This window comes from Perca fluviatilis, chromosome 7, assembly GCF_010015445.1.
Source record: "Perca fluviatilis chromosome 7, GENO_Pfluv_1.0, whole genome shotgun sequence".
NCBI lineage: Eukaryota > Metazoa > Chordata > Actinopteri > Perciformes > Percidae > Perca > Perca fluviatilis.
The window spans coordinates 34236111-34358892 of record NC_053118.1 but is presented as its reverse complement, the minus strand read 5'-3'; the positions used below and the strand labels follow the sequence as shown (position 1 = coordinate 34358892).

Genomic DNA, 122782 nt, shown 5'->3' with positions numbered 1-122782 from the left:
GCTGATGGTTAAGTGTTATCTTTCTATCTAAAAGCAGTTTCATATTTTAGTCTATTACATTGAATAAAGTGTATGCCAGATATTGTTGCTTTTCTCCTTTTTTTCTCGAAAATGTCAGCACGTGTTAATCAACTAAGAGAAGGAACAACCTTATTTAGGATGTTGTAACATGTTTAATCCAGATGAGACGGAAGCAGATCTGGCCTTCAGTTCAGTTCAATTCAATTCAATAAACTTTATTTATCCATCTGGAAGTTCATTTGTGCAGAGCATCAGTGCATGTCCAATCCATATACCAACAACACAACACAGTTCACATTCACACAGTCACAAGGGCATAACTTTGGGTTCAACATTGGGGGGGGGGGGTTGAGATCTCCATTTTCGAGCGAAATTGAAATTTTGAGCACAACAAACACTTCATTTTCTGCATTCTTGTGAATTTTTCATCAACTTATGGTGCAAATGTCTTTATGTAATGGAAATTATAATAGGTTTTGGGGTTTTTGGTTACACTGGCCAGTTTTGATTATTTTGGGTTTTAACCCCCATCCCCTCTGTAAATTATGCCTATGCACAGTCACACGGTTTGCATGTACAGTTCACATACTCAGCAACACAGCACAATATACCACACACATCACATACCTGCAGTCCAGCAGTCAGAATATAAAAAACTTGCAAAGCACAACACACAAATAACGAAGAATAGGCAATAAAAACATCAAAAGAATGTAAAAAAAACCATTTAGATATGTATAGGCTATATGAATTAATTAATAAATAGATAAGCTATTCATGAGTTTATAACAGATGGATGTAGGCACACAACTTAACATGGCTCTCTTACCCCAATTTTCCACTCGGCTTGTCTTTGCTGCGTTCTGCCTACGCTGTGGTTTTGTTCCGTCCTCCACAACGTGTCATACCTCACCGGGAGCGTCTCAGAAGAGGAGCGTCTTGCTGCCCGACTCACAGATTATATTTTATCTACTTTGTACTTTACAGAACAATCACATGTTTATTAAGGTAGAATCTACCTTCCACTCCAGGCACTCCTGTAGTTAATCTCCATGTCTTCTCTTTTCTGCACTGTAACGAATTTGACTGTAGATTTTACAGTAAATACCTGGCAAAATATGCCAGTAAATTCTTGTAAAATTGCTGTTAATAACTGTGAAAATAATTACAGTATAATACAGGATTTCGTTTACAGGTTATTGTTGTACATAAATTACAGCAATGTATTGCTATTTTTACAGGAAAACAACACTTTGTTGTAATTTAGTTTACAACATTATCTTGTATTCTTTTCAAATTACAGATATTACCTGGCAACCTCGAGTCGTGTAAATCTGTAATTTCTTCAGAATACAATATGTTGTTGTAAATTTTTTTACAACAACATATTGTATTGTGAAATACAAGCAAAAGCTGTAAATATTTCACAATACAATATGTTGTTGTTAATTTTTGGTTTTTACATTCACAGCTTTGCTGATTCCTATTGTAAAGTGTTTTTAAATAAGACCAGGCTTGCTTTTAATCCAAAAATCATTGCATTAGATTCTCTTCAACTGTTAATACATCCATGGCTTGGATGGACTCCACAGTCCCTGTCTCAGCGTTAAAATCTTAGGTTGTAGAATATCACAAGACAAAACATTGCTGGCTTAAATTAAGACAATCTACATGTATGTTTAATCTAAAACAAGGTCGAAAGTATGTTTGCTAAAGCAGATTTATTGTATAACACCGATGTACTAGCCCAGATGAACCAGCATTAGCCACCGTACTACACAGTAACTCACCAAGTCACTTGCCCTATTCGCCACTGGTTCGCAACTCTACTTCTTTCTTCTGCCCATTGTTCCTCCCCCTGATCTCCCCTAATCTCCCCCTGACCTCTATCTCGCCTAGGAGGCTCATAATTAGGCCTGTGGGCCATCATAGACATGCTCGCCAACGTTGGAGAACTCGGTTTCTTCATCCACGTCCATTGTAATTTGAGCATGAACTTGACCAGACACCCTCGCGTTACGTCACTTCCGGTCAGTGATAGATAGATGCGGAAGTTATTTTATCACAATTTTATCGCAAAATATCGTTTATGACGGTTATATATTCCTCCAGTTTTGAAAATCTAGTTGTTTATCATTAATATACACTATGCTGTAGGGGGGGTTCAACCTGCACATAATCAGCATTACCGAGTAGGCTTCGTGTATATATGCAGAGACCTTTGGAGGGGCAGGTGCTCAAAGTATAAAAGGGACACATGGAACAAGGCTTTAAATAGGGCTGTGCTCAAAATATCAATACATCAATATATTGTGACACATTCCTTTCTGATACGTGTATCGATACGGATGCTTCTCTATTTATATGGCAGCAAATGTTATGCAGTTTTGAAAAAGAATCAGAATAGAAAAGAACATTTTAAGGTCAAAAGTTTAAAAAACTATTTTCTTTGCACCTTTTAATAACTCTGGAATTACAAACTGAAGTGTCTTAAGTTGTCCCAATCTGAAGGCTTTTTCTTCTCTGTTATACAGAATAGTAAAGAATAGCTGTTATAGTAAACTCTGTCTAGGACATCGTCATTATTCAAAATCAATGTGGCCCGTTTCGTACAGTACAGTATAGTTTTATTTAATGCCTTATCAGCAGGGGTTAAATTGGGATTTGTTATGTGGGGGGCTCTTCTTAGGGGGTTCCGGTGGTATGCCCCCCCCCCGAAAAAAAAAAAAATTGAAAAATAAACCGCTAAATGGCACTTTCTGGAGAGTTTTGTGCAAAGAAATGGAGAAATTGAGTCTTACATGATATGTGCAAAACTGCAAGGTTAAGAGCCTATACTTTGCATTGTTGTAGTATCAACAGGTATTAGGGCATCACTTGATTACACATTGTATTACCTTGTTATGATATAAGAAGTGACCCATACAATGTGCCAAACATAATGTGCTACATGAAGAGTGCAGCATATGACAGTAGCAACAGCTGCGAAGATTTGGGTCTGTGGTGACCAGGTCTACCTCACACAAACTTCCTTCAAACATTCTCTCTCTTTACTACAACACACACACACAACAACATTCTATGGAGATTGATATTGTCTTAGAATAGGCCTACTATAGAGATAGGCTATATTATTGGCAATGAATAAGGAGTTGTGATTAGCTTGCTAAGTTAACCATTTCTTGTATTTCACTTGTTCACTCTAGCTAGACTTTAGTTTTCCATAGCAAACCAAAATATCCCCTTTCCTTTACCTGAAGAAAACTTAGCCAAAGGTAAGCAGGTCTTTAAAAACAACTTACAATTTCACTCTGTATCACACTAGGTGTAATCAATCTTCCTTTCACCATTAACGTGTGTATCGGTGTGTGTATGTGTGGGGGGGAGGGTGCATATCAAGTTCAGACCAAAGAGTAGCGAAGAGACGAGATGAATCCCCCAATTACTTGCAACGCGCCGGGCTGCAACGCTCTGAAAGCTGCCAGTTCACACCAATGCAACGAGACGGTGCATCATCTTGATAGCACGACTCTCTGTACTTCTGTCTAACTTCTGACTTTTCGGCTATTTTTTGTAGCTGGATATATATATATATATATATATATATATATATATATATATCTCATTTGTTGGGTCTATATATCAATGAGGATAAATCGAATTGTTATTGTTGTTATTATTATTTAGGGGGGCTTAGGAACATTTTGGGGTAGCTTTAGTCCCCCTAAAATAGGCCTAACGACGTCCCTGCTATAGGTGTTATAGCGCCCTAAGTCAAGTGATGATCTATGTTTGTTCTTCAACAAATCCCATGATCAGACCCAAAGCAACAATGAATGTCCACTAACTAATACAGTGTGTGTATCAAAGTCACATCTATCTTTTGTAATGGAGCTCTGTGACACAGTGAGCCACACTGTATCACTGGGTGACTGGTTCCTTCATAACAATAAAGATGGCCACTGTAGCTTTGGAGTCAATCCCACATCACCGTCCACACCACATACAGCGGTTGGTCTGAGTCTTTTCAAGGAATTTGTTGAAATATTCTAAAAGGTGAGACAGACAAAATAGCTTCCAACAGTGGCAAAATTACAAATTCAAAATTGCATTATCACTATGATTAAGAAGCTAATTTTCAATTCTGACAATCCAGTTGAGCAACCTGACAAAAAACTATAATATCTTAGAAAGCAAGCTCACAGACCTGACTGCAGAAATCCAGAAACTGGCAATCCTTATTTTAAGGACAGGTTCACATTTTTCAACACCATCCTCTCTCTCTCACTTTAGTTACTTCTGTCATTTCTGAAATCGACACCAAGCTGACGGCAGGAATCCAGCATCTGAATTTATCCAAAGGCAACGTGATTCCACTGGCTGTCATTCAGCACCTGACAAACCTCAACAACAAACTGAGCTCAGACAATGAGAAGTTGAGGAGGGACAACAATCTGACAGTCCAGTTGACCAACCTGACACAAAACTATACTGTCTTAGAAAGCAAGATCACAGACCTGACTGCAGACGTCCAGAACCTGAGAGCAGTAAACCAGCATCTGGAGACACAGAGGAACAACTTAACAGAACAAATACAACACATGAAGACAAACTGGAAAAGAGGTCATTTTCAGATCCCATTAATTAGGTTGAAAAATAATCAATAATAATATCATATTGTAGTAATTTGGTTTATTGGTTGGTCTCTGTTGTTTCAGTGAGACAGTGTAAAGCTTGTCAGAAGGGCTGGGAACTGACCGGGTCTAACTGCTATGCGTATAATAAAGCTGATCCTCATAATCGGAAAACCTGGGAAGAAGCTCGAGAAGACTGGAGAGGAAAGTGTTCAGATTTGGTTGTTGTACATAATGAAGAGGAACAGGTAATGAGAAAACTGTAGACATTTTTATGACACAATTATTACATTGAAATGTATTTTTTTGTTGGTTTGAACACACTAAGTCTCTAAATTAAATCACATTGTGTTTATTTAAGTACAGTGTTTAAATATCTGATAACTGTTTCTCTCTTCTAAGAATGCACTCAATGACTACAGCCGAGGTAGTTCAGGAACTAATGGATACTGGTTTGGCCTGAGAGCTGAAGGTGGGAGATGGAAGTGGATTTATGGAAGTGATCTGACTGAAAGGTAAGAGACACATTCCTAAACACTTTGAATCATAAAATCTATCAGCCTTGGTCTAAACATCATGTTCTTCCCTCAGTTACTGGACACCACAACCTCCTCCTCCTGCTACTGACGGTCAGTGTGTAATGTCTGTCAAGAACGTAGGATGGAGATCAGTGAGAGACCATTGAGAGAAAACAATGGATCTGCAAAATGATGGCTTGATCTGTTTAAACCCTCAGTCAGACTCTGCATGATAATATCAACTGGCTTATAAATATCAAGTAAGGTGTAAGGTGTGATATGCAGTGTGGGTTATTGCACATGATTGGAATATTGCCCAATAGTGGTGATCATATTCAATGAGTAATAGATATTGGACAATGAGAGTAATGATATTGCACAGTATACAGGTATTGCACAGTAATGGAATTGCACAGTAATTATCAATATTATCAATAGAATTAAATATTAAATATTGCACAGTAGTGAGCAGAAGACAGTCCGGGGGTTGGGGGGGTTAGACGGTGAAGTCTGTGAAATCAGTGCATGTGTGAGTTCAGAGTGGTTTTGGCTTTTGGGAAAAAACTGTTCTTGAATCTGTTAGTCCTTGTTCTGATGCACCTGTAGCGCCGCCCTGAGGGCAGCAGGTTAAACAGATCAAAGCCAGGGTGGCAGCTGTCCTTGGTGATGTGTTCTGCTCTGCTGAGGCAGCGGGAGGTGTAACCAGGGATTTCCACCAGATGCGTAACGGCTGCGGACCGGCTCCGCTGCGTGTCTGCTGCGTGCTCCGCCGTCCGTCAATACCCACCAGGTCCGGATTTGTTGTGGCACGGCTGCGGCCATGACTGACAGCTGTAGTCACGAGGACCCACGAGATCTCACAAATTCAGGTAGAATAGAACCACAAAACCAACAACAGTTAGTTTCCATCCAGAGGAGTAGAGGGGAAACGACCCTGAGCCGTGTTTTCAAGGTGTAGTTCAGGGAAATATGATCCGCCGTGAGCACGGTGTATTTTATTTAGAAAATTAACCGGATGTTCGTTTCTGTGCTCGACTTCCTGTCTCGCACTATCTGCAGTGTGCTGAATTGCTGCGGAGCTCTCCGGCGTCCGGCAAAAATAAAAGCTCTGCGTATCTGCTCCGGAGGGCTGCGGACCGCCGGAGTCGAAATTCAGCCGTTATGCAGCCAGTGGATGTACACACATTGACTTTAATGGAAACCTGATGACTCCGCCGCCCTTTCAGAGCCGTTACGCAGCCATTACGCATCTAGTGGAAATCCGGGGTAAGTGTCCATCAGGGAGGGGCGAGAGCAGCCAATGATCTTCTGTGCTGCCTTTACTACTCTCTGAAGCCTCTCCCTGTCTGCCACGGTGCAGCTGCCGTACCATACTGTGATACAGTACGTCAGCAGGCTCTCCATGGACCAGCGGTAGAAGGTCAGCAGCAGGTTGGAGTCCAGCTTGTGTTTCCTGAGGACCTTCAGGAAGTGTAGCCGCTGTAGAGCCTTCTTAATGACCGCTGTGATGTTGTCTGTCCAGGAGAATGTTCCAGAGTCCGTTTCAATATTTACTAGCTGATAGTTAAGTGGCATCTTTCTATCTAGAAGCAATTTCATATTTTAATCCATTACACTGAATAAATGTTATGCCAGACATTTGTTGTTATTGTCTTTTTCTTGAAAATGTCAGCCTGCTTTAATAAAGTGATGAGGAACAACCGTATTCAGGATGCTGTAACATGTTTAATCCAGATGAGACAGAAGCAGATCTGGCCTCAGTGTGTTCGCTGCATTTGGGCCTCATTATTCAGTCTCACTGTCAACATCAGGAAGTCTAATTTATCCGGAAATCATTATATTATGTATTCTACAAAGAGGATTCTCCCATTTTTCAGACCTGAAAATCTCACTTTTTACAATGTGGGGCCTTTAAAATTGAGATCAATAATGACACCAAGATTTCTTACTTGGTTCTTAGGCTTCAAAAAGAGGGAATTAAGATGTGCCTTTATTTTCTCTTTTGGCACCAAAGACAATTATCTCAATCTTACCTTTGTTTAGTTGTAAGAAATGTTGGCACATCCAGTCATTGATTGTCTACACGCCTGCCGTGACATGATCAAGCGTGAATTAACATATATGTTTTTTAGGCCACTAGAATTTAACTTTCAATCAGGAGAGACTTCGTTGCAAATATGAACATGTTTATTGTACAGGACAAAATATGAAAATGAAATGTGCAAAGTCTCTGGAGATTAGACTCCATCAAATCCATATGTAATAAACGGGGTAGCGAACCCAAACATATCCCCCAAAAATGACAATTAGTAAAAGACTAGTCGGCACATACATACCTCATACGCACCATGAATCTGTAAACGAACGAGAAAGAAATTTATTCACAAAAAGAAGTAGTTAACAAACAGAAACCTGATGGCTGCACAGCCATGAACAATAAAAATAAAATGAAATTAAAATTCGGCTACCAGCCGAAGCAAATGAAATCTCGGAAACCGCCGGTGCAAGCTAAACAAAACCTCGGCATACGACCGGCGCAAAAATAACAAAGGAAAAATAATAATTTGGTGCCCACCGAATGCAAAACAAAGCCTCGGTGTACGACAGGCGCAAAAATAATAAACACATGGAATCTTGGCCAATATCTATAGCCATCAGACCCGTGAATAAATAAATGCAAAATAAGAAAGGCAAAATACGACTGCCGGAGGAAACCTCGGCGACTGCCGGAGGAAAACATAACCTCAGCCGCCCGGCCGGAAAAATAAGAAAGGCAAATAAATATCTGCCACGGGATGGGGAAAAATAAGAAAGACAAAATAAGAAAGGCAAACAAAAGATGTAACATGGCACACAGCCGTTTGCAAAATAAATGCAATAACTCGGCTATCAAGCCGGTGCAAACTCGCATTTATTATGGCCCAAAGCCTGATGAAACATGCCAAAGGCCGTGCAAATACATCTCGTCCATGACCAGTGCGAGTAAACTCTGTAGGCCTGATCAAAATGACCATACAATACACCACCACCAGTTATATGCAAGCATACCCACCATTATGGTTTCAGGGATCTCTGGTTCGAGAATGTTAGCGACATCCGATGATGTAGGATGCATATGCAGAGGATAACCATCGACCAAGCTGTTGTAGAGAAGTATTGGATACGCCCTGACTAGCATCAGTCGTAGCAGCCCCCATCCTAAATGAATGCCCTGAATAATGCTGGGGTGACATATTAGCTATATGGGGACTATTTCAAATGCTGATTAAACCAACAACTATGCATAAGGAAAACCCAGGAATAAGAAATAGAGGTGAGAGGGTGTGGCCTACATGACAAATATTCAATCAATAGATTTAAATGGACAGTACTGTGAGTCTATCCTCGCCATGACGATAGACAGGCAATAATCATGAGAAAAGGTTAAAGGGGATACCATTAGAAACTCAATACGTTTTCAGAGTGGACACAGCTAAGCCCTTCCTCATAAAAGGCCTAGCCAAGTCTAATGAGAATAAAAAGGATTTTGATTTAATAAATAGCCAACTCTGTGAGAGAAGGAAGCACTACTACTACGGGCAGATGCTCCAAATGGTCTGTAATAAAAAAGTGACAAGCATTAGCCACAGAGTTATAATGCCTAGGGTGTAGCGAGCAGTAATAATAAAATTGTGAGTGACTGCTAACCAGGTGATGCTTCATCAAAGGCATTATATTGTAGGCTACGTGAAGAGCGCCCTCTATTATTAATGTCAACAACACTCTGATTATCACCCATGACAGAAATCCACTTCCGGTCCATAGACAGCCCCAGACGCGGCAAGCTATAGCAACGGGTAAATTTCATAAAGTGCAATGAAAACAGCAGATGAGAAAGTGGAAGGCCTGTGGCCAGTAAGCCACTGCCCTTGAAAATATCCCCCAAACCCTGCGGAAAGGGCTGAAGCTGTGATAAACTTAGCAGGCATCGGCAGATATCTAGGAACAATGAATTAGAAGATCAGACATAAGAAACTGCAATCACGATAAAAAGCGATGGAAGAAGGGGTCGAGACAACCATGATACAGTAAGGTCACGTGACCATGATGCTTCTATCAAGCTGGGTTTGATAAGTCATGAGTGAGTCTACGCACGGTGAATGAAGCCTGACCCACTGCCGAAGACAGCCACGACCGAAAAGTGAGAAAACACCGTGATTATGAAACCAGACCAATCACTGGTTCCATGAATCACCTACCCGATAGCCAGACATCCGTGAAATGCATGCAGCATCACACGTACAGTAGCCTACTACGAGGAAGGTTTGAGAGTTCCGTGCAACCGATAAAATACAGGCCTTCACGACATGTGCATGCCCAGCTAGGTGAGACGTAGGCCAATTCAGTTTAGTTCAAGTCATTTATATAACACAACCATTAAAAACAACCACAGGTGACCAAAGTGCTGAAAAAGCACCAAAAATCTGAGAGATCAAGACAAACAATACACAAAATACAATACAAAATAACCAACAGTAGAAAAAGGTCAAGGTATCAAGCTCAACTTGAATTGAAAGCCAGTGAATACATATAGGGTCTCAAGCAAGGACTCGACGTGTCAAAGGTCTGAGCTGTTCTTAAATTAATAGGAAAACTATTTCAAAGGTTCAGTACTGTCATTGCAAAGGCTCGGTCACCTTAGTGGTCTAACCTGGATCTTGGCACAACGAGGACATCTATTGAAAGACCTCAGTGCATTGACAGGCGTGTGTGAACATGTAACCCTGATAAAAAGAAAGTGACAACCCAGTTAAGATCCTGAAAACAATTATACAAACCTTTATTCAATCCTAAAACAGACTGGAAGCCAGCGGAGCATGCTCAAAGTGCGATTGCAGCCTGTTTGATAAGCCAAATACCACCAATAAAATTGTAGATAGCCAGCAACAATGATTGACGTTTTTTACACAAACACAATAATGCCAATAATATCCATAATATGCCACAGGGGCTGCAATAAGGACTTAACACAAACAGTCCACAGTGCTCCTCCTCCTTCAACCTCTCTTCAGCCCAGAGTCCTCACTGTCCAGCGGTCCTGAGCCTGAGATGACCAGTTCTCCAGAGTCTCAGCTGACGGCCAGCCATCCAGAGCCTCAGCTGACATCCAGCCATCCAGAGTCTTTGATGACCGCTCTTCCAGAGTCTTCGATGACCGCTCTTCCAGAGTCTTCGATGACTGACCTCCCAGAGTCTTCGATGACCGACCTCCCAGAGTCTTTGTCGACCGACCTCCCATAGTCTTCGTCGACCGACTTCCCAGACTCTTCGTCGACTGACCTCCCAGAGAGTTTGCTTTCGGGCAACCCAGTGACTTTGCGGGGTTTCGGGACCCCAGTGTTTTTGCTGGTCTCCGGCACACCAGAGACTTGGCCGGTCTCTGGCGCCCCAGAGACTTTGCTGTTCCCTGGCGCCCCAGAGACTTTGCCGGCCGACTCCTGCCCCCCGTGTTTTGTCGGCGGTCCGGCCACCTCCTGCTCCTCATGTTTTGTCGGTGGTCCAGCCGACTCCTGATCCTGTTGCCTTGTTGTCTGTTATGGTTCCTATTACCTTGTTGGCGATCTCCAGCCCAGCTGACCAGTCGCCCGCAGCCAGGGAGGCTGGACGCCAGCCGGGGTTCAGGGAGGCTGGATGCCAGCCGGGGTTCAGGGAGGCTGCCAGTCAGCCGGGGTTCAGGGAGGCTGCTAGTCAGCCGGGACTCTGGGAGGCTGCTAGTCAGCTGGGACTCTGGGGACACTGACAAGACTCCTACTCAACAACGCCAGATGGATCACACACAAAATGGATATATATATATATGCTACTAATACACACGGAACTGCTTTGTGATGATTATTACCGAAGCCTGGCTGAACACACTCACTCATCCCAGATGGCAGCTAGCAGCTAACAGGGTAGGTGAATTTAAACAATGGCTAAGTTGCTAAACGCATCTTGTTATGTAAGGGCCCTGTTCAAGTTGCACAGACATTTTAATTGCATTTTGCATTGTATTTCTTTTATATGGGGACACTTTTTCAAAATAAGTCATTATGTTTTAAGGTATTTTTGTGGCTGGATTGTAAACAACTTAAACATAAATGGTTTTAAAGAAGAATATTTTGGTCAACTTAGTCAGTTTTTTCATTGAATCAAGAGAAACACTGAAAAGTTTTTGTTTTTTGACCTTTTTTGGTCATTCCTCCTCCGGTCTCCCTCCGCCCTCCCTGGGTTGACTTTTAGTTTTTTGGACGTCTGAGGCCCGTTCCAGGTAGGAGGTTTAACAAACTCTGAGTCTAACCCTGAAATCTGAGTTGATTTACCCTGAGATGGGAAACTCTGAGTTTTCGGTTCCAGAACAGCTGATTTGAGTTGGTTCAATCAACTCGGAGTAGGTTCACTCAGGGTTACGCGCGTGCACATAAGGCAGTATGAATGGAGCCATGATTCTACGATTCACCATGGTAACAACCACAAACAAACGGGTGGCGGAAATACTCATGCGCACAAACAGCGAGTTTGAACATGCATTTCGTTTGCAAAAGAGAGAGAATTGGTGTGGGAGAAAATTGCTGCTGGAGTCAATGCGTACGCATTAACAGTGTAGGCTATTAATTTCATATTTAATCACAATTAACTTATATTAGGCTACTGGTGAAAACTGGAATTGTAGGCTACACCTATAATTTTATTCAGGTGCAATCCTGCGGGCGAAAAAGTAAACCATACTATTCCCATTCTGAGGCTGCAGCACCATGATCATTAACAGAACTATAAGTATAATCATTTATTTCTTTTTAATGTCTCTCACTGGTTTGTGTCCAGGGAACATAACACATTTAAAAAACGTTTCAGAGCGATCACACTTTTCTGATGGCTCTACATACAGTGGCTTTACTATTACAGTATGATCCGCTGCTGTTATAAAGAAAACTGCCGTTTGCAAAAAACGTAATGCGACACAAAGAATCTGCTGGGATGTTAAAGCCTGTCCACGATGTTGAACTAGTGGAAGGATAAGGTATCTACATATCTAATAGACTGATAAAAAATACCACTCAAATCGGTTATGTGGAAATGAAAAAACATCTAGTCGGGACTCAATATCATCTCCCGCCGTAAACTCTGAATTAATACAGCTTTTTCATCAACGGGATCGTCGACAAAAGGACATGACATGTTTGAGAAAAAAAAACATTTTCTGGTCTGCCTAACATAAACCAATACGTTTTTTTATTCATGCAGATAACAAACTGCATTAAAATGCGCCTGATACAGACTGAATGAATGAGGAAATGAGTTTCCCCTCCCTCTGAGAGGGAGGAGAATGAGAGAAACTCGAGGTTTCTTAAAGAAAACCTGCTCCCGACCAGGTTAGGTTCACAGACTCAGTTACCATAGTAACTGACTGAGGTTAAGGTACCTCTCTTTCTGGAACGGAAAACACAGTTTCCCTCAACTCAGGGTTAACCAACTCAGAGTTTTCACTAAACCTGCTTTCTGGAACAGGCCTCAGGTATCTGTCCTTGAGGAGAGGGTACTGTTGTGGTTGTGGATATTTCTGTTGGGGTTGTTTATATTTCTGTTGCCTGTTTGTATATATGTTTCCTGTATTTACCGTTGGTTGTTTATGCGTAGGTTTCTGTGAGGATTGTAGGTTTCCGTTTTCCTGTTCTGATTGTGTATTCTGTGGATTGTGTGTATTTCTGTTTCCTGTTTTATTTTGATAGTCTGTTTTGTTTAGTTTTACTTCCTGTGTTTTCCCACCTTTTTTGATTACTCTGCCACTCCTTTTGTGTTGCACCTGTTCCCCAGCCCTAGTGTCACCTGTTCCTTGTTTTCTCAATTACCCTTTGTATTTAGTTTCTGCGTTCCCTTTGTTGTCAGATCATCGTGTTTGTGTGTGGGTTTGTTTCTGTACTGTGTCAGCGTGACAGTTCCTAATCCTGTTCAGTTCTGTCTTTTCATCCGTGTAGTTTTTTGGTCAGTAGTTTCGGTTTCTGGTTTACTTTTGTTTTACGATAGCCTGTTCTTTTGTTTGTTATTTATTCTGGACCCAGTTTTTGCCTGCTGCTCTCAGGACTCCCTTTGTTTTTTCCCCTGCTGCATTTTGGACTCCGTGGTATGAGCTCTGCTTTTCTTTAAATAAATCAAGTTCCTTAAACCCTTGTCTACTCTGCGTTTTGCTCTCTGCTTTTGGGTCTTCCAATTCCCTGGAATATGACACCAGTTATTTTATGAAAAAAGGAAGGACAAATTGCAACAGAAGCAAACGCAACTGGTTTTGTATCCTCAATATGTCCTGAGTAAGGAAATAAAAAAGCCCCAAAGAATCCCATTAAGGGAAAGTTTCAAAAAAGACCCAAATATAGCCTATTCATACGCCTATTCATTCTTTTTCTCACTTGAATAGGGTAACAAATTTAACCTTTTAGATATCACCATGAAAATTACTGAGTTGATTACTTACATCAAGACAAACAAAATGTATTACAAGTATTTTGAAATTGTTAACATAGGCAAATGGTGCATAATCTAATTATGTATGTGCTAATTCCATAAATACCACAACAGATCTAAACATTGGGTATAGCCAGGTGAAAAGGTCTTGTTGAATCTTGACATAACCGTAAAAGACTTAATGTTAAGGTCTGAATGGAACCTATTTAGGCTACCCATGAGCATTAAAACATAGAGGCAGGAAGAAGTACTTTAAACCAGCCTTCATTAATTATTGCAGAGATGGGATTTGGGGCTGGGTCTGTGGGACTGTTTCTGGAGGATGAGTCTGAGGGAAGAACAGAAGACATGGGTAAGGAGAATGCAAAAGACAAAAAGGTAGGTAAAATAAAAAGTGGCTGGATCAAACAATCAAATTACGTACACAATGCACTAATAGAAAATCTCATCTTCATTCTCATCACAGGCCATCTGCATTGAGTTTGTGCAGCTCGCCCCCCTGCAGTGTCCACTGGCCGGGTGCATTCTATATTGTGTTTTTTTTTTTTGTTTTTTTTAACAACTGCATCTCAGGGTGCTGCAGTCAGACTGGCAGCTACACCTTATGACCTTCATTAGCTTCTCGGGAGCAGGAGGTAGGGTTGTCTTAATTGGCACAAATCCCTCGCCACACTTGTGCCATCCCCACTCCATAGGACAAAGTCCATCTGTAAGATAAAATACACTTATTAACCCCCAGGCAGATGGATGAAATATTGATATTGTCACAGCAGCAATGAAGTACACAAGATACAAAACAATAAACTATAGCAGAAATCAGAATTTCAGTAAAATTAAATGCATGCATTATTATGCACCGTTTGCTCATGTTAACAATTTCAAAAAACTTTTACTACATTTTTTGTTTGTCTTGATGCAAGTAATCAACTCAGTAATTTGCATGGTGATATCTAATGGTTACAAAATGTAGCCATGTAATGGCAAACTTTTATTTTAACATGATTGTTTAATATTCTACAAGATTATCTTCTATTCATACATTTTGTGAAGACTCTTTCCCTCCAAGTGAAAGAGCTCAAATCATAAACCTTGAGTCTAGCTGAAGTTATTTTTGTTGAGGACCTCAGTCCCTCATTCTGTTTACTTTTAGCAGATAAGGTGAAAAAGGCCATAACATGTGAACCGTGTCTCTTTCTGTCTTCTGAGATAAACAGGTGTTTAGGCTAATGTAAGGAACAGGAGCAGAAGGGAAGGTTGTAAAACATTTGACCGTTTATGGTGTTTTTTTCAAGTTTCAGCCTGCTAAAGATATCTTGCAGAGGGGTGGCCTGTAACTGAGTTTCTGGTATAAAGATGTGCTGAACTTAGGTCAGATAGAAGACTTTTACAGATGTGCCGTGGTACTTGTGTACTTCTTTTCTCTGCATTTGCAGAGTGTTGCAATGTAAATACTCAAAGACCAAACTTTGGTTTCATTCTCAAATAGTCTTTATTTTGTCTCATCTTGTGGTTTTGATACACACTCCTGCTGCTAACGAGAAAAAACTTCCACCGCAGCCTACTCACATGAGAAAAAGAATGAATAGGCGTACGAATGGGCTATTTGGGTCTTTTTCGAAACTTTCCCCTAATGGGATTCTTTGGGGCTTTTTTTCCCCCTACTTGACGATACAAAATCTGTTGAGTTTGCTTCTGTTGCAATGTGTCCTAGGTTGTCCCCCATTTTGGCTTAAAATGACTGGACTAGTGGCTGTATGCTGCTCTACATTGGAGGTGGAAAACCATAAGTAGGCCTATAGACAGAAACACACGGAGCACAAACCAGACACAACTGCCGCAGCATGCCCACAGCAGGGCGTGTCCATTATAAACTTGAAGCTGCCCAGACCACGGAAGGCGTGCTGCCCATCTCTATTTTTACACTATTTTGGACACTAAGCGATGCACAGGTCTGCTTCAGAACTCCGTGTGTTTGAGTCTGAACCATGGACTGGAAACGTCACGGAAACAAAATCATTAGTATTGCACTCCTAAACTTTGTGTTGATGGCATCAATGTATTCGACTCATTTCGCTATGATTCCTCCAAAAATACACCTTTCACAGCTTTCCTCACTTAGAGACGGTTGCTAGGTGATAGCAACAAATATGGCATGATGGTCGGACCCCGCACGTAGCTGCTCGTTCTATTCGCCTCAGAAAATAAACTGGACAAAGTCACAGTTCTACTATGAGTTCTACAAAATAAATATAAGAACTGCAAGTTCTAAAATACTTAGTTTAGTAATTTGCATGTGCCATTCTGTTTGTTTTTTTAATTCTATTACTTATTTTTGGAAAGAAAAGAAAAAAAGAGAGCGAGAGATCTGGGGCTATTTATAAAACATTTGGGGATGTCCAGGCCTAATGACGCCTCTGTGGTTTCACAAAGCTAGTTCAGTGTAACTCTGACTCAGAGTTACACTGAACTAGCTTTGTGAGACATTGTTTATTAATATAATGATTAAATAAGGTAGTGTCTCCAAACTTACCTTAATTATTACTTTTCTCCTGCTAGTTGTACTTGTCACGGAAGGAGTAGGAGTCAGACTGGAGGTGAGTGAAGTTGAGCTTTATTACACAAAATCCAACAGGAGGAACAGAGAGCAGGTCTACAGGCAGCACTCCGACAGGTACAAGTAGTTTACTGAGAGCGAGTCCAAGTGTCATGACATTAACATACAATCGAGACCAGAACAGGAGTGAATGTGCCTGTGCTACTTATAAAGATGGTGGACTGATGAGGTGCAGGTGGTGAACTGATGACATGGCATAATGAAGTGCAGGTGTGAGTGATGAGTGCTGATGACGGTGAATGGGAAAACAAACTGAAAGTCCATGACAACTAACTGAAAGTCCATGAAAACCAACTGAAAGTCCATGTAAACCTGACAGTACTGCAGCGCTTACCTTTGAAAAATAAGTTAAATTAATAAAAATATTTTTGTTGTATCTCTTTCCGGTGTTTGTAGACGATACCTAAGCACTTGTCTTACTGCCGGTAGCAGCAGAGAGTAGAAGCCATCAGGCAAGTGTTATTTAAATAAACTCCTGGTGTACTCAATAAATTTCCAGTGCCTCGTTTTATGAGTATAGAACCTACTTGTACTACTGTAGAAGTTTGGTACCATTCCGGGCATTATTAGTGGGGTAATTTACGAGATACACCTTTGGTTCAATTAGCGCCTGCACTAAGCCATTCGGCTGATAGCACTAACTCGACCAATGTTAGACCAAGGGACAAAAGCTTCTGGGGGGGTGTTTAACTCAAGGTCATGGTGCAAAGGACCCTATGGTGAAACTACTCCGAACCATACCTTTAAGCCAAGAAAGGGTGGCTGTCAGTTAGAGAGGACTGTGAGTTTTAGTGGTTGTTGTCATAATTTTAACCAGAGAAAGTGCGTCTATCAGTCAGGTTGAGAGTAGAGCGAGGTAGTGTTGTTTTTAGCGGTTGTTTTAAATTAATACTCACGCATTGACTCGGTCAGCAATTTTCTGCCATGCCTGCTCTTGTTCTTTTGCTGTTGCAACTGTATTGCTCTTTCTCGTAAAGAAGACATCTGGACGATGTCTAGGCCTACTGTAAATATCAGCATACGTTGTTAATTTAGGTCATGGAAAGAGCAGCTACACGTGGCTGAAACACTGCAGGGCGACGTCTCCGACGTTGGCCCAGTGAGCAAACAATCCATATGCAACATCCTCCCAACGCATTTTGATTACATCGCCAATAAGCCAACGTCGAGGCAATGTGTTTACTGGGAAGTGTGCCAAAAGAGCCAGAACATGCCCACATTATAGTTGGGCTACGTTGTTGCCACAAAATTCTATTTAGTGTAAAGAAATTAGCATTTCATGGCCACAAATTAGTAACAGTATGTTGCATTATTATTTTTCATAATGATGCTTTTGAAGCATGATGACACAATGACAACACATAGATAGCAAATACTTTTAAAATGACCAAATTCACAGCCATGATATTATCAAACATTTGGGTTAACACATTTTTATCTTAGGCCACTAGAGCCTGTACATTTTTGATTTAGTTTGCCCCTGTTCTTGTATCATAAGAGACACTGCAGACAGTATTGCCCAACACCACACTTCCTGTTCACAACAACATGTTCTTATTGGCTGCCGAAATGATGAAAAAAACCTTGAAGTAGAAGTCCAGTAAAGACCATCACAGCAGACCAGACGGCCTCCTAACAGCTCTCATACAAGACTGCAGCAGGACTTTAAACATTTGTTCAGGATGAACAGAAGACTACAGGAGGAAATTGGTACTTTAACATATTCTGTTTATGTGTCTGCATGTAAGACATTATCTACTATATATATCTATGTACCACAATGTTGTCTACATTTGTGTTTTATGTTTATGTTTCAGAGGAAATAAAAGAAGAAGATAACTACTTCCATGCACCAGCCTGGACTGTGGATAAAGTGGCAGCCCCTCCAGGTACATTTCACACATTTAAAATTGTTAAACATGAGGTTTATCAAAAATGTTTTTAAAAATGTGATAATGATGAAGATTAAAAACATGAGTGTTTAAAAGCTCAGCTCCTTTTTTTCTGTAGTACTTCAAATCAACATCATTAACTCAACTGAGTTCTTCTTTTTCTCTCAGACCAGAGGTCTCGCTTCTTCACTCGGTCTTTTCCACTGATAGCAGTGTGTTGGCTGATACTGTTAGTCATCATGGGCCTTCTTATCCACTGTGAGTACCACTGTCTTAGCTTGTTGATGGTAGTCCTTATTTAAAGGACAGGTTCACATTTTTCAACACCATCTTCTGTCTGTCACTTTAGTTACTTCTGTCATTTCTAAAAACGACGCCAAGCTGACGGCAGAAATCCAGCAGCTGGAGACACTGATGCAGCATCTGAATTTATCCAAAGACAACGAGACTCTTCTGGCTGCCATTCAGCACCTGACAAACCTCAACGACAAACTGAGCTCAGACAATGAGAAGTTGAGGAGGGACTACGACAATCTGACAGCAGTAACAAACTGGAATAAACTCAACGTCAACCCCAAAGGAAAAGAAAGTAGGTTCAGATCCTATTAATTAGATCCAATAATAACCAATAATAATAGTATCACAATGCAGTAATTTTGTTTATTGGTTGGTCTCTGTTGTTTCAGGGAGACGGTGTAAAGCTTGTCAGGAGGGCTGGGAACTCACCGGGCCCAGCTGCTATGAGGTTCATGACGTTAAGTATCGTGATCGGAAAACCTGGGAAGAAGCTGAAGAAGACTGCAGAGGAAAGGGTTCACATTTGGCTGTTTATACTCAAGAGGAACAGGTAATAAGAAAACTGTGGAATTTTGATGATAAACTTCTGAAATTGAAATATATTTTCTGTTGGTCTGAACAATGTGAGTCTCTTGATCACAGTGTGTGTTTTTAGGTATAGTGTTTAAAGATCTCATAACTTTTTCTGTCTCGTCAGGGCATAATCAGTAAATACAGCCGGGGTAGTTCAGGAACTGATGGATACTGGATTGGCCTGAGAGCTGAAGGTGGGAGATGGAAGTGGATTGATGGAAGTGATCCAACTATAAGGTAAGAGACACATTCCTAAACACTTTGAATCATAAAATCTATCAGCCTTGATCCAAACATCATGTTCTTCCCTCAGCTTCTGGACACAACCACCTACTGCTGGTCAGTGTGTAATTTCTGCCCTGGACGGCGGATGGAGATCAGTGAACTGTGCTGAGAAAAAACGATGGCTCTGCAAAATGAAGGCTTTATCTGTTTAAACACTGTATTCACATTAGACGGTAACTGGATACTCTGCATGATAATATCAACTGGCTTCTAAATATCAAATGTGTGTTTGTGCTCTGTGTGTTTCTCTCTGCATCTTTGTTAGAGATGCAGTGATTAAAGTTTTTTTTTTATCAGAGTGATGAAAGGGAACAACCTCCTTAAAGTTTCCTGTTTCCTCTTGTCGTTTAAAATGTTTAATTGTTGCAGCAGGGGGCGCTGCATCACTTGTTCTCAACAGAATGTTCCCAACAAACTTTTCTTAAAGCATTTGTTTCCTGAATATTGATATGTAGAGGTGACAAATTAGTGTAAGCTATTTGCCTATTAAGAAGCAAATTCATGATTTAGTCATTACTTTGAATAAAAATGTTGCTGCACATTGTTGGTATTGTCTTTGTCTTACATATTGCTTATTGAAAATATCAGTAGGCTTTGATCAAGTCATCCTTTGTTTCGATGGCTGTCAGACTCTTTAACATGACATGAAATAATGTAACATGACATAACATAATGTAACAGTATTGTTGTCTCTGTCACCAGGGGCGTAGCCAGAAGTTGTAAACATTCAACCTCAGACAAGAGCCAGGGGAGACCGGGAGCATGTTCCCCCAGGGAGATTTTTTTCTCCAGTTTTGGCAGCAGACATATGCACTATTTTCCAAGCCGTTGTATGATAAAATGCATAAAAATCTGTACATTATTCAGTCCCTCCAGGATTTCGCGGACTTTTTTTGAGATTGTTGCGGCCCAAAATGCCTAACTTTGCAGGAGCCTTTTTAAAAAATCCGATACAAGTTGCGATGTCTTTTGTATTTTTGTTGCAATGAAGTTGCGAGAGAAAATTGCAGAAAAACTCCTGCCACCTAAAAAAGGCAACAATTGTCTGATGGTTTACATAATACAGGTAGAGTCACTTTGGGGTAAACATTACTAATCTTAAAACCTATTTTTGTCATACTATGGAGTAGAGTTCACAGAATCCTGTCTGCAATTGAACATATCTAAAACAGTTGCCATGTACTTTTCAAAAAACAATATAATTATTAAACCCAAGATTTTAATATTTGGACAAAGATTACAGGTCGTTACAGAATATAAATATTTAGGATTACATGTAGACTCAAACCTCAACTTCAAAACTCACATTAAGAAAGTTAGTAATAGGATTAAGTTCAGTCTAGCAAACTTCAGATTCATTAGAGACTTTCTTTCAACAGAAGCTGCTAAATTATATTTCTTCTCTATGATTTTATCCCACATAACATATTGTTTAATAAGCTGGTCCAATACCCACTCTACAACAATAAACAATTAGAAATACTATACAAACAAGCATTAAAAATACTGGACAAAAAACCATACCATTACCACCACTGTAGTATTCTGAGGAAATATCAGTTACTTACCTGGGATAATCTCATTAAATTCAAAAATATCTGTTTAATTTATAAAATTAGACATGGCTTAGCACCTCCTCCACTATGTGATTTTATAAATTTTAGATCCACTGAGGTTAGGTTCACTAGAGGGGCAGTGAGGGAAGACTGCATCATCCCACGGAGAAAAACAGCTTTTGGTCAGGCTGTCTTCTCCGTAAGAGCAGTTCAGCAATGGAACACAGTGCACAGAGTCTTTGTCATTCTTTTCATTCAAAAAGAATGCAAAAAAATGGCTGGTAGAGAGCCAAACTTGTGGGCACTAATGTTATCTGTGTGCATTTAAACGTTATACAAGTATTTTACTGGAATTGTATTTATTAACCTTAATGTGTTGTATGTAATTTTATCTTGTGATTTTATACCTGTCATTATTTTAAAGGCTGCCTGTTTTACATCTGGCTGGGGGACTAATGATGAAAATTAGCACTTTTGAGCTAACTCGGGAACATTTACATTGTTTCAATGTTGATTAATGTTCACTGTCCCCTTTCAAAAATAAAGAAATTGAGAAAATTGAATAAATTTTTAGCTGACAAATGACTGATGATAAGACCCGGGTCTAATACTGACGATGTGTGTCCAGCTTTCACAAAGGTGTACTATGCGACTACTCTTATGTAACCCCCTGGGTTATTTTTTCCTAAAACCCTTGGTTATTTTTTTATGTTCATATATGTACAGTTCATTGCATGATCTAATGTTTGAATCATATCCATTTAAATTGGAGTAGTGGAATTTACTAAAGACAGTAAATGCAACAAGTTTGTTAAATATGTAGTGTAATTACACGTGGTGATGTGTTCAAACCTAACCTGCATCCTGTATATTGCTGTTTTTGTATTCAACTTCTAATTAGTCAGCCTTGAGGTATCGTAATGTTCCTTAGCTGCTGATTGGTTGGGGGGCGGGAGAACACCTAGAGAAAGTTAATTAGTGTGTGTCAGAGGCGTTATTATGGAACCCACGTAACTTTTAGGAAAGGCAAAACAGCTCGATTGGTTGGGGTTAGGCATTGACCTTGAGTGGTTAAGGTTAGGATAGCTGATTGGTCAGGGGATAGGAACTGAACAAATGGGGTTACGTTACCTTAAGTAAGCATGGACACCTGGCCAATAGAAGTGTGTGAATGCTATTGAAGGGCGGGCCTTTCCTAGAAGTTGCGTGTGTTCAATAATAATGCGTGTGAGAGCATTTGTTAATTTGAACATCGACAACTTCTCAGCCCAAAACTGAAAAAAGCTGTGCGCGATAGAGCGCGTGTGAAGAGGGGGTAAGGGGAGGAAACCTACGTGCGTGGGGGAAGGGGGAGGGGAGGACGCTAGGAAATGCATGTTCCTGAGCAGTGATTAGGCTCGTTCGAGATGAGCCAGATCTGCGCAGAATCGATCACCGGCGATCGGCGCCCAATGCATGCCGGTTAGATTTGTGTCCGACTTGATCCCGACTTGCTCTGACGTCATGCACCGCGTGGACAACGATAATCTCACGAGACCAAGGCGGCCGCAGTTCTGAGACTCAGGTAGCGCAGTTGCTTTTCACCAACTGCAAGAGCCAGGCGGACGCAGGTGGACCCAGGGCATGCTGGGAAACGCCGGCCTCTCAGCTGATCAAACAGCTGATTGGTTCAGAATCGACTCAACATGATGACGTTTTATATAAACTTTTTATTGATTTTCAATCAGAGGGATTTTAACTGTGATTTGTCTGATTTAAAAGCTTATTCTGTACAGAACACATGTTGTGTGGCTGATAGTTGTGTTTAAAGAATTTTTTTAAAATCAGTCAGAGATATCTTAATTTGAAAAAAATTTTGACAGCTACTTTGTCATAATAAAAACAACTGGAGACTGTGTAGGAGCTGATATAGGGGTCTGATAACATTTTATTAAATCGGAATCGGACCAACGTGTTTCTTCTCACTTCCTGTTCAGCCTGAAGGCTGCTGGAGTCAGCTGGAAAACTGTCCGACTTGAGAGCGGACTTTTGTCACCGCCCCCGGCTGCTGCCGCCTGCTCTCGTCTACTTTACAGGCGAGGCGCAGTTCATCTCGAACGAGCCTATTGACACGCAGTTAGACACACCCCCGGTCCTGATTGGTGCATCTGAACAGGGAGCTGTGGATTTTTGCAAATCACACTATTAGGTGGTGCCAGAGGAGCCAGATTTTTTAGGCTAATATCTGTACTATTCTGACTTCGTTCCCCATGTGGTCTCATCAGTATCAAAACATAGATTGTGTAGACAGTAATACACCACTAGACTTCCCCTTCTCCATCCATCCATTCATCCATCTTCGTCCGCTTATCCGGGGTCGGGTCGCGGGGGCAGCAGCTCCAGCAGGGGACCCAAACTTCCCTTTCCCGAGCCACATTAACCAGCTCTGACTGGGGGATCCCAAGGCGTTCCCAGGCCAGGTTGGAGATATAATCCCTCCACCTAGTCCTGGGTCTTCCCCAAGGTCTCCTCCCACCTGGACATTCCTGGAACCCCCCCTAGGGAGGCGCCCATCCTTACCAGATGCCCGAACCACTACAAGTGGCTCCTTTCGATGCAAAGGAGCAATGGCTCCACTCCGAGTTCCTCACTGATGACTGAGCTTCTCACCCTATCTCTAAGGGAGATGCCAGTAGGGTTGGGTACCGAAACTTGGTGCCAATAGGGAACCGGTGCCGACGTAAACGGTAGTAACGAGACCGAATAAGAACGAAAGTTTCGGTGTCTCATTTCGGTGCTTGACTTTACACTACACCTGACAGCACGTAACATTAGCCTACCTTTAGCTAGCAGCTGGATTAAACACCGGTAAAATGCTGACAGCTAACGTTAAACAGTGTAAAGTGTGACTGTATTTCACTGTGGAGGACTTCAACAGCGGGATGTAACAGTCTGCTCTGCAGCGCAGCAGCAGCTGCCGTTGTCGCAATTCATGGATATACAGTATGTTTATATGGTCGGAATTAAACAACACAGACGGTGCGTTCACTTGCAGCTGCTGTTGTCGGAATTAAACAACACAGACGGTGCATTCACTTAAAACAGGTTGCCTCGTGGTGCATTCACAGTAATTGTAAAATACCCTTTTCCCATCTGGGGTTCAACAGCAATTTACTGTTGAAATAAGTTATTGTTATTATTATAGTTATTACATTATTATTAAATCTTTAATTTTGACCATGGCCTTAGCAATAAACAAGTCACTGACTGTTGTTTACTACCCTTATTTTTTTTCTTCTTCTTTTTTTTTTAACTTTATTGAAAAGTACCGGTTTAGGCACCGGAATCGAAAAAAAACCAAACGATACCCAACCCTAGATGCCAGCCACCCTCCTGAGGAAATAGGACTATAGCAAACACATCGTTGGAAAGGTCTAAACCTGGAGAGGAACATATGTCAGTATGAAGAGGATACATTACTCCTGCTTTGAAATATTGACCACTGGTTTCCGCTTGACTTCCTGCTTCTTGTTGCAGACACAGAAACGGTAGACGCTTAACGTCTTGTGATTTTAAGTCCTCCACAACGAAATACAGTCACTAATTACACCGTTTTTAGCTGTATTTTAACCGGACCTGTCTGGTCGCAGTTTTTCCGTTGTTTGCAAAACTTTCCTCCGCTCCGTTAGCTAACGTCTAGGTATTTGTTGTGTTAATGGCTAGTTAGCCTGCCTGCTAGCGGGAGTTAAAGCGAGCCACTCAGGATTTTGCCTCCTTGGAAATCTATTCTATATTTTGGTAAGCAGTAACGGGCTATCCACAGCTTGCTAATACAAGCAGGAGCACCTGCATTGTAATTTGATTTGTGAAAAGGGATCGGTTTTAGGTGAAGGCCTCCATCAACGTTGCTACTAGCTAAACTAGCAAGCTACACGATGCCCCCCCTCAGCTGTTCACCTGGCTGTGACTCGTGCCTCCTGTTCAGCCAGAAGATAGTGGAACTTGAAGCCAGAATATCGACTCTCCACCAGATCAAGGCAAGTGAAGAGTTCCTCGACTATCATTTCTGGAAGTTTTCCTCACACATACACTGTCGGATGTCTTGATTCCACTGTGCCCTACAATACTCTCACCCCACAACGCACTAATACAACCTCTGACCCTGTTATCTCTCCTCGGCTTCTGCCGAGGACCCAGCCAGCTCTGCCGACCAGCTCCACTCCACACCAACCTGAGCCATGGCGTGTAAGCAAGCACCAGAGCAGGCGGTCAGGACAACGCTCAGCCCCAGCCCAACCCCTACAACTAGAAAACCGCTACAGCATTCTGACCGAACGACGAGGAGTTCCCTTCTCTGCCACGTCCCCCACGCAGCTCATCCTGGTCCATCCACACAGTCGACGCCCATTGAGGGCGGACTCCCCCCCTCGGGACTCATCAACCTCCACGCTGGTCATCGGAAGCTCCATGGTAAGGGACCTCCACATTCCCCTTTACCTAGTGGTCCCTCCAAGGTCTACTGCTTCCCGGTGCCAAGGTCCGTGACATCCAGCACAAACTTCCCGGCATCCTCCGCCACGCCAAGGTCGACGCACATCACGTGCAGGTGGGCACAAGCGACATCAGAGAGGGACGGTCGACAGCACGGAGAGACTTCACCACTCTCCTCTCCACCCTGATGGGCACAGGTAAGCGGATTGTCATCTCTGGGCCTCTACCTACCTACAGGAAGGGTGCGGAGAGATGGTCCAGACTGTTCTGGCTCCACACCTGGCTGGAACCACTCTGCACTTCCCTGAGCATTCCCTATGTCGACAACTTCAACCTGTTCTGGGAGATGCCCAACCTGCTGAAGCGTGATGGTCTCCACCCAAACCGACACGGAGCCAGGATGCTATCTGACAACATAACGACCACACTGAAAGGCAAGTATTGACATTATGTTGAAAATATCACAGACTCATGTCCCCCAGGCATTGATCCTGATAGCACTATACAAGTGGATGAATCTGAAAATGTTTTCTGCAGGATAACATGTAGTACTAGTGTTATTCCAGTAACGTGGTACACTAGTACTATTCCAGTAACATGTAGTACTAGTACTATTCCTATTATAATCAACAACAGACCACACAAAGTGGTGAATAGAGGGGCAATACTTAACAACCTAATTGGAATTAAAACTACCACTGCAATGATAAAAAAGGATAGGAAAATTAGATGTGGATTACTAAATATCAGATCTCTGTCTTCTAAAGCAGTACTAGTAAATGAATTGATATCTGATAATCAAATTGATCTATTCTGTATTACTGAAACATGGCTGGGCCATGAAGAATATGTTAGTCTAAATGAAGCGACTCCTCCCAGTCATATTAATACTCAAATTCCTAGAGGCTACGGCCGAGGAGGGGGAGTTGCAGCCATATTAGTCCTTAAATCAGACAAAGTACTTATTGTAGGTGATTTTAATATCCATGTGGACATTGACAGCAATAGCCTTACTACTGCTTTCAACACATTACTGGATTCAATCGGTTTCAGTCAGAGTGTGCACAAGGCGACGCACTGCTTTAACCACACCCTCGACCTTGTGCTGGCATATGGTATTGAAATTGAGGATTTAATAATATTTCCGCAGAATTTGGTATTATCAGATCATTTTTTAATTACTTTTGAATTTTTGCTACCTGACCATACTAAACTAGATAATAGCTTCTACACTAGATGCCTATCTGACAGTGCTATAGCGAAATTTAAGGAAGATATTACAACAGCATTTGACTCTATGTCATGCCTTAACATAACAGAGGACCTCTATGTTAACCTCAGTCCCTCTCAAATTGATACGTTTGTAGACGGTGTTACGACTTGCCTACGGACGACCTTAGACTCTGTCGCTCCTCTCAAAAAGAAGACGATGAAGTGAAGGAAAACAGCTCCTTGGTATAACTCTCAAACTCGCAAATTAAAACAAATCTCGCGAAACCTCGAAAGTAAGTGGCGCTCCACCAAAGTGGAAGAATCACGCTTGGATTGGCAAGAAAGTCTCAAAACCTATAGGAAGGCCCTAAGAAAGGCCAGATCAGACTATTACTCATCACTAATAGAAGAAAATAAGAACAACCCAAGGTTTCTTTTCAGCACTGTAGCCAGTCTGACAGACAGTCACAGCTCTACTGAGCCATCTATTCCTCTAGCACTGAGTAGTGATGACTTCATGAGCTTCTTTAATGATAAAATTATAACAATTAGAGACAAAATTAATCACCTTTTGCCCTTAACTTCTAACAGTTCATCTTTAAATACAGGACCGCGGAACAAATGACTAGTCCAGACATATACTTAGACTGCTTTTATCCTATAGACCTTCAACAATTAATGTTAAAGATATCCTCAGCTAAGCCATCTACCTGTCTTTTGGACCCCATCCCAACGAGGCTACTCAAAGAAGCGTTACCCGTGGTAAACACTTCACTACTAGATATGATCAATATGTCCTTAAACCTCTTCTGAAAAAACCGACCCTGGATCCTGAGGTCTTAGCAAACTATAGACTGTGGTGGCAAATTTTATTTTAACCATTATTGATTAATGATTATAACCATTTGCTTAAAGATTGTTTTAAACCTCCACAAAAATGCTGTTCCTTCCTCTTAGACTTTTTAAAGGCCAGAGAGGGACAACAGCAGCCATGAACTCTTAGCCTAGTGGTTTTGTTTAAGAAACTCTAGCTTCTCATTTTGTTTAACTTTTTAGCTGACAAAGTAGAGAAGGCCACAAAACCATGTTTCCTTCTGCCTCCTGAGATAAAGGGTTGTTTAGGCTAATGAAAAGAACAGGAGCAGAGGGGAAGGTAAGGATGGGTTGACTTCTAATGATGTCCTATTTTCAACTCTGACCAGGCTAAAAGATGAAGTTATAGGGGTGGCTTGAGAGAGAGGTTTATGACGATAGTGATATTTAGTTTTAGATTTTAGTTTAGTAATGCTCATTCAGTTGTACTGCATGTACCTTTGAATCTGTATTCTCCTATTTTGCAAAATATAATAAATGCTCAAAAGACCAGACTTTGGTTTAAAATCTCAAACAGTCTTTATTCGTTTTCATTTTTATCATTGATATTTGTTTACTCTGATGCTTCATAGAAAACTTCCACCACATTTTGCGCGTTGTCGCGCAGGATGGTTTTGAACAGCGGCACGGAGGACTCCGGGGGCTTCGGGTTTTGCAAACCAAGGAGATCAACGATCAGCCTGCTTCTATACCTCGAAATAAAAACATTTTCAGAGAGAAGGAGGCCAGGACCGCGGAGGACTCAAGCTGTTTTTCCACTCGGAAACGAACAGGAAGAGATTTCTGGCAGCACGGGTAAGATCCAAATTAAACAATTTAATTGGATTGTAAAATCAATATCTGGTCAATTATATCAAAATGAATAATTGCAAAAATCATTAGTGTGTTATACAAACAAATGAAACTTATTCTGACTTTTGAGACTGAGTATTTAGATGTGTGTTGTTGGTCATTTTGGGTAACAAAAACATAACTGAAGTTATGAATGACATCTTTTGGCATACACGGACATATTTATGATTGAATTCTCATATGGTGATAAGACAATTGATTGACGGACAAGACCAGTAAGAGAACTGGCAGAAGAGGCGGACTGCAGAGTAAATTAAATAGTTAACTATTTAAGAGATTTTGACTGCAGGGTCGCACCGGGTTTTTTCATACAAGTTTCCCGAACAAAAACAAATAGTCTATACTCTTTAGAAGAGCCTCTTGATTATTTAGAGACAGACTGCAACAAGGCGAAAACATACTAAATAGGTCAAGCTATTTGACTATTAAGTTGATTTCGTCCGCAGGGCTGTACACGGGTTTTTCCCGAACAAATAACCTCGCGGTGTGGTGACGATCACATCGAACAAAGACATAGTATACTATAAAGTCCAAGAATCAATTATGGGAAACGAAATTTCCCGTTCCAGTGATGCAACTGGACCCATAGTGGATGAAATGACTCATAAATATGGACCGGATTGTTTGCGGTGTCTATCTTATTGGTCTAAAAGCTTTGGCTTTCCGCCAAATGGTTCCCTGAGTGTAGCAAAGCTCAGGATGCTAAAATTAGATCTACAGACTGAGAAAAAATTGAAGGGGAAGAAAACAATTAAAACAGAGGTCTTAGAGCAAATTGAGGATAATAAGGCATGTTTTAATGTGTGGATGAAAGAAGCTGATAACAGAGAGAGAAAACAGTTGCAGAAACAGATGACACTTCTGAGCATGACTGATACTAACAAAAAAGAGAAGAGAAGAAAGAAAAAAGAAAAAGAGAAAAAAGAAAAAGATATGAACAATGTCACTGACACATTTTCTCCTCTCTATCCGAGTTTGAAAATCGTGGATCTGGTCACGGACATTCCACCCCCGTATCCTACCCCCGCCACACGGAAGAGGAAGAGAGCAGCTACGGTACCAACGACCCGACAGACGAGAGGCGATCGGGCACGGGAACAGCTCATCTCACACCTCCGCCGCACTGAAGCAGCTGCGACCGCTGGATTGCCAGTGTTCCAAGGCCTCACAGAGGAAACTGATGAGGACGGAGATGAAGCTGATGCATTTCCCATGATTCAAGTCCTTACACAAGGAGGGGGAATAGGCCTGGTGTATAGGGCCTGGACTGAATTAGACATTAGACAAGCGACAAGCCACCTTCCCCCGTGCAAAAACTCTGGTGCACAATTTACCATAGCCCTTCAGGCATTCATTGAGACTTTTCTGCCCACTGTTCCAGAAATACGACGTCTTCTGATGGTAAACCTGGGGCCTATGGAGTATGCAAAGATCCGACACCTTCTCCCCGAAGACCCAACCAATGATCCAGTCATTCTCCATCCAAATCTCGCACAAATAGAGCAAATGGCTGGCTACAATGACCTGCGCTGGATGATCTCTCCACCGGACTAGAGACCGTGTTTCCAGACAGAATCGACATGACACATGTGACAAACACCAAGCAGTATAAAGGCGAGACGGTGGAGGACTTCCAGCCCCCGTTTCTCGAGACGTTTGATAGACAAAGCGGCATCGCTCGCACCACTGCCGCCGGAGCAGTGGTTGAACTTTGGGAAGCTCATTTCAAAAACGTGTTTTTGAGTGGGCTGCTCCCTGACATACGAGCTGAAGTGGACAAAACCTGCATTGGACTGCCCGATTCAGCCCTGATGGAGATTGTTAGACATGCTAGACATGCTGAGAAAATCCTGACCAGCACAAGAGACAAGACGGAGAAGAAAAGACAACAAAACAGTGATGCTGCACAGTTAACCCTCATAAAAACTGTGGCAGCAATGTCTCAAGAAAGAAGGAATGCGGGCAGAGGAAAAGGCAGAGGCAGAGGAAAAGGCAGAGGAAACAGAGGCAGGGGCCGTGGCAACACACCGATAGTGGACAAAGACCCTTGCAACAACTGTGGCGAGAAAGGGCATTGGGCCTACGAATGTCCCCACCCCAAGAAGGACTCGTCCAAGGGACAGCGCAACGACCCCCAGCAGTTTGCAGATTGACAGGCGGTGGGGGATGGAAAGACGGGTGGAATGGACGGACTGGATGACACGAGTGCGCCTGTTAAGGAGGGTAACATGCACACACACACAGGTACACATGCTTGCAATGAAGACATGCTTTCCTGCATACCACAAACATCTACACCACCCCCAAACAATAAGCAAAACATACTAGATGCAATACAGCATATAGAACAGAAGGAATTGGCAGAGAAAATGCCTACTTATGCTATGTATTCATCAGATGTGTATAAAAAATTGCCTACAACAGTGTTGACAATACAGGGGAGGGAAATAGAATTCTTGGTTGATTCAGGGGCTACAAATTCGGTTTTGAAAAAATCATTGTTTCCAAAACAAAAACTTTCTGGTAGGGTAATTCTTTCTAGAAGTGCAAGTGGTATGATAATGCCAGAGAAATTTACCGTTCCAATGACTTGTGTGCACACAGATTCTACAGATCCAGACCCAGAGAGAAGAGCAAAATGCTCATTTTTGCTCTCACCTGTGTGCCCGGTAAATTTATTAGGAAGAGATCTAATGTGTGTTTTTGGTATAGGGGTAATTCCTACCCCCACTGGCCTCAGGGTTGTGCGTTTTGACAAAAATCATCTTTTTCCTGACATGTTTTTGTTAAAATCAAAAAGCACACACTCCTTCACATTTCTATGGGACATTAACCTTTGTCGGGCTATCGACCTCCTGACAGAAGCACAACAACTAGTGTCACCTTTAGCAGTGATGAGAACACCACAACAAATGCATTGTATCTCTCTTGTCTCCCCAACTCCAGACGAAGAATATGTTGACAAATTCCTTGACCAGTCCAAGGACGAGCTAGAGTTGTCTTACGTCTACTGGCACACGCACACATGCGCAGTGACGGTAGCCTTGACTGATAAACAGAAAAAGTTTTTCAGAATTTCTAACTCTGTAGCTCATATTCTTCTCTCTTTGTCTCCAACAGACCAGGAGACAGACCCGGGACACTTTGTCATGACCTGTGAGAAACTGACTGACTGGACTGACACGGCTGATGACTGTATTTCATATTCTCCCTCAACAGGAAATTATAGAAAACTTTTATCATGGCGCGTGCCTTGTATCCGCAGTATCTATATATTGAGTGAAACTGCGCCTACAACAGACACATTTTTGCACGGTAAAAACGACATTTTACCTACTGACGTCTCACCACTTTTAGCCAAAGTGCCAACACACCTTTGGGCGACACATAAATATGACGTGGGGTTGATTAAAAATTGTCAACCTGTCGTCATAATACCACGTTCGGACTACAGACCACAGAAACATCAATATCCGTTAAAACAGGAAGCTATTGATGGAATCCGACCCGTTTTTAACTCCTTATTGGATACAGGAGTTATAATTCCGTGTCCAGATTCTCCTGTTAGAACACCAATTTTTCCGGTAAAGAAAATACGGCCAAAAGGCATTCCGACAGAATGGCGTTTTGTTCAGGACTTGAAAGCTGTCAATGCAGCTGTTAATGCGCGCGCACCAAATTTGCCAAATCCATACACAATCCTACAGGGAATTGATGCTAAATGGTTCTCTGTCGTTGATTTGTCTAATGCTTTTTTCAGTGTCCCGGTGGACAAAGACAGTCAGTTTTGGTTCGCTTTCCTGTTTGATGGAAAACCATACACTTTCACACGCCTTTGTCAGGGATACACTGAATCTCCGACGATCTACAATGACGCACTGCGCGACAGCCTAGAGAGCTTCACACCAAACCCAGGTTCAAGTCTGCTGCAGTACGTAGACGACATTTTGATTGGAAGCTCAACACAAGAGCTGTGTGAGCAAGACACGATTGCGCTATTGTGTCATCTTGCAACTGAGGGACACAAAGCCAGTCTTAAGAAATTGCAATTTGTAAAACAAGAGGTCCACTTCCTGGGACATGACATTTCGGGGTCAGGGAAAACCTTGTCTCCTTCGCGAATTGAGGCAATTGTTTCCCTACCAAAACCGTAACGAAAAACAAATGATGTCATTTTTAGGGATGTGTTCCTACTGTCGTGTTTTCATCCCAAATTACGCGGAACTTGTTCAACCTTTAGGGACGGATACACGGTAAGGGACTGACTGCACACAATTTGGTAACCTGGACTGTTGAGGCTGAGCAGGCCTTTGTAGATCTTAAAAAGGCCTTTCAAAGTCCCCCAACCTTAGGTTTGCCAAACCCAAATCTTCATTTCACTCAGACAGTGGATGAACGCGTATGATGCATGACATCTGTTCTCCTGCAGCCGCATGGAGACAGGTTAAGACCAGTGGCCTATTTCTCTGCAAAACTCAATCCAGTTGCAGCAGGCCTTCCGATTTGTCTCAGGGCTGTAGCAGCTGCTGAAAGGGCCTTGGCAGCATCACGTGACATAGTAGGATATGCTCCACTCACACTGCTAGTCCCACATGCTGTCTCTTTGATCCTACTTTAACAAAAGGCTTCACATTTGTCTGCAGCACGATACCTACGTTATCATACAGTACTTCTTGACATGCCTAACGTAACAGTTAAACGTTGTACTGTACTTAACCCTGCTTCTCTTATGCCTACACCAGAGGACGGAGAACCACATGACTGTCTGGCAGAGCTGGCACAAACATGCACACCTCGCCCAGATCTTTCGGATACTCCCTTAGAGAATCCAGACCTCATTTTGTATGTAGATGGGTCAGCCTCGCGCTGCCCACAGCAGGACAGGGACAGGTAGGATTTGCTGTAGTTTCTGACACTGAAACTATGATTGCTAAATCTCTCCCAAACCATTTGTCTGCACAGGCTGCTGAGCTCATTGCCCTCACGGAAGTTGGCTGATGGCTCATCTGTTACCATCTTCACGGACTCAAGGTATGCTTTTGGAGTGGTGCACGACTTTGGTGCACTGTGGAAGCACCGACGTTCTGTGCTATCTCTGAAATCAATCGGGGAGAAACTGGAGTTTTTCTCACTGATTTGCAAACACACTGAAGGAGGAGAGAAAGTGTGACCAACATACTGGTATTGTACCTTTTTGAACACAGCACATTCCTGAAAAACACTCATTCTGATGCTCTGACACTCACAGCACAGTCCTTGTTTTCTTTACACTGAGGAACTGTTGACATTCCTCTGTGACTCAGAGCAGTGTGCTCAGGCACACACATACAGGAGCAGAGTGCTGTGATATGCACACATGATGGAGCAGCACGAGAAACTACTGAAATGGTACCCTCCGAGGAGATTCGGGGGGTCCAAATTTGTACTGAGTTTATTCTTCATTACTGCATTTGTGATTTTTGCATTCGTAATGTTAGAAAGATATGATAAACCGCTGACTGAAGTAACCATTTTTTCCAACACCACTTCTCCCAATGACACAAACACCACACCCCCACACACTAGGAACACTAGTGAGGAGCATGGGAGGGGAAAGCGAGTGACGCGTTCCACAGTTTCTGCGTCTAGGAGTAGATGGCGTTCAGAGTACAACAGGTATCACAGAGCTACTGTTACTATCATGGTCAACACTACATCCACTCTTATGCTTCAGCCCTGTGACTTTGTGTGGTGCCGGGGGCATGGAGCATCAGTAGGAGAGAGAGAGGTATATGTATGTTACATTGCAGAGGTGATGGATTTAGGTTATTACAGAGAAGGAGGACCCTTATGTTCCTCATGGAAACAAGCTGTTTGGTATACAGGTAATGCAGATTGGGGCTATGAAGTTCCTAACGACCACACAAACCTAACCAATAGATTATCAATAAAGAAGGTAAACTATTCCTCAACAGGCATCTTGTTAACATTGACCAATGCTCAGTATTCGGACCAAGGTTACCGTTGTGTGTATTATGACCTTAGGGAGGCTTCCCTGTGGATTTTTTATCTTGAAGTAATCTCACCTTCCACATCTCACACAGAATCACCACATTTGACGCAGACTTTTGAAAGTTTATCTAACAGATGGGGATCTTCTGAGGATAATGATGCATTCTCCACTAATGCATGGCGTGGCCTAGTTAAGAAGTTCACGCGTGATGTAGGGTATAATGACTCTTGTTATGTATGTTCACTATTTCCCCCACTCTCAGAGACGCAGGCTACCCCAGTAAAACCACACACATTGAATCTCACAGAAGTTGTCTGTGCTCTGACAGCACTCAAGGATGTTAGAGAGGAGGGGGGTCAGTTCTATTCGGCTTTTATTCAACCTTCACCTTGTGGAGGTTTTGCGCGATCGCTGCGCGTGCTCGAATGGTACTATTTTAAAACTAAAAATGGAAAAGCATCTGATAGTATAGGACAGTTTCACCATAGCCTTATGAAGAATTTGACACATGCCTTATGCATTGAACGACCTCGTCGCATGGGTTCTCAGTATTTGGGGGTTAACCATGGGTTGTCAGCGGACTTTGAATTGTGCGATGCGCAACAGGGGATTTAAATATTAGTGCATGCTTACACTCCACACCAGGGTATCTTAGTGCTTCAGTACTGATACCATCTTTGACTCACACCATGCGTTGGCCTGATGATTCTGGCGCAGGGTCTCTTGTGGATTATGTTTGGCTCTGTGGAGACCATTGGTATCGAATTTTGACTTCACGATGGGCAGGAAGATGTAGTATGATATATTTGACACCTTCCATTACAGTTATGACTTCCCTTGTGCATACAACACACCACTATCCCATGTACGTGCGCCACATCTGATGTTTCGCTAGAGATAAGCGAGAGGTTACCAGCCCAGGAACTAAATTCGCAGCAGGGTTTTTTCCTTGGTATGGAACAATAAATAATGCACATAATATTGATCAGGTTCAGGAAAGTCTTGAGAATTTGACTGCTATGATGATTTCAGGGTTTGGAGAATTTCCTCCTGTTATGCGAAGCTATGAGAAACATGCTAATGCAACATCAGATGGGATTGGACCTATTGCTAGCAGCACAGGGGGACTTTGCCACATAATAGGCACACACTGCTGCACATTCATTCCAGACATTTCAGGAAACATCACTGACACCATTCACCACTTGAACCTACTTTTGACTAATCTCAAAGCAGGGACGTCCCAGAACACTATGCAGGATGGGACTGGTGGGCCTGGGTTTTTCAAAGGGGTGAAAGGCTTGGTTAGCTAGATTTATTGCACCACTAATAACTTTGATGTTTGGTTTCCTGATCTGTGTATGCTGCATAATCCCACTAGTCAAGGAAAATGATTTCCTCCATCTTCATGGTAAATATGATACAGTATCAGGCACTTCAGAATTACTGAGTCCTCTGACTTGTTTCGTATGTCCAGATATGATGATGAGGTTCTGGATACTGTTTCTGATACTGTGTGAGACTGATTAAAATTTTTGTTTTATTATTTTTACTTAGACGTGAACGCTTGCTACAATTAAAAAGGTTTTTTTTTGTACCTCTTTAAAAACGGCATTTCAGCAATAGACAATTATATCCATAAGTTTGAATCTTTAAGAAGTAAAGGTTGAATTTTGTGATTAATTCTAAGATATGTTTGATGTTTGAATCTTTAAGAAATAAGGTTTGAATTTTTAAAGTAAAATTTATTTTGTGTGATTATGTTGTAATCAAAAGGGTGGACTGTGGTGGCAAATTTTATTTTAACCATTATTGATTAATGATTATAACCATTTGCTTAAAGATTGTTTTAAACCTCCACAAAAATGCTGTTCCTTCCTCTTAGACTCTTAAAGGCCAGAGAGGGACAGCAGCAGCCATGAACTCTTAGCCTAGTGGTTTTTGTTTAAGAAACTCTAGCTTCTCATTTTGTTTAACTTTTTAGCTGACAAAGTAGAGAAGGCCACAAAACCATGTTTCCTTCTGCCTCCTGAGATAAAGGGTTGTTTAGGCTAATGAAAAGAACAGGAGCAGAGGGGAAGGTAAGGATGGGTTGACTTCTAATGATGTCCTATTTTCAACTCTGACCAGGCTAAAAGATAAAGTTAGAGGGGTGGCTTGAGAGAGGTTTTGACTATATGATGATGTGATGTTTAGATTTTAGTTTAGTAATGCTCATTCAGTTGTACTGCATGTACCTTTGAATCTGTATTCTCATATTTTGCAAAATATAATAAATGCTCAAAGACCAGACTTTGGTTTAAAATCTCAAACAGTCTTTATTCGTTTTCATTTTTATCATTGATATTTGTTTACTCTGATGCTTCATAGAAAACTTCCACCACAAGACCTATATCTAACCTTCCTTTTCTATCCAAGATCCTTGAGAAGGTGGTTGCTAATCAGTTATGTGATTTTCTACATAGCAACAGTTTATTTGATGATTTTCAATCTGGATTTAGAAAGAATCATAGCACAGAGACGGCACTGGTGAAAATTACTAACGACCTTCTAACAGCTGCAGACAAAGGACTTGTCTCCATTCTTGTTTTACTAGATCTTAGTGCTGCATTTGACACTATTGATCATACAATCCTGTTACAGAGATTAGAACACTTAGTCGGAATTAAAGGAATTGCACTTAGCTGGTTTAAGTCTTATTTCTCTGAGCGATCCCAATTTGTTAACATTAACGATAAACCCTCCAAGCACGCCAAAGTTAGCCATGGCGTTCCTCAAGGCTCAGTGCTTGGACCAATTCTATTTTCCTTATATATGCTTCCTCTAGGCCATATTATTAGGAAACACTCAATTAACTATCACTGTTACGCAGACGATACCCAATTATATCTGTCAATTAAGCCAGATGAAAGTGGTCAGTTAGCAAGACTTCAAACGTGTATTGAGGATATAAAATGCTGGATGACCCACAACTTCCTGATGTTAAACTCAGACTAAACGGAAGTTATTGTGAGAGGACCAATGCACCGCCGAACTTCGTTTTCGAAAGATATAGCAACTCTGGATGGTATTGCCCTGGCCTCCAGCACTGCTGTCAGAAATTTGGGAGTTTTTTTTATCAGGATTTATCCTTCAACGCCCACTTAAAACAAACCTCAAGAATAGCCTTTTTCCATCTTCGTAACATTGCCAAAATTAGGAATATCCTGTCTCAAAACGATGCTGAAAAACTAGTCCATGCATTCGTTACTTCTAGACTAGATTAGGGGTAACAGTCGTGCTGATATAGCTGCCAAAGCAGCTGCACGCCTGCCCCTCACACTTGACACCTTAGCTCACACTGCAGAGGATCACTTCTCACTCCCAGAGTCTGTCATTGCTATGCAGACACATGCTACACCACAAGAAAGACAACAGTGGAAAACAGTAGGGTGCACCTTTAACACTGGCATCTGGCTAGGGCCAGATTCTAAACCATGTCTCCCAAAACACTTTTTCCCACATTTTGCTAAGTTGACACATGGGTTAGACCATATCTCAAAAGGGGGAATGATGGTAGCTATCACACAGACATGGTTTACAAAGGGGTTCACTACATTTGCAGAAAGATTTTGTAAAGCTTGCATAATATGCGCACAACACAACATTGGCAGAGGAGTGAATGTAACACAACAGGCAGCACACCAACCACCAACACGACCATTTGAACAATTGATGATGGATTTTGTTGAGCTAACACCGTCAGAGGGGAAAAAACATTGCCTCGTTATGGTTGATATGTTCTCTAAATGGGTGGAGGTGTTTCCGGCCAAAAGACAGACAGCTTCAGTGGTGGCAAAAGCTCTGATGACTGAAATCATTCCCAGATGGGGAATACCGAGCCTTGTGTCTAGCGACAATGGAGCTCATTTTGTAAACTCAGCGATAACACAAATAAGCTTGTTTATCGGGATAAACATCAAGACGCATTGCGCTTATTATCCCCAGTCCGCGGGATTAGTGGAACGCATTAACGGGACGTTAGAAGCAAAACTAGCTAAATGCTGTGCAGACACAGGCCTCCCTTGGACAAAGGCGCTTCCTTTGGTCCTAATGTACATGCGAATGCGTACACAATCTCGTTCCAATCTCAGTCCATATGAGATTCTGTTTGCCAGGCCTCCTTATGTAAGGACAGAAATGCCAAAGGCGGCAATTCCCTCAACAGCTCTATGTGAACATGACATGTTGAAATACTGCACCCAACTTTCTTCTGCTCTTTCTGACATAAGAAAACAGGTTTCAGCGGGTTTGCCTAAACCAGCTGAGGGACCACTGCATAAGCTCCGGCCTGGGGACTTTGTGGTGATCAAACGCTTCAGGAGGAAGAACTGGCAGTCCAGACGGTGGGAAGGACCCTTCCAGATCCTCCTGGTCACTCACACAGCAGTCAAGGTCGCGGAACGATCCACGTGGGTGCACGCAACACACTGCAAACAGGTTCCGGACCCAGGAGAGGTGCCAGGTTCGCTAACACCTGCAACAAGTGACGAGCAGGTTCCCTGCTGAGTCACCGACGGAAATCGATTCAGAGACCAGCTTGACAGACGGCGTTCTGTGCTATCTCTGAAATCAATCGGGGAGAAACTGGAGTTTTTCTCACTGATTTGCAAACACACTGAAGGAGGAGAGAAAGTGTGACCAACATACTGGTATTGTACCTTTTTGAACACAGCACATTCCTGAAAAACACTCATTCTGATGCTCTGACACTCACAGCACAGTCCTTGTTTTCTTTACACTGAGGAACTGTTGACATTCCTCTGTGACTCAGAGCAGTGTGCTCAGGCACACACATACAGGAGCAGAGTGCTGTGATATGCACACATGATGGAGCAGCACGAGAAACTACTGAAATGGTACCCTCCGAGGAGATTCGGGGGGTCCAAATTTGTACTGAGTTTATTCTTCATTACTGCATTTGTGATTTTTGCATTCGTAATGTTAGAAAGATATGATAAACCGCTGACTGAAGTAACCATTTTTTCCAACACCACTTCTCCCAATGACACAGACACACCCAGACACACTAGGAACACTAGTGAGGAGCATGGGAGGGGAAAGCGAGTGACGCGTTCCACAGTTTCTGCGTCTAGGAGTAGATGGCGTTCAGAGTACAACAGGTATCACAGAGCTACTGTTACTATCATGGTCAACACTACATCCACTCTTATGCTTCAGCCCTGTGACTTTGTGTGGTGCGGGGAGCATGGAGCATCAGTAGGAGAGAGAGAGGTATATGTATGTTACATTGCAGAGGTGATGGATTTAGGTTATTACAGAGAAGGAGGACCCTTATGTTCCTCATGGAAACAAGCTGTTTGGTATACAGGTAATGCAGATTGGGGCTATGAAGTTCCTAACGACCACACAAACCTAACCAATAGATTATCAATAAAGAAGGTAAACTATTCCTCAACAGGCATCTTGTTAACATTGACCAATGCTCAGTATTCGGACCAAGGTTACTTCGTTGTGTGTATTATGACCTTAGGGAGGCTTCCCTGTGGATCTTTTTATCTTGAAGTAATCTCACCTTCCACATCTCACACAGAATCACCACATTTGACGCAGACTTTTGAAAGTTTATCTAACAGATGGGGATCTTCTGAGGATAATGATGCATTCTCCACTAATGCATGGCTTGGCCTAGTTAAGAAGTTCACGCGTGATGTAGGGTATAATGACTCTTGTTATGTATGTTCACTATTTCCCCACTCTCAGAAGCAGGCTACCCCAGTAAAACCACACACATTGAATCTCACAGAAGTTGTCTGTGCTCTGACAGCACTCAAGGATGTTAGAGAGGAGGGGGGTCAGTTCTATTCGGCTTTTATTCAACCTTCACCTTGTGGAGGTTTTGCGAATCGCACTGTGCGTGCTCCGAATGGTACTATTTTTAAAACTAAAAATGGAAAAGCATCTGATAGTATAGGACAGTTTCACCATAGCCTTATGAAGAATTTGACACATGCCTTATGCATTGAACGACCTCGTCGCATGGGTTCTCAGTATTTGGGGGTAACCATGGGTTGTCAGCGGACTTTGAATTGTACGTGCGCAACAGGGGATTTAAATATTAGTGCATGCTTACACTCCACACCAGGGTATCTTAGTGCTTCAGTACTGATACCATCTTTGACTCACACCATGCGTTGGCCTGATGATTCTGGCGCAGGGTCTCTTGTGGATTATGTTTGGCTCTGTGGAGACCATTGGTATCAGATTTTGACTTCACGATGGGCAGGAAGATGTAGTATGATATATTTGACACCTTCCATTACAGTTATGACTTCCCTTGTGCATACAACACACCACTATCCCATGTACGTGCCCACATCTGATGTTTCGGCTAGAGATAAGCGAGAGGTTACCAGCCCAGGAACTAAATTCGCAGCAGGGTTTTTTCCTTGGTATGGAACAATAAATAATGCACATAATATTGATCAGGTTCAGGAAAGTCTTGAGAATTTGACTGCTATGATGATTTCAGGGTTTGGAGAATTTCCTCCTGTTATGCGAGCTATGAGAAACATGCTAATGCAACATCAGATGGGATTGGACCTATTGCTAGCAGCACAGGGGGGACTTTGCCACATAATAGGCACACACTGCTGCACATTCATTCCAGACATTTCAGGAAACATCACTGACACCATTCACCACTTGAACCTACTTTTGACTAATCTCAAAGCACAGGACGTCCCAGAACACTATGCAGGATGGGACTGGTGGGCCTGGGTTTTTCAAGGGGGGTGGAAGGCTTGGTTAGCTAGATTTATTGCACCACTAATAACTTTGATGTTTGGTTTCCTGATCTGTGTATGCTGCATAATCCCACTAGTCAAGAAAATGATTTCCTCCATCTTCATGGTAAATATGATACAGTATCAGGCACTTCAGAATACTGAGTCCTCTGACTTGTTTCGTATGTCCAGATATGATGATGAGGTTCTGGATACTGTTTCTGATACTGTGTGAGACTGATTAAAATTTTTTGTTTTATTATTTTTACTTAGACGTGAACGCTTGCTACAATTAAAAAGGTTTTTTTTTGTACCTCTTTAAAAAACGGCATTTCAGCAATAGACAATTATATCCATAAGTTTGAATCTTTAAGAAGTAAAGGTTGAATTTTGTGATTAATTCTAAGATATGTTTGATGTTTGAATCTTTAAGAAATAAGGTTTGAATTTTTAAAGTAAAATTTATTTTGTGTGATTATGTTGTAATCAAAAGGGTGGACTGTGGTGGCAAATTTTATTTTAACCATTATTGATTAATGATTATAACCATTTGCTTAAAGATTGTTTTAAACCTCCACAAAAATGCTGTTCCTTCCTCTTAGACTCTTAAAGGCCAGAGAGGGACAGCAGCAGCCATGAACTCTTAGCCTAGTGGTTTTTGTTTAAGAAACTCTAGCTTCTCATTTTGTTTAACTTTTTAGCTGACAAAGTAGAGAAGGCCACAAAACCATGTTTCCTTCTGCCTCCTGAGATAAAGGGTTGTTTAGGCTAATGAAAAGAACAGGAGCAGAGGGGAAGGTAAGGATGGGTTGACTTCTAATGATGTCCTATTTTCAACTCTGACCAGGCTAAAAGATAAAGTTAGAGGGGTGGCTTGAGAGAGGTTTTGACTATATGATGATGTGATGTTTAGATTTTAGTTTAGTAATGCTCATTCAGTTGTACTGCATGTACCTTTGAATCTGTATTCTCATATTTTGCAAAATATAATAAATGCTCAAAGACCAGACTTTGGTTTAAAATCTCAAACAGTCTTTATTCGTTTTCATTTTATCATTGATATTTGTTTACTCTGATGCTTCATAGAAAACTTCCACCACAAGACCTATATCTAACCTTCCTTTTCTATCCAAGATCCTTGAGAAGGTGGTTGCTAATCAGTTATGTGATTTTCTACATAGCAACAGTTTATTTGATGATTTTCAATCTGGATTTAGAAAGAATCATAGCACGCAGACGGCACTGGTGAAAATTACTAACGGCCTTCTAACAGCTGCAGACAAAGGACTTGTCTCCATTCTTGTTTTACTAGATCTTAGTGCTGCATTTGACACTATTGATCATACAATCCTGTTACAGAGATTAGAACACTTAGTCGGAATTAAAGGAATTGCACTTAGCTGGTTTAAGTCTTATTTCTCTGAGCGATCCCAATTTGTTAACATTAACGATAAACCCTCCAAGCACGCCAAAGTTAGCCATGCGTTCCTCAAGGCTCAGTGCTTGGACCAATTCTATTTTCCTTATATATGCTTCCTCTAGGCCATATTATTAGGAAACACTCAATTAACTATCACTGTTACGCAGACGATACCCAATTATATCTGTCAATTAAGCCAGATGAAAGTGGTCAGTTAGCAAGACTTCAAACGTGTATTGAGGATATAAAATGCTGGATGACCCACAACTTCCTGATGTTAAACTCAGACTAAACGGAAGTTATTGTGAGAGGACCAATGCACCGCCGAACTTCGTTTTCGAAAGATATAGCAACTCTGGATGGTATTGCCCTGGCCTCCAGCACTGCTGTCAGAAATTTGGGAGTTTTTTTTATCAGGATTTATCCTTCAACGCCCACTTAAAACAAACCTCAAGAATAGCCTTTTTCCATCTTCGTAACATTGCCAAAATTAGGAATATCCTGTCTCAAAACGATGCTGAAAAACTAGTCCATGCATTCGTTACTTCTAGACTAGATTACTGCAATTCCTTATTATCAGGTTGCCCAAATAAGTCCCTTAAGACGCTCCAGCTGATCCAGAATGCTGCAGCACGTGTTCTGACGAGAACTAAGAGAAGAGATCATATTTCTCCTGTATTAGCTTCTCTGCATTGGCTTCCTGTGAAATCTAGGATCGAATTTAAAACCCTCCTCCTGACTTACAAAGCTCTAAATGGTCAAGCACCATCATACCTAGAAGAGCTCTTAGTACCTTATTGTCCCACTAGAGCACTGCGCTCCCGGAATGCGGGGCTACTTGTGGTTCCTAGAGTCTCTGGAAGTAGACTGGGGGCCAGGGCCTTCAGCTATCAGGCTCCGCTTCTGTGGAACCAGCTTCCAGTCTGGGTTCGAGGGGCAGACACCGGCGCCTCATTTAAGAGTAAACTGAAAACCCTCCTCTTTGACAAAGCTTATAGTTAAGGAGTGAGGAGTCGGATCGTACCACGTACCCCGCCTACCCCGTAGCTCATCAGTTTTTATATACTGAATAATTAATAATATAGCAAGAGTAGAGGGAGGCAAGCCAGTACAGCCCGATCCGGTTGGGGAGAGTTCTAGCCCGACCAGGCACCTCTCTTTAACCTGCCTCTCTTAGTTATGCTATTACAATTCTAGACTGCAGGGGAGGCTGTTTCCTTCCTATGACACACTGAGCTGCTGTCTCATCTGTACTTGTTACTTTTGTATGCATCCTGTCCCAGAATTGCTTGTTACTAATATAGCTCTGGGGAGTTTACTCCCCGGAGTCCTTATGTTTCTTCTTCGCAGAGCTATGCTCTGCGATTCTCTGCAATTCCCGGCCGCGTCCTGCTGCGTCCTGCTGCGTCCTGCTGCATCCTGCTGCGTCCTGCTGCATCCTGCTGCGTCCTGCTGCATCCGCCGCATCCACCCATGCTCTGCAGCGCCACGCTACATCCCGCAACGTCCTGCTGTGATGTTCCTATGCACAGAGTAGTCTGGATCCGGTATAGGGGACTGCACTACTCAGTATGACACGATGTGCCCTATTATGACATGAACTTCCACGATAACCTTCGAAGTCACTGTGACCTTTAATGTGACTATTATTGGCACTGTTCATCACACCCCCAACCGGCCCGTCACCAAGAGTCTGGGTCTGCCGAGGTTTCTTCCTAAAAGGGAGTTTTTCCTTGCCACTGTCGCGACAGCCACTGCTAATGCTTGCTCTTGATGGAATTACTGTAATTGTTGGGGTTTTGGAAATTATAGAGTGTGGTCTAGACCTACTCTATCTGTAAAGTGTCTCGAGATAACTTTTGCTATGATTTGATACTATAAATAAAATTGAATTGAATTGAATTGAAATCCATTTCGGCCACTTGTAAGAATATAATATTTTAAGTTGGTAAAATGATACAGTCACAAGCTCAAAGCAGAAGTCTATTTAAGTCCGGTAAAGAGCATCACAGCAGACCAGACGGCCTCCTAACAGCTCTCATACAGGACTGCAGCAGGACTTTAAACATTTGTTCAGGATGAACAGAAAACTACAGGATAAAGCTGATAAGACATTATCTACTGTATCTTTTTATGAACCAGGATGTTGTCTACTTTATTTTTACAAAGCATGATGCTTCTGATGCTTGATACACACTAAAAAATACTGGGCTGAAAATGACCCAAATTGGGTTATTCCCAACCCAGTACCTGGTTCAATATAGGACAGAACACATGCTGGGTTGTTTTGACTTTTTGAACTGGGTTGAAATTTTAACCCAGTATAAGGGGTTGCTTCGCCTAACCAAAGCCTGGGTCATTCTGACACCAATGTTGGGTTAATGCAACTCATTACTGGGTCAGGCCCACCAGCCCAAATATTGGGTTAAATTGACCCCTTTGTTGGGTTGCTATTTGACCCATTCATTTAGTCATTCTTTAATCTATGAAATCCCTATATTTTTAATAATAATAAACAATGCATACACATCATTAATGTCACTGATTTTATTGAACAATATTTAATTTACTCATTTAAAAGAGAAAAACTGGAATAACAATAACAAGCCCAATTCCCTTATCACATGAGCATTTCCAAAGAAGCAACGCATGGGGCCTACATTACCCCTACCTCATTTCAAAATGTGTATCAAATAACTGGACTAATACCAAGCAACAATTATTAACAATAATTAATTTCCTCCTTATATTCCTCAGAGAGAGAGAGAGAGAGAGAGAGAGAGAGAGAGAGAGAGAGAGAATTATTCCCTTATGGCATGAGCATTTCCAAAAAAACAAACGCATTGGGCCACATTACTACTACCCCCCCCCTCCCCCCATTCCATAGACAGCCCTTTCTGGAGGAACTGCCAAGCAGAAAAACACTGCTTTGGGAAATTGATATCAAACACATGTAAACATTTGAAACAAACATGTACAGCTTGGACAACGCTGTGGTGCTCCAGGGCCGGCCCACTGAGAACGGTGAATGGCTGTGAGCAGCAGTCCTCGCCTCCCAACACCAGGATGCAGGGGTATGGTCTGGTCTGCTGCCTGAAGGTACTCCACCATCCGACCTGCAAATAATAATAATATTCCATAAAAAACTACTGGAATCACAAAGACTCTGACCAGCTGACCGCTAATGTTTTCTAACAGAATTTACATTAAAAGACCTGCATCACTAGATCTAAGGGGCTGTGTGAGTCTAGGACTACTCACAGGCTTAAGATCGATGAAGGCCTTCATAGCGTCAGACACTGTAGTCCTCACGGTCTTTCGGCCCATCCTGAAGACTGCAGGTGGAATCAGGCTTGGCAGAACCATCAGGGCAATGTAGTCTTTGGAGCCTGTAAAGAAAGAAAATAGTTTGACATAAGTATTATCATAGTTTATTTATCTATTATCATAGAGTAGGTTATGGCTCGAAAAATGCACAAATCCAAATATACAAATCTAAGGGTTATGTTGATGTTATAGTTTGTACCTTGAGACAAAGACTGTGTCTGCACGTGGTGCCGCATGAAGATGCTTCTCGCTGAACCTCCTCCAGGTCAAACATTTAGTCTGATGCCTCTTTATGAAGAACCTCGAAGTCCTGCACAATCTGAGAGGGGGAGATGTAGAATAATTAATTAAATCATATATCAAAAAAAATAATAAGATAAGTGAGAGAGAGAGAGAGAAAGATTGAGAAAGAGAGAGAATGTGTGTGTGTGTGAGAGAGACAAAATGAGAGAGATTGAAAGAGAGTGAGAATTTGTTGTGTGTGTGTGTGTGTGTGTGTGTGTGTGTGTGTGTGTGTGTGTGTGTGTGTGTGTGTGTGTGTGTGTGTGTGTGTGAGAGTGAGAGCACATTTTGTAATAAGAAAATTACATTTAAAGTATTGCTGTGCACAATGGTAGACAGGGCTGTAGTGGTAAAATAAGAGGTAGCTAAACTATAAATTCTGTGGCCACGGTAAGGTTAATAACACCTCATGCCAATTGTTTGCCTTCTATAGATATTTCTGTCACTATCAAAATGGTATTTCAGGACCTACAATGGTGACCACAGGTGATGGGTAATAAAAAAGGGGATTCTGTTTAGGGAGGCATGGTTTTCAGTGGCACATATAGAGTGTTAGATTCTTTTACATAATGCTCTTACATGTCAAGATGTTGTACATCTAAACAAAATGGAGTATTGTGTAGCCTACAACTTCATTGGGGATGCATGAGGATAGGGTAACTCATTTTTTTAATGTTGACATATTCAATAATATTAATAATAGGCATATAGTACAACAATATAACATATTTACCTGCAAAAGTGTCATCAGCTCCAGAAGTTGCCGTTCTGTTAACTTTAGTTTAACAAAGTCCTCCATATTCAACCGCTATAGGGGAGAAGAACAAGATCTGTTAATGTTCAATCAATGTATGGAAGTGTATTTTGCAGTCTGTCTGTCTAGTGAAAATATGAACGGTTGTTGTAATCGGGGGGGAGGACAACGGTTTTTTTATTTCCTTAAAAAAAATTTTTTTTTTTTTTTTTACTTTTTTTTTTTAACTGCACTAAACACAAATTACTTTGTCAATAGAATGCGTGCAATGCACCTTCAATGTTGCTATTATGCTGTACTAGGTACTAGCTAGCTTACAGGATGAGTCAGCAATTAGCGCTAGCTAGCGCTAGCTAGCGGTTAGCATTAGCGATCTTTTTAAAACGTTATAATACTTAATATCATAGTGAATTTGTCTCGTGATTTGCCCTAGACACACACACAAATGGGTATAAAAGCACTGTTTATGTGTCACTCCCTCAGAGAATTAGAAATAGTCTCCATTTAAATCTTAGGTATCATGCTACAATATTAGCCAACTAGCTAGCATTAGCGCTATCATACTTGAACTTGCGCTAGCCTTATAGCATGCATGAATCATAGTTAGCTATAAATCACTGTTGCTAACTGGATTATCAGAGCTAAAACGCTCCTCCTATCCGGCAATGAATCAAGATCAAGTAAGTAACCAGTAACCGGAGCTAAAGTCTGCTGTTTGACTGCAATGAAGCAATGTTGTAGTAAGCAGCTCCTTGCTAGCTGCTTGCTTAATTAGCATCAGTGGTAGCCGTTAGAGGGGCAGAAACTGTTGCTTTCGGCAAAGTAAAGTAAAGTTCTACAGGCTGTCCCGTTATGGAAATAATGATTATGATTATTATTATATATATTATAACTAACAACTAGCAAGCTCATGTTTCTGTCAAAGACAGAGGTAGTTTTCTAAAAAATTAGAAATGACAAACCTTCAGCGTTTCCATGAGTGTTCTCCCGCCTCATCGGAGAAAAGAAAAAGACCGTTGGAGGAGGATCCCAAACTTGAATGCGACCCAACCACTGGGTTAAAATGATCATTGGTTGGGTTATTTAGATCAAGGCACAGTCCAAAACCATTAACCCAACTACTGGGTTACTGAAAGTAACCCAATATGGGTTGAATATACATAATACAGGGTTAAACAGCCTCAACCCAGTGGTTGGGTTAATAAAATAACCCAGTATTTTTAAGAGTGTAACACCCAACATCGGCGGGTTTTAAAATGCCCAAATGCCTCCCTACCTGTACACAGAAGGGAATTAAAGATAAACTGAAATGATGTACCAGCTTTTGATCTTTTCTTCTGCTTTATTTAAATGTCCTACCTTTTGTAGTTATAAGTCTTGATGTCTCTCATTTTCATTGTATTTATTTATTTTCATTCAATTTAAGTATTAACTTTTAGCCTGTAATTATTTTATTTTTTTCTATTGATTATCAACGGCCCACCCCCTGGTTTTTGTCCAGCACACTCTTTCTCTCTGTTTCCATGTGAAAGATATAAGTTGTGTTATATGGTGTATTGTTTTATTTTATTGAATGTGTGCAAATCAATAAATCAAATCAAGTCAAATTATGATGTTTCAACTCTGCCCAACACATTGGGAATTTAAGGATTTATTTCTGTTTGATTTGTATTTTCTTTTTGTCTCAGAGAAAACTGAGGAACACTGTAAAAACGAAAATGTTGTGAAAACTCAAAATTTCAAGGCAACTTACTGCACTAGATTTTTGAGGCCAACTCAAACTCCTACGTTTTGAAAATAGTTCTGCCAACTAATGTTTTGTTCAAATAATTAACTTTTATAGGTTGTGCCAACTAATAAGAGTTTGTTCAAATAATTAACTTTCATATGTTGTGCCACCTAATAATGTTTTGTTTAAATAATTTACCTTTCATACATACACAAACTTAACATCTTAAGTTTTACATACTAAATAATTCAAAATAAAGTCATGTCAACTAATTATCTTTTGTTCAGATATTTAACTTTCATATTAATACAAACTTAAAATGTTGAGCTCCATACATTAAGAATTCAAAATTATTTTGTAAAGATAAACAAAGACACTTCAATTAACATGTTTATTTTATACAAGTTATAAAAACGTTACTTGTAAGATTCTCAACCTGAATGAAGATGAAGTACTTCAGCTTCATCTTAAGTGCTAAAACTGGCTTACTTACTCTGCCTCAACTGCAACATGTTATTCCACTTTTAAAACAAGTTAAATATTCACAAGAAACATTGGCAAGACAATGGTCTCTTCGAACACAACTGTACGTCTCTTTGAGGGATCACAAAACAGGCCCATATCTTAAAACTGCAGACAATCACGGTGCAAATGTAACGTGGGCAATTTAAGATAGGCTTACTTACTCTGCCTCATCAGCAACATGTTATTCCACTTTTAAAACAAGTTATACAGTATATACACAAGAAACATTGGCAAGACAACAGTCTCTTCCAACACCTGTACTTCTCACTGAGGGATCGCAACTGCCAACAATTGCGGTGCAAATGTAATTTGGGCAATTTAAAATAGGCTTGCTTACTCTGCCTCAACAACATGTTACTCAACTTCATATCTGTACTTCTCTTTGAGTGATCACAAAACAGGCAGGCCAACATCTCAAAAAACACTCACAATAACAGTGCAAACATGTGGGCAACTCTAAAACAAAGTTTTTGAAAGGTCTCTAAGGCTTATTAGGCCAGCCATAATGTAAAATCAAAAAGACCAGCTAAAAACTTACAGTAAGAGCTTGGTTTTCAAGCTCCTGACACGCTGTGAGCAACTGGCAGAAAGTTCCATGAAGATGTGCTGAATAGCTTCAAAAGTGTACTTGAGTTCTTTTGGAAACTCCATGTTCAAGGCATAGAGCAGGCCAAAAAGGTAGGCAAATGAAGTGGGGAGGTCTGGAAGATCTGTGAGGACAATGGCCTCCTCCAACACAATGTCAATACTGTTGACTGTGGGCTGCAAGGTAGGTGCATCATCTACGAAAACAGTCAGGATACCCATCTTGACACCTCTGGTCTGCCCATCTACTGCATCCGTGTCCTGTTAAAAGAAGACACAATCAAACAGTATGTGAATTATGTTGTCATCTTGCTTATTACTAATGCAATACAAGTTGGATTAAGGGCCATAAAAGGTGTCGCCACAGGTTGCAGATGTATGCTACGTTATAATTTGCCATACCAGTGGTAATGACAAATGTTCACCTAACCCAAACAAATCCACAGTTTTATGCAGTGCAACTATGCATTTGGTCACATGTCAACAGTTTTATATTTCCATTTAAGTAATCTTCAGTGTTGTGGTTGTATAACAGAAGTTGTTAAACTGAATTATCCAGTTTTAAGTAGCGTTGGGTAGCGTTTGGGTTTTTCTGATTCCGGTGCCTAAACAATGCCTGAAGCGAAATATGTATAATATATTTACAATGTATGTAATATAAAATATAAAAAATTAGCACAAAATGACAGTTGGCGACATTAAAGAATGGCTTGTTTATTGCTAAGGCCATATGGGCAAAATTAAATGATTGATTAATAATGTAATAACAATAACTTGTTACAATGACTTATTCCACCAGTAAATTGCTGGTAAATGACAAAAACAAGCACCAGATGGGAAAAGGGTATTTTTTCGTTTCCCGACAACGTCCTGGTGTTGGAATCCTCTACAGGGAAATACAGTCACAGTTTACACGCTTAACCTTAGGCCTTTTTATAGTTGTGCATTGAATCAGGGTCCGGCATAGACGCAGAGGGGTCTGCGTCTACGCCGGACCCTGCGCCGTAACCTGCATCTTTGGACATCGGCTTTGAATGCGCCCAGCTTGGCTCATTTCGTAGCCTACTGTTCTGTCTTATTTACTGTAATATTTCACCGGTAATAAGACCGAAATAATATTATTAAAATAAAGAAATGCATACCATGATAACAGCTAAATACATGTTGAAAGATGTAGCATAATAGTTTTAAAAATATCAATAAACAACAAAGCAATCCAGCTTCCCTGGCCGAAATAGACCGAAATAATAACATTAAAAGAAATACATATAAACCATGATAAGATCTTGTGAATAAATGTTGATTAAAACAGTGATTATTGCACACTTAAAAATGATGGGTTAAAAATAACCCAACTTGGGTTGTTTTATAACCCAACCGCTGGATCACTATTGCACCGGACCAACAGTAGTTAATTTGACCCAGCAAGATGGGTTGGTCATTTTTAACCCAACAGATGAGTTAAATATTCTACCCAAATGCTGGGTCAAATTTATTACAATTCTGGGTTGATTCAACTACATATTTGTTATATAGTGTACCCAAATGCTGGGTCAAATTAATTATAATTCTGGGTTGATTCAACTACATATTTGCTATATAGTGTACCCAAATGCTGGGTCAAATTAATTACAATTCTGGGTTGATTCAACTACATATTTGTTATAAGTAGAATGCCGAATGCTGGGCAAAATTAACCCATATGACAGATTAATTCTAACACATTACAGTACAATTAGAGGAAAATAAATTGCAATAAAACTTTTAAACTACAAACCTAGAACAGAATACATGCTAGATGTATGCATATATTATTTAATAAACACTTAAACAATACAAAAACAAAACAACATAATGGAATCTTTGAAAAAAATGTATTATATCAACAATATAGTGGAACTGGTGCAGTTCATAACACTCAGGTAGGAAAACATTCAGAGCAAAACAACAATTACGAATGAACTGGCTGAACATTCAACAGGTCTATAGTGAACAAATTCAAATTCCTATTAAAAAGCTGCTATTAAGAGCCATTAGCTCTACTTGCAAGCAAGTATTCTACTTTGAATAAACTTTACCATTTTAGACTTCCCCTCCTGGCATTTCACGTGACCAAGTTTCGAAACAACTTTGATGCAGCATCCCCATGCAGGACAAGCCTGTGCAATCTATAAAATGGAAAACACATTTTTAAAACCAATTCAATGTGGCACACTAATAAAACATTATAAACAATGCATCCTTATATGTAAGATCATATTTCCCTATACCTACCATGCCTTTGGTCATTAGGTGAGGGAACTCTTCAAGGATCTGATCGATGGTCCAATGTTGTCCCTAATCCACTTGGCCCTGTAGACTGCCGTGTTCCGCATGTAGGTCTCTATCTGGCTGAGGGGCTGAGAACTGTTTCTCAACCATTCTTTAAGCTGTGACTCACGTTCGTCTGATATGGTACATTCTGTAAAAAAGAACAAGAAAGTTGTCATTCACTGAAATATGGATGTTTTGCTTCATCAAATAATTTTTCAGTTTAATAATTACCTGGTATGAGAGCCCTTGCTAGAGCGCCATCATCTAGTGTTTGTGGTGGTGTCTGTGCCGTGCTCTGCGACCTGCTGGTTGATCTCAGCCGCTTCCTGACGTTCCGCAGCCTTTCCTCCAGGAATCCAGTGGCCGGCTCTATTCATCTATTGGAGTCACTTTGACATATTACATGGAAGCTATTGAAAAAAAGAGGAAATTATATTTTATAAGAATTCATGTCTGAAAAGGGCTTTAGTAGCAATGCAGACTTGATATGCTGTGGATGGGAAAACATATTTCTTACCATTTAAATCTTTCAACAAGATCTGGCACTCTGTCAAAGTGTTAATGACAAAGCTATCCATTGATCTGAAACAAACACAAAAAGAGCTTAAGCAAAGATACAATTGCTATTGTATTAACTATTCAGATATCACCATGTAAAAGCAATGCAGACTAACAGCAGAATGTAATCCAATGTGAAGATAACAGCCATTTTATTTAGCATCACAATCCTCCCTCTCTACCTATACAATTCATATGACAAATTGCATGCATGTGAATTGTTTTTACCTTTTAACCAAGAATATTTGTGGCTGCTCAAAGCATAGCCGGGGGGCAAGAGTTTCAGGGAATACAACAGTACAGCAGTGGTTCCCAAACTTTATTATATATTTCTTAACCCTTAACTCAAGTGGCCCTTGTCGTTTGCCAGGCCGCTATTTTAAATAAGCATTTGTTCTTGTCTATTGTGGGTCACCACATTACTTAAATAAATGCACATAAATGCATTTAGTCAGACATATCAGGTTATCTCACTGTTTTTACATACTTTAATCAGTCATACACTGTTATGCCTTCACATTTCACATTAAAAGCTTCAGGAAAAACAAGCGCGTTCATTTCAGTATTTTCAGTATTTCAATAATGTAACATTTACACGTAAAAAATAATGTAACATTTACACGTAAAAAACGAGAAAAACGTCTCCGTGAACACGTATCAATAGATTAAGAATAACGTAGACATTTACACGAACTGCCGTGAGACCGGGTTGTTCATTTATAGCCAGTTAAAATAATATAGCTAGCAAAGCAACTAACTGACAGCCTGTTGGCTAGTAAACTATCTAGCTAGCTAGCTGGCAAGCTAGATAGTTTGTTAACTGGCGAATCACCTGGCTAGCTTGAAACTAGCTGGCAAATTAGCCTGGTGAACTCAATAAACATGCCCATGGGCATTATGAACTTGTTTCATTAATTCATTAATATAATTCAGACCAAAACGGATAAGCTGTAGGCTATCCATGCTTCCATGATAACGGCTAAATGGCTAACGTTAGCTAGCTACGTTGTTAGCCAAACTAACCAACTAGCCTCACAATATAAAGATAGTACTTTAATAGGTAACGCAACACAGACAATGTGAATTAGACATGTAGCTAGTGTACACAAACTTTTTATCATTTATTTGCCTCGTTGGATGACTAGACTGGTTCTCTGCTGTGACAAGAGCTCGGTGTGTGGACTCTGGTGATGATCTGATGACGTTCGAAGCACAAACAACCCAAGTGCTGGGTCAACCGATGTATGTTGGGTTGATGGATTTTGACTCAACGCATGAGTTGCACAAAATAACCCAACTTCCATATAAATAACCCATAATGGGTAAAACATTTCATAACCCAGCGGTTGGGTAGATGAAATAACCCAGCATTTTTTAGGGTGTGGGCTAAAAATACCAATAATATCAAAGCTGTATCCAGCTTCTCTGCTGCAGCCCTGTGATTATGTAAGATGCTTCTCATTGAAATACATTAGTATAAAAAACGTGACCCCAACACGTAACTCTTCAAAATAACGTGAGGGTATCACGTTCTAATAGATTTAATTTCGTAATGCCATCACGTGAGACTGGGTTGCATTTTAACCATTGGGTTTAATCCAGCTACTAGCTAACGGTAACGTAGCGTCCCGTGCAGCAATGCTTCTGTAAAAAAAAGTCAGGCACCGAAATGAGAAACTGAAATTTTCGTTCTTATCGGTCTCGTTACTACCGTTTACGTCTGAACCGGTGCCCTATTGGCGCTGCATTTCGGTACTCAACCCTAGTTTTAACCCTTGTGTTGACTTAGGGTCAAATTGACCCGTTTTCAATTTTTGTTTTATATCAGAAAATATTGGACGTAGAAATAAGCACAGAAAATGTAAAGAAGAAATATTTTACAATTTAAAACGTTGGAAAAAGCAAAAACAAACTGAAAAAGGCATAAAAAAAAGGTTGTCAGGAAGACCGCACAACATTTTAATGACCCTTTTAGATCCTGATCGTTTTCTAACTATATTATTTAACAAGATGAAGGATTTTAGTCACAAGTCTGGCTCTGGAGTGTAACTGCAAACATTGTAACTAGGGATGTTGTGATCCAATCTGAACTTATTTCTTCAGTGTTTCCCATACATTAATCTATATTTAACAGCCCAGAACAATAAAACTACAATTTTATTATTTTTGGAGCTCGCAGTCTCTCTTAGACACATAAAGGGTGACTTCATTCAGTTTTTTGGCTGGCCATGCTGTACTCACCAGGCATTTCAGGAAGAGCTTCTCTGCTGTGTCACGGCCAAATATGGGTAGACCTTCAAGGCAAGTTTTCTTTTGATACAGTGCAATATCAGATGTTTGAAAATCAGGGGAAAAAAGACCAACAGACTTTATTTAGAGCAGTGAATATAGGGCCTATTTACAGAGTTAGACTGCAGTGGTGATTTCACCATGGTATCTGTTGACAAATACAAGAACTTTAGGTTATGTTACAATTTAAGAAACCTAGACAATGTATAACAGATAGGGCTGCACGATATTGGAAAAAACTGACATTGCAATATTTTTTCCCGTGCGATATACTGTATATTGCAATTTGAAAAAATACTGTAATTTTTACAAGATGACATGAATAGCTCGAATATTCTCAAATTATAGGGTAACTTTGTAGGGGAGTGCATCTGAATAGAAAATAAAAATAACTATTTTCTTATTTGACCCACTCATAAACATTAATGCTTTACAAAACACAAAAGCAAGAGAGTGCTGTGACTTCTCGTCTGAAGTGATTTTGGATAGGGAAATGAGGTAGTTAAATACACTGGTTGACTCACATGTAACCATTGTATTCATCCTACTCAATCCAGGCTAAACTCAACGATGGCATGCATGTTGCTTTTTCTAAAATAAGGGGTCTCCCTGATGTGGCTCCCATCCTGTTCCTCGCTCATTTTCAGGTTGTGGTCGACAACTAGCTGGCCTGCTTTGTTCGTTTGATTAATTGATCAACATTGATTGGAGGTCTGCATAAATCACACTTAAATCAGTGTAAATTATATTATTTCAGACTTTTCTTGTAAATTAGTATTACGTTTCCAGCTTTGCGGCTCGGAAACGTAACATTAGTTGGGACAGACCCCTTGTTTCTTAAAGGAACACGCCGACTTATTGGGAATTTAGCTTATTCACCGTAACCCCCAGAGTAAGACAAGTCGATACATACCCTTCTCATCTCTGTGCGTGCTGTAACGCTGTCTGACGGCTCCAGCATTAGCTTAGCCCAGCAGAGATCCTGCAGGTGACTGGTTCCAACTTGCCTACTGCTCCGAATTGTGACAAAAGTGACAAAATAACGGCAACATGTTCCTATTTACATGTTGTGATTTGTAGAGTCACAGTGTGTACAAAAAACTACGTAACATGAGACACAGCCATCTTCTAACAGTAAACAAACCGGGAACTATATTCTCCGACAGGTTTGCTGCAAGCATATCACTCCGCCCAAGTACTATATTCTTCCGCCTGAGAATATACTGTAGTTCCCGGTTTGTTTACAATATGAAGATGGCTGTGTCTCATGTTACGTTGTTTTTTGTACACACTGTGACTCTACATATCACCACATGTAAATAGGAACATGTTGGCGTTATTTTGTCACTTATTCGGAGCAGTAGGATTGCTGGAACCAGTCACCTGCATGTTCTGTGCTGGCCTGATGTCACTGGAGCCGTCAGACAGCATTACAGCAGCAATGAGAAGAGAAGGGTATATATCGACTTGTCTAACTCTACGGGGGTTACCGGTAATAAAATTCCCAAAGTCGGCCGTGTTCCCAAAGGCTAACTATAATAGCTATTGCTTGGCTGGTAGCATATTTCTGGCAACTTTGCGGTGCAAAATGGCTAGGAGACGTCGTGATAACGTTGCTTAGGTGCTTATTTTGTCTTTTCTACAGAGACACACGGGAGAGCCTCAGTTCCTGTAGCAAACCCCGTTGAACTAACGTTACGTCACATACACACGTCGCCCACATGGCCACCTGCCTTAAAAGGGGAAGGGTTGGCTAGTAACAATCATGTACAATGAGAACCGTGCAAGTTTTCTTTTTCTATCAAGCAGCAATAAAAGTTGTAGCGTTAATATCACACGTCCTGCGATGTGACTATTGCACACATGCACATTGCGATGTTGACGATGAAACGAAATATTGTGCAGCCCTAGCAGATAATCAGACAAAATACACATTGTAGATTTCAAGGAAAAACACCATGTAGATCAACAGTGTGATTTAAGTGCACGTTCCTAGTAACTAATAATCAGCTGAATTACTGCTCTTGCCAACAGACCACACAACGTTAAAATAAAAATGTCCCCCCTTTGATGTTTAACTAGCAGCAAACACAAAATAAATACCCTAGACCTTGCAGAATTTCTTCCAAAACTAAATTTCACAGTTAAGTCTACCTGTTCATCAAGCCTATCCAAGAGATTTTCCATGTGTTGACCACAGGCTTATGGGATTAGTTTTGTGACTTTAATTCCAAGCAAAACGTCTCAAGTATCAAACAAAAAACACTAACTCAAGCAAAAAAACTGTCACCTCAAAGGTAAAACTTAAAACTTGCAAACAAAACATTTGTGTAGTTGTAAACTATTGGTCTTTTATTTGTTTGATATTATGTCCTTTTGTTTACAGTTCCCTCTGCTTCTTTCTCAATGATCAGTCTTTTGCTCTCTCCATCACGTTTGCAGTCATGCTCCCAGCTTTCTCGTTTGCGCTCTCTGAGTTTTTGCTTGCGATTCTGACACAAATATCTCGCGTGGGCGGGTCTTACAGGGGTGCGTCCCCATTGGCTAATGAGAGTTAAGGGGAAAGTTTGAGTGACAGCTCAGCCTCAGTGCAGGTAAACTAACGTTAGAGACTCAGAGTCTGGTCTGGAGGACACACAAGCCACTCCACAGGGGATTCCTACAAGATTAATAAAGTGTAAGTATTATTAATATATATATTATCTGTGATCTACGTTGCAAGCATGGTTACTAGACATTTGTTGTTTCGTTGTGTTAAGTGACTAGCTAGCTAGCTAGTAAAGCTTTTTTAAGTTAGCATTTAACATTAGCTATAGGCTACTGCTAACGTTATCTAAAACTTGTAGCCACCGGCTATCTTACTGAGCTAATAATTTACCATGGGAATCATGTATTCTTCGTGAGGCCTTACTCAATGGAGCTGTATTAATTATCGTCTTCTCTCCATAGAGACCTGCAGGACCCGATCAGAGCTACGATGCTCTCCCAGGTAACCTAAAGGTTAGTAACGTAGCTATATTATGGTCTATTAGGAAAAATGATTATCCAGCTAACTACTAATTGTTGTGGTTGCTATTGGCCTGATAATACACAATGCTAGGGTATTGGTTAAGTTGTACAATGTAGAAGCTGTGAATGTAATGTATTATATCTAGAGGTTGACACATACTGTACAGTACAAATGCAGTGTTAGCACTGCTTAACTGGTTCATCTTTATAGTTTTGTGCTCATCTGTACTTTCCTAGTTATGACAAAGACTGGCTGTTCTAACTCTAATTACATGTCTTCTGTTGCATTTGCAAGCAGGTCAGCATAAGGAAAATGTTCATAGTGTTTTTAAAGCCTACACATTTGCTAATGGCTACTTAAAAGCAAGTTATTTTAATTGTAAATCACACAACCTTGGAAGCCTCAGTTATCAGTAAGAACTTTGTTACCATTTGATTTGTGTAAGAAACTTTGTTATAATTTTCTATCACAGCTCACATCAGGCAGCAGGCAGACCAACCTGGAGGACGTGGGAGCAGCAGAGGGAGAGGAGCCTTCGATCTCTCTGTGGAGGAAACACTGTGTGCGAAGGCTTCAAACAGCCAGGGTATAGACCAATAGTGTATGTATTGATCATATTTTGCTCAGATACTCAATTAACACTTACAATAACCTTTTTCTTAAGTTTTCATTGGTGTACTTGTAGTTTCTTAGTCCATTGTATGTCAATATATATCCTACTACAGTATACTGTCCTGTAATTTAATTTGTGTTTATATTGTCTTACTGTAATTATATTTTAAAATGCACATAATATATAAAAACATTTTTTACATTCACCCTTGTCTGTTTGGTTCATTATATAAAACAGGAAATAAGGTTGAGACTATTATAATGCTTTATTTTTAGTCCAATTTAAAACTTCACATACATAATGGATATTTGAACATATTTAGCTGGGGCTCCGGTGGTAGAAGAAGCTGGAACTCAGTGTCAGTCATTATTTGCAGTACATCACAGGTCAGGGTCAGTTTTTCATTACCAACAATACACAAACATACTGAGTAATTGGGTTATGTATATATTTCACATATTCAGTTTCACCTAAGGCAAGCTGTATTTCTCTGCTGACTTGTGTCTGCAACAACACTTCTGAGGGTGGTGCAAGAATATCACACACAACTCCTGGACGCCTGGGATCATCTGGTCTCCTGAGCTCACTGATGGCCCAACGCTCCAGTCTGGACGACAGCCTTTTCTGCAGGACAGTTCTCTGAAGGGCTGGGATGTGGCTGTAGTCCTTCACTTCCTTGACTTCTTATTGTAAAGCTTGAAGTACCTTATTGGATGATAAAAAAGTGTTTGAAATTAGCTCAATAATAAATAATTGTAATAAAGCCTGCACTCTAGAAAAAATTTTCTAGCTTTCTGAACACTACTGGAACACTTATTTCTGGAATATTATTGATCACACTTTCTAGATTCCTACCTCCACGTTGACTACACGTGTAAAGTAAGATATGGCCAGCCACCAGGACACATGCACATCACATCAAACCATAAGGATCACTAAGCAAAGTATTTGTCAAGGGCCTGGTGTGTTAGTTAAAGTACATAGTTTGGACAGTAGTAACACTATGCATTAATTCTAAATATTGTTGACATTTACAGCGCTAAAAAATACAAAAAATACGTCCGTTATCTGCCATCTTAAGGTAGTGCAAAGAAAGAACAGTGTGTACAGATGGAACATTATCTAATGTACGTGTCGAACCCTATATATATTACATTCACAGCTTCTACATTGTACAACTTAACCAATACCCTAGCATTGTGTATTATCAGGCCAATAGCAACCACAACAATTAGTAGTTAGCTGGATAATAATTTTTCCTAATAGACCATATAGCTACGTTACTAACCTTTAGGTTACCTGGGAGAGCATCGTAGCTCTGCTCGGGTCCTGCAGGTCTCTACAGAGAGAAGATGATAATTAATACAGCTCCATTGAGTAAGGCCTCACGAAGAATACATGATTCCCATGGTAAATTATTAGCTCAGTAAGGTAGCCGGTGGCTTTTAGATAACGTTTGCAGTATAGCTAACATTAAATGCTAACTTAAAAAAGCTTTGCTAGCTAGCTAGCTAGTAACTTAATACAACAAAACAACAAATGTCTAGTAACCATGCTTGCAACGTAGATCACAGGTAATATATATATTAATAATACTTACACTTTATTAATCTTGTAGGAATCCCCTGTGGAGTGGCTTGTGTGTCCTCCAGACCAGACTCTGAGTCTCTAACGTTAGTTTACCTGCACTGAGGCTGAGCTGTCACTCAAACTTTCCCCTTAACACTCATTAGCCAATGGGGACGCACCCCTGTAAGACCCGCCCACGCGAGATGTTTGTGTCAGAATCGCAAGCAAAAACTCAGGGAGCGCAAAGGAGAAAGCTGGGAGCATGACTGCAAACGTGATGGAGAGAGCAAAAGACTGATCATTGAGAAAGAAGCAGAGGGAACTGTAAACAAAAGGACATAATATCAAACAAATAAAAGACCAATAGTTTACAACTACACAAATGTTTTATTTGCAAGTTTTAAGTTTTACCTTTGAGGTGACAATTTTTTGCTTGAGTTCGTGTTTTTTGTTTGATACATGAGAAGTTTTGCTTGGAATTAAAGTCACAAAACTAATCCCATACAGGCTCCCCTCCTGGCACGGTACAGCTTAAGCAGTCTAGGACAGTACTCATCTAAGGCTGCTCTAAAGGTCCCCAACAGGTCTTTAGTAGTGACACGGTAGAACTCCTCACAAATCTGTAGAAGTCAAAAGAAAAACAAAAAAGTCACAAAACATATAATGATTGAGTTTGTAGTGATAGTGGATACATTTATACCATAAAATAATTGAACTCAAATAGTTCACAATCTAATTAGGTTAAACAATCTAATCTATACTCTGAATAAGCCAATGGATGGCCCTGTGGCCATCTTGACAGCTTTGAAAAGCAATCAAACTAAATATTTTATTATTTTATTTTAAAATCTGTCTTGCTTTTCTCTCAGAAAAAGAGAAGGCCATCCCTCCTGGATTTCCAAGACCATGGGCTCCACCTCCACGATCTCCTTTCTCCTAAGGGAGAATGTGAGGTCCATCTTCTGAGTTCCATGTCTTTCCCCTTCTTTTTCATTTCACCCACCAGGACACATCTCTGGTCTTCTAGTGTCTCATCATTGTAGTTTTCTGGATGATCAGGAACATGATTGACTTCACCTCGCTTTGGTTTTTTCAAGGAAAACCTCCCCTCATCAACTTCGTCATCCCTCCCTCTTTTTCGGTTTACACTGACCTCATTACATCCAGCCTGGCGCAGTTTAGATCGATAGCTTCCAAGCTTGTACTTAATGCTTGTTGTCCAACCATCGTATCCTGTGCTGCTACCAGGCTCCTTAAGACACGGATGTTTGTTGACAAGTTCAGAGGCAACCGATACTATTTGATATTTCTCAGGGTAGGCTTTCAGAGCAAATATTTCTTGTGCCAGCTTGTCTAGAATTTCCATTTTCATGTCTCTCGTTACACTTAGACCTTGCCCAGTTTTTTCATAAATGTCATTGCCCTTACAGAGCTTTGACTCCACATCATATGAGAAAGAGGGGACCAGAAGGCCACTCTGAAATGTTTTGCATGAAGGTGCGAATAATTGAAGAGGAGCTGTGGGAGGAGGCTGGTGAACTGATGCTGGCTGTATCAAGGGAAGAGATGGAGGATGAATGGGATGGTGTTTGCGATTCATCAATATTCCAAATAATGTGCAAGACAGCCTTTTCTGGTGGCAACTCTGCAATGTCTATCAGGTTACACACTGCGTTCCCAAAATCTGGGTCTTCATACTGTACAGCGAATTCACCGTCAAGTTCAAGTTTTTCTCGGAGTACTACATTTTTAGTTCCTCCAAAGATTCAGGGGTCTTCGTCAGCTGGACTTTCCGGATAAGTTTAGGATCTATGTGTACTCGCAGTAACAAAGCCTGTGAGGACAAACAGAAAAAGAAAATGTGCAGGACCATTAACTCAACTGTAAGAACACTTATCTGGATTTTAAGTTATAAAAGAAACAAGTTGAACTTAAGCAATAAGCAACAGCTGCCAAGATTCCACTCTACAAACCCATAAACCTCTGTCTTTTGTTACCGTTTTGCTTTAGATACCCCTAACAGCAGAAACTAGTACAGCACAGCACATACCATTTTGTCAATGCAGCAGGCACATCCTGGGGGTCACCCAACCCTTCCCCCCAAAGGGGGGGGCCCCCAAAGGGTGGTAATCATTCAAAGCCTCGGGATCCAGGATTTCAATGTCTGTGCCGCTGTCAGTTACTTGGTAAGACCTGTAATGTTCGATGAACCAAGAGGAGAGCTTTGTACTGACAAAGGACACTTTCTCAAAGTTGACCACAATGTTCAGTATCTTGTAGGAATCTGGCAGTCCACTGCATTGCCCAGCAGAAATGATCATGCCCTTTACATACTGAGTCCCATAGAAATGAACATCTTTGGCAATGGACACAGAATCTTGATGTGGATACTTCTTTTCAATTACAGTCCTCAGATTTTCTTCCAACGATGATGTTTTAACCATGTCAACATTGCCAATGTACAATTTTGGTTTGAACAGATTTTGGCAATCAAGGTAGTAAGCCATCATTTGTTGATGTTTACAAGAGAGTGTGAGAAGCACATTCTTGAAACTGAGAACATCAAATCGCATAGTCCACAAGTCCACTAAAGGTCCAAAGCAGCGTATGAGGTACATAATGTTCAATAAAGTGATGTTTTGGCCGCAACTTAAAGTCAGGGAAGGTATCAATAAGCAGATTCCGATGGTCAAATATTTTACTCTCCAAGTAACACAGTATTTCCTCAGATAGCGTTGTAGAGACAAAAATCTCAACAATCTCTTTAAAGTCCATCAATATTTCCCATGAGGGCTCCTGTTCCGGAATACTGCTCCCAATCATAAGAGGCAGCAAACGTAAAAATGTCCAATTTTCATGCCCGTTGCCACTGATTCTTCCGTTTCCAAAGCTGGCCTTTGTAATTTGTTGTGGCTTGTTGACCTTATCAGAATATGTGTATGGGAAATGTTTTATGCGGCTATTCAGTCCATCAAATGTAATAAATCCTTTTCTAATCAGTTCTTTCAGACACAAACATAACTCTACTGGAATAACCCCTTCAAAGAAGACATGTAAAATATCTGGAGGAAATCCAGTAAATGGATGGAAGTAAGACAAATGCTTACTCAGTACACATGCCCTTTTAACACCGTTTACACTTTGTTTATCACTTGACTCAAGCTCCTCCACAAATATGTTGTGCTGTTGTACAGTTCTTAGTTGAAAATCCCTTGCCTCGACAGTTGCAATTTGGTCTCGATAAAAGACAAAAAAATCTGCAAAATTTTTCAACATTGAAAGATTCATGAAAGCCTGCAAGGCTGTGGGCCCCAAGGTTGTCTGCACAGACACAAAAAACTGTTCCCTTTACAAATGTATCTAGAACCTCAACAAACACACCATCCCTTTCCAGAGACTGTATATCCTTGATCAGTGGATAAAGAAATGCATCATACCAAAACCGTTTAACATTAACACTCTATCCAAGAGCAGCCAGCTGAATTAATGGCAGGGAAGAGTGAAACTTTGCTGGTAAATTGAGCACAACCCAATAGACTGCAGTAATCTTATGAATTTTTATGGATGTCCCCAATGGGTTACATACTTCGAAATCATCAATGTACAGTCCTACAGAAATACTTGTCTCTTGCACACCAAAAAGTTTGTTTTCTTTGAAGTACACGCCGTCTTGAAAGGACCTGTATTGACCAGGTTTATCTACTTTAATTAACACTAACATGTCTAAAAAATCTGACAGTCCAAGTAAATTCTCTAGAACCTGAATGATTGAAACATACACAAATGTATTTTTATGTGTTGTGCTATACATATATTCAGTTGGTTCAATTACAGTGTGCTGTTTAAAATAGAGATTTCTCCTGTGATTAGTGGACAGCGCACCTTTTGCCTCAGTAGTCAAAATAAGTGGATTGGTTTGGAATATAGAATCATTAATTTCTTTAACAACACAATCATCTATTTGATGTGATGCCTCTACCTCAACAAAGTTATCTAATGGCTGGTCAACGATATGAGTGTCAATGGCACAGGTTTCATTTTCAGAATGCACTCTTAGACAAGTTCTAATGTCCTTTGCTTCTGTGTGAACTGAAGCAGAAAGAACTGTTTTAAGATTGTTAGTTTTAAACTCACACCGCAGGAAGGGGCAATGCACATTGTGTTGATTTTTTAAATGATGTCCCAGATGAGTGAAAAATGTGCGCTCAGTACAAGTTTCTTTAAATTCACATAACTCACAGAAAAAAGACGATGTCACCTGCCTTCTTACAGTCCTGCAATGTGATCTGGTAAGGTGGGATTTTAACTCGCCAGGTGTTTTGAAGGTACACACACAGTCACTGTAGATACAGGGCCAGTGAGATCCTCTTCTGTGTCGTAGTCTATGGTGCCTCAATAGATCTTCTTGACTTGAGCTCAGAAAACCGCAGAACCCACACTTCATAGGATAACTGCAATGAGAATTAAAAGGCAAATGAATGTATTTACTTTTAATGGATCTGTAAAACAAGTAATCCAGAACAACAAAGTGTTATAAATAGCACAATTATATTGTTGGTTTATTAAATTTAAGCAGTAAAAATGTACAATGCTTAATGTGTTTGTACTGCTGCTTAGTTCAAATACCAACCGTCTTTACCCAGCCTTTAATAAAGGTTGTAATGCTTTATTTTAGTTTATCTAGTTGAAAGAGCTATTTTTTTTATTTGAATGGTCATTTTGGAGTCTGTAATTAGTGGTGCTGAGAACTAGAAGGTGTTCCTAATATTTTCTTCATCCCATTTAATTTTGGGCTGCTTGTACAGCTCTGACAAACACTTCAGTTACAATCTATTAAATTCTTTGTATTGGGGTTAAAATATTTGATACGCCTCTGTACAACACATCACATAATATAGAGTCAAAAATGATCATTACAATAAATTAACACCTCTCTAAATCATATTCAACAAAAACTGAACCCTGATATCTGTGTGTACCTTATAAACAAGTGAGTAGATTATAGATATAAATGCACAACTCTGCATGTGAACATACCTACCTCAAGCAAACAATAGAGGGTTGTGGTTGGTAGAACCTTAGTAAACCTTTCCCGGTGGGACTGACCACAGAGCAGCATGCAGGACAACTGCAGCAGTTAGAAAAAAAGCATTTAGATAAACAAATTAGTTGTTTACATTTTGTGAGGAATATGCAGGGTCAACGTTGTAGATGTAAAAATGCACAAATGTATTGCACTGTGTGGGGACATGTGCAGGTATACAGTAGACTCAGTTGTCAGTTTATTATTAGGTACACCAAGGTTAAACTAATTCAGTGTCATACAACAGCTCTGAAATAAATCCATCCTTCATGAGTTTCTGAACTGAATCTCTGTTGTTCTTAGTTACTATACACTGAGAAGGGTTACACATATTTAATTTATCCTATACACATATATAAATATACGGTTAACAAAATATTAAGAACACCTTTCAGTATGAGCCAGGCCTAGTACAGTTAACTAGCACCATAAACGGGCTTCAAATACACCAATAAAATAAAAAAACGATTAAATAAACTGACCACCATACCTATCAAGGAAAGGTTTTAATGCAGAGCCATTGTATTACCTCGCATTACTTTTGTTTGTGTACCTAAAATACCTAAATTCTAAAGTGATTGTAACATAACCAGCAAATGCCTTGTGGCACACTTACATACACACTTAGGGCCCTATCTTGCACTCAGCGCAATTGCCTTTTTACACCGACGCATGTATCATTCCTATTTTGCACCCGACGCACAGCGGACTTTTCCCTCCACAGACGCACGTCGGTAAATTAGGGAATGTATTTGCGCTCCCGGGGGCGATTCAGCGAAGAGGAGGCGTGTTCCGGTTACTTTGTAAACGCGTTACTTTGTGCTATTCTGCAGTTTCAGAAAACAATTCCGCCACTGACCAGGAAAAACCTGGTCTAAAGTCAGTGGCGCTAGTCTAAAGTCAGTAGGCGTTATTCAGATGGTATTTTAGGGCGCGTGGCGCGCCATAATGTAAGCGTGGGCAACGCCGCGCATACACTTCTCTCATCTACAGCAGTTCCCATTTTTGAAAACCATACATAATTACAAGGAAAAATATTACTGAAAATGCGCTTCATGTGTTTGGATAGATCAGGAGGCACTTTACAGTACAGTCCTCAAAAAGTCGCAGCATTCTTTGTGGCTTGTTGTGTTTTACACATTTCCATGAATCATGGATGTGTTGATGACATAAATGAGGAAATATTAGAGGACTTAAGGAGACGTGATGTTGAACTACGACGGGATTGGACACTCCGGCGGAATCTGGTCCGGGAGTAATGCGCGATGCGCTCCTGGTGGAGCAGGTGGACGGAGATGGAGTGAGGGGAAGAGGAAGGGGCACAACAGGTGCAGGTGGTGCGTTTGGAGGCCCACGCTCCATTGCTGCAGCAATCCTCTCCAGACTTGAGGAGATGCGCCCGAGTGGCCGCAGCAACATCGCCACCTGGACAAGACGGGCATTTATTACTTTGCCGCATCTCGCATCGGCAGCTCCCGCTGGCGTGCGCCAGGCAAATCCGCCGTCATAATAGCAATCCGCCATGGAACAAGCGCCCTGCTCTTAAAGGGAATGTGAGATGACTTTAAGAGTGGTTTTGCGTTTCATACTTGCGTTTCAGATCGTTAAAATAGGGCCCTTAGACTGTATATACTATGCCAATGTATATGCTTTATCAATTGCTTTAGTGATTATTCATCCCGTTCTGCTTTTTGCTTGAGAAAGCAGCGGGGATACGGAGCCCGTGATTGGCACATCTGGGTAACGTTAAAGTAGTTGAATGTGCATGTTGGATGTTTCCATTCACATACCCTGCAACAGTGAAGCAACACCTACACCATACACAACTCTCTGTGTCTTTCCGTTGCTTTTTATAACGTTAAATGAACCTGCAGGCGGGTCTTACAGCTTCGCCAGTGTGACTGACTTGCACACGGATCCGCTTGCTGTGTTAACTGTTAACGTTACCTCACTTAACGTTACCTCCGACCAATTGCCCGCAGCCTCGTCCGCCAAGTTGACCGCATCTCTAGCCAGACCTTCAGACAGTAGGCTTGTTCGAGATGAACTGCGCCTCGCCTGTAAAGTAGACGAGAGCAGGCGGCAGCAGCGGGGGGTGGTGACAAAAATCCGCTCTCATGTCGGACAGTTTTCCAGTTGATTTCAGCAGCTTTCAGGCTCAAAAGGAAGTGACACAAACACTGTGGTCCGATTCCGATTTAAAGTGATGGTTCGGAGTAATTCACCCTAGGGTCCTTTGCACCATGACCTCGAGCCAAACACCCCCCCAGAAGCTTTTTTCACCTGGGTCTAACATTGGGAGAGTTAGCGTAGAGTAGCGTTATCAGCTGAATAGCTTAGCGCAGGGTCTAACGGACCCACGTATGTATCTCGTAAATTACCCCATTAATAATGCCCGAAATGATACCAAACGTCTACAAGTAGTACAAATAGGTTATGCTCTCATAAAACGATGGATTGGAAAGTTTGTAAGTACACCAGAAGTTTATAGTGTTTATAGTTGGTAATTGAATTTTAATAACGTTTAGCATGACTGGTCGCCAGGGCCCGGGAATTATCCAAGAGCATTAGCTAATAAAGCTCATGAAATAATTAGGAAAATCTTCCAAGCAGGGATATAACATTAGATTATCTAATATTATCGGACCGTTGGGAAACAGCAATACTGTTATAACGTTAAGGTCCAGACCCTGTGAGCGAGCAAGCGGTGTCTCACCTCCCCCACCCCCATGTGCCATGTAATGTTAGCTAAGGTTAGCAACAGCCTCATCTAACCAGCGGATATAACCAGCATGTTCAATACAGACACGGAATTTATCAAACCCACTAACATTAGCTAATTTTATGTTTTACGTTACCATGCTAACATTAACATTAGCTGACTAGCTAGCTAACTATAACGTTACTTAACGCTAGTTAGCAGGCAAGGTGCAGTGTAGCATCAATCACACAAAAACAAAATAATGTTACTCACCTTTATGACTTAATGGTTCTCGTAATACATCCATACAGTACATCCATGAACGGTAGAGGTTCTCATCTCGATGAAATCCAATATGTCTGAAATGTGGATGAAAACCCCTGCAGAACTGCCAAGGAAACCCTGTTTTAGCGTGGAGCATGTGCAGAGTACTTGACCTTGCCTCAACTTGAGTCCAACTACAATTTCAAAGTGGCGCCACCATACATTTTGCAATGAGACCAACTTATCACAATAAACGTAGTGAGTTGAAGTAACTACTTTAACTAAGTTTACAATGCCATTACGTATTTTTTGTTCTATTTAATTGAAAATCAAAGTAAGATGAGCAATTTCAAGTTCTCGTTTTTACAGTGAAGGAGCTGTCTCTGCTAACCAAGGGGGTAAGCTTCGCTTTAGAACTCGAGCCATCTATGGCGCCATTTTGTTGCTACAAAGCCATCACCTTCTGTTAGCATTCCGCTGACCGCCATTTTTTTTTAACATCACTTAACTGCGAATAACTTTACATCTGAAGCGTTTAAAGACCACCATCTATTTGTCCGTTGTTTAGTTCCAAAGAAACACGACAATGTATAAAAGGCTTCATTACCTTGTACCTCACGTTATGGCTCCGTAGCAGACGTTTTTGTAAAAATAGGCTAACGATTGTGTCACATAGTAGAGGAATTATCGTATAGTACAGAATAAGCTTGCAGACAGTTTCGACTTACATGAGCTGTTTAGGTTTAATTACTAATTTTAACTAGCATGTTAGTTAGCAATAATTAGCCTGTGCCCATGTTATCTCCTTACATATACCTACACTCTCCGTATCTGTAAGATTGGGAATGATTGAGATTTCTCTTAGCGCAGCCACCAGAAGACTTACAACTTTCAGACACGTTGCTCACGTCACATTCTCTCAGTTGGAGGCTGCGCAGTAAAGCTGGCCATCACCGGAAAAGTGCTTCTAATAGCCTTCACTGGTCTCCGTCCAGAGCAACGGGGTCTATTGATCCATTATATAATGTCTATGCTGCTAACAGCACTGGGGATAAAATGGCAGCCAGCGCAGGTATATTATAAACTTATAGTATCAAAAAAAATGCAAATTTTGTATTTTGTGAGAAGATGTTGCAGACAAACAGTGTGCAGAGTGTAAAAAAATGTAACAGTACATTGTTTTGTCGTTTGCTTGTTATGCTTTGACTGCAAGCAACTGCTTTTAAAATGTTGACATTGAGCATAATATCCATCTTTTGAATCATGGTTCCTTCAATGTGCTCAACATATTGGCAGTAAAACTGCACATAAACATTTAAACATTTGTGTTTGATGTTGATCTTTCAGAGGAAATCAAAGCAGAAGCTGACTATGTTAATGTACCAGCATGCACTGTGGATAAAGTGACAGCTCCTCCTGCAGGTTCATTATGAACACAATACATTTCACACATTTAAGAGATGTGATTTATGTATTTACAACTCTTTATTTAGTTGTTTGAAAATGATAGGTTGAAGATTGAAAGTGTGAATGTTTAAAAGCTCGAGAAGACTGCAGAGGAAAGGGTGTAGATTTGGATGATGATCTAGAGAAAAAGGTAATTAGAAAATAGTTGCATTTTTATGACAGCTTATGTGAAATTGAAAAGTATTTTCTGTTGATCTGAACACACTGAGTCAGTAGATCACAGCATCTCGTTTTTTTTTAAATGTCTGATAACTGTTTCTCTGTTGTCAGAACGTAATCATTAGTTACAGCTGGGACAGTTCAGGAACTGATGGATACTGGATTGGGCTGAGAGCTGTTGGTGGGAGATGGCGGTGGATTGATGGAAGTGATCTGACAAAAAGGTAAAAAAAAAAAATCCTACTTTCAATCATAAACTCTATCAGCCTTGATCTAAACAAAATGTTCGTCCCTCAGCTCCTTGACACCCCCTCCTACGACCGTCACTGTGTAGCGTCTGTCCCAGATGAAGGATGGAAAACAGTGAGCTGTACTGAGAGAGAAAAAATGGATCTGCAAAATGAAGGCTGTATCTGTTCAAACACTGCAGTCAGACTCCAGAGAAGAGTACTGGATACTCTGCATGTTAATTTCAACCGGCCTTCTAAATATAAAATGTGTGTTTATGCTCTGTGTGTGTTTTTCTGTACATCTTTGTTAGAGATACAGAGATTATGTGTTTTATATCAAAGTGATAAAAGGGAACAACCTCCTCAAAGTTTCCTGTTTCTTCCTGTCGTGTTACGTTTTGGCCAGCAGGGGGCGCTGCATCACTTGTTCCCAACAGAATGTTCCCAGAGTAGTTTTTTATTGGGCATTTGTATCCTGATGCAAAGAATATTAATATGTAGTCGTGACAGGTGAGCATAAGCTATCCATCTATCAGGAAGCAAATGCATGATTCAGTCCATTACATTGAATAAAAAATGCTGTCGCACTTGTCATTGTTTTTTCTTACATATTCATTATAAATATCAGTCAGGTCAGAAAGAACAATCAGAATCCAAATTGACTTCATTGTAATTGCGCAACATTAAAAGTGCTACTCTATGCTGCAAACATAAAACACACACTGAGAACACAGAGCAGAGAATGTGAAGATGGTAAAATGATTCAAACTACAGCTAGAACATAATTCAGGAAGTTGTAACATGATTGGACAGCATGAGACAGAAGCAGATCTGGCCTCAGTTTATGTTTGTGTGTTATTCACTTCATCTGAAGCTCAAAAATCCGCTACACATGATCGACATCAGTCAGAGTTATTGTTAATGGTCCAATGTGGGGGAATTTCTCCCATCTAGCGTTGAGATCATATATCGCAATCAACTCTCTCGTGCCACGCAATTAAAAATACATATCATTTCTGATGACGCCGGTCTCTTACTCTTTTCAATATCATTTTTCTTTTTCTGGGTGAAGAAGAAGACTCCTGTTCCTGAAATTTGGGTTTGGAATAAGTGTGGTCCTCCATGTTTCCTTCTTCAAACTTGACGGAGCCGGGAAGCTACGATACCCATTAGCAGCATTAGCAGCACCTGTGAGTTTATCATGTGACAGCGAAAACGCGAAAGGCGGAGCAGTATGTCCTGTATGTCCCTTACCAGCTAACGTATTTCAAGATGGCGCATGAATATGGAGCGTCTACCCCAGGTCATGCAAATGCAAATGTAATTTCAAGCCAATAGGAATACTTGGAATTGATGGTGGTGGTAAATATTCATGAAAAAGGACAAGTTTGGGAACGGGCAACCCAGATTTTGATAATGAACAACTAAACACGTTACACACTGGAGCTTTAACAGTGTTATTAGGGAAGTGTCATTCCGTGTGCTTTTCTAAGAGGAATTGAAGGTTTTCCTTGTTTTGTCTCGAAATGACAATGTGTTATAAGAGACTGTTCATTGCTGCATGTTTTGCGTTTCCATGATTAGATCTCTCTGATATGTGAAGTATGTGTTGGAGAGCGACAGACAGGAAGCCAACAACATGAGCAATGACAAATGTTTCCTTTCATAATTAATGAATTATTAAATCAATAAATACAAGCACTCCAACACTACATCACATAACAGAAAGATATTATTTATCCTGTATTTCCTCGCTATTTGTTCATTAGATTAGTAGTTCCTAAAGTTTCAAGAACCCCTAAACTGACATAAACAAGACCACAGACCCCATTTTTAAGAAATTGTCCCAGGGCCCATGTGATAGGATTTCTGCTTTTATATGTTTTATTACAGAAAGTGTATGAAACCCATTGTCACAGTTAGCAAAAGATGGACCCACATACAGTAGACCAGTGGGCAGGTGGATTGGACAAAAAGCGAGCTTTACTGTAATAACAAAGCTGGATCCAAAAACAGACAGGCAACAAAAGCAAATCCAGAAAGATAAAAAACTGGAGGAAACTACAAACTACTGTAGGAGTACACAGCCAAGAACGAACGGAGACAATCCGACACTGAACAAGAGAACACCAAGACGAATACACATGATGCCCAACGAGGTGTCCATTGTCAGGAATTAATGGACGACAGGAGTCAGACGGTTGCCTCCGCAGAAGCCCATTCATTTCTGACAATGGACACCTCAAAGGGCATTAACCCGCTTGGAAGTGGATTGATGGAAGTGATCTGACTGTAAGGTAAGAGACACATTCCTAAACACTCTGAATCATAAAATCTATCAGCCTTGATCTAAACATCATGTTCTTCCCTCAGCTACTGGAAACCACAACCTCCTCCTCCTGCTACTGACGGTCAGTGTGTAATGTCTGTCCAGAAAGCAGAATGGAGATCAGTGAGCTGTGCTGGGAAACAAAGATGGATCTGCTCAACATGGCTCTCTTACCCCAATGTTCCGGCTACGTGCGATTTAGTTCCGTCCTCCACAACGTGTCATACCACACCGGGAGTTTCTCAGAAGAGGAGCGTCTTGCTGCCCGACTCAGATTATATTGTGTCCACTTTGTACTTTACAGAACAATCAAGTGTTTCTTAAGGTAGAATCTACCTTCCACTCCAGTCTTCCTTTTTCTGGCATTGTCTTTATAAAAAAGATTTGTGATGGTTATTATGTTTTCTACCACCCCCAAGTGGAATCTCTCGTCGGGGGGGATTACCTAGCATTGACTTGAATGGCTGTGATTGCTCGTGGGGCACGCGGTGCATCCAGAATGCAGCACAGAGATGCCCAGTGGAAATAGGGGTTAGACCTGAATGAGAGTGACCTGTGTCTCTGACCTGAGGGTAGAAGACTGTGCAGTGTGGGGTGTCTGAGGCTATTTGTATTCCTTTTAGTTTAGTCCTTCTGTTGTGTGTGTGTGTTTTTTGTACTGCTCATTGATATGATTTTGTTTAGTGGGTTACAATGGATGTTTGATAGTGACCCAGAACAGGCTGATATATTCAGTGTGTTCGCTGCTTTTAGAGTTTACATGTTCCCTCATGTTCACATGGGTTTCCTCCCACAGTCCAAACACGGGCAGGTCAGGTTAATGTGTTTGTGTGTTGAATCTGTTTCTTTCTGCCTTTCACGCATTGCATGCTGGGATATGCTCCTGTAAACAGACATAAGCAGGTACAGAGGAGGAGAGATGGATGTTTGTTCTCAGTGTGATGAACAATGAACTTGAAAAGTAGAATTTTAAGTTTGTGAAATGGGTCTTCAATCTCAGCAGATAGAATTTATTGAATATATTTGATTATGATAAAAGTGACTGTCTGTTGATCAAAGGTTGGCGGCAGCAGCGTAGGAAGATGCTGCAGACACACAGTGTGGGTTTAAACCATAAAAGGAGAAGACTTGAGGCATTAGCTGCTAACCAAACAACAACTCTTTCATAGCTTCAAAGCAGAACTAAAAACCACACACTTTCCTGAGAAATTGAAATTAGTACACTGTAAACTTTACCATTTCCCTATCAGCCTTCACACAGGCTCTGTAGTTTTAAAAAGATAAATGTTTCTTATATGCTGGTGAGATACTGTAAGCATCTCATCTTTTGTGTAGTTTTAATATTATTTATCATAATACATGATGCTTTAAAGGGGTGATAGAATGATTATATAGGGTATTTCACACTGTTCCTTATGGTCTCCTAATGGGGTATGTAACATTGGTTGGGCTGAAAATGGCCTGGTTGATATTTTACTGGCCCTTATGTATCCCTGTGTTTTGGCCCTATTTTTAACAAGAGCTTTTCTTCCAAATATGGTATGGTCATGAATATTTAGATGAGCTGCGCGCTGATTGGTTGAGCGACTTGCCATACGCAGACATTAGAGACGCGCGCTGATTGGTTGAGCGAATCCCCAATACACATACATTAGAGAAGCGACAGAATCTCATATTCCAGACACTGCAATGTTTCATTACCAAATTCACTTCTGAGACTTTTTAAGCGAGAAATCAACTATATAAAGCTGAAATATGGGCCGTTTACAAAAATTGATGGCTAATTGCAAATTTGGTAAGACGTGTCGGACTTTAGGAGCTCCACACAGTCTGACGAGAAAGCGGCAGCCTGCTGGGCTCCATACCCAGCGCAAAGTCACCCTTTGTGGATACTGCACTACGGGGCTCCGCGGCCAGCTGCCGGCATAACTTATATATTTACGGTTTGAATTTCGTCACGCCACTTATATAACATCATTCCCCAATGTCTTATAAAGCTAACCGTTGTGTCCGATTTGATTTTAAGGCATTTTTACGGACGCGGTAGGCCTTTTCGAAGCGAGCAGCTGCTGCTATATGTCCCATTCATTACAATGGGGAAATACCGCAGCTAGCTAGCTACACTGTCGCCATAACTAAATTATATTTACAGTTTGAATTTCGTCACGCCACTTATACAACATCATTCCCCAATGTCTTATAAAGCTAACCGTTGTGTCCGATTTGATTTTAAGGCATTTTTATGAACGCAAGGCGTCTTTGTAGGTGGAGCAGCTGCTTGCTATATGTCCCATTCATTACAATGGGGAAATACCGCAGTTAGCTAGCTACACTTTCGTCATAACTAAATTATATTTACAGTTTTAATTATGTCACGCCACTTATATAACATCATTCCCCAATGTCTTATAAAGCTAACCGTTGTGTCCGATTTGATTTTAAGGCATTTTTATGAACGCAAGGCGTCTTTGTAGGACGAGCAGCTGCTTGCTATATGTCCCATTCATTACAATGGGGAAATACCGCAGCTAGCTAGCTACACTTTCGTCATAACTAAATTATATTTACAGTTTGAATTTCGTCACGCCACTTATACAACATCATTCCCCAATGTCTTATAAAGCTAACAGTTGTGTCCGATTTGATTTTAAGGCATTTTTATGAACGCAAAAGGGCGTCTTTGTAGGTGGAGCAGCTGCTTGCTATATGTCCCATTCATTACAATGGGGAAATATCGCAGCTTGTTCACTTCTCGCATAACTAAAGTATATTTACAGTTTGAATTTCGCCACGGCATGAATATTATAGGTTCCTCAAGGTCTTACAAAGCTTAGCTAACACTTGTCCGGATTTGGGATTTCAATTGAATGTATTTTTGTGAATGTCAGAGTTAGGAGGAGGCTAGCTAGCTCTCATCGATGGACTCCATCTCACCGGCGCTGCTCTATCAATGAGACTCACGGACAAGAGGCGTTTATTTCCCGATTGTTTGTTTAAATAACTCAACACACATACCCATTATAAGATTAACTGGAACCTGCGGGCTGCGGTAAAAGATTGCGGCCGTAACAAGCTCGCTGACACTGCGGGTCAGGGCGCGACGTAGCCAACCCAGGCAGCACCAACACCGGCACTAAACTCCGACACACAGTCGGAGAAAATTTGCAAATAGCCATCCATTTTCGTAAAGCAGCCCATATTTGAGCTTTATATGGTTGATTTCTCGCATAAAAAAGTTTCAGAAGTGAATTTTGTAATGGAATAACAGAGATCTGCGTGACCTAGCTAGATTCAGAAAACCACCTGATCTCAGGTCAGTTGTGTAGCCTATGTAAATATTGGGGCGTGACTGTTCTCTTAAGGTTCCGGATTTTGAGACGCTTGCGTAAGCAACTCAGCTTTGTTGGGATTCGCCCGTTTTCAGCGGCAGTTTCAAAATATGAGATTTTCATAGTAAAGGGGTGTCAGTTGGACTTTGAGCTTCTATGTATGTCCTATTTACCCACCGAACTGTCGTTATTCAACTATGACAGGGTAAAATCGGTTTTGCATTCTATCACCCCTTTAAAAGCATGACAATACACTGGCAGCAGTGAGCTGTGATGAAAAAAACAATGGATCTGCAAAAAGAAGGCTTTATGTGTTTAAACACTGCAGTCAGACTTTGTATGATAATATCAAGTGGCTCTCAAACTATGAAGACTTTCAAAGCTGTTGGTGTGTGTCTGAAAAATACTTGGATTAAAAGTATAAGTGCAATTAGATATTGGATTGATTTTTCTCTTTCTATTGTAAATGTCAGTTTATGTAACATGTTTAATCAAAGATGAGACAGAAGCAGATCTGGCCTCAGTGTGTTTGCTGCTTTTAGAGTTTACATGTTCCCTCTGCCTTTCATGCAGTGCATTCTGGGATACGCTCCTGTAAACTGACATGAGTACAGTACAGATGTAAGTTATAAATAACAGATAGAAGGCTGGTTTTGTTAACAGAGCATGTTAAGTACTAAAGAAAACACTGTATATGGTTTGGAAGATCATATTCAGCCAGTCATGATTGCAAATACCTTTCTCAACCAAAAACAGAAGTTGTTCTTATCAGACTTACAGATGCCTTATGTATTAATTTCAGCAGTACTTCTCTGTCTGCAAGTCAGACAGAACCCAACAGAGCGACTGTAACCATGGCGGAGGAGGAGGTTAACTACGCTTCGGTTGTATTCAAAAGTAAAAATCGTCCTCAAACCCAAGGTAGACCTGTACTGTGACATTAAACCTACTGTCAGGAGTCTGGGAGTGGTTTTGGATTCCACTTTAAAGCTAGATAAACACATAAACACAGTGGTGAAATCAAGCTTTTATCATTTGAAGCTGTTATCCAGAGTTAAGCATTTTCTATCACCAATAGAGCTTGAAAAAGTTATCCACGCTTTCGTTCTATCCCGTTTGGATTATTGTAATTCTTTATATGCAGGACTGCCCCAGTTCTCTATTACAAGGCTTCAAATGGTCCAAAATGCAGCCGCCAGATTCCTGACTGGGGTTCGCAAACATGAACATATCACTCCCATTTTATTGTCTCTTAACTGGCTGCCGGTGCGCTACAGAGTTGATATGAAAATAATGCTGTTTGTCTTTAAATCTTTAAATGGTCTTGCACCAGCTTATTTATCTGAACTGTTAGATCTGAATGTACCTGGTAGGTGTCTACGGTCCTCGAGCAACTATAATCTGTCCCAGCCACGCTCGCGACTAAAGTCAAGAGGGGACCGTGCTTTCGCTGTTGTTGGTCCTAAGCTGTGGAATAGCCTCCCCGTCTCCTTGAGATCACTGTCCTCCTTATATGAGTTTAAACTCAAACTAAAGTTTTATCTCTTGGAGCGTGCATTTCTTTAAATTCTTATTTTTTATTTATGTCTTTCTGTTGTCTGACGGATGTTTTATTCCATTTTCTTATCTGACTCTTGTTATGTGAAGCACAGTGGTCAACTTCTGTTGTGTTTACTTGTGCTATATAAATAAAATGAAATGAAATGAAATGAAGTTTAGTATTTTTAGTATATTTTTTTTAGTATATCAATAATAGATATCTTGAAACTTATGCTGTTGCTATGGATCAGATACTGTATCTTTGTTCATGTGATCATATGCAATGTTGATTTCTTGTACTGGTATTTTCTTCACTAATACTGGATAGAAAATACAGTTCTCATCAGAATAGTACATCCAAATAGCTGCATAATTTTGGTGGCATGTGTCGAATAGAGTCTAACTATTTAGGATCTGATATGGAATTATATTTGAAAAATAGTGTCTAACAATGTATTAACATCAATTTATTTCTGCTTAGAGCATATTTCGGTATAATAGTGTCTTAAGCATATTTTTGGTCCAATAGTCCTACGGCATTATATGTGGTTTCTAATAAGGCAATAATTTAAGTATATGGTGTAGGATTCTCGTAGGGTACAGATTTGATCATTGGCAAATTATCAAATATGTTTTATCAATATTAATAAAGTTATGAATATGGTTATTAATAACTTTATCAAATCGACAAACAATCAAAACGGGGCACCACCCTGCTAGTCAGGGACCAATAATCAAACTGTGGAACAGTCTCATTTCTGTGTAAATCCTTTCAAAAGGAAATAAAGGAAGGGGTGAATCCAAGCACGGACCTGATCGACCAGCAATTATTACAACAAGTACACAAATAATCACAAGCAACTGCTAATTAAGTATAATAAGATTTATTAACTTCACAATTATCAGTAGCTAAACAATAATCCTTCAATAATAAACTCATATACCTTTTTATAATATCACAACCAAAAAACAAAGCAAAAACAAAGCAGCATGTGTCATGGACAAGTCTGTGTCTGTGTGTGTGTGTGTGTGTGAGAGAGAGTGAGTGACAAAGGAGGGGGCGGTGTCGGAGTGTAGTTCTAAACACCAAAAACAACTCCAAAGATGGCTACTCCTGTGAGCTGCACAAAACTATTTAGCCCCAAGAGGGCGGTAGTGGTGCTGCGTGCGCGGAGAGGGCTGAAGAAGCCGGGGGGGTTGCTAGGCAACGGGCACGCTTAGCCGATCTGGTAGCTAGTCCCTGTTTTAGCTCTGTACGAACGTAGGGAGATCCCACGTGTGAAGCTACAGCGTTAGCTTGGTAATTGCGCGGCTAGCCTGTGTCGTGTGTGTGTGCGTGTGTGTGTGTGTGTTAGTAAAGGACAAAAGAGAAGGAGAGTAAAGAAAAGAGGCACTTCTGATCCTAAGATATTGATAATGACCTAGTTCCCCTCAGCCACTGTCCTACAGACTGAGACTTTTGGTTTTGCTGAGGGAAACGTCACTATAACCACTCCAGTAGCTAGCAGCTGATTTTCGCGATTCTATCGCAGACAGTAACTAAATTCCATGAAAGGAATGAATTAGCAGGTAGCGATTACAGTTATACCCAGCTACTTCACACAACCAGAATCAAACGATATAATGATCAGTTATATATTCACAGACAGATTAATAATCACATATGGACCAGTACATGATTAAATCAGATCACATTAATGGCAACAAGTGGTAGCGAACCCTTTTGCTCATTAGTAACAAAACAAAACGCACTAGTTCTAATATTCTGCCCAGAACTGTGTAAAAGCCTCCTTACTGTGCGTTGTCTGTCAGTTAAGTCTCTTGGCCAGAGCTTAACAATCCGTTTCGTCCGGAGCAAAAGAGCGAAAAACGGATTCCAGGTCGACCAAACAAGAAAAAGAACAGTCCTTTTCTTAAATCCAGGCTGATTAAGCCCGCTGCAGATGAAGGAATACTTCGACAAAGTATTTCCTCGGATCCCCTTTGTATATCAGGCCAATATACTTTGTACCAGCTCGAAACTCGGCCAGCGAGGTGATGCTAGTTTGCTAGTTCGGACTAGTGCCTCCTTTCAGCAACCGGGGTTACCGTGGAAAAGCGAAGAAAAACACACTGCCGAACCTTTTATCCTTCCTCCGCCTCCTAGTGACGGGTGGTGCATTCAAGGGCCGACAGCCAATGGGAGAACTGCAACCTGGTCAAAGGTGTGAAGCAGTTCTTTGTCTCACCGCCAGTCTGCCTTGTCCCACACGTGTTAAATGCACATTCTCCATCTTGAGATTCTGCTTCCAAGTAGCAGCCTCTAGGAGTTTGGTGCAACTGGCTTTGGAATTTACATGTAAGCCAAGATCCTTTGTCTCGCAGTCAATTCAAGTTGAGCCAAATCGCTGTTTAACCAACCCTTGGTCCCCAACAATGGTCTGTAATTAGGGTATAACTGTGTTTGTTTACTATCTAATGAAGAACATATTGGGTGGTGATGGCGCATGGGTGGTGATGGCACATTGGATATGACAGATTCCTTTGGTGTGGGAGATCTGGGTTCAATTAATATTGCGTTACATCAACCATTGTGTCCTTGAGCAAGACACATATACATATATGACATATAGCACATATAGCAATTGTAAGTCGCTTTGGATAAAAGCATCAGCTAAATGACATGTAATGTAATATTTTTAGTTTTTGTCTAATTTGCTATAATGTATGTCTTATGAAATAAACCAAGTAAACACATTCAATTCAAATCATGCACAATGTTCAACTGTTAAGATTTACTCTGTCCTCAAACTTGAATCCTGCCAACAACACTTCCACTGCAGTGGCTCATTTCCATTTAATTTCAATGTAGTTTAACTGCAGTTATTGTGTTTGCTTCGCGACTTTTGGACCCATCGTTTTTTTTTGTTTAAGCTTGATCTCGTTAGCAACAGCTAGAGCTTTCTAAAGATTCCTTCGGTGTCTTTGTAGCCCTTCCAGAAGTTTAGAAATCCGGCTGGGAAGACAGTGACTTTTTCGGAGATTTTGCACAATAATTCCAGAGTGATAAATCCATAATTGAACAGTTATTTACTTTATTTCGTCATCTTAGCTGGGTGCTATCTTGGATAATGATGTCTTGACTGATAGCTGGCTCGACCAACAACATTAAGTCATTTGGGGGATCGAGTTTGCTCAGCCAATAGAGAGGCCTTACAGGAGGGCCTTATTTAAAGAGGATCATCGGTCAATGGTGTTTTAAGCCGCCAACGTTTCCTTCCAGGCAGCGTTGCGACCGTTGACTTCAAGGCACCTAACCCTAACCTTAACCTTAACCATAACCATAACCATAACCATAACCATTGCCTAATCATAGTTCCTTCAAGGCAGTGCTGCCTGGAAGGAGACATTGGGGGCTTAAAACACTGATAAACAGGATCAGCAGAGGCAGATAGATAAAGAGAGGATTTTAAAGTGTTTTAAGTATTTCCCCTTAAAAGGCAGAGTTTCCCTTTTTGTCTGGGATCCGCTAAGTGTGAGACAATTTCAACATCTGTGGTTTTAGTTGACAGTTCCCTGTGTAAAAAAAATGTATTACTTATGAAACACTACATTATAAGACAAAGCAAGGAGCCCCTAAAGTCTCAAATAATCTTAATCAGCTGAGTTCTGAAAATGATATGGTGGCTGTGTGCAACATTATTATCACATAAGAAGAAGAGATGCATTTTACCCGATTAAACTACTTTATAATTTCAATCTGTAGTCCCTGGGCAGGTCGACACAAACACTAATGCAGCTAATACAATTAATAATACAAGTTTGAAATACAATAAATACTAAAATCCAATACATAGATACACATATACATACAAATATTAACAATTACACCGAACAGTATGCATTATTTCTAAGATAACTAACTTGTTCCCATAAATTATTATCTTGTGCTTACAAGATGAAAAATATTACTTACGGCGCTTTAGGGGCCTCCATATAAAAGTGATCCTCAACAGGAGGGATTTTTTTGTTACTTTGACATGAACAAATAAACCTTTAAAGTCTTAATTTCACCACTATGCAGTAATTAACTATGAGATTGTGTTCTTCAACCTTTTAGCTAGAAAGAAGGAGGAAACTGTGGACAATGAAGTGAAGGTGGAAAGCGAAACAAACGAACCAACCACTGACACAAACGGTAAGTTGTTAATGTGAAATATTTTATAATAATTTTACTACTATTACTTACTTGGCAATGAATCCTTTTCTGATTCACAGCAGGAGTTTTGCTCGACGTGAAAGCAAACAACAGACGTCTCCAGTATCAGCAGCTGGCCTGTTGTTTGGGGATTCTTTGTGTCATTCTGCTGTTGGGCATCATAGCAGTCGTCGTCCTCTACTACCGTAAGTATACTGAACAGGCAGTCCATGCATGAACTCACACTTAGACATGAGACAAACCTTAAAGAATAACAGTATTAGTTATCATCTGTAACCAATGTTTGATATCAGTCATGTATTTGCCACATTCAGAATGAGACAGAAGCCCCAATGAGAAAACACATGCATTGTATGCATAAAGGGAATAAAAAATTAAGGTAGCTTTCACACCTACCTCGTTTGATCGTGTGTGTGCCATGAGCCACACTGTAGCACTGGGTGACTTGTTCCTTCATAACAATAAAGATGGCCACTGGAGCTTTTGAATCAATCCTGCATCACCGTCCACACCACATACAGCGGTTGGTTTGAGTCTTTTCAAGGGATTTGCTGGAATATCAGCAAATCTGTCTGACACCAGACCCTTCTCAGTTGTAACTGAGAGTGGGTCTGGGAAAGGTTCATTGACAGTTCATTTCCAAAGGGGCGTCACCAAGGGACAACAACAATCTGACACAAAACTATACTGTCTTAGATAGGAAGATCACAGACCTGGAGACACAGAGGAACAACTTAACAGAACAAATACAAAACATGGAGACAAACTGGAACAAACTCAACGTCAGTCGAGCTCATTGGAGCATTGATGCCTACTGCCCCAAAGGAAATAACGGTATGTTCAGATCCCATCAATTAGGTTGAAAAATAATCATAATAATCAATAATAATATTAATATAATTTTGCAGTAATGTTGTTTATTGGTTGGTCTCTGTTGTTTCAGTGAGAGTGTGTAAAGCTTGTCAGAATGGCTGGTTACCCAAAGAGTCCAAGGCGACCAACTGCTATGTGTATCATGATGCTGTTCCTGCTGATCAGAAAACCTGGGAAGAAGCTCGAGAAAACTGCAGAGGAAAGAGTTCAGATTTGGTTGTTGTACATAGTCCAGAGGAACAGGTAATGAGATATCTGTGGACATTTTTATGAAGCAATTATATATATTAAATATTTCTGTTTCTGTTTACTGTATTTTCCATGGATGGTTTATGTTTAGTTTTCCTGTTTGTATTGTGTATTCCTGTTCTTTGATGATTATTTCTGTTTCCTGTTTTATTTTGACAGCCTGGTTTTCTGTCTTGTCTTGTCTAGTTTTACTTCCTGTGTTTTCCCACCTGTCTGATTGTCCTGCCCCACCCTGATGTGTTTCACCTGTTGTATCACCTGTTCCTTGTTTGATCATCACCTCTTGTATTTAGCCTCTGTGTTCCCTTTGTCTCTTGTCAGATAGTTTTGTGTTTTTTGTCCTGTCTGTGCCCTGTCAGTGTGTCTCAGCCATGTGCCTTTGTTTGGAATCTTCCCTGTATTCTCTTGTTCCTGTGAGTTTTTCCTTGTGTTTTTTCCAGTCTCTGTGCTGCTGTTTTGGTTCTCAATAAATCCTCAACGCCAACTTTCTCCTGCCTGCCTGTCTCTCTCTGCATTAATGTCCTGTTATTCCCTGCCACGTAACAATCACAGCGTGTTTATTTAAGTACAGTATCTGATAACTGTTTCTCTCTTCTCAGAAAGCACTCAATGAATACAGCGTGGATAGTTCAGAAACTGTTGGATACTGGTTTGGCCTGAGAGCTGAAGGTGGGAGATGGAAGTGGATTGATGGAAGTGATCTGACTGTAAGGTAAGAGACACATTCCTAAACACTTTGAATCATAAAATCTATCAGCCTTTGTAAGATTTCACTAAATGACGTGTTCTTTCTGAGGACGAAGGAGAGGCTGACGTCGAATTGAAAGATTAAGCAAGATGGTTTAATAAAACAACACAGAAACGACAGTCAAACACAATAAAACCTAAAACATGAAAACACTGCCAGCAGCAGACTGCAAACATGCTTCCCCTTGTCGGGACACAGATTGCAGCCATGCGACATGACAAAACAATACACTGCAGCTGACAGCGGACCACAGAACCTGTTCCCTTGTCGGGACCCAGGATTGTGGCCTCGAATCCTTCTCTTGCTCCCAAATTTATTCCTATTTTCATAACCTGACTGCAGCATACAATTATTTAAAACATAATACATAAGCATAGTTTTATCTTTTTACAACCTAACACCTTGATCTAAACATCATGTTCTTCCCTCAGCTGCTGTACACCACAACCTCCTCCTGCCACTGATGGTCAGTGTGTAATGTCTGTCCAGACCAATAAATGGATATCAGTGAGCTGTACTGAGAAACAAAGATGGATCTGCATAATGAAAGCTTTATCTGTTTAAACACTGCAGTCAGACTCTGCATGATAATATCAACTGGCTTATAAATATCAAACTGTAAACACATCTACTACACAATTTAAATGTTTTGGGTCTTTCTTTTTTTTAAATAAAAAGGAAGAGTGGTTTTCTTTTTATAGAAAGAGAAATATTTATAGTGAATTATTTTGAAAAGCTGTTGGTGTATCTCATTTAATAAAAAAAAAACAGACACTTAGATTTGAATACGTTTAGATATTTGATTATATAGGTATGCTAATGTAAGTCTGTGGAACATACAGTGACTAGACTGAAGGGGCACTGTTATCATTGATACCTGTTGAATGGGCTTTTGTTCTGCTTTGTTAGAGATGTGATGCTCATAATTAGTATATCAGCAGATTGATGACAGGGACAGACAGACTGCTCAGTTTCCTGTTTCCTATGTATCATGGAACATATATTGTTGCTACTCATTGGTAAAAATGGGGGCACTGCATCACTTGTTCTCAACAGAATGTCCTCAGAGCTTTTTGCTTCAGCATGTTAGGAATATTAACATGTAAAATGTTTTCTATTTATCTATCTAGTAGCAAATTTATGTTACATTGAATTAAAAATGCTGCAACACATTGTCTTTTTCTTACATAATGCTGATTGAAAATATTTTCACCAATGTAGAACGAACATGATTCAGGAAGTTGCAGCCTATTGAACAGGATGTGTGAGACAAGCAGATTGAAAGAAAAAATGACAATCACAACCATAAGCTGAATAAAATAGGGCACAACCTCAAATCAGACCATCACAGTGGAGCAGAGGTTTTTTAACCCTTGTGTTGTCTTCCTGTCGACCATGAACTTTTTTTGGCACTTTTTTAAACGTTTTTTTCATTAAGGGTCAATAAACCTAACTTACATGACATTATACCAAATGTTTGAGTTAAAAAAGCAGACATTATAAATAATTTTTACTATTACTTAAGCTCAGAGGATATTGTGGTGGATCACAGTCTGTCAAAGTTTAGTGAGGATACGGTTTTGAAACCATTTAAACATATTTTTAAATGTTATGAAATTGAATAAAACACCAAAAAATAATCATTTTTGTTTAAATGTTGTATGGGTTCCATACGACATACATCCATGTTATTTTTGGGCAATTTGTTTCAAGAAACCCATATTTCTGATATTAAAAAATTAGCAAACGGAAAAGCAAATTTTTTATTTTTAAACAGATGATTTTATTTTGTCTCATGGGTCTTCAGTCTCAGCAGAAAGATATTTGATTGTGATAAGAAGTCCCAGTTGAAAAGCTGGAGTTGAAAGGTGAACTGCAGCAGCGTGAGGAGATGTTGCAGACAAACAGTGAGGGTTAAATCCTTCACAATGACTCAGCATTAGCTGCTAACCAAACAACAACTCTGTCACAACTTTAAAGAGGAACTGAAAACATATGTTTATCTTTCACAGGAAATCATAGAAGAAGCTAGCTATTTTAATGTACCAGCATGCACTGTGGATAAAGTGTCAGCCCCTCCAGGTACATTTTTACACATTCAGAATTGTTAAACATGAGATTTATTTATTATTTATTAATATTGTTAAAAAATGTGATAGTGACGGAGATTTAAAATTTGAATGTTTAAAAGCTCAGCTTCTTTTTTCTGTAAGACTTCAAATGTATGCAAAGCACCTTTTGACTGTTAAATCAACATCATTAACTCAACTGAGTTCTTCTTTTTCTCTCAGACCAGAGGTCTCTCTTCTTCTCTCAGTCTTTTCCACTGATAGCAGTGTGTTGGCTGATACTGTTAGTCATCATGGGCCTTCGTATCCACTGTGAGTATCACTGTCTTAGCTTGTTGTTGGTAGTCCTTATTTAAAGGACAGGTTCACATTCTGTCAAGTCTGTCTCATGCCCATATGTACATAGAAACAGTTTTCTTGCTGTAGTACTTCTTCTCTTCATACTTGCTCTGTGCAAAGATGTATTCAAAGGTTTATCAGAAGCTAACATGAGGCTTCAGCAGCCTGAGTTAGAGAAATCAAGTGTGTTTCATTTAAAGTTACAAACTTTTTTGTACAAAGTTCACTCTGTTTTCCCAGACAAGATTTCTGCAGCAGATTGATAGAAACACAAAGAGGACATTTAATGATAACAACTTATTTTGACAGACTTATACTAAAGTAGCACTGTGGACTTTGTCCTCTATCTCTTACATTGGAAGTGCATTAGAAAGGGATTTCTTATTCACCAGAATGAACAGGAGAAATGATCAGAGCAAGAAAACCCAGTTTCAGTGTTCATGTAACACCGAACTGTTTATAAGATTTGAAACATCCTGTAATGGATGGCTGTCTATTATTATAATATAAACAAGTTGCATGACTAATACAGCGAAAATTGCATTATCACTACAATTAAGAAGCTAATTTTCATTTTGCAGTTGATACACTAAGTCATCAGAGTGATGAAAGTGAGCTGATGGCTGCCAATCGTAACCTGACAAACCTCAACAACAAACTCAGCTCACTGCATGAAAAGTGGGATTTCCGTCCCCGTAAATGCCTGTAAACGCCCGGAAATCCCCCTAATTTTAGGCAGTTATCGACAATTTACAGGCTGCGAACGTCACGTTCGTCTGTGCCACATATTGTTGGAAACGAACCATGACGTATGTGGAGAGCCCCGCGGAGGTGTTAATGGATCTAATTAGAATATGAATAGGCGCCTGGCCAGAGAACGTCTGGCCTGGCTGGAATTTCCTCACTCAGTATTGGATGAAACCACTATTTTTAAACAAGAAAAATCTCTCGTGATTGGTTGACAGGTCTGTCATGGGTTAGGCTATTGGTCAACCTGGGCCATTATTATAATAATAATAAAATTATTTATATATATATATATATATATATACATACATATTTATTTATTTATTTCATATGCTATGTTGTATATTCATGTCATTGTTATCCTAAGGAAAATGATTTGCCAGGAACGTGCTGTTTATTCAAAGATAGAGCTTTATTGACACAAAACACAAACGCAATCAGAAAAAAAACTATGTACAAAGCATAGGAGACACACAGCACACACAACAAATATCCCACGCTCACAAGAAGCAGCACCGTCCACATCTAACCCACGGCCGCCTCGGAGCTGTTGGTAACCGGCAGCATTCTGTCTGAATTCGGTCCATTTTGCAGACGTCTGTGGTGCGTTGTCCTGTATGTGGCGCACTTCCAAATGCTCACCTCACCCGCAGCCAGCACACTGTCTCGCTTCCAGCAGCTGTAAAATCAATCAATAAAGACAATCAGTATTACGCAATGCACTGCTTATGGACACAACACATCTATGAATGCACCTGAAAAATATTCACATTAACCAAACGCATCTAATCTTACCCTCTTTTCTTCTCGATCGACTCCGAGCTGAGCTCTTCACAGCTTCTGCCCGCGATGCCACATCTGGTTGTTTCTAGCTGAAGCTCGTATGTGCTGTCTCGTAATATGTCTTACAGGCAGCTGGAAAACAATTAAATGAGAGTGGCATGAATAAAAAAACATAAGTCACAGTAAAATTATACAAGGAAAGATGAAAAAGTAAAAATTACTTACACACAATGGCCTAATTATCAGCGTCATGTAAATCTGGACTTGCAGACAAAGCTCCGAGCAAATATAGGTCACAGCCTCGTTATGAGGCGAAGTTAGTCTGTAAAAAGAAAAAAAAGTACGGTTAAGATCAGTATCTATTAACGTAAGCAGGTACAGGGGAGGAGAGATGGATGTTTGTTTTCAGTGTGATGAACATTGAACTTCTGTGTGAACAGTTACCCATTTTTTTATTCTTCATTGTTGCTTGGGGGAAGATGCTGCAGACACACAGTGTGGGTTAACACCATAAAAGGAGAAGACTTGAGACATTAGCTGCTAACCAAAGAACTCTTTCACAACTTCAAAGCAGAACTGAAAACCACACACTTTTCTGAGAAATATAAATTAGTACACTGTAAACTTTCTCATTTCCCTTACAGCCTTCAGAAGCAGAAGTCCAGTAAAGAGCTTCACAGCAGACCAGACGGCCTCCTAACAGCTCTCATACAGGACTGCAGCAGGACTTTAAAGGGGTGATAGAATGATTATATAGGGTATTTCACACTGTTCCTTATGGTCTCCTAATGGGGTATGTAACATTAGTTGGGCTGAAAATGGCCCGGTTGATATTTTATTGGCCCTTATGCATCCCTGTGTTTTGGCCCTATTTGTAACAAGAGCTTTTCTTCCAAATATGGTATGGTCATGAATATTTAGATGAGCTGCGCGCTGCTTGGTTGAGCCTTAGCCCCGTACACACACATATAGACGCGTGCTGATTGGTTGAGCGACTCGCCATACACCGCATTAGATTCGGTGTGCTGATTGGTTGAGCGAATCCCCAATACACAGACATTAGAAACGCTACAGAATCTCATATTCCAGACACTGCAATGTTTCCTTACCAAATTCACTTCTGAGACTTTTTTATGCGAGAAATCAACTATATAAAGCTCAAATATGGGCCGTTTTACGAAAATGGATGGCTAATTGCAAATTTGGTAAAACTGTGTGTCGGAGTTCAGCTGCCTGTGTTGCTGCCTCGCCGCCTGGCCTGCCTTCCTCCACAGACCCCGGCTTGCTGTGAGCTCGATTGAGCTCCGGCACGGCTGCTGCAGCCCACAGCACCTCATACCCGCGCAAAGTCACCGTTTGGGCTAATGGACTACTACCAAACGCCGCTGCCCTGACAAAGCTCCAGGGCCTGCATCTCCTCTCTTCCTGCTAGCTAAATGGCCCGTGTGTGAGAGCGCGGTCAGCGAGCTTGTTACACCAGCAATCTCTTACCACATGTTACACACATGTCACGCCACTTAGCTATACAACATCTAACTATATGTTTTATAAAGCTAACAACGGTGTCCGATTTCAAGTTAATGAATATTTGTGAGCTGTACGGGTTTCGTTAGCTGCGACTGTCCCTGCAATCCTATGTGTACAGATTGCGGCTAGTTAGCTTCATTTTTGGTCGTAATTTGAGTATATTTACAGTTTGAATTTCGTCACACCACTTATACAACATCTAACTTTATCATTTCCCTTACAGCCTTCTGAAGCAGAAGTCAAGTAAAGAGCATCACAGCAGACCAGACGGCCTCCTAACAGCTCTCATACAGGACTGCAGCAGGACTTTAAACATTTGTTCAGGATGAACAGAAATCCACACGAGGAGATTGGTACTTTAACATATTCTGTTTATTTGTCTGCATCTAAGACATTATTTAATATATGTATCTATGTACCACAATGTTGTCTACATTTGTGTTTGATGTTTATTTTTTAGAGAAAATCAATAAAGAAGAAGATAACTATGTTAACGCTGCGTCAGATCATAGTCCAGACTGCCACAGTTAGTCTCGCTCCAGACAAGCCTTTTCCTATCTGGTGAGTCTATGTGAGTGTTTCCCTGTCCTGATCCCTTCTCTTGTGCCTCCAGCTGCCATTGGAACTTGACTCCTGCTACTGCTTCCCTCCTGCCATACACCGAACCAGAACCAGAACCACCACTGGACCCCTCTGCTAGCCGGCCTACTCTCTCTCTCACTCTCTCTCTCTCTCTCTCTCTCTCTGACAGACCTGCTCCTTCCTGGAATTCACCTGACCTGTTCTCCACCCTGGAAACCTGGACTTGAAACTTGAGTACTATGAATATACAGCTTCTAACACATTTAAAACAAAACCAAAATGCACAATAAATTTCACTAATATATTTCTTACAGTTTAAGCACATAAACGTTCATTTTCGTACCTTGAATTGCGAGATAGAAATGATCACTCAGACAGCGATGTCCTTGTAGACATAACTAATCAATCACGTATCAGTTTTCTCAAAAAGGTTAAACTAACAGATCACAGATCCGAAATCTTTAACAGGTATCTATAGCCTACACAAATGTTCTTAAACTGTATTTACTATGTTAAACATTTTAGAAAAGTTTTTTACCTTCTTGAAAGGACCAACAGTTTAACAAGCTTTTAATAGATGTGTTTACATTTACTTTTATGAATTTACTTTGTTCATGAATTAAATTATGATGTCTTTGATCTTTGAATCAACAATTTCAAAATTATATATCAGATCACCCTATTACATGCGCAGAATCGATCACCGGCGATCACCGCCCAATGCATGCCGGTTCGATTAATGTCTGACTTGATCCCGACTTGCTCTGATGTCACGCACACGTGGGCAACGATAACCTCACGAGATCAAGGCGCCGCAGTTCTGAGACGCAGGCAGCACAGTTGCTTTTCACCGACTGCAAGACCCAGGCGGACCCAGGGCATGCTGGGAAACGCCGGCCTCTCAGCTGATCTAACAGCTGATTGGTTCAGAATCGACTCAGCATGATGACATTTTATATAAACTTTCTTTTATTTTGAATTGGAGGGATTTTAACTGCTATTTGTCTGATTTAAAGGCTTATTCTGTACAGAACACATGTTGTGTGGCTGATAGTTATGTTTAGAAGTCAGAGAGACTAAATCTGTTCAGATTACTGATCATTTACAGTGTGTTGTTAATTAATATCAGCAACAGATCACATGTAGAGCATTTTGAGAGCTACTCTGTCATAATAAAAACAACTGGAGACTGTGTAGGAGCTGATATATGGGTCTGATAACATTTTATTAAGTCGGAATCGGACCACAGTGTCTCTGTCACTTCCTGTTCAGCCTGAAGGCTGCTGTAAGCGGCTGGAAAACTGTCCGACTTGAGAGTAGATTTTTGTCACCGTCCCCCCGGCTGCTCCCACCTGCTCTCGTCCACTTTACAGGCGAAGTGCAGTTCATCTTGAACAAGCCTAATCTGTTTCTGCCTTTCACGCAGTGCATGCTGGGATATGCTCCTGTAAATAGACATAAGCAGGTACAGGGGAGGAGAGATGGATGTTTGTTCTAACTGTGATGAACAATGAACTTCTATGTGAACAGTTATACATTTCTTTTTTTTTATTCATCATTGTTGCTTAACACCATTAAAGGAGAAGACTTGAGACATTAGCTGCTAACCAAACAACTCTTTCACAACTTCAAAGCAGAACTAAAAACCACACACTTTTGTGAGAAATATAAATTAGTACACTGTAAACTTTATCATTTCCCTTACAGCCTTCTGAAGCAGAAGTCCAGTAAAGAGCATCACAGCAGACCAGACGGCCTCCTAACAGCTCTCATACAGGACTGCAGCAGGACTTTAAACATTTGTTCAGGATGAACAGAAGACCACAGGAGGACATTGGTACTTATCATATTTATGTGTCCGTATATAAAACTACTATATGTATTTATGTACCACAAAGTTGTCTACATTTGTGTTTGATGTTAATCAAACACAAATTGTTATTTCAGAGGAAATTGAAGAAGAGGAAGATAACTATGTTAATGCTCCAGCCTGGACTGTGGATAAAGTGGCAGCACCTCCAGGTACATTTCACACATTTAATATTGTTAAACATGATATTTATTCATCAGTCATTATGTTAAACATTTTGTATAATGATGAAAATATGAGTATTTAAAAGCTCAGCTCCTTTTTTCCCTGTAGGACTTCAAATATATTCACATCACCTTTGACTGTTAAATCAACATCATTAAGTCAACTGAGTTCTTCTTTTTCTCTCAGACCAGAGGTCTCTCTTCTTCACTCAGTCTTTTCCACTGATAGCAGTGTGTTGGCTGATACTGTTAGTCATCATGGGCCTTCGTATCTACTGTGAGTACCACTGTCTTAACTTGTTGTTGGTAGTCCTTATTTAAAGGACAGGTTCACATTTTTCAACACCATCCTCTGTCTGTCACTGTAGTTACTTCTGTCTTTTCTGAAAATGATGCCAAGCTGACGGCAGAAATCCAGCAGCTGACAACAGTAAACCTGCAGCTGGAGACACAGAGGAACAACTTAACAGAACGAATACAAGACATGGAGACAAACTTGAATGAGCTCAACGTCAGTCGAGCTCAGTGGAGCATTGATGCCTACTGCCCCAAAAAAACAAACGGTATGTTCAGATCCCATTAATTAGATCCAATAATAATATTAATATCACAATGAGGTAATGTTGTATTGGTTGGTCTCTGTTGTTTCAGGGAGACAGTGTAACCCTTGTCAGAAGTACTGGGAACACACCGGGTCTAACTGCTATCAGTATAATGACGCTGATCCTCCTCATCAGAAAACCTGGGAAGAAGCTCGAGAAGACTGCAGAGGAAAGGGTTCAGATCTGGTTGTTGTACATAGTCAAGAGGAAAAGGTAATGAGAAAACTGTGGACATTTTTATGACACACATAGGCGGAAATTGGGGAGGAATCGGGGGGGGGGCCCCTTAAAATGTCATTAAACCCATGCTGTATATGGTACATAATTAAATACTTCAAGTAATTGTGTAAGTAGTAAAATAATACAAATGCAAACAGGGCAACAAATGGGTTTTAAGTTTAGAAACATGTTGAGTCCCCCCTCCCTTTCCTCACGGTGGTTTGGTCCACTGCTTGGTTTTATGCTTTCACGTTAAAGCAACACTATGGGCCCTATTTTAACGATCTGAAACGCAAGTATGAAACGCAAAACGCAAGTAGCTTTGTGGGCGGATCTCGGCCGCTGTTGCTATTTTACCGGCGGGAAATTTGAGTCTTGCGCCCGACGCAAATCTAAAATGGGTTGGTCTGAAGTAGCTAGGTGTGGTTTGGGCGTAACGTGAAAATAACCAATCAGAGCGTCATCTCACATTCCCTTTAAGAGCAGGCGCTTGTTCCATGGCGGATTGCTATTATAACGGTAGATTTGCCTGGCGCACGCCAGCGGGAGCTGTCCGGGATGCGGCAAAGTAATAAATACCTGTCTTGACCGGGTGGCGATGTTGCTGCGGCCACTCGGGCGCATCTCCTCAAGTCTGGAGAGGATTGCTGCAGCCATGGAGCGTGGGCCTCCAAACGCACCACACCTGTTGTGCCCCTAACCTCCTCCCCCCACTCCATCTCTGTCCACCCGCTCCACCAGGAGCGCATCGCGCATTGCCACTCCCGGACCAGATTCCGCCGGAGTGTCCAATCCCACTGTAGTTCAACATCACGTCTCCTTAAGTCCTCTAATATTTCCTCATTTATGTCATCAACACATCCATGATTCATGGAAATGTGTAAAACACAACAAGCCACAAAGAATGCTGCGACTTTTTGAGGACTGTACTGTAAAATGCCTCCTGACCTATCCAAACACCTGAAGCATATTTTCAGTAATATTTTTCCTTGTAATTATGTATGGTTTGCAAAAATGGGAACTGCTGTGTCCGTTTAGATGAGAGAAGTGTATGCGCGTTGTGCACACGCTACATTATGGCCAAGCATGCGCCCCTAAAATAGCATCTGAATAACGCGCTACTGACTTTAGACTAGCGCCACTGACTTTAGACCAGGTTTTTCCTGGTCAATGGCGGAATTGTTTTCTGAAACTGCAAAATAGCACCAGGGAACGTTTAGCGGAACGCACTCCTCTTTCGCTGAACCGCCCCCAGGAGCGCAAATATATTCCCTATTTTACCGACGTGCGTCTGTGGAGGGAAAAGTCCGCTTTGTGTCGGGTGCAAAATAGGAATGATACATGCGTCGGTGTACAAAGGCAATTGCGCTGAGTGCAAGATAGGGCCCTATGTAAGTTTTCCCGCTTCGGTCCCCCTACAGGTTGTCTCATTGGAACTACAGCTGCAGCTAAAAGTTACATAGTGTTGCTTTAATGCTAAACAGAAGTCGAGGGACTCGTGGGATTCTTTTCTCAAAATTCAATAAGTCAAATTCAGCTGCAAAATGTGATGTGTGAAATTCAGTGTTAACATCCGGGAACCGAAAGAAAAGCAATCGATTCTAGATTCAGAGCAGCAGATGAGTGGGAGAGCAGCTTCTGAAGGGAGGGATATGTCCCTACTTGTAAATAATACATAATGCCATATGTTTCTCTGTACCCTGTGTGTGTGTGTGTGTGTGTGTGTGTGTGTGTGTGTGTGTGTGTGTGTGTGTGTGTGTGTGACAGTCGACCAGTGAGGTCATTACGCCCAGTGCCAATCCTGACCTCCCTGGGGCCCTAAGCAAAATTCTGCTAAGGGGCCCTCTACCTGACCCGTGATGCCGTGAGCTATGTAAACCATTTGCCATTGCCACACAGTCACCAGTTCACCTGGGTGTGTGTTGCTAGTACTTGCTGAAGACGGCTGTGCTGTTTTTGCTGAAGCTGGCTGTACTGGGTCTGTGCTAGTACTGGCTGTGGAGGCTGGCTGTGTAACAACTGAGTCTGTGCTTGTACTGGCTGATGATCCAGCATCTCCTCTACTGACAGACTTAAGCATAGCACCTGCAAATTATAGATAACTCATTTTATAAGCTGCATCAGACCCAATTAAACTGGCTCCCAATTTCCTTATACATTTTCAAATATAAAATACTATTTATACTATGGCTTGGCTCTTGTAATATTTAAATAGTGAACTAGTGATGCAGATATCAATAATCCCTGTGAGTGATATCAAGAATTAACTTTGGTACAAGTGAACATGTAATAATTCATAATTCCTGATATCAAAAATAGACATTGGTAACTAACTAACTAACTAACTAACTAACTAACAAAATTAACTAAGGGGTCCTACTAGTAAAAATAATCAAGAATTCACATTGCAAATAGTAAAAAAAATCGAATTCTTGATATCAAAAATGCATAAACTGAATGAATAAAAGCTAAAATGGCTTGCCATAGCATGTTAAAGTTTTTATTATTTATTATTATGCATGTTGAAGCAATTCTTGATTTATGGTTATTATTTACTGAGGGATGTGAATCCATATTGACCAGTATGTCCAGCTAATCAATATTTTAAATTCAATATAGCCTATAAATCAATGTCAAATTGTCAATACATTGCTTTCCATCTTGCATAATTAGTGCAGTTGATTAGAGTTTTTAACTACACATTGTCGGAGACTAGATAATCAGTGTCTTAAAAGTATGTATAATGTGTACTTTGATGAGGAGTGCCATCATTCACGCCCATATATTGTAGCCTACAGTCTGTCTGGTCTTCACATATATTTCTGCTTGAAAAATGCGCATTTCATTTCGTGCACGCGCCTAATGCATGATAACACACCGGACGCGGTTCTCTTTTCCGAGCTGCAGTAGACATACACCGTTGCACTTTGTCGTTTATCAAACGTAATAAATAATTGTATTTTACTCTCACTTTTGTCAGGCACAAAGTCACAAAACACATCCCTGGAAGTGACTGGCATTAGCAGCTAGACACAGACCAAGAGATGCACTGCCTGCCTGCCCAGCTAGGTTGGCAAGACCGAAAAAAACACAATAGAAATGCACATAAACATTACTTTACTTTGCTGACATCAAACTTGGAGAGGAGAGAACACAAGTTTACCTGATTGTTGTTCCCGCAATTCACTCTCATGGTGGTTTTTTTTCCTCTTTTCGTGACCAGAAGGATAGTTTCGCTTCATTTTGTCATGGATGTTGTAAACATTAATTGACGCGCTATGACACGAGGGGGAGGCGGGGCCTCGAGTAATATGCGGGGCCCTACGCAGCTTGCGTAGTGAGCGTATAGGGCGGATCAGCTCTGATTACGCCCGCAATTGCTTGTGAAGCTTTTTAACTCCGAAAAGGCAGATATTCACAGGTTCACGTTAATCTTATAATGGATATTTGTGTTGTGTTATTTAAATAATCGATGGAGGAAATAAACTCCTCTTGTCCCCGAGTCTCTTGAAAGAGTTCCAGCCAGCTGACAGCGGGGTCTGTGGGCTTCAGCTGGCTGCCGCGTCCGAGCAAATGTGCAAGTCACCATCAATTTTCATAAAACTGCCCATATTCTGACTCTATATAGCAGAGTAATAGCAGACGGAAATTATAAAAGTTTTCATGGCATCCACTATGGCACACTCCTGATCTAGAATCTAGAATCGATTGCTTTTCCTTGGGTTCCCGGATGTTAACACTGAATTTTAGCAAGTTGAAAATATTAGTTGAATTTTATTGTATTTTGCATCTGAATTTGGTATATTTAATTTTTTATTTGAATTTCATATTCTGAATTTGTGAAACTTGGAAAATTAAAGGTGAAGATGAGTTGTTGAACATTTGAAGACTAACATTTTGAAGTACAAATTTGAGATACATAATTTCAATGCATAAATATACTCAGTGCTAGAAATTCAATGGCTTTTTAAATTTCATAATCCAATGAAACAGATTTACTTCCTTAGGATTGTTAATGTTGGCTAGCTTGCTAATTCCACCCACCGTGCTTTCATGCTACACACTGGTTATAGAAAATGAGCCAAACAAAGTCAGTCATCTAAATATAAAACAGCTTTGCCAGCCTACTTACTACACACATCTGCTACAAGTACAATGTTGTATGTATTATCTGTGTCTCCTTCAAAAATTGCTCTTAAGAAATATTTTAGTTTCCTCCCCATCTGTTAGATGAAATTTACACTGATGAACGCAATTATTAAATTGAAATGTATTTTCTCCAGGTTTGAACACTGTGAGTCTGTAGATCACAGTGTGATTATTTAGTTATAGTGTTTACATATCTGATAACTGTTTCTCTGTTGTCAGAATGCACTGAATACATACAGCGTGGGTAGTTCAGGAACTAATGGATACTGGTTTGGCCTGAGAGCTGAAGGTGGGAGATGGAAGTGGATTGATGGAAGTGATCTGACTGTAAGGTAAGAGACACATTCCTAAACACTTTGAATCATGAAATCTATCAGCCTTGATCTAAACATCATGTTCTTCCCTCAGCTACTGGACACCACAACCACCTCCTCCTACTGATGGTCAGTGTGTAATGTCTGTCCAGAACAATAAATGGATATCAGTGAACTGTGCTGAGAAAAAACAATGGATCTGCATAAGGAAGGCTTTATCTGTTTAAACACAGCAGTCAGACTGCATGATAATATCAACTGGCTTGTAAATATAAAACTATGAAGACTTCCACTTCACAATTTAAATGTTTTGTATTCAGAACTAAAAATGTTCATTTATTTTTATAGAAAAAGAAGAGAAAATAAATATTTACAGTGAATTATTTTGTAAAGCAGTATCTCGTTTAATAAAAACAGACACTTAGATTTGAATGCATTTAGATATCTGATTATATAGGTATGCTAATGTAAGTCTGTGGAACATACAGTGACTAGACTGAAGGGACACTGTTATCATTGATACCTGTTGAATGGGCTTTTGTTCTGCTTTGTTAGAGATGTGATGCTTATAATTAGTATATCAGCAGATTGATGACAGGGACAGACAGACCGCTCAGTTTCCTGTTTCCTATGTATCATGGAACATATATTGTTGCTACTCATTGGCCAAAATGGGGGCACTGCATCACTTGTTCTCAACAGAATGTCCTCAGAGCTTTTTTCTACAGTATGTTAGGAATATTAAAGTGTAAAATATTTTCTATTTATCTATCTAGAAGCAAATTCATGTTTTATTACATTGAATAAAAACGCTGTGACACATTGTTGTTATTGTCTTTTTCTTACATAATGCTGATTGAAAATATTTTCACCAATGTAGAACGAACAACACTATTCAGGAAGTTGCAAAATCATTGAACAGGATTTGCGAGACAAGCAGATTGAAAAAAAAAAATGACAATCACAACCATAAACTGAATAAAATAGGGCACAACCTCAAATCAGACCATCACAGTGGAGCAGACGGCCTCCTAACAGCTCTCATACAGGACTGCAGCAGGACTTTAAACATTTGTTCAAGATGAACAGAAAACCACAGGAAGAAATTGGTACTTTAAAATATTTAAATTTTTATATTTTTATATCTTATCTACTAGATATTTATATGTACCAGGATGTTCTCTACTTTCTTTGTGTGTTTTCAAATGTGAGATGTTTTTGATGCTTTACAACAGCACCAACGAGTCTTAAAATGTCCAAATATATCTCCAATTCCTTTTTTTGCATTATGAGTTTTCCACTCCGCTCAACACATTGGGATCAATTAAATGTATTTTGTCGTTTGTTGAGTAAATCATGGAAAAAGCTGACGATTTATCAACTTACGGAAACGGCAAAGAATGTATTTTAAAAAGGAGGATTTTAGGATTGTTGATTATTGATCTTGATTCTTTGAATGAAACTGATTTTACAATGTTAACATTGATCATATAATCCATCTTTTCTCAACATATTTGGCCTAAAACTGCATATAAAAATATATAAACATTTGTTTGATGTTGATCTTTCAGAGGAAATCGAGGAAGAAGCTAGCTATGGTAATGCACCAGTATGCACTGTGGATAAAGTAGCAGCCCCTCCAGGTACATTTCACACATTTCTTATTATTAAGCATGAGATGTATTTACAGATCTTTATTTATCTGTCACATTTTGTCTGTGATGAATTGTGGAAATGTGAATGTTTAAAAGCTTAATGTTTTCAAAGCACTTTTGACTGTATTAAAGGAAATATGTGGAATTTTCAGAAACTCCTTGGTACTAATGACACAGTTGGCTGTTAAGTAAACTGCAGTCAACATCCTGTTGCTCGCACTCCATCGATGTCAGGAGCATCCTGGGCATCATCTGCCAAAACAGTGACGTGACGTACACAAGACTGAACATTGTTTGCACTCACTTCTTTCGTTACTGTATTAGAGCTACACTTATGTCAACAACCAGGCAAGAAACCAATATGTTAACAAGTAAAAAGTGACAGACATATCCTCTTCTTCCATTTGTACTCTGTTCCTTCTGTCTTATCCTTTAAGATAAAACAAAACCCTGATGCTAATTTCATGACTTCGAAATGCAAACTGGTCACATGAAACAACATCCAAAATGTCCAAAAACAGACAAACAGAGGCCAGACAGCTAAGAAGTTGGTAAGTTAAACAAATATGACAATTAGCGGTACAAGAAAAAGAAAATAATAGGCATCACTGCATACTTTAACATGTAAGATGTTAAGACGGCTCCTATTTAAAGTGGCTACTTTTTAAATACAATAACCTGATGGCAGAAGGAATAAAAGATTTGGAGTCATTACTGTATATACTGTATGTACTGTATGTAGGATTGCTTTCATTTTATTTTCACATGTGTATCTGTGGGCATGTGCTCATCTTTAGCCTAGCCTACATTTAGGCAACATCTACAAATTTATTTATCACAGCCAATGAATGAAGAAAGTTAAATTGGTTAGAATATAGCTAGCATATATAATAAATATAATGAAATAATTTAGCTATGCATAGTACCTAGACCTGCCAACAAATGCTTATTGTTAGAAGAAAACCAAACAATCCTTAAACCTATAGACCACTACTGACCTCAATCACACCGGCTCCCTCAGAATCAACTGCTCTGCCAATCTCCTGCTTCTCTTTCTCTCTGCTGAAATATCTTCCAATATCCATTTCATCTGCTCAATGAATTGAAGGATACAACGGTACAATAGCATTAACAGGGACCCTATGGCATTTAGATTTCAGTGACAACAACATTCTATGGGGATTGATATTGTTTTAGAATATGCCTACTATAGAGATAGGCTATATTATTGGCAATGAATAAAGAGTTGTGATTAGCTTGCTAAGTTAACCATTTCTTGTATTTCGCTCATTCACTCTAGCTAGACTTTAGTTTTCCATAGCAAACCAAAATATCCCCTTTCCTTTACCTCAAGAAAACGTAGCTAAAGGTAAGCAGGTCATTAAAAACAACTTACAATTGTAAGAAACATACACACACCGATACACACCGCTACAATGTGTATCGGTGTGTGTATGTGTGGGGGGGGGGAGGGTGCATAGCGAGTTTAGACCAAAGAGTAGCGACGAGACGAGATGAATCCTCCAGTCACTCACAAAGCTCTGAAAGCTGCCAGTTCACACCAATGCAACGAGACGGTGCGGTGCATCATCTTGATAGCACAACGACTCTTTGTACTTCTGTCTAACTTCTGACTTTTCAGCTATTTTTTTGTAGCTGGATATATATCATTTGTTGCGTCTAAATATGAATGAGTATAAATCAAATTGTTATTGTTGTTCTTAGGAACATTTTGGGTTAGCTTCAGCCCCCCTAAAACAGGCCTAACGACATCCCTGTAGCCAATTTACCAGCCAGTTCAGTCCCAGAAGTCTGCATGAATTAGCTGACGTTGTCCACTCAAAACTAAAGTTGATAATTTGGTAATTTGTCTGCATTAGCAAACAAGCTAACTTTGATGGTAACTGTTGGCCCTGTAGGAAAAACTGACGAGAGGCAAGTCATTCTAAAGTGTGCATAAATGTCACATCCTTTGGATTTTTAAATGGATGAATTAGCTGATTAGCTGTTAGCTGTTTGCTATTTCGGGGAATGTCTCAGTTTTTAAGTTACAATCTGTTCACACATTGGCAATGCAACGCAATTATTACATTTCTTCACAATGTACCTTTAAATCAACATAAATTTAATTGAATCCTTATTTTTCTCTCAGACCAGAGGTCTCTCTTCTTCTCTCAGTCTTTTCCACCGATAGCAGTGTGTTGGCTGATACTGTTAGTTATCATGGGCCTTCGTATCCACTGTGAGTACCACTGTCTTAGCTTGTTGTTGGTAGTCCTTATTTAAAGGACAGGTTCATATTTGTCAAGTTTGTCAGATGCCCATATGTACATAGAAACACTTCTTGCTTGGAGTTATCCTTCCTCCTCATCATACTGGTCCTGTACAGCGATGCAGACGTGAGTTTGGAAAATATTTAGACTACTTGATAAGGTAAAATTATGAATGTATTTTTCACAGAAGTAGGACTGTGGACTTTGTTCCCTATCTCCTATATTGGAAGAACATTAGAAAGGGATCTCTTATTCTCCAGTATGAACAGGAGGAATGATCAGAGCAAAAAAATCAATGTTCATATGGACACCTGACTATTGTTTAAAGATATATGTCAGTCTATCTTTTAATATCTAATATGATCATGTAAATTGCTTCTTTCGTTGTGTATTTCTATAATATAAGAACACTCTGTCACTATAGTTACCTCTGTCATTTCTGAAAATGACGCCAAGCTGAGGGCAGAAAACCAGCAGCTGACATCCCAAAACCAGCAGCTTAAGGCACAAAACCAGGAGCTGGAGACACAGATACAAAACATGACGACAGTTGATGATTACTGCCTCAAAGAAAATAAGGGTTTGTTAGGATCCAATTAATGAAGTCAAACAATATGCAATAGAAATAATATCACAATGCAGTTGTTTATGGTTGGTGTCTGTCGTTTCAGAGAGACAGTGTAAAGCTTGTCAGGAGGACTGGTTACTCAACAAGTCTAACTGCTATGAGATTCATGACGCTGATCCTTCTAATCAGAAAACCTGGGAAGAAGCTCGAGCAAACTGCAGCATATAACGCAGATTTCGTATTGTACATTGTACCCAAGAGGAAAAGGTAATGAGAAATCTGTGGCAACTTATGACGAAATTGTCAAAGTGAAATGTAAGTCATGATTAAATACCTGATAACCGTTTCTCTCTTGTCAGGATATGATCAATGGTTACAGCTGGGGTAACCAAGATGAGAGTGGATACTGGATTGGCCTGAGAGTTGAAAATGGGAGATGGAAGTGGATTGATGGAAGTGATCTGGCTGTAGAGTAAGAGACACATTCCTAACACTTTGAATCATAAACTTTTATCAGCCTTGATCTAAACGTCTTGTTCTTCCCTCAGCTTCTGGATAGGACCTCCCTTTGACGGTCACTGTGCAGTTTCTGTCCAGGGCGTAGGATGGAGATCAGTGAGCTGTGATGACAGAAAACGATGGATCTGCAAAAAGAAGGCTTTATGTGTTTAAACACTGCAGTCATATTCAGCATGATAATATCAACTGGCTTATAAATATGAAACTATGAAAACTTTCAAAGCTGTTTGTGTGTGTCTGGAAAAAACAGACACTTAGATTAAATGTAACTGAGTTAGATGTTGGATTATAGAGGTATGGTGTGTCTGACTACTGACACCAACATTTAAGAAAATACAGTGACTGGCCTGAAGGGGCACTAAACTGTTAATTATCAATAACTTTAAATATGATTTTCTTCTTCTTTGTCAGAGATGCAATGCCAGAGACCGGTTAGTAGAGGATTTTTGGCAATGCTTATTATATTACCTGTTTCTATGACATTTTATTTAGTTGCTCCTGATTGGCCAACACAGGGCGCTGCATCACTTGTTCTCAACAGAATGTTCCAGAGTCTGTTTCAATATTTCCTTGTACAGCTGATGGTTAAGTGTTATCTTTCTATCTAGAAGCAGTTTCATATTTTAGTCTATTACATTGAATAAAGTGTATGCCAGATATTGTTGCTTTTCTCCTTTTTTTCTCGAAAATGTCAGCACGTGTTAATCAACTAAGAGAAGGAACAACCTTATTCAGGATGTTGTAACATGTTTAAGGTTTAGATCTCCATTTTCGAGCAAAATTGAAACTTTGAGCATAACAAACACTTAATTTTCTGCATTCTGGTGAATTTTTCTGCATCAACTTATGGTGCAAATGTCTCTATGGAATGGAAATTATAATAGGTTTTTGGGTTTTTGGTTACACTGGCCAGTTTTGATTATTGGGGCGGGATTTGTAACCCCCCATCCCCTCTGTAAATTATGCCTATGCACAGTCACACTGTTCACAGTTTACATGTACAGTTCACATACTCAGCAACACAGCACAATATATATCACATACCTGCGGTCCAGCAGTCAGAAGGTAAAAACTTGCAAAGCACAACACACAAAGAATGAAGAATAGGCAATAAAAACATTAAAAGAATGTAAATAAAAAAGTAGATATGTATAGGCTATATAAATTAATGAATTAATAGATATGAGTTTATAACTAATGGATGTAGGCACCAAACTCAACATGCAATGTTCCACTCGGCTTGTCTTTTCTGCGTTCTGGCTACGCTGTGGTTTTGTTCCGTCCTCCGCAACGTGTCATACCACACCAGGAGCGTCTCAGAAGAGGAGCGTCTTGCTGCCCGACTCACAGATTAAAACTTAATTGTTTATTCAGGTAGTATCTACCTTCCACTCAAGGCACTCCTGCAGTTAATCTCCATGTCTTCTCTTTTCTGGCATTGTCTTTATAAAAAAGATTTGTGATGGCTATTATGTTTTTCCACCACCCCCAAGTGGAATCTCTCGTCGGGGGGATTATCTAGCATTGACTTGAATGGCTGTGATTGCTCGTGGGGGCACGCGGTGCATCCAGAACGCAGCACAGAGGTGCCCAGTGGAAATAGGAGTCAGACCTGAATGAGAGTGACCTGTGTCTCTGACCTGAGGGTAGAAGACTGTGCAGTGTGTGTGTGGGGGGGGGGGTGTCTGAGGCTATCTGTGTTCCTTTTAGTTTAGTCCTTCTGTTGTGAATACTGATCAGTTATTCCTGTTTCTGTCCGTTTTTTTTTTTTTTGTTTTTTTCGCTCATTGGGTTACAATGGATGTTTGATAGTGACCCAAAACAGGTTGATATATTCAGTGGGTTCGCTGCTTTTAGAGTTTACATGTTCCCTCATGTTCACATGGGTTTCCTCCCACAGTCCAAACATGGGCAGGTCAGGTTAATGTGTTTGTGTGTTGAATCTGTTTCTTTCTGCCTTTCATGCATTGCATGCTGGGATATGCTCCTGTAAACAGACATAAGCAGGTACAGAGGAGGAGTGATGGATGTTTGTTCTCTGTGTGATGAACAATGAACTTGAAAAGTAGAATTTTAAGTTTGTCAAATGGGTCTTCAATCTCAGCAGATAGAATTTATTGAATCTATTTGATGATGATAAAAGTTACTGTCTGTTGATGAAAGGTTGGCGGCAGCAGCGTGGGAAGATGCTGCAGACGCACAGTGTGGGTTAACACCATTAAAGGAGAAGACTTGAGGCATTAGCTGCTAACCAAACAACTCTTTCATAGCTTCAAAGCAGAACTAAAAACCACACACTTCTGAGAAATTGAAATTAGTACACTGTCAACTTTACCATTTCCCTATCAGCCTTCACACAGGCTCTGTAGTTTTAAAAAGATAAAATGTTTCTGCTGGTGAGATACTGTAAGCATATCATCTTTTGTGTAGTTTTAATGTTTATTTTATATATTATTATAATACATGATGCTTTAAAAGCATGACAACACATTGGCAGCAGTGAGCTGTGATGAAAAAAACAATGGATCTGCAGAAAGAAGGCTTTATCTGCAGTCAGACTCTGTATGATAATATCAAGTGTGTAACGAGGCGCAGGGAATTAGAGGACCCAAAAGCAGAGATACGGCAGGTAGGCAGGAGAAGGTTGGAGCTTGTGGGATTATTAACACACAAAAACAGGGAGGAAAACGAAGGAGATCCAAAAAGCCAAAAACTCACAAGAACAAAAAGGAAAATTCTAAATAAAGGTTCATGGGTGAAACACACTGACAAAAACAAATTGACCAGGCAAGACACGAACACAAACAACAATCTGACAAAAGACAAAAGAAACACAGAGGCTAAATAAACTAGGTAATGAGCAAACACGGGACAGGTGACACCAGAGGGGTATTGCACAAAACCAGGGGCCTGTTTCACAAAACCAAGATAAGGGATTAAGCCGGGATTTCCCAGTTATCCTGGATGAATTAAGCCTTGATTCGGTTTCACGAAAGCGGAGGCACATAAATCACCATGGAGATTTATTCTGTACAGCTAGCCTGCTCCTGACCAGGCTAACAGCCAGGATTTATTTAATCCTGTAGCCTTTTCTGATCACCCAGCATTGGTTTTACCCTATTGTTATCAGCCTGGATTAAAATACAACAGGTGCATATTGCTGTTCATTTAAGTATTGTTATTATTTAAAGTTGTGACCATTATTTTTATAATTATTCATGTGACATTATTACTGTTATATTGCTGTATGAAGACTGATGTTCATATTGTTGTTAGAAGTTTAATTAATATATTATGGCAGTTGTTGAGATAATTAGAAAAGGCTGATCAAATTTCAAATGTGTTTTAAATGAAGTCTGTTACTAAGGGCAATACATACAATGCTGTACATTTCTATAGTTGACCAATGCACCTTGAATTATTTTGGTTGATTCATTTTTTTATTTTTTATTCTTTAACAATAAGTATCATGTTTGTTCCACTTCCATGTACATTGTATTTGGCATTCTTAGGCACAATTTGTGTTGTCCAGTAAACTGCAACTATAATTTGGGAGGATTGTACAATTTTAAAAAACATATCCTAATTGTACAGTCCTCCCAAATTATAGTTGCAGTTACTGAACCAGTAACTATCTAGTGATGTAGGCTACTGTGCATTCATGACAACAGGGAGAGGACACCTCAATGGTTTTTGACCTTATATTTGGGGGGAAATAACTGATGAATATCACTCTGTTCCATTCATGTTTACAGTGTGCATGGAATTTATCACTTAATTATCTTCATAGTTTCTAGATTTTAGAGTCCAAGTTCTTTAGTGTCTTTATTTTCTATGTCCATATATACAGGGAGCAAGGCATATCATATGTAGAGAAGGAAACTCGTCCTCTATCAAATAAAAAAAAAAACGCGAAAAAAGCGTGGCAGACAATAGCGGACCGACTGAATGATAGTCTAAAAATATACATTTATGAACTACTGCTCTTAACTGAAACCATTCAATAAGTCACTGTCATTGGCAAAAACGAACAGTTGTACACTTTGCATTAAACGCGAGCAGTGGAAGTTAATATGACTTAGGACATTTATATTTTAGCCCATGAGAGAGAGAGGGAGGAACAGAGTGAAAGAGATATTTACGCATCATATTCTAGCGTTGTAGAAAATTGATCTTTATGGTAAATTTCCTGAGTAAATTATCTTCTGCTTACTTTTAAGGCAAAGAGTACAACTGTTAATTTGCGCAAATGATTAGTAGCCTAATCCTTGAATGGTATGATTATGATGGCTTCAATTCAGAGCAGTTGTCAGTTAATGTATATATTTAGGCTACAATTACGCATTCAGTCGGTCCGCAGTGTCTGCCGCGTCTCGCGCTGTTTCATTACAGCGGCCGTGTTTCTTTTCTTTTTATACAAATGTATTTCATGATATCATACTTCCATAAGAAGCTGCTGCTCACTCTGTATAAAGTATGTACAATGCGTAGTCTCCATTTTGGCATCAGTAAATCTGTGATTGACCTCGCGGTCTCTTGAGGAAAGCCGTGGACGCGCATCTATCTGAATTACTTCAGCCTGGCTCAACCTAGTCGCTCCTCCTCAGCCTGGCTCGGCCTTTGTGAAACGCACCAAGCCAGGATGCACAGATTAGACTAGGTCAAGCCTCGATTTATCAGTTATCCTGGATTTATATATTCTGCTTTTGTGAAACAGGCCCCAGGATAAGGGATTAAGCCGGGATATTCAGGTTATCCTGGATGAATTTAGCTTTGACTTGGTTGCACAAAAGCAGGTTGAATTAAACCCAGCCAAGTAACCATGGCGATTTATTCTTTGCAGCTAGCCTGGTCCAGAGCAGGCTAACAGGCAGGCTAAGATTAATCCTGGAGTCTGATGTGTTAAATCAGCTGACGCTCTGATCCAAAATAAACGTGTTTAACAGTTATTCCGTTGTCTTCTGAATGTGTTCTGCTTCATTTTATTGACATGCATTACTTGTCACTATTGCTGTCACGAGTTTGATTAAAATCCTACTACTGCAGTTGTTGAGATGGTAATGGTAAAAAGTGGGACGATACGGAGGAAATGGGCTTCCTCCGCTGCTGTCCCCGTGAAATGTGCCCCCGCCCGTGCAACGCGGGGAGCACTGTAAACCCGAATTAGTTGACTTTACTCGCAAATCGCGTGGAAACCCGTTGCCCTATCCCACTTTAGTTTTTACACAAGCTAAAACTAAACATGTTGAGTTGTATTAATATGGAACCTTAAGTTTTTACACAAGCTAAAACTAAATATGTCGAGTTGTATTAACATGGAACGTTAAGTTTTTACCCAAGCTGAAACTAAACATGTCGAGTTGTATTAACATGGAACCTTAAGTTTAGTATTTATATTTATTAGTAGTGTGTACTCAAATCATTAGATAAAACTAGCTATTATGACTTATTATTGCTACTCATCATTTATTACAATTACTATTCTTTCCTCTAATTTAATTAGCTTTTGATTTTTTTTAAATATGGTATAAAACATTGTTTCAAATAAATTGGATGAAAAAAAAGAAACACCTCTAAATGCTCCAATGCATTTTATTTTTAAGAAAAATGGCAAAACATCAACATCAACACGTCTAACCTAAAATGATTAATGTGAAAAAAGTCATTTCAAATCATTGAAACAATTATGTGTGTGGGTGCTGTGTGTGTCTTGTGTGTGTGGGTGTTGTCCGTGTCTGTGTTGTACGTGTGTGGTGTGTCCGTGTGGGTGTTGTGTGTGTCTTGTGTGTGTGTGTTGTCCGTGTGTGTGTGTGTGTTGTCCGTGTGTGTTGTTCGTGTGTGTTGTCCGTGTGTGTTGTCCGTGTGTGTTGTCCGTGTGTGTTGTTGTCGTGTGTTTCGTGTGTATTGTCCGTGTGTGTTGTTTTTGTGTCCGTGTTGTGTGTTGTCCGTGTTATGTTGTCCGTGTGTGTTGTCCGTGTGTGTTGTCCGTGTGTGTTGTCCGTGTGTGTTGTCTGTGTGTGTTGTCCGTGTAGGTGTTGTCCGTGTGTGTGGGTGTTGTCCGTGTCTGTGTTGTTTGTGGGTGTTGTATGTGTTTGTGTGTGTTGTGTGTGTGGGTGTTGTCCGTGTTTGTGTTGTTCTTGTGTGGGTGTTGAATGTGTCACAAATTTACAAGAAAAAAACATGGATGTCCCCTGAGATTAAAGTGGTAAATCCATATACAAAACAAAATTGACAAGAAATCCCCACTCAAATGTACATTGCGAGCTGATTTTTCAAAGTCTGTAGCTTCGGCTTTAGGTCAGTGCGGTCTAACAAGAGCAATACCTGTTGGATGACCTGAAATGTGAGCTCCATAGTCTTGGGGTTGTTAAGATGGAGTGCATACGTGAGTCCAAACAGAATGCCCAATGCTTTTGGCAGATCTTGAATGTTGTCCATCACGACTTCTCCCTCAATGATGATTTTCAACAAGGCTGGACTGAGATGCTGGGAAGATGTGAGCCCAGCACCTTCACACTCAATGAGAAGTATCCCAATGTCAAGGTCACGAGAAGAATCATCATCATCCGATTCCTAAATAAAGAATAACAGAAGAGCCCAATCATTACATTAGATTTCTCATTTGAAAAAAAACTTTAATCAATATAAGAGTGTCATGGTGAAAAATAAATAAAGGTGAAAATTATGAGAAAGCAAGTGCTTACTTACAAAGCCTGCTTTTATTTGAAGAAGTTTGTGAGTTTGTCCCCAAGGATGATAGGAAGCCCTCTGAGCACCTGTGTCTGGATGGCAGTTGGCTCTGTAGTCTTTTGGGAATTAAACACAGTACAAGTTAGATAGCTAAAATGAAAAACAAATAATGATCTATAATAAAGCTTAAACAAACCAAGCAATGTTTGGATTGAATTATACAACTAATAGAGTAGCATTTTGATATGATGTTTTTACAAAACCTGTGAAAAACAATGCCAAGTACATAATGTGTATGGACCTACATTGGTCTGTTGTGAAATATGTGTCAACAACTGTCCAACACCTCTCTTGGATCGAAATAACTCGAGGAGACGAGGACTGTGCCAATCGATGCTCTCATAGAATTCCTGCTTGAGGTTCTTGAGGTTCTCCATGAACACCTGAAAAATACAGAGAACAAAAACAAACTGAACTTAGATCAACTGAATTATACAAGGCAGCTAAGCCATCTGCAAAGTAGTATATGATTTGAAATGTTGTTTAAATAAAAAAAAAACATCATGCCCCAAATTAAATAATACCAATGTTTTCCTTAAAGAGGACAAGAGTAAATGTGTACTGCGCAGGTGAGAAAGACTGCTTCTGTGCAGGGTGCAGAAAAATCACATGACTGACAGTGAAAGGTTACTTGGGCAGTTTCATGCAGTTGTGCACCCTGGGTTTTCTGGTAAATCTTTGCTGTGGAGCTTAAGTGCATTAATGGAGTTGAATGTGCACACACATTGTTGGTGTAAGCAGGGAAATGGGACAGTTCTACCATAGTTTCCGTGTTTAAACCGATAACGTTTTAAAAGGTAACCCATTTTCTCACACAAACTCACAATACTTACACTTCCACAGCATCCTCACACCACAAGAATCTGTAAAAATAGAAAACAAGAAAACGTTTAGCTCAACAACTAAGCTCAACAATGTCACTGTTAAATACAATAAGGCAATATAACCGAAACGACGCCTGTGTTACAGAGAAAACGGGCATGTAAACAAGCGCGTGTGTGTGAGAGTGAGTGAGTGAGACGGAAAAAGAGAGCAGCCAAGGACGGGTCGAGTGGATCAATGCGCTGCAAGCAGCTCACGGTGTCCACAACGTAAACACCTCCACAGCGCCTGCTACGCTCCTTTGACCCGACAGCGGTTGAATCGCTTTTCTATTGCGTAAAATGACTATACTGTATGTAATGTTATACTGTATAAAGGATACAGTCGAGCAAACTCGCCGGTATGTGAGCCGTCCTCAGAATGTTAACACTAAGCTAACCTTAACATTCAGCTGACACTTTTTTGAGTAGCTAGCTAGTGTTAGCAATAAGCATGTATTAACACTATGCACAGGTTCAAACAGTAACATTAGACAGAAAAAAGCTAGGTCCACAAATTATCTGCAAGCTTTTGGGTATTCAAAATTCCCGCAAAGATAACTAGGCTACAATAGTTATTTTAAATACTAACCATTCCACTTGGAGTAAGGTTGCTTCTAGGACAGGGTACCGTCTGCTGCCGATACCTGTGCTGCTCGTCCCGCCAGGTGCAGAGCCCCTTGAACGCACGTTACAAGACGCTGGTCTTGTCACATGACCAGGCAGGTTTTTGAATTAGCCCCCTCCCCTTTTTATGAAAGTAAACATACCGAGTTATCTCTGCTAAACCTGATTAGTGCAATGAATTTTTCAGCTAAATAGTACAACCAACTAATGTTGTTTAGTAATGATAGCAGGCTTTTACAAAACATAAAAGTATAAGTAATGATCACTCGTAAGTTTAATTAGAAACAAAATCAGGGTTTACAGTGAGGCGGGGTGAGGCAAAGTCCTCCCACACCGTGCAGCGGACTCTAAAAGGGGACTTTTAGCATCAATAACGACGACAATGGCACCTGATCAAACGTCCTTTTTTACCAAATGGAAGTGAGAATATGTTGGAATGCCACAAAGCTTCTTCATCATTTTATTTTGGTGCTGTCACTTGTCATCTTGGAGCTTGGGAGTGAGAAAAAAAAAACATGAATAATAATAGGCTACATTGTTTTACAGATATGCTTACAGTGTGTATTGAAGTCACTTCTTTTTCTAGTTTTTGTCCAGTCATGTTTGTTCTGTATGAACATTAATTGTAGAAATATATTTAGAATTAGACATAGCTTATGGAGATTTGTGCATATGGGTGTAAAACATTCTCGCATTATGAATAAGCTTTGAAATTAAGCCTAGTCCTTATAAATTTCCCAGGAACAAGAATTTTTTTTTTTAATTTAGGCTATATAGTGCTTTACAGGGTACTCAAAGACACTTTACACTAAAACCAGCACATTTAGCGCATAAAAACAGATACAACAATAAAACCAACACATAAAACAAGCATATTAAAGCAATTAAAACGTGGAGTGACTAAGTAGATTTTTTTTAAATCCATACGTATTCAGTAGGTCCGCTATTGTCTGTTGGGCTTTTTCTTTCGTTTGATAACAGCCGTATTTCCCTTTTTGCATATTATATGTTTCACCTCCTCGTAAATTTCCATTAGAAGCTGCTGCTCAGCGGGTGAAACATATGCTGCACACTTCTTCTCCATTTCTGCATCAGTAAATCTGTGATCGATACCGTGGTCTATTTAAGAAATCCGTGAACGTGCACTTATCCCAGCTATGTACACCTGGCTTGACATAGCTTCACCTACTTATCCTGGCTCGGCAAACGTGCAACCGATTAAGCCGCGATGAGTGGATCACACTAAGTCAAGCTGCGCTTTTTCATTTATCCTGGATTTCTTTATTCTACTTTTGTGCAATAGGCCCCAGGGCTGGGGAACAGGTGGAGCACATCAGACAATCACACAGGTGGGAAAACACAGGAAGCAAAACTAGACACGACAAGACAGAAACCAGACTATCAAAATAAAACAGGAAACAGAAACATACACTACTCAGAATACACAAAACAGGATAAATCTACACAACAGGGAACAGAAATATACAGAATAAACATACAAGACAGGAAACATACAGAAATACGCAAACAGGCAACAAAAATATAAACAACCCCCACAGAAATATCCATAACCACAACAAAGTGGCTATAAAACTATGAAGACTTTCAAAGCTGTTGGTGTGTGTCTGAAAAATTGACACTTGGAATAAACGTATAAGTGCAATTAGATATTGGATAGATTTTTCTATTTCTATTGTAAATGTCAGTTTATGTAACATGTTTAATCAAAGATGAGACAGAAGCAGATCTGGCCTCAGTGTGTTCGCTGATGTTCCCTCTGCCTTTCACGCAGTGCATTCTGGGATACGCTCCTGTAAACTGACATATAGTATAGGGGATGAGTTATGGATGTTAATTCTCATTATTATGAAGAATGAACTTGTTGATGTTCATTCATTGTTATTGCTTGTGAATATGTAATATGTGTAATTTATGACTAGTAATCAGATCATTGATTAGAAAAGACTTAGATAGTGATCTTACATTGAGCAGTGCGGCTTTTATGGTTTTAGTTACAGTACAGATATAAGATATAGATAATATATAGAAGGTTTGATTTGTTAACAGAGCATGTTAAGTACAAAAAAAAACACTATATATGGTTTGGAAGATCATATTCAGCCAGTCATGTTTGCAAATACCTTTCTCAACCAAAAACAGAAGTTGTTCTTATCAGACTTACAGATGCGCTGAGGTTTAATTTCAGCAGTACTTCTCTGTCGGTAAGTCAGACACAACAGAGCGACTGTAACCATGGCGGAGGAAGAGGTTAACTACGCTTCGGTTGTATTCAAAAGTAAAAATCATCCTCAAACCCAAGGTAAGGTTTTTTTAGTATATCTTGGAACTTATGCTGTTGCTATGGATCAGATACTGAATCTTTGTTCATGTGATCAATGTTGATTTCTTGTACTAGTATTTTCTTCACTAATACTGGATAGAAAATACAGTTCTGATCAGAATAAATCCAAATAGCTGCATAATTTTGGTGGTACGGGTAGAATAAAGTCTAACTATTTAGGATCTGATATGATGATCTGATATTTAATATAATCAATAAAAATAGTGTCTAACAGTGTATTAAGATCTTTTTTCTGCTTAAAGCATATTTTGGTATAATAGTGTCATAAGTATATTTTGGGTCCAATAGTCCTACGGCATTATATGTGGTTTCTAATAAGGCAATATTTTAGGTATATGGTGTGTAATTAGGGTATAACTGTTTGTTTACTATCTAATGAAGAACATTTTGGGTGGTGGTAGCGCAGTGGATATGACACATTCCTTTGGTGTGGGAGATCTGGGTTCAACTCCCACTGTGATACATCAACCAATGTGCCCCTGAGCAAGACACTTAGCCCATAGTTCCTCCAGAGGCGTGCGGCCCCTGACATATAGCACATATAGCAATTGTATGTCGCTTTGGAAAAAAGCCTCAGCTAAATGACTTGTAGTTTTTGTCTAATTTGCTATAACGTATATCTTGTTAAATGAACCAAGTAAACACATACAATTCAAATCATGCAAAGTGTTCAACTGTTAAGATTGACTCTGTCCTCAAACTTGAATCCTTCCACCAACTAATTCACTGGAATGGCCCATGTCCATTTAAATTCAATGTTGTTTATCTGCAGTTATTGTGTTTGCTTCGCAACTTTTGGACCCATCATTTTTTGTTTAAGCTTGATCTCGTTAGCTACAGCTAGAGCATTCTATAGATTCCTTTGGTGTCTTCGTAGCCCTTCCAGAAGTTTAGAAATCCGGCCGGGAAGACAGTGACTTTTCGAAGATTTTGCACAATAATTCCAGAGTGATAAATCCACAATTGAAGAGTTATTTACTTTATTTAGTCATCTTGTTGTACCAAAAACAATGTACTCGCATTCGCTGGGTGTTATCTTTAATAGTGATGTCTTGACTGACAGCTGGCTCGACCAATCACATTAAGTAATTTGGGGGAACGAGTTTGCTCAGCCAATAGAAAGGCCTTATCGGAGGGCCTTATTTACAATGTGTTTGTGTGTGTGTGTGTGTGTGTTTGTGTATTGGAAGGGAGGGGATCAGCGCTCAATGGTGTTTTAGGCCCCCAACGTCTCCTTCTAGGCAGTGCTGCGACATTTTTTTATTACTTATGAAACATACTACATTTTAGGACAAAACCATGGAGCCCCTAAAGTCTCAAATAATCTTCTTCTTCTGAAAATGATATGTTTACTGTGTGCAACATTATTATCACATAAGAAGAACAGATGCATTATTAATTAAGATTTAGATATATAATTAATTCATTAAATGAAACAAACTGGCCGCCAACTTGAACGTCTGACAAAGAAATCATCCCTCACAGTCCATCATGAAGCCTATAAATCCCATCTCATCGCCTACAAAGATGCCCTCATTGCTGCCAAATCTGCCTACCTCTCCACCATCCTCACCGACCCCTGCCAAAACCCCAGAACCCTCTTCTCCACATTGAACAACCTCATCAAGCCTCGGACCAACAGCCTCCTTACCTCTATTCCGGATCTCTGCAACTCATTCCTCCACTTTTTCACTGACAAAATCAATCTCATTTACAAATCTCTATCCCCTGTATCTGACCTCCCAGGATCTACTCCAGCACCTACCTTGGACCCTCCTCTCCCCATCCCTCCAGAACTCCCGACCCCTCCTCCACACTTCCTCCTCTCCCAGTTTGACCCAGTCACTCCTCCTGAAATCTCCAAACTCATCAGTTCTTCCAAACCCACTACCTGCTCCCTTGACCCCCTCCCTACTCCACCTGCCTCCCGGTCCTATGCCCCTACCTCACTAACCTCTTCAACTCCTCACTGTCCCTTGGAACTGTCCCCTCTGCTTTCAAAACTGCCACTGTCACCCCAATCCTTAAAAAACCTGGTCTGGATCCCTCCTCTCTCAACAACTACCGCCCAATATCCAACCTCCCCTTTCTGTCTAAAACCCTGGAACGCATAGTCGCCTCACAACTACAAACCCATCTTCATGCCAATAACCTATTCGAACCTCTCCAATCTGGTTTTCGCCCCCACTACCAGCACAGAAACCGCTCTCCTCAAAGTCCTCAACGACCTCCTCACCTTTGCTGACACCGGTTCCCTCAACATCCTCATCCTCCTCGACCTGAGTGCAGCCTTCGATACTGTGAGCCATAACATCCTGCTCACCAGACTCAAAGACCTCGGTATCGAAGGTACTGCACTCAGCTGGCTCCACTCCTACCTTTCCAACAGATCCCATTTCATCTCTCTCCACAACCCCACCTCTGCCACAGCCACAGTCACTCAAGGTGTTCCCCAAGGCTCTGCACTTGGCCCCCTCCTCTTCATCATCTACATCCTCCCTCTTGGTCAGATACTCCGCCACTTCAACCTGGACTTCCACTGCTATGCTGGCGAACACCCAGATCTACCTCAGCACCAAATTCCCCCCACAATCCTCCCCTCTCCCACATCAACTCCTGTCTGTCAGCTATTAAAACCTGGATACAACACAACTTCCTCAAACTCAACAGCGACAAAACAGAATTCCTTCTGATCGGCTCCAAATCCACACTCAGCAAAACCAATAACCCCACTATCACCATCGACGGCACCATTGTCTCCCCATCTCCCCAGGCCCGGCAACGTAGGGCGTTATCTTTTGATTCCACCCTCTCCCTTGAGCCTCACATCCGTCAAGTCATTAAAACCTCCTTCTTTCACCTCCGCAACATCGCCAAAATCAGACCCTCTCTCACACCCCCGCTGCTGAAAGACTCATTCACGCCTTCATCTCCTCCCCGACTGGACTACTGCAACTCACTTCTCCTCGGCATCAGCTCTACCAACATCAACCGACTCCAACTGGTCCAGAACTCAGCCGCCCGCCTCATTACCTGCTCCAAATCCTGGCACCACATCACTCCAGTCCTAAAACAACTCCACTGGCTTCCTATTTCCCACCGGATCACCTACAAAATCCTGGTCCTCACCTACAAAGCTCTCCACCATCTGGCCCCCTCATACCTCACTGACCTCCTCTCCCCCTACCAACCCTCACGGTCCCTCAGATCCACCTCAGCCGGTCTCCTCTCCATCCAAAAGTCCAACCTGCGCTGTTTTGGGGACAGAGCCTTCTCCAGAGCAGCCCCCAGGCTCTGGAACTCCCTCCCCCAAGAGATCCGCACCTCTGAGTCCCTCACCATCTTCCTGTCCCGCCTCAAGACCCATCTCTTCACCTCAGCCTACCCATAGTCCACCTGCCCCCTCCCTTTTTCATCTGTATCTTGTTTTGTTCTACTTGTTTTGTTTGCTCGTTTTGTTTTGTTATGTTTTTATAATCTACCCTGCCCTGTAAAGCGACTTTGAGTCCATGAAAAGCGCTATATAAATTCAATTTATTATTATTATTATTATTATACCTGATTTAGCTACTCAATACTTTGAATCTGTAGTCCCTGGGCAGGTCGACATAAAGACTAATACAGCTAATACAATTAATAATACAAGTTTAAAATACAATAAAATACTAAAATCCAATCCACATATACAAATATACACACATATATCAACCATTACACCCAACAGTATGCATTATTTCTAAGATAACTAACTTGTTCTCATAAGTTATTATCTTGTGCTTACAAGATAAAAAAATATTACTTGCTTACTTAATATTACTTTAGGGCCTCAGTTTTTTTTTATTTCACCACTACGCAGTAATTAACTATGAGATTGTGTCCTTCAACCTTTCAGCTAGAAAGGAGGAGGAAACTGTGGACGATGAAGTGAAGGTGCAAAGCGAAACAAACAAACCAACTGCTGACACAAACGGTAAGTTGTTAATGTAAAATAATTTTATAATAATTTTACTACTATTACTTACTTGGCAATAAATCCTTTTCTGATTCACAGCGGGAGTTTTGCTCGACAAGAAAGCAAACAACAGACGTCTCCAGTATCAGCAGCTGGCCTGTTGTTTGGGGATTCTTTGTGTCATTCTGCTGTTGGGCATCATAGCAGTCGTCGTCCTCTACTACCGTAAGTATACTGAACAGGCAGTCCATGCATGAACTCACACTTAGACATGAGACAAACCTTAAAGAATAACAGTATTAGTTATCATCTGTAACCAATATTTGATACCAGTCATGTATTTGTCACATTCAGAATGAGACAGAAGCCCCAATGAGAAACCACATGCATTGTATGCATAAAAGGAATTAAAGGTAAAGGTTGCTTTCACACCTACCTCGTTTGGTCCGTTTAAAACAAACCCTGGAGCGTTTGGTCTGATAGTCTGTTTTGTTTGGGGCGGTGTGAAAGCTCATCTGGACTCTGGTGATGATCAAACAACCGAACTCTGGTCCACATAAAAACGGGGGTCTCAGTTCACTTCCAAGTGAACTAGAGTTCAATTCATTTCAGGTGAGAAAGCGATCCGACCCAAATACAGGAAGTGAACCAAAACAGCATTTACTAGCCTGCAATTTAACTTTGCACACAATGTAGATACTTATACATGATTTAAGGGACGATAACTTTCAGATCCATAAGGTGTTCTGAGCACACATGGCTGGTTGTCTGGGTGACATCATCATCATCTCTCTACTTCACTCGCTGTTTATCAGCTGCTCATTGTTCGCCTTCTTCTGAAATATTACAAACTCTAAAGCAGAAGCAGAAAACCTGAGTCGTTATGAATGTGGTGTTGCTCTATTATTTCTGAGATCATAAGTGTCGGCGAGTTTTGGATATTCTGTCCAATAAACAAGCAACTGTCTCAATTGCGTGACGTGTGTTTACAGTGTTTGATTCGTTTTACAAAGTGCAGTGTGAAAGCAAATCAAACCAAATGAAAAATGCAACAATGTTGCAACTTCAGCCATGAATCGCACCGAGTCCACCGAACAATAGGTGTGATAGGACCCTAAGTCAAGTGATGATCTATATTTTTTCTTCACCAAATCCCATGATCAGACCCAAACCAACAATGAATGTCCACAAACAAGTATACAGTGTGTGTATCAAAGTCACATATATCTTTTGTAATGGAGCTCTGAGACACAGTGAGCCACTGTAGCACTGGGTGATTTTTCCTTCATAACAATAAATATGGCCACTGTAGCTTTGGAGTCAATCCCACATCACCGTCCACATCACATACAGCGGTTGGTTCGAGTCTTTTCAAGGGATTTGTTGAAATATTCTAAAAGGTGAGACAGGCAGAAAATAGCTTCCAAAAGTGGCAAAATTACAAATTCAAAATTGCATTATGACTATGATTAAGAAGCTAATTTTCAATTTGCAGTTGCTTAAAGAGTTTCTGTATCTTGGGGGATACAGTCATTTAACAGGCTGTAGGGGGAGGAGCTATGGGGGAGGGGCATTATGTGATTGCAGTTGATGAGAAACACTGATGGGATGATGGGTCATGTAATCAGGTCATATGACTTTAGGCCAACATTCCAAACATTTGTATCAAAATCCAAAATGGCAGCATATTTGGACAAAGACACTGGCCATGAGGTAAGGTTTTTCACGTTTATGATATTTAAGAGTGATTTTGTTTAGAAAATAGTTTTTTTAAGGATAGTTTTACATGTTCTTGTGGATATTTTTAAAATGATCTTCTCACAACTTCGATAATCAGGCATTGAATGCCTGTATCCTGGGGGATACATTGCCCATATAAGGGTATTTAACAGGGCTCATTACTCACAGATATGTTTTGAGGCCTGTTCCTACAGATATTGAATAGGATAAAGGTGTGCAACATTGATTTCTTTTTATTTTACTCATTATTATTGATGAATTCACCAGTATACACTTTTTCAGGGAATTTCTGTCAGCCGTTTCTACAGTACAAGAAACAGCTTCCATTGCTCATAGACTATATCTGGTGTGGGGCACCACAGGGAATATGGTAGAAATAAAAAAAAAACAAAGGAAAAAGGTGTTATAAAAATCAGCACATGAACTGTTTAAAAAGTTATGAAATTGTAAATGTATATCCTACATGGGCAATACATCTTGGGGGATAAAGTTCAGTTTTTTCCAATTTGATCTAATGTTGTCTAGATAACATGAAATAATGTAGCTAATTAATTGTTTATAAAGTATTTTAAAAGTTGGCATATGAACTATAATAAAAAGAATACAATGCAAAATATTACCCTAAATGGGCAATGTATCTCAGGAGATACTTTAGAAAATAAAGATAATATTTTTGAAAAAAAACATGAACTTGTGTCATTTTAGTCTGGATACATTAAAAAATAGCAATGAATAATTTTTCCATCAAATTTATTTATGCTTGCCCCTTTAAGGGTTAAGTCCTGAAAGTGAGCTGATGGCTGCCAATCACAACCTGACAAACCTCAACAACAATCTCATCTTAGCCAATGAAAAGTTGAGGAGGGACAACAACAATCTGACAGTCAAGTTGAGCAACCTGACACAAAACTATACTGTCTCAGAAAGCAACATGACAAACCTGACTGCAGAGGTCCAGAACCTGAGAGCAGTAAACCAGCAGCTGGAGACACAGAGGAACAACTTAACAGAAGAAATAAAAACATGGAGACAAACTGGAATAAACTCAACGTCATTCAAGCTCAGTGGAGCATTGATGCCTACTGCCCCAAAACAAAAGACGGTATGTTCAGATCCCATTAATTAGGTTGAAAAATAATCAATAATAATATTAATATCATATTGCAGTAATGTTGTTTATTGGTTGGTCGCTGTTGTTTCAGTGAGACAGTGTAAAGCTTGTCAGAATGGCTGGTTACCCGAAGAGTCCAAGGCGACCAACTGCTATGCGTATAATAACCCTGATCATTCTAATCAGAAAACCTGTGAAGAAGCTCGAGAAGACTGCAGAGGAAAGAGATCAGATTTGGCTGTTGTACATAATGAAGAGGAAAAGGTAATGAGAAAACTGTGGAATTTTTTATGAAACAATGATTACATTGAAATGTATTTTTTCTTGGTCTGAACACACTGAGTCTCTAAATAAAATCACATTGTGTTTATTATGTACAGTGTTTAAATATCTGATAACTGTTTCTCTCTTGTCAGGTTGAACTCAATAAATACAGCGAGGGTAGTTCAGGAACTAATGGATACTGGTTTGGCCTGAGAGCTGAAGGTGGGAGATGGAAGTGGATTGATGGAAGTGATCTGACTGTAAGGTAAGAGACACATTCCTAAACACTTTGAATCATAACATCTATCAGCCTTGATCTAAACATCATGTTCTTCCCTCAGCGACTGGGAACCACAACCACCTCCTCCTCCTCCTCCTACTGACGGTCAGTGTGTAATATCTGTCAAGAACGTAGGATGGATATCAGTGAACTGTGCTGAGAAAAAAAAATGGATCTGCGAAATGAAGGCTTTATCTGTTTAAACACTGCAGTCAGACTCTGCATGATAATATCAACTGGCTTATAAATACCAAACTGTAAAGTCTTAAGTCTTCTACTTCACAATTTAAATGTTTCATTTTTATAGAAAAAGTGAAAAGGAATATTTACAGTGAATTATTTTTCAAAGCTGTTTGTGTGTCTCAGAATAAAAAAAGACACTTAGATTTGAATGCGTTTAGATATCTGATTATATAGGTATGCTAATGTAAGTCTGTGAAACATACAGTGACTAGACTGAAGGGACACTGTTATCATTGATACCTGTTGAATGGTCTTTTGTTCTGCTTTGTTAGATATGTGATGCTTATAATTTGTATATCAGCAGATTGATGACAGGGACAGACAGACTGCTCAGTTTCCTGTTTCCTATGTATCATGGAACATATATTGTTGCTACTCATTGGCCAAAATGGGGGCACTGCATCACTTGTTCTCAACAGAATGTCCTCAGAGCTTTTTGCTTCAGCATGTTAGGAATATTAATGTGTAAAATGTTTTCTATTTATCTATCTAAAAGCAAATTCATGTTTCATTACGTTGAATAAAAACGCTGCGACACATTATTGTTATTGTCTTTTTGTTATATAATTCTGATTGAAAATATTTTCACCAATGTAGAACGAACAACATAATTTAGGAAGTTGCAGCCTATTGAACAGGACAGGGGCGGTTCTACGTTGAATTACACCCAGGGCAAGACCCCCTTCGAGCACCCCCATTGAGAAAATTATATTTCTCAATTGCACAAATCCTTCATTAAAGCATTTGAAAAACACACTTAATTTAACTATTATTACAACTATTATTATTTAACTATTGCAATTACAATAGGGAACACACTTTTTAAGGTGCACAATCTCCACCTCCAACATTGCCAAAAGACAATGAACACAATTCTGCACAAAATATGACAGTATAGGTTATCAGAACTTAAAATAAATATACACTATATACATAAATGTGCCAAATATATAAAATGATCAAAAATTTAACAAGAGCGGAGAGCAACAATAATATAAAATATTAACAATAATATACAAATAAAATATAGAAATATTCTAAATAGCACAAATCCTTCATCACACAAATTTGAAGACACACTAAAGAGAATCTAATTATTACACTATAGCACTAAGAACAGAGAACACACACTAGAACTAAAACCTGACCTTTCTGGCCTTCCTTGATGCTAAATCATCAATGATGTCATCATATGTAATCTGCTCCCATATTGGGTGACTTATTTTAAGAGCTCATCAATACATCACTGTGTCCATCAATGCTGCTCGTCTTAATATAGATAATTATTCTCACCATGTTTGGTCACAAAACAACACACACCACCATCATGTTATTGATCACGGTTTGACCAAAAAGTGTAAATGAATGTTTGTCAGATGGGTCTTTAGTCTCAGCAGAAAGAAATGATTGACTCATATGATTATGATAAAAGTTATGGTGGATTGATGAAAGGTCAACTGACTGACTGACTTTGTTCCCCCTGTGGTCGTACCAAAACAGACACTGTGCGTGCAATTCACTTCCCCTTCACGACAACAAGGTTATTTAACCTGTTAATTTGGGAAAACGACAGTCACAACCTGGAAGCAGAAGTCCAGTAAAGAGCATCACAGCAGACCAGACTGCCTCCTAACAGCTCTCATACAGGACTGCAGCAGGACTTTAAACATTTGTTCAGGATCAACAGAAGACCACAGGATACAGCTGGTACTTCTACATATTCTCATGTTTATGTGTGTACCTGTAATACATTATCTACGGTATTTATGTATCAGGATGTTGTCTACATTCTTTGGGTTTTGTAATGTTAGATGGTTTTTATTGAAAAGCACCAAGGTTTATTAAAATGCCCATATTATATATGATTTTTCCACTCTGCTCAACACACTGGGAATGTTAGGATTTCATTTCAGAACTAAAACCATATCTCTACCTGTGTGGTTTTTAGTTCTGCTTTAGTTTGATATCGAGGACTACAGGTGAACAGAACAAAATGAGATCAAAATAGGCTGACTGTTTCTTAGAGAATGTAATGTCTCTTTATCTGCAGGTTGAAACTTTACTCCAGTGTGTTCTACATATTGGCAGTAAAACTGCATATAAACATATGAACATTTGTGTTTGGTGTTGATCTTTCAGAGGAAATCGAGGAAGAAGCTGACTATGTTAATGCACCAGCATGCATTGTGGGTAAAGTAGCAGCCCCTCCAGGTACTACTGTATATTTATATTTATGTATATTATTTGTGTTTATTGCAATGTGAGATGCTTCTGATGCTTTAAAACATCACCAACGGATTTTAAAATTCCCAAATTCGTTCTGACATTTCTACTCTGATCAACACATAGGGAATAATAAGATGTCATGTATTTGTTTCTCAGAGAAAACAGAGAGGAGCTGTCTTTTAACAGCACTGTGGATAGAATGGCAGCCAGCTCAGCTATATTTTAAATGACGGTGTTCTCATCAGAAAAAAAGATGTATTAATGAGCAGAGGTTTTTTAAAGTGTGAGACGGGCCTCCCCACATAGACTCCAAACAGTTTCAGGGCAGGTTCAGTGAATGGAAGTGAAAAAATATGACTTTTAACAAAAGAAGATCATAACGAATAGCCTAAATGTGTGTAGTGTTGCTGTTTTCCCCACTTTCCTAGAGTCAGAAACTAATCAATGCCTTATGAGAGACTTATTTGATGTACCTGGTGTAGTCTGAAGTTATGTCAAACAGCAATATGAGGCTGTTTTGGCTCAATTGTTGAGTGTCTATGGGATCAAATAACATTATCAGGATCCTATAGGCATCACAGTCTCAGACTTTGGAAACCCCTGACTTACAGTATTAGGGAAAAGCAAAAGTTGTATTTTTAAACGGATGATTTGATTTTGTCTCATGGGTCTTCAGTCTCAGCAGAAAGATATTTGATTGTGATAAGAAGTCCCAGTTGAAAAGCTGGAGTTGAAAGGTGAACTGCAGCAGTGTGAGGAGATGTTGCAGACAAACAGTGAGGGTTAAATCCT

At 40.2% G+C, this 122782-nt stretch overlaps 3 protein-coding genes and 6 long non-coding RNA genes across 10 annotated transcripts; 6 read left to right on the top strand and 3 right to left on the bottom strand.

Moving 5' to 3' along the window:
- Positions 1–13662: 13662 nt before the first annotated feature.
- On the bottom strand, positions 13663–16367 carry LOC120561758. Its single transcript, XR_005639641.1, has 3 exons — positions 16182–16367; positions 14076–14358; positions 13663–13979 (listed from the first exon to the last, which is right to left on the bottom strand). It is a non-coding gene; the product is annotated as an uncharacterized LOC120561758 (long non-coding RNA).
- A 1544-nt stretch (positions 16368–17911) lies between these two features.
- Positions 17912–19716, top strand: LOC120561748 (C-type lectin domain family 4 member G-like). Its single transcript, XM_039804981.1, has 7 exons — positions 17912–17975; positions 18083–18154; positions 18326–18415; positions 18507–18746; positions 18844–19004; positions 19152–19264; positions 19341–19716. The coding sequence occupies exons 1-7, from the start codon at positions 17948–17950 to the stop codon at positions 19462–19464; spliced, it is 828 nt and encodes a 275-aa protein (XP_039660915.1). The 5' UTR covers positions 17912–17947; the 3' UTR covers positions 19465–19716.
- Positions 19717–29942: 10226 nt separating this feature from the next.
- Positions 29943–33494, top strand: LOC120561763. The gene is made up of 2 exons (XR_005639646.1): positions 29943–30519; positions 33238–33494. It is a non-coding gene; the product is annotated as an uncharacterized LOC120561763 (long non-coding RNA).
- Positions 33495–38599: 5105 nt separating this feature from the next.
- Positions 38600–41624, top strand: LOC120561737. The gene is made up of 2 exons (XM_039804965.1): positions 38600–40264; positions 40381–41624. The coding sequence occupies exons 1-2, from the start codon at positions 39134–39136 to the stop codon at positions 40387–40389; spliced, it is 1140 nt and encodes a 379-aa protein (XP_039660899.1). The 5' UTR covers positions 38600–39133; the 3' UTR covers positions 40390–41624.
- Positions 41625–64308: 22684 nt separating this feature from the next.
- On the bottom strand, positions 64309–68131 carry LOC120561762. Its single transcript, XR_005639645.1, has 3 exons — positions 68084–68131; positions 65068–65154; positions 64309–64477 (listed from the first exon to the last, which is right to left on the bottom strand). It is a non-coding gene; the product is annotated as an uncharacterized LOC120561762 (long non-coding RNA).
- Positions 68132–82759: 14628 nt separating this feature from the next.
- On the top strand, positions 82760–84654 carry LOC120561757. The gene is made up of 3 exons (XR_005639640.1): positions 82760–82860; positions 83047–83159; positions 83627–84654. It is a non-coding gene; the product is annotated as an uncharacterized LOC120561757 (long non-coding RNA).
- Positions 84655–85240: 586 nt separating this feature from the next.
- LOC120561747 (C-type lectin domain family 10 member A-like) lies at positions 85241–97367 on the top strand. Of its 2 annotated transcripts, XM_039804980.1 has the most exons (12): positions 85241–85277; positions 85487–85576; positions 87778–87891; positions 88884–89013; positions 89274–89476; positions 90950–91079; positions 91190–91264; positions 91464–91553; positions 91645–91839; positions 91928–92091; positions 96466–96578; positions 96655–97367. In XM_039804980.1, the coding sequence occupies exons 6-12, from the start codon at positions 91052–91054 to the stop codon at positions 96785–96787; spliced, it is 798 nt and encodes a 265-aa protein (XP_039660914.1). In that variant the 5' UTR covers positions 85241–85277; positions 85487–85576; positions 87778–87891; positions 88884–89013; positions 89274–89476; positions 90950–91051; the 3' UTR covers positions 96788–97367. The 2 variants fall into 2 exon arrangements, with proteins under 2 accessions (XP_039660914.1, XP_039660913.1); XM_039804979.1 differs by lacking the exons at positions 85241–85277; positions 85487–85576; positions 87778–87891; ... (1 more) ...; positions 89274–89476; positions 90950–91079 and having other exon boundaries at positions 91116–91264.
- A 4052-nt stretch (positions 97368–101419) lies between these two features.
- On the top strand, positions 101420–102234 carry LOC120561761. Its single transcript, XR_005639644.1, has 2 exons — positions 101420–101528; positions 101605–102234. It is a non-coding gene; the product is annotated as an uncharacterized LOC120561761 (long non-coding RNA).
- Positions 102235–107684: 5450 nt separating this feature from the next.
- LOC120561759 lies at positions 107685–109864 on the bottom strand. The gene is made up of 5 exons (XR_005639642.1): positions 109778–109864; positions 109159–109188; positions 108571–108708; positions 108284–108381; positions 107685–108148 (listed from the first exon to the last, which is right to left on the bottom strand). It is a non-coding gene; the product is annotated as an uncharacterized LOC120561759 (long non-coding RNA).
- Between the last annotated feature and the right edge of the window lie 12918 nt (positions 109865–122782).

Coding starts and splice junctions, on each gene's coding strand:
- LOC120561748 (XM_039804981.1), top strand. CDS start 17,948: ATGAACAGAAGACTACAGGAGGAAATTG. Junction 18,416..18,506: donor CATGGGCCTTCTTATCCACT/GTGAGTACCACT, acceptor CTGTCACTTTAG/TTACTTCTGTCATTTCTAAA. Junction 19,005..19,151: donor TTTATACTCAAGAGGAACAG/GTAATAAGAAAA, acceptor CTGTCTCGTCAG/GGCATAATCAGTAAATACAG.
- LOC120561737 (XM_039804965.1), top strand. CDS start 39,134: ATGATGGAGCAGCACGAGAAACTACTGAAATGGTACCCTCCGAGGAGA.
- LOC120561747 (XM_039804979.1), top strand. CDS start 91,120: ATGTATTTATGTACCACAAAGTTGTCTACATTTGTGTTTGATGTTAAT. Junction 91,554..91,644: donor CATGGGCCTTCGTATCTACT/GTGAGTACCACT, acceptor CTGTCACTGTAG/TTACTTCTGTCTTTTCTGAA. Junction 91,840..91,927: donor CTGCCCCAAAAAAACAAACG/GTATGTTCAGAT, acceptor CTGTTGTTTCAG/GGAGACAGTGTAACCCTTGT.